The sequence below is a fragment of the Lepidochelys olivacea genome, assembly GCF_965140295.1.
Source record: "Lepidochelys olivacea isolate rLepOli2 genome assembly, chromosome: 1".
Classification (NCBI taxonomy): domain Eukaryota; kingdom Metazoa; phylum Chordata; order Testudines; family Cheloniidae; genus Lepidochelys; species Lepidochelys olivacea.
In genome coordinates this window covers 216612936-216757114 of record NC_140411.1, presented here as the reverse complement: position 1 = coordinate 216757114, position 144179 = coordinate 216612936, and the positions used below count along the sequence as shown (strand labels likewise).

Genomic DNA, 144179 nt, shown 5'->3' with positions numbered 1-144179 from the left:
GAGAGGGGAAGTATTGCCTCTTAGAGGCACCCAGGGGGTGGTATGTGATTGTTCCAGGTCCCTGGGTGGAGGCTTGAGCTGGTTTTGTGTTGTATTGTTGAAAAGGAACCGCTAGATACTGAAGCCGACCGTTGTTGCTGCCAAATCTGACTGGCAGAAGGGTTACATCTGTAATGAGGAACTATAACCTGCTTGTGTCATCCATCAGGGTGAGACATTGTTTGGTTCAACTCTTTCTTAGACTAAAAGCTTAGGATTTAGAATGCATGTTTACTTTTTTATTTTCATAAGGTGAGTCTCTCTGACCTTTATGCCTACCACTTAGGATCACTTAAAAGCTATCTTTCTGTAGTTAATAAACTTGCTTTATATTTTACCTGAAACAGTGTGGTTTGGTTGAAGTGCTTCGGAAATCTCAGTTCAGTTTACAAAGGCTAGTGTGTGTCCATTCCACACTGAGGGAGTAGCAAACCACGTAATGAAGTTGCACTGCCCAAGGGAGCCTTGAGCAGTGTAAGACAGTACAGTCCTGGGGTATAGGGCTGGAGATGCTGAAACTAGCTGGGGCATCTCTACTGATGGTTCATGAGCGGCTGGGAGATCATTCATGTAACTCCATTGGGTGTGTCCCGCCTGTGTAAGTGCAGTGCAAGGGGTGCTAGAACAATTTGAATAGTGGGGGTGCTGAGAGCCATTGAACCAAACTGTAAACCCTGCATATAATGGAAACCACTTCAAGCTGGGGGTGCAGTAGCACCCCCACAACCCCGAGTTCCAGCACCTATGTCATAGTGCCTATCAGAGGTTTGTAGCTTGACATCGGTATCACATTGTGAGAGGCAGTCTAGGTTGGTGCGTTTGAAAGGCTCAGGGGTCCCACAGCCCAGGTTGCCCCCCCCGGGACTCCAGGTAGTTAATCAGGTTGCTCAGAACAGGTGAAGGTTGTTTAAAGCAATGGAAAAACCTCCACACCCTTACTTAAGTGAGGGACTTCACCGAGGGACTTTCTTCAGTACTAGAGTTAGGATCACCCACTGGCTCCAGGTGCGACATCAGTGCACTCCAGATATACTTCTGGGGGGTCTGAGAGCACCACATACTTTGAGGGTCCTGCTTGCGAAACAATGTCACATTCAACCAAGAGAGGCTGGGTGTTTACCCCACTAAACAGCAACATTGTTATAAAGGTGATGACCATGCTCTCCAAATTGGTGAGAAGGCTGAACAGAGAAAGATGTCTCAGACAGCAAATGCTGGCTCCATCTTAGGTTGCAAACAATTTGGTACATGTGGCTACTCTTTCCTGTTAAATGAGGCTCTCTGGCTGTCCTCATATTAAAGGGTCAATAGCAGCCAACACAGGAAATATGAATGTCTATTCAAGGAACTGGCTTATACCACACAGGAAGCATCAGACTCACATTGCTAATGATAAGCCCTGCCCCTGACCAGAGAACTCAGAGCATGGAAACTTTTAGAGTTAAAGACAAATCATCTAAGAAAAGTAAAATTCTTTCAGATTAATTTATCTTTTCAAAGTGTGTGTGTGTGTGTGTGTGTGTGTGTGTGTGTGTGTGTGTGTTTGCAGACACTAGAAATCTCAAAGAGTAAAAAAAAAAAATCAAAAGCCCTCTGTGGCCTAGGACCTTTCTGTGATGTTTTCGTTACTTCTTTAGGTTCCGAGCCTTCAAAGAGAAACACACAGCAAACAAACACACAAGGAAGCCCCACTGGAGTAGTTTATATCTTCCATAGTGCAAAGCTTTCATAGTGTAAATTATGCTGCTAATATGTTTACTTCACCTTTTGGTCAAATAACTGAGAAGCAGCTCAGTTATGCACATACAAAGTCTCACAAATTCCAGGCAGCTCTAGCTAGCACTAAGCTGTTTGCATGCCAGAGAACTGAATTGTTTTGTTACTGAATGCGCAGGCAAGGAATGGTTTAAGTGCATCCTCTCTAGCCATGCTGATTCATGTTAAAAACAATTGCAGGTTTGCCCTGCATCCACAATAGCTCTGTTATAAACCCTTCCAATTACAATGGTTTCTTGGTACCTTGCTCAACACAGCTCCCCAAAACAGTGTATTTTTGGAGGTTTTTGAAATGCCACCATTGGGGAAAGGTTGAACCACTACAACTCACACCGACACTAAAATAATTGAGATGAAAATAGATTAAGAGAACCACACAGCATTTAACACAGCTGAAAGCAAGTCTACTCCAAATGGTATTTGTCATGCATTTGGAGTGCTTTTGTGAGTGGACACAAGATAATAAATATAAACAGGGGACCACAGAGTTCCTAACCATGGTACATTTCTCCAGAGTAGTGAGGTGCCTGGGTCATGAGCAGCGGGTAAATCTTGTGGAGCAACACAGCTTTGTCCGAAGCACAGGGTGCTGGAATTACAGTATTGGACAAATTCCTCAGAGTGGATTCTGACAGCTCGGCCTTAGGCTTGGGGGCCTTTCCAGATGCTTGTGTCCGAGACACTTTATCTTCAACCCTGGAAAGATGGAATTCTTGCTGGTGGGCAGGTTTTCTTTATGCTTTTGCTTCCTCTGTCATACCACATATTGCAATGGGGATCATTCACAGATGAGGTTAAGAATCTTTGCATCACTTTAGACCTTACCATGGACATCCTTGTATTAAAGATGGTACAAAAGCGGCCAACACACAGTTTTGTAGTTTGTACATGTGCACCCTTACTTATCCTATTATGACAACAAACTCTATCCTTGTAAGCATAAGAGTTCATAGCAGGGCTTCTCCCTAGCTCTGAACTTGTTCTTAATGCACCTGTAGTTCTGCTTACTGGTTTGAGAAATTGGGATCGCATTTCATCTTTCATTACATTTTTTACATTGGCTCCTTGTTGTGTAGGAGGCTGTCATTAAACTGGCCCTATTGAATTTGAAGCTCTAGTTATTTTTGATTACTTCTCCTTCAGCACCCCTGTTATGCAGGGTTTTCAGAACCCAAAGCAGTGGTAACTTAACTCTTATTCCTGACACCGCCTGGAGAGAAAATCAGTGGGAGGACAGCTCATTTGTCTGAATAATGATTGATACAAGCCAGAGTACTTTCACCTAAATTACTTTTTATTAGGTCTCAAGCATGTGTGCGCACACACACACTACACACACATGCTGTAGCAGTCGATTCAGAGCCTCTTAAACCTTTATATTTACCAAAGTTAAGATGGTTTCAAGGCATCAATAGTCAGGCTTCTAGAGTGCCCCTCCTTCCATCTAGCTTCTGGGAAACTGAGGTGTCAGATCCTTGCCCAAAGTATAGCTCCCTCAGACTGCTCCAAAGCAAATTCTTACATCTAATCTTTTATAGCTAACTTTAAACAATGACTCCTAGTGGGTCACCATAGTAAACGTTAATGGGTCTCCAATTCTCCTAGATTCAACAAAACTATTCTCTCTCTCATCAAAGCATTCTAGTCATATCAGCAATAAAACTTACATGTCAAAGGTGTCAGAGGCACTTAAAATCAAGTCCTCCAGTATTTTCTGCCTGCTGCTTTTTCTCATTCATTGGACCACTAGGACCTCTGAGGTCACTTGGACCTTCCTCTTCTTTAGTTCCCTTCCAAAATCCCTGAAATCTTCTATAATCTGTGTAGTTCCATGTGATGTCAGATTGTCGGTTCTGATGTGCATCATCAGCAGTGAAGATTTGCCAGATGAATTCAGAATCCTGTCCAAACTAAAAGATGCATCTTGTGTCTTTGCTCCAGGGAGACAGCACACCACACTGCTGTCTGTCTCTAAGACCCTTTTCTGAATTCTCTGTCAACTCTTCTTCATATGGAGTCACTAGCAATAATAGCCTATCATTTTAGCAGAGTTTAAGAATCTGAGGCAGGACCAAGTATATCTGGACTGTCTCTAAAAGGTGTTTTTGTAAGCTTGTCTTAAAAATCTTCAATGACATGGATGCCACAACCTTCCTTGGAAGCCTATTCCAGCACCTAACTATCCTTGTAGTCAGAAAGTTTTTTTCTGAATATCTAAACTAAACCTAAGGGAGGTGGTGCCCATTATTTTTTGTCCTACCTTCAGTGGACATAGAATCATAGAATATCAGGGTTGGAAGGGACCTCAGGAGGTCAACTAGTCCAACCCTCTGCTCAAAGCATAACCAATCCCCAACTAAATCATCCCAGCCAGGGCTTTGTCAAGTCTGACCTTAAAAACTTTTAAGGAAGGAGATTCCACCACCTCCCTAGGTAACGCATTCCAGTGTTTCACCACCCTCCTAGTGAAAAAGTTTTTCCTAATATCCAACCTAAACCTCCCCCACTGCAACTTGAGACCATTATTCCTTGTTCTGTCATCTGCTACCACTGAGAACAGTCTAGATCCATCCTCTTTGGACCCCCCCTTCACGTAGTTGAAAGCAGCTATCAAATCCCCCCTCATTCTTCTCTTCTGCAGACTAAACAACCCCAGTTCCCTCAGCCTCTCCTCATAAGTCATGTGTTCCAGTCCCCTAATCATTTTTGTTGCCTCTGCTGGACGCTTTCCAATTTTTCCACATCCTTCTTGTAGTGTGGGGCCCAAAACTGGACACAGTACTCCAGATGAGGCCTCACAAATGCTGAATAGAGGGGAATGATTACTTCCCTCGATCTGCTGGCAATGCTCCTACTTATGCAGCCCAAAATGCCATTAGCCTTCTTGGCAACAAGGGCACACTGTTGACTCATATCCAGCTTCTAGTCCACTGTAACCCCTAGATCCTTTTCTGCAGAACTGCTGCCTAGCCATTTGGAGAAAACCTGATCACAGTTCAACAGCCCTTAACATATTTGAAGGTCCTCCCTCAGTCTTCATTTCTCAAGACGAAAGATACCCAGTTATTTTAACCTTTCCTTATAGCTCGGGTTTCTAAACCTTTTATCATTTTTGTCACTCTTCTCTGAACACTCCAATTTGTCCACATCTTCTTAAAGTGTGGCACCCAATACTCGACCCAGTACTCCAGCTGAGACCTCCACAGTGCCAAGTATAGCATGATGGTTACCTCCCACGTCTTACATACAACACTCCCTTTAATACACCCAAGAATGATAGTAGCTTTTTTCTAACCTGCATCACATTGTTGACTCATATTCAATTTGTGATTGATTATAACCCGCAGATCCTTTTTAGTAGTACTACCACCTAGCCAGTATTTCCCCATTTTGTAGTTGTGCATTTGAGTTTTTTTCTTCCTAAGTGCAGTACTTTGTACCTGTCTTTATTCAATTTCATCTTGTTGATTTCAGACTAATTTCCCAATCTGTAAAGTCTATTTAAATTCTAATCCTCTTCTTTAAGGTGCTTGCAACCCCTTTGTGTCATCTACAAATTTATAAGCATTCTCTCCACTCCATCATCCAAGTCATTAATGAAAATATTGACTAGTACCAGGCAGCAGCAGCAACTGCTGCTGCTGTGTCCTGTCTGGAGCTCAAACTGTGTGAGACCAGGAGTGCAAATGAAAGATCAATGGGATCCCAGGAGCATGCTGCGGGGAGATGAAGATCTTATTGCCTACCCCGACAAAAGGAAGGTTTAAGACAAATTGGTATTTACTCAAGTTGTTCGCACGATGAGAAGGTTATTTTAAGACAAACCTGCACACACATGATGGTGGGGTCCTTCCCTCTCAGATTGAGGCACTGAGCATTTTCCTCAGTATCAGAAGGGAAGCCTCCTGCTAGCTTTCACTGTCCAGGCACAATGTGGATTCACTCCACAGATAATGCATCTCAGATCAACATGCATTTCCTGAATCTTAACAAGGGAAATAGCCTGAAGTTCTAAAAAGAGCATGGATGTTTGCATCATCATGATGCAACATTGTTACAAAGTGGGAACCATGCCCCTAGAGCTAGTATTTGGTGAGAAAATTGAAAAATGTCAAAGTGAACAAAAAGAAAAGGAGTACTTGCGGCACCTTGTTAGTCTCTAAGGTGCCACAAATACTCCTTTTCTTTTTGCGAATACAGACTAACAAAGCTGCTACTCTGAAAAGTGAACAAATGTTGTCTCTCTCTCTCATATTGCAAGTAATTGTGGTTCTGCTTTGCTACTCTTTCCTTGTATATAAATCCTCAAGGGAGAGAGATCACCTGTCTGGACTCTTTTGTAGGGCAGTAGCAGCCAACAGAAGAAATGAGAATGTCTTTCAAAAGCACTGGCTTAAGCCACATTGGAAGTCAGAAGCTCTGCACCCTAACCAGAGCACTCAGAGCTAGTTAAAAATAAAAAGGTGAAGAGGAGTAAAATTCTACAGTTTAATACTTCCATATTAACTCATATTTGTTTACAAAATCAATCCAATGTTTTAATGTGTGTGTGTTTGTGTACATGTAACAGCAAACATTAGAAAACTGCAGGTACAAAAAATCAGTTCGGAGGGCCCTTCTGCAGTGTTTTCTGCATTCCTCAACTTCTGAATCTTCAAATACAAGTAAGAAACAAAAAAGAAAAAAAAAACTACCCAACCAACCAACCAGCCAGCCAAGGCTTCCAGCACGATAGTTTATAGTTGTTTCTACTGTGCAGGGCTTCACTGTGTAGCCCATGCTGCTAACCTGATCACCCCATCTTACAGGAAACTGGTGGCAGCCCAACAGCATTAACTGGAAGTATCCAGGGAGACAGACATTTTATATTTAATTCTGACTGCCAGGAAGGAATTGGTTGTGAATCTGAAGGTGACATGTAACTTGGGTGACAATGACCATGAAATCATAAATTTCAGGATTCTAAGGAAAGGAGGGAGTGAAGGGAGCAGAATAAGGACAATGGACTTAAAAAAATGTAGATTTTAACAAAGTCAGAGAACTGGTTTGTAAGATACCATGGGAAGAAAGTCTGAGGGCAAAGGGAGTTCAGAACAGCTGGCAGTATCTAAAAGAGACAATATTAAAGATGCAACAGCAGACTATCCCAATGTCAAGGAAAGACAGGAAGAATAGGAAGAGGCCAATATGGCTTTACCAGGAGCTTTTTAATGGCCTGAAAATCAAAGAGGAATCCTACAAAAACTGGAACCATGGACAAATTGATAAGGATGAGTACAGCACAAGAATGAAGGGACAAAATCAGAAAGCCTACGACACAAAATGAGTTGAAGCTGGCAAGGGACATAAAAGGCAATAAGAAGTGGTTCTATAATAAATGCATTAGGTGCAAGATGAGGAAAGTGAAGGTCCTTAGCATGAAGGAGAGCTAATAATAGATGATATGAAGAATGCTGAGGTGTTTAATGCCTATTTTGCCTCAGTCTTCACTAAAAAGGTAATTTTTGATGGGATACTTAAATGCAATTAACAACAAAAGGAAAGAAACAAAAGCCAAAACAAGGAAAAGGCAGGATAAATATTAGTTAGATACGTTAGATGTATTCAAGTCAGTGAGGCCTGATGAAATTCACCCTTGAGTACTTAAGGAACTTGCTAAAGCAGTCTCAGAACTGTAAAGAATTATCTTTGAGAACTCCTGGAGGAGTCTATAGGACTGGAGAAGGGCAAACATAGTACCAATCTTTAAAAAGGGGAGCAAAGAGGACCTGGGGAATTATAGAGCAGTCAGCCTAACTTGGATACCTGAAAAGATACTGGAACAAATTATTAAACAATCAATTTGTAAGCACCTAGAGCATAATAGGGTGATAAATAACAGACAACATAGATTTGTCAAGACAAAAAATCATACCAAACTAAAATAAATTCCTTCTTTGATGGGGCTACTGCCCTAGTGGATAGGAGAGAAGCTGTAGACGTGATATATCTTGATTTTAGTAAGGCTTTTGACACAGTCCCACATTAATCATGAGCAAACTAAGATAATATGGTTTAGATGAAATTAGTACAATGTGCATGCAAAACTGGTTGCAAGACCATACTCAAAAAATAGTTTTTAATGCTTCAATCTCCTGGGTCCAGTACTATTCAATATTTTCATTAGTGATGTGGATAATGGAGTGAAGAATATGCTTATAAAATTTGTGGATGACACCAAACTGAGAGGGGTTGATAGCACTTTGGAGGACAGGATTACAATTCAACCTGACCTTGACAAACTGGAGAATTGGTCTGAAATCAACAAGATGAAATTCAGTAAAAACAAGTGCAAATTACTACATGTAACAGTATGCCGACTCACCGGTGCAGCGCCTCCTACTGGTCCTCCAGGAATTAGCTCAATTCCAGCTTCAGAGCACCTCCTGCTGGCCGGTGTCTCCCTAACGGTATCTACTGCCTGTGAATCTCCACCGCTTGTAGTGCTTCAGGCCCCATGTCCCTCCCAGACCCCAGTGCCCCTTATTTTGGGGTGCTGCCCCACAGCAGTGCCCCACACTCTGGGTCTCCCCTTCCAGAAGAACCTCAACCCCCTATACCCACCTTGCCTCAGTGGGTGCAGCCAGTCATCATGTAGCCCCTTCTCTCAGGGGCAAACTGCCATCTGTAATGGCCATTCATCACTGGCAAAGGGGCTGGATCTTCTGCCCAGCAGCCTCCTTGCAGCCCTAGTACCTCCTCTGGCCTTTAGCAAGGCCTCAGCCTGAGGAGTCACCAGGCCAGAGCTCCTCAGCTCTTCCTGCCTTTCCCCAGCCCTGCTCTGCCTCAGGTACCCTACTTACTCTCCCAGGCAGCCTAGTCCTTTGCTCCCCAGCTGGCACAAGAGTCTCTCTCTCACTTGCTCAGCCTGCCCTTTTATCAGGGCCATCTGTGCCCTAATTGGGTGCAACCACATCTGTGGCTGACTACCCAACCAGGCTCTCTTGGCTGCTTTTAACTCCTTTCTGACTGGAGCGGGGTGACCACCCTGCTAAACTACACTTAGGAAGAAAATATCAAATGCACAGCTACAGAATGGGAAATAATTGGCTAGATGGTAGGATGGCTGAAAAGGATCTGGGGGCTTATTGTGGATAATAAATTGAATATGAGTCAACGATGTGATGCAGTTGCGAAAAAGTCTGATATCACACACAAGTATTCATTTACCTACCCTCACACATATTCAGCTATGCCAGAACAGGTCATCAGGGATCTTGAACTATGGAATGAAAACTCTTTTCCTGATCAAGGTTATAGAGGTTAGGATGCCTGCATAGAGGGATCTAGATTTAATGAAGTTTTACTAAGGAGGCAGATTTACATGGGAACTGTGTTCTGGGGTCCTAGCAGAACATCATTAAGGGATATTCCTTCCACGTTAGCATTTATATGGAGCTTTTCAACTGTAGCACTTAAAAAAGTGTGGAATTTGTATCTGGATTTTACAGATGGGGAAATTGAAACAGAGAGAGGTGAAGTGCTTTTCCCACGCTTACCAAGGAAGTGAATAAAACCAGCTGTTTCAATCAGCTGCATTGGAAGAACTGACTTAGCAGGAAAATTTTAAATGGGCTAAATGTATATGGCTCAATTTTCCTCCCATTTACTGGGGCAACTCCATGGAAGCCGAGTTTAGCTAGACAATGATTGCACAGGCCATAAGATAGTCTACTAAGGTTTGATAAACATAAACACCAATGAGGGGGATGAATTATTTAGGGTGGTTCACAGGCATATAACTAAGAGTAATGAGTTAAATTAAGAAAGGGAAAATTAAGACTAAATGGACAAGATACCAAGTTCCACATGAGCTGCTTTGTTATGCTCCATAGGGATCCCTAAATCCAGGTAGTTGCTGGCTGCCAGAATGGCTCCTCACAGCCAGTGTTCAGCTTGTTAAGTTAGATCTGACTTCAAACTGCTCCGACTTGCACCAGGGATCTAGACCCATGCAGATCTGTTCCATTATTCAAGGGATAAATGGTGTCCTAAAACCTTCTTGGTTTCCAACCCATCCCCCCTCCAGTTTCATGCCAAGTGCATCTCAGCTAGACCAGAGGATCTATTCCAAAATCAAGGGAAACTTCCTGACACGAATGGTACGTCTACACAGCAACTAGACCCCTGTGGCTGTCCTGTGCCAGCTGACTCAGGCTGGTGGTGCTCGGGCTGCAGGGCTGTTTTATTGCTGTGTAGACTTCCAGGCTTGGGCTGGAGCCTGAGGTCTAGGACCCTGTGAGGTGGAAGGGACCCAGAGCTTGGGCTCCAGCCTGAGCCTGGAAGTCTATCCAGTAATAAAACAGCCCCAGCCCTGCAAGTCCAAGTCAGCTGGCACAGGCAAGCCACAAGTTTATCTTAGCTGTGTAGACATACCCTAAGATGCAGTATGCTGCAGAATTATTGCCCAAGGGAAATGGGGAAGATTGCGTGGCTTTGGGCATTTAAAATGAGATCGGAAGCACACTAGAAAATGTCGTTTCATGAGTAATCCCACACTGGTAGGGTTATGGGCAGAATAAACTAACAGGCTTTATTCCATCTGTAACGTCTATGACTCTGTAGCCAACAGAATCAGAACTAACAGTCTTAATGCAGCCAGTAAAAGAAATCCTGTGATGATGCTGTGTAAGTCATGAGCACTTACCATACAGTCCATAGCAATAAGAATAATGTTTTACAATTAGATAACTTCTTTCATCCCAAAGGATTTCAGAGAGCTTTATAACAAATGTATGAGGTTCTGTATACTCCACAGTGAGCTTGACATAATTTCTGCAACAAGGCCCCTGGATTCTCCAGAATTCTGGTGAGGCAGACTAGAAATTCTGGAGCAGCTTCAGTACAAGTTCTGATCAGGCATGACCTTATCAAGTAATGGAAATAATCATGAGTTTGACATGGATTATACAAGAGACTGCCCAGTGTGCACCAGCAGTGAGTCTCCCTCACTAACAGCTGAAATCACTGAGAGCTGTGTTAAGTGGTGGGACCTCAGGACATCCTGGCGGATCAGCGAGCAGGGCAGCTGGCGAAGAGGAGCAGTGAGCCACCGGCAGAGAGGAGAAGTGAGCAAAGTGCCTGGGCAGCGGAGTGCCTTCTTACCCCCCTCTCCACACAGTGGGAGGTGGGACGTGAACTCTGCAGATGCACCTCTGAACTCTAGGCCTGCACTGACCCAGGACAACAACTGTGAGTGGGGTGCGCAGAAGGGACGGTCATGTTAAAGGGACTTTTGGTTGCTGTACTTAAGAACCTGAGGGAAAAGGACTCTGCCCATCTTAGTCGGGGGGATGGGTCTTTTACTCATGGTTTATGTTTATGAACCCTGTTTGTGGTGTTTTCCCAAATTAATGCCCGATTACTTCCCTCCTCTTATTAAAAGTTTTTTTGCTACACTCAGATTCTGTGCTTGTGAGAGGGGAAGTATTGCCTCTTAGAGGCACCCAGGGGGTGGTATGTGATTGTTCCAGGTCCCTGGGTGGAGGCTTGAGCTGGTTTTGTGTTGTATTGTTGAAAAGGAACCGCTAGATACTGAAGCCGACCGTTGTTGCTGCCAAATCTGACTGGCAGAAGGGTTACATCTGTAATGAGGAACTATAACCTGCTTGTGTCATCCATCAGGGTGAGACATTGTTTGGTTCAACTCTTTCTTAGACTAAAAGCTTAGGATTTAGAATGCATGTTTACTTTTTTATTTTCATAAGGTGAGTCTCTCTGACCTTTATGCCTACCACTTAGGATCACTTAAAAGCTATCTTTCTGTAGTTAATAAACTTGCTTTATATTTTACCTGAAACAGTGTGGTTTGGTTGAAGTGCTTCGGAAATCTCAGTTCAGTTTACAAAGGCTAGTGTGTGTCCATTCCACACTGAGGGAGTAGCAAACCACGTAATGAAGTTGCACTGCCCAAGGGAGCCTTGAGCAGTGTAAGACAGTACAGTCCTGGGGTATAGGGCTGGAGATGCTGAAACTAGCTGGGGCATCTCTACTGATGGTTCATGAGCGGCTGGGAGATCATTCATGTAACTCCATTGGGTGTGTCCCGCCTGTGTAAGTGCAGTGCAAGGGGTGCTAGAACAATTTGAATAGTGGGGGTGCTGAGAGCCATTGAACCAAACTGTAAACCCTGCATATAATGGAAACCACTTCAAGCTGGGGGTGCAGTAGCACCCCCACAACCCCGAGTTCCAGCACCTATGTCATAGTGCCTATCAGAGGTTTGTAGCTTGACATCGGTATCACATTGTGAGAGGCAGTCTAGGTTGGTGCGTTTGAAAGGCTCAGGGGTCCCACAGCCCAGGTTGCCCCCCCCGGGACTCCAGGTAGTTAATCAGGTTGCTCAGAACAGGTGAAGGTTGTTTAAAGCAATGGAAAAACCTCCACACCCTTACTTAAGTGAGGGACTTCACCGAGGGACTTTCTTCAGTACTAGAGTTAGGATCACCCACTGGCTCCAGGTGCGACATCAGTGCACTCCAGATATACTTCTGGGGGGTCTGAGAGCACCACATACTTTGAGGGTCCTGCTTGCGAAACAATGTCACATTCAACCAAGAGAGGCTGGGTGTTTACCCCACTAAACAGCAACATTGTTATAAAGGTGATGACCATGCTCTCCAAATTGGTGAGAAGGCTGAACAGAGAAAGATGTCTCAGACAGCAAATGCTGGCTCCATCTTAGGTTGCAAACAATTTGGTACATGTGGCTACTCTTTCCTGTTAAATGAGGCTCTCTGGCTGTCCTCATATTAAAGGGTCAATAGCAGCCAACACAGGAAATATGAATGTCTATTCAAGGAACTGGCTTATACCACACAGGAAGCATCAGACTCACATTGCTAATGATAAGCCCTGCCCCTGACCAGAGAACTCAGAGCATGGAAACTTTTAGAGTTAAAGACAAATCATCTAAGAAAAGTAAAATTCTTTCAGATTAATTTATCTTTTCAAAGTGTGTGTGTGTGTGTGTGTGTGTGTGTGTGTGTGTGTGTGTTTGCAGACACTAGAAATCTCAAAGAGTAAAAAAAAAAAATCAAAAGCCCTCTGTGGCCTAGGACCTTTCTGTGATGTTTTCGTTACTTCTTTAGGTTCCGAGCCTTCAAAGAGAAACACACAGCAAACAAACACACAAGGAAGCCCCACTGGAGTAGTTTATATCTTCCATAGTGCAAAGCTTTCATAGTGTAAATTATGCTGCTAATATGTTTACTTCACCTTTTGGTCAAATAACTGAGAAGCAGCTCAGTTATGCACATACAAAGTCTCACAAATTCCAGGCAGCTCTAGCTAGCACTAAGCTGTTTGCATGCCAGAGAACTGAATTGTTTTGTTACTGAATGCGCAGGCAAGGAATGGTTTAAGTGCATCCTCTCTAGCCATGCTGATTCATGTTAAAAACAATTGCAGGTTTGCCCTGCATCCACAATAGCTCTGTTATAAACCCTTCCAATTACAATGGTTTCTTGGTACCTTGCTCAACACAGCTCCCCAAAACAGTGTATTTTTGGAGGTTTTTGAAATGCCACCATTGGGGAAAGGTTGAACCACTACAACTCACACCGACACTAAAATAATTGAGATGAAAATAGATTAAGAGAACCACACAGCATTTAACACAGCTGAAAGCAAGTCTACTCCAAATGGTATTTGTCATGCATTTGGAGTGCTTTTGTGAGTGGACACAAGATAATAAATATAAACAGGGGACCACAGAGTTCCTAACCATGGTACATTTCTCCAGAGTAGTGAGGTGCCTGGGTCATGAGCAGCGGGTAAATCTTGTGGAGCAACACAGCTTTGTCCGAAGCACAGGGTGCTGGAATTACAGTATTGGACAAATTCCTCAGAGTGGATTCTGACAGCTCGGCCTTAGGCTTGGGGGCCTTTCCAGATGCTTGTGTCCGAGACACTTTATCTTCAACCCTGGAAAGATGGAATTCTTGCTGGTGGGCAGGTTTTCTTTATGCTTTTGCTTCCTCTGTCATACCACATATTGCAATGGGGATCATTCACAGATGAGGTTAAGAATCTTTGCATCACTTTAGACCTTACCATGGACATCCTTGTATTAAAGATGGTACAAAAGCGGCCAACACACAGTTTTGTAGTTTGTACATGTGCACCCTTACTTATCCTATTATGACAACAAACTCTATCCTTGTAAGCATAAGAGTTCATAGCAGGGCTTCTCCCTAGCTCTGAACTTGTTCTTAATGCACCTGTAGTTCTGCTTACTGGTTTGAGAAATTGGGATCGCATTTCATCTTTCATTACATTTTTTACATTGGCTCCTTGTTGTGTAGGAGGCTGTCATTAAACTGGCCCTATTGAATTTGAAGCTCTAGTTATTTTTGATTACTTCTCCTTCAGCACCCCTGTTATGCAGGGTTTTCAGAACCCAAAGCAGTGGTAACTTAACTCTTATTCCTGACACCGCCTGGAGAGAAAATCAGTGGGAGGACAGCTCATTTGTCTGAATAATGATTGATACAAGCCAGAGTACTTTCACCTAAATTACTTTTTATTAGGTCTCAAGCATGTGTGCGCACACACACACTACACACACATGCTGTAGCAGTCGATTCAGAGCCTCTTAAACCTTTATATTTACCAAAGTTAAGATGGTTTCAAGGCATCAATAGTCAGGCTTCTAGAGTGCCCCTCCTTCCATCTAGCTTCTGGGAAACTGAGGTGTCAGATCCTTGCCCAAAGTATAGCTCCCTCAGACTGCTCCAAAGCAAATTCTTACATCTAATCTTTTATAGCTAACTTTAAACAATGACTCCTAGTGGGTCACCATAGTAAACGTTAATGGGTCTCCAATTCTCCTAGATTCAACAAAACTATTCTCTCTCTCATCAAAGCATTCTAGTCATATCAGCAATAAAACTTACATGTCAAAGGTGTCAGAGGCACTTAAAATCAAGTCCTCCAGTATTTTCTGCCTGCTGCTTTTTCTCATTCATTGGACCACTAGGACCTCTGAGGTCACTTGGACCTTCCTCTTCTTTAGTTCCCTTCCAAAATCCCTGAAATCTTCTATAATCTGTGTAGTTCCATGTGATGTCAGATTGTCGGTTCTGATGTGCATCATCAGCAGTGAAGATTTGCCAGATGAATTCAGAATCCTGTCCAAACTAAAAGATGCATCTTGTGTCTTTGCTCCAGGGAGACAGCACACCACACTGCTGTCTGTCTCTAAGACCCTTTTCTGAATTCTCTGTCAACTCTTCTTCATATGGAGTCACTAGCAATAATAGCCTATCATTTTAGCAGAGTTTAAGAATCTGAGGCAGGACCAAGTATATCTGGACTGTCTCTAAAAGGTGTTTTTGTAAGCTTGTCTTAAAAATCTTCAATGACATGGATGCCACAACCTTCCTTGGAAGCCTATTCCAGCACCTAACTATCCTTGTAGTCAGAAAGTTTTTTTCTGAATATCTAAACTAAACCTAAGGGAGGTGGTGCCCATTATTTTTTGTCCTACCTTCAGTGGACATAGAATCATAGAATATCAGGGTTGGAAGGGACCTCAGGAGGTCAACTAGTCCAACCCTCTGCTCAAAGCATAACCAATCCCCAACTAAATCATCCCAGCCAGGGCTTTGTCAAGTCTGACCTTAAAAACTTTTAAGGAAGGAGATTCCACCACCTCCCTAGGTAACGCATTCCAGTGTTTCACCACCCTCCTAGTGAAAAAGTTTTTCCTAATATCCAACCTAAACCTCCCCCACTGCAACTTGAGACCATTATTCCTTGTTCTGTCATCTGCTACCACTGAGAACAGTCTAGATCCATCCTCTTTGGACCCCCCCTTCACGTAGTTGAAAGCAGCTATCAAATCCCCCCTCATTCTTCTCTTCTGCAGACTAAACAACCCCAGTTCCCTCAGCCTCTCCTCATAAGTCATGTGTTCCAGTCCCCTAATCATTTTTGTTGCCTCTGCTGGACGCTTTCCAATTTTTCCACATCCTTCTTGTAGTGTGGGGCCCAAAACTGGACACAGTACTCCAGATGAGGCCTCACAAATGCTGAATAGAGGGGAATGATTACTTCCCTCGATCTGCTGGCAATGCTCCTACTTATGCAGCCCAAAATGCCATTAGCCTTCTTGGCAACAAGGGCACACTGTTGACTCATATCCAGCTTCTAGTCCACTGTAACCCCTAGATCCTTTTCTGCAGAACTGCTGCCTAGCCATTTGGAGAAAACCTGATCACAGTTCAACAGCCCTTAACATATTTGAAGGTCCTCCCTCAGTCTTCATTTCTCAAGACGAAAGATACCCAGTTATTTTAACCTTTCCTTATAGCTCGGGTTTCTAAACCTTTTATCATTTTTGTCACTCTTCTCTGAACACTCCAATTTGTCCACATCTTCTTAAAGTGTGGCACCCAATACTCGACCCAGTACTCCAGCTGAGACCTCCACAGTGCCAAGTATAGCATGATGGTTACCTCCCACGTCTTACATACAACACTCCCTTTAATACACCCAAGAATGATAGTAGCTTTTTTCTAACCTGCATCACATTGTTGACTCATATTCAATTTGTGATTGATTATAACCCGCAGATCCTTTTTAGTAGTACTACCACCTAGCCAGTATTTCCCCATTTTGTAGTTGTGCATTTGAGTTTTTTTCTTCCTAAGTGCAGTACTTTGTACCTGTCTTTATTCAATTTCATCTTGTTGATTTCAGACTAATTTCCCAATCTGTAAAGTCTATTTAAATTCTAATCCTCTTCTTTAAGGTGCTTGCAACCCCTTTGTGTCATCTACAAATTTATAAGCATTCTCTCCACTCCATCATCCAAGTCATTAATGAAAATATTGACTAGTACCAGGCAGCAGCAGCAACTGCTGCTGCTGTGTCCTGTCTGGAGCTCAAACTGTGTGAGACCAGGAGTGCAAATGAAAGATCAATGGGATCCCAGGAGCATGCTGCGGGGAGATGAAGATCTTATTGCCTACCCCGACAAAAGGAAGGTTTAAGACAAATTGGTATTTACTCAAGTTGTTCGCACGATGAGAAGGTTATTTTAAGACAAACCTGCACACACATGATGGTGGGGTCCTTCCCTCTCAGATTGAGGCACTGAGCATTTTCCTCAGTATCAGAAGGGAAGCCTCCTGCTAGCTTTCACTGTCCAGGCACAATGTGGATTCACTCCACAGATAATGCATCTCAGATCAACATGCATTTCCTGAATCTTAACAAGGGAAATAGCCTGAAGTTCTAAAAAGAGCATGGATGTTTGCATCATCATGATGCAACATTGTTACAAAGTGGGAACCATGCCCCTAGAGCTAGTATTTGGTGAGAAAATTGAAAAATGTCAAAGTGAACAAAAAGAAAAGGAGTACTTGCGGCACCTTGTTAGTCTCTAAGGTGCCACAAGTACTCCTTTTCTTTTTGCGAATACAGACTAACAAAGCTGCTACTCTGAAAAGTGAACAAATGTTGTCTCTCTCTCTCATATTGCAAGTAATTGTGGTTCTGCTTTGCTACTCTTTCCTTGTATATAAATCCTCAAGGGAGAGAGATCACCTGTCTGGACTCTTTTGTAGGGCAGTAGCAGCCAACAGAAGAAATGAGAATGTCTTTCAAAAGCACTGGCTTAAGCCACATTGGAAGTCAGAAGCTCTGCACCCTAACCAGAGCACTCAGAGCTAGTTAAAAATAAAAAGGTGAAGAGGAGTAAAATTCTACAGTTTAATACTTCCATATTAACTCATATTTGTTTACAAAATCAATCCAATGTTTTAATGTGTGTGTGTTTGTGTACATGTAACAGCAAACATTAGAAAACTGCAGGTACAAAAAATCAGTTCGGAGGGCCCTTCTGCAGTGTTTTCTGCATTCCTCAACTTCTGAATCTTCAAATACAAGTAAGAAACAAAAAAGAAAAAAAAAACTACCCAACCAACCAACCAGCCAGCCAAGGCTTCCAGCACGATAGTTTATAGTTGTTTCTACTGTGCAGGGCTTCACTGTGTAGCCCATGCTGCTAACCTGATCACCCCATCTTACAGGAAACTGGTGGCAGCCCAACAGCATTAACTGGAAGTATCCAGGGAGACAGACATTTTATATTTAATTCTGACTGCCAGGAAGGAATTGGTTGTGAATCTGAAGGTGACATGTAACTTGGGTGACAATGACCATGAAATCATAAATTTCAGGATTCTAAGGAAAGGAGGGAGTGAAGGGAGCAGAATAAGGACAATGGACTTAAAAAAATGTAGATTTTAACAAAGTCAGAGAACTGGTTTGTAAGATACCATGGGAAGAAAGTCTGAGGGCAAAGGGAGTTCAGAACAGCTGGCAGTATCTAAAAGAGACAATATTAAAGATGCAACAGCAGACTATCCCAATGTCAAGGAAAGACAGGAAGAATAGGAAGAGGCCAATATGGCTTTACCAGGAGCTTTTTAATGGCCTGAAAATCAAAGAGGAATCCTACAAAAACTGGAACCATGGACAAATTGATAAGGATGAGTACAGCACAAGAATGAAGGGACAAAATCAGAAAGCCTACGACACAAAATGAGTTGAAGCTGGCAAGGGACATAAAAGGCAATAAGAAGTGGTTCTATAATAAATGCATTAGGTGCAAGATGAGGAAAGTGAAGGTCCTTAGCATGAAGGAGAGCTAATAATAGATGATATGAAGAATGCTGAGGTGTTTAATGCCTATTTTGCCTCAGTCTTCACTAAAAAGGTAATTTTTGATGGGATACTTAAATGCAATTAACAACAAAAGGAAAGAAACAAAAGCCAAAACAAGGAAAAGGCAGGATAAATATTAGTTAGATACGTTAGATGTATTCAAGTCAGTGAGGCCTGATGAAATTCACCCTTGAGTACTTAAGGAACTTGCTAAAGCAGTCTCAGAACTGTAAAGAATTATCTTTGAGAACTCCTGGAGGAGTCTATAGGACTGGAGAAGGGCAAACATAGTACCAATCTTTAAAAAGGGGAGCAAAGAGGACCTGGGGAATTATAGAGCAGTCAGCCTAACTTGGATACCTGAAAAGATACTGGAACAAATTATTAAACAATCAATTTGTAAGCACCTAGAGCATAATAGGGTGATAAATAACAGACAACATAGATTTGTCAAGACAAAAAATCATACCAAACTAAAATAAATTCCTTCTTTGATGGGGCTACTGCCCTAGTGGATAGGAGAGAAGCTGTAGACGTGATATATCTTGATTTTAGTAAGGCTTTTGACACAGTCCCACATTAATCATGAGCAAACTAAGATAATATGGTTTAGATGAAATTAGTACAATGTGCATGCAAAACTGGTTGCAAGACCATACTCAAAAAATAGTTTTTAATGCTTCAATCTCCTGGGTCCAGTACTATTCAATATTTTCATTAGTGATGTGGATAATGGAGTGAAGAATATGCTTATAAAATTTGTGGATGACACCAAACTGAGAGGGGTTGATAGCACTTTGGAGGACAGGATTACAATTCAACCTGACCTTGACAAACTGGAGAATTGGTCTGAAATCAACAAGATGAAATTCAGTAAAAACAAGTGCAAATTACTACATGTAACAGTATGCCGACTCACCGGTGCAGCGCCTCCTACTGGTCCTCCAGGAATTAGCTCAATTCCAGCTTCAGAGCACCTCCTGCTGGCCGGTGTCTCCCTAACGGTATCTACTGCCTGTGAATCTCCACCGCTTGTAGTGCTTCAGGCCCCATGTCCCTCCCAGACCCCAGTGCCCCTTATTTTGGGGTGCTGCCCCACAGCAGTGCCCCACACTCTGGGTCTCCCCTTCCAGAAGAACCTCAACCCCCTATACCCACCTTGCCTCAGTGGGTGCAGCCAGTCATCATGTAGCCCCTTCTCTCAGGGGCAAACTGCCATCTGTAATGGCCATTCATCACTGGCAAAGGGGCTGGATCTTCTGCCCAGCAGCCTCCTTGCAGCCCTAGTACCTCCTCTGGCCTTTAGCAAGGCCTCAGCCTGAGGAGTCACCAGGCCAGAGCTCCTCAGCTCTTCCTGCCTTTCCCCAGCCCTGCTCTGCCTCAGGTACCCTACTTACTCTCCCAGGCAGCCTAGTCCTTTGCTCCCCAGCTGGCACAAGAGTCTCTCTCTCACTTGCTCAGCCTGCCCTTTTATCAGGGCCATCTGTGCCCTAATTGGGTGCAACCACATCTGTGGCTGACTACCCAACCAGGCTCTCTTGGCTGCTTTTAACTCCTTTCTGACTGGAGCGGGGTGACCACCCTGCTAAACTACACTTAGGAAGAAAATATCAAATGCACAGCTACAGAATGGGAAATAATTGGCTAGATGGTAGGATGGCTGAAAAGGATCTGGGGGCTTATTGTGGATAATAAATTGAATATGAGTCAACGATGTGATGCAGTTGCGAAAAAGTCTGATATCACACACAAGTATTCATTTACCTACCCTCACACATATTCAGCTATGCCAGAACAGGTCATCAGGGATCTTGAACTATGGAATGAAAACTCTTTTCCTGATCAAGGTTATAGAGGTTAGGATGCCTGCATAGAGGGATCTAGATTTAATGAAGTTTTACTAAGGAGGCAGATTTACATGGGAACTGTGTTCTGGGGTCCTAGCAGAACATCATTAAGGGATATTCCTTCCACGTTAGCATTTATATGGAGCTTTTCAACTGTAGCACTTAAAAAAGTGTGGAATTTGTATCTGGATTTTACAGATGGGGAAATTGAAACAGAGAGAGGTGAAGTGCTTTTCCCACGCTTACCAAGGAAGTGAATAAAACCAGCTCCCCTGACTGTCCATTTGAAGCCCTGTGCAATGGACAAAACTGCTTCTATGCAGCAATTTGTGAAAGAGTGTATTGCATACACTCATTAAGGTGGGGTAAGGATAAGGAGGCTCAGAACAAAGAGCTCTAGGAAGACTAAAAAGGGCTCCTTTTTATTGTGGGAGTTACTCTTTCAAGGGCACCTTGAAAAAAAAGCATTAAGGGTTCAGCTGTGCCTTTTAGAACAGCCCTGTGTTGGGCCGGTGTGGCGCCTCCCCAGCAGGAGGTCAGGGTGGGGATCGTGTCTCCTGAGGCACAGTCCCTTCCTGAGCTCTCAAGTGTGCAAGAGGAGAGCACCCACTGCACCATTGTATAGGATGGTGGAGCGGCTCTCCTGAGTTACCTAGTGAAGTGGGGGCTAGATAAGGCCATAGCTGTGTCTCACTCTCCACCCAATGTGTTCTACGAGGGAATAGTCCCTGCACCTGGGAAGAAAATGCCTTACCACTGCGGTTGGGGGTAGAAGGCAGGGCACTCCTAGCATGCTTTGCTCCTCTCCCCTCAAACATTCATCAGTGGCTGAGAACAATTTGGTCCCAATTCTCCCATACTACATAAATTCAGAATTACCTTTATATCTTAATATGAAGAATGTGCAAGGTGGCCAGGTGGATAATGCTTGTAGGCATCTCAGCCATTGAATGTCTTGATGCTGGATATTTAACTCATGAATCTTCATGCAATGTTCTCATACAGTTCAGGGAAGGTGTTAGACTGTGGACAGTTAAACACCAGTAAATATGGAGTCAGCAGCTTGGAGCACATAGAACCTTTGCTCTCTGAGTTCCCAGTACTTTTTCTCTGCTGCTGCTCAGAAGCCTTATGGCATTTCAGTTCTGGGTAGGTCACCACCTCCTCGTTTCCTTCTAGTGAGTTATGGCATAGCAATAGTGAATTTCATTCAGTGCACTGACAAGATAGATGGTTCTGATTAAAATCCAATAGAGCTATGAGACTGCTGCTGCAGTACGTAGGGCATGGAAGGACTTTTGTATTAAAAAGTTTAGTCCCATAGTACTATGGTCCGCAGGAGCCTGTCAGTGTGTTATGCTTATAAGAAGCACATGGGATCTTTTTCAGGGGAAAAGGCAATACGCCATGTTTATTGAAGAGACAACAATTACCATATGCATTTAATCACATCACACACACACACACACACACACACACACACACACACACACACACACACACACACACACACACACACACACACACACACAGTCGATGTTATACTTACCAATCCAGAGTCTGGATCAACCTAGTGGCCAGCTAGGGTGATCACTGGTAGGGAGGAGCTGGGTTCTGTCGGTTGCGACACGATGCTTCGGGGAAGTCTTGGCAGGACGAACCCAAAGTTTCATGGCAAAACATCCTGTTTATATTGATTTTCCTTCATTGGGACCAATGAGTTTTGCACAGTCATGCTGTAATCAATTGTTGTTTGATGACTGCTTGTTTTCTTAAATTCTTTATCTTGTTCTTTCATCAAGTTCCTCAGGGAGTTATCCCATGCTGGTTTTGATCACAGCTATCTTGTTCCCATTGGTAGGTTCTTGTCTCATCTTTAGAGTCGTCAATCTGCCCTCCTCTGCCTTTCCAGTTGGTGTGTGTTGCAGCCTCCTGGAGCCCTTGCATCGGTCTCCAGTTCCTCCTTAGACCATCTGGTTCAGCGATGGCCTTCACACTTATCTCTTAACACACACATTCCTCATTCACACACAAAACAAAATTAATGAACACAGAACATTTTGAACAGGAACATCAAATTGCAATGCAAAAGAAAAACAATCATTGCATTCTTTTACTTATTTTAAAATGCTAAACCTACAACAAATTGGTGACCCTCAAAGGTCTGTCACTGCCTTGAAATCAGCACAGACACAGATTCTGGCTGATGTATTTCTACCAATGGCCCATTAGGCCATTCCTTTCTGCTATTCAAAAAGGATGGCTGGCAGGATATGATCAAATCATACATCAATACATTTAATACCTGCTACTTTACTATTCTTTATCCTTCATTCTAAATTATATAAAATACAAACATAAAATCCTACTACTACAAGTGTACTGGGATTGACCAACATCTGTGAATTCAGCACATGCATCTTATCACCTTTTTTCCGTCCAATATCTGAATCCTCTTTTAGTCCTACCTCAAATGTCAATTTACACTGAAAGTTGTTCAAGTGACTAATATAACCCTTTGTGTATGCTCTGTAGTCAGAAAATTGCCAAAAAAGCCAAGTTGTGGAAATCACTAGTTCACCAGTTCAGATAGCACATCTACTCAATTACCCTTATGACTCATGCATTCTGCTTATGACAATCTTGAAATGTAAAATTTGACTTTACATACTTCAAAACAAATTGAACCGTGATCCACAACACATATTTATAAACTCATTTGACATATCCAGTGCTATTTCCTTAATTAAAAGCCCGTTCCTGCTCCCATTGAAGTCAATAGTTGTACTCCAGTGGAAGCAAGCTACTATGTATTACACTCTTCTAGAGGGACACCATGTTTTATTTCTGTTTTTTTAAAGAGCATTTTTAAATGTCATCTTCTCAAATACTAACTGCTCAACTTCTTTGATGCTCAGTGGAATTCCTCCACTGCATAGGAAAGATTTTAAGGCTCTGGGGTGGTAAATAAATATGGACAGTTAAGGATCAGTCATGACTTCATGATGTTGACTATCACAATCAGGAAAAGCAGAGAGAAAATGGTACTTTATTCCGGTATGAGTAAGTTTCAGAAAGGAGAGTAGAATTCAGATGTCACCTCCTTTAATCCTCCCACAACAAGGTCTGACTTAAAGAGACCTTGTTGTGGGAGGATTAAAGTCTGATGGTTCTGTTACAAGAAGCACAGCAGTAGCCTATAGGTGAAATATTAATTTTGTTTTAATATTCTGGTTAAAACCACAAAGGAAGTGCCAGACTTGTGCTGCTATTTTGAGATGACCTGCCATTACACAGAGCACTAAGAGTTAAGATGACTCAGATATAATTATCAGGCCTTTTTTAATCCTGTCTTATCTTCTTCCACCATGCATGATCTTTTTATGTGTGCTTAAAATCTTTGGTACTGGAGAATTATAGGTGGGAAGAGATCATTACACCCTTGTGTTTTAGTGTCTTTCTGTAGTTTTCCCCCAACTGAATGGACTCTCTGTTTCCATCTCCAGTAATCAGTCATTTCTCAGAGTTTCTGCAGTGCAGAATTTTCACAGTATAATAGGTCCTGTTAACCACTTCACGCCACCCTGCAGAAAATTGCCTCCCACCAAAGAGCAGCCTCAATCTGTCCTGTCAAATTTGTTTCACTCTGACTAAATAATGAGTCATTGGGCCAGAGAGTCAGCGAGTGATCCTGTCTCCACCCCACCCCACTCTGATTCCTCTATCCTTATACCCACTTACCATTCTGGAATACTCCCCCTTACAATTCTAGAAATGTCCCCCTAATGATTATATTTCTATGAAAAAGCTTATATCAATCATTCATATATGTGATAATGTCTCACTAAAACCAGTATGGACTGGTTTAGCCTTTTGAAAGACAACTGTGATCATCCATATTTTATTTACTGGGTTAAATATTCTAGAAGCCAAGATTCCTTATCTTAACATTTGTATGATTTGATTTAGTCCTTGGTATTAATAAAACAATCCAATTTAACAATGTGGCTTGTATTAATCCAAAGATTGAGTTTACAGTCCCAGCATTGCCTGTCATAAATAACCAGCAATTCTGAAAAATTTTGACAGCAGTTCTACAATGCAACACCTTTCTCTTTTATTATAATTAATTGTCCAAATAAATAAAAATAATTCATTTTTATTTTAATTATTCTTCCCTCTCCCTGCCCAGAGAAGAAAGGCTTCTGGGTCTTGGGCAGAGGGGAAGCAGTGAGACAGTGGGAGTTGCGGGAGGAAGGAATATAAGAAAAGTTGCTGGTTTGACTTGGGCATTTTTAAAAATCATGGTATTGGACAAGCTTCTTGTGTTATTCCAAGAACTCCTCCTGTAGGACTGAAATCCTGTGATTTTTGATTAATTCACAAGAGCTAGCAAAAGTGGGTTAAACGCCAGTCAGGAGTATATAAACTCCTTCCTGCTATTGAAGGACTCTATAATCATGAACTCAGGAATATGTACTTTAATTGCCTCCTCACTGCAAAGTGTGCAGGTAGGACAGGACCTTAAAGCAAAACCCAGGCTTTAATTCATGCCCCCAGCCATACAAGTGAGCATGGATTCAAAGCATATATAAGAACATGCTTTAGGACTTGTGTGTGGATAGAAGAGGAGGTTGGACTAAAACAATAAAAACACAGGGTAAGCCTATAGCACAGACATACCCTCACTGACAGGGTTGCCACCTGCCCAGGTCTTCCAAGAATTATTCATTTTTAAGGTAGAATTCCCAGGAAATCTGTAAGGCTGTCCAGTTTTGTGGGCTCAGGATCATCCCAGATGTCCTGGTTGTTTTTACCTCAGAGGTGGCAACACTACTAGCTGATGCCAATGTAAGAAGAGGATCTGAGGGAGCAGTATTGTGTTAAGGTGTTCACTGTTAGCATTTACTATTTTGAATGAACTATTATTATATATTACCCCATCCCTGGGGCATGGCAGTTTTCTCTCATTTCTCCTCTGGGTTATGGGTCCTGAGTTTACCTACAAGGGCACCTGGTGCCTCCACACAAGGAAACCCCTCCTAGTGTAAAGAACACAGAGGGCCTGTCCCTTGGGTAAATATCTGACACCCAATCCCATACAGAGGAGTGTCAGTCAGAGCACACAAAAATAAAGTACTATCTCAAATCGCAGAGTAATAAAACAGGAACTGGGGCTTTATTAGGTATTGGGAAATCAGGATAAGGGACAGTGGAAAAGGGGATAAGGATAATAAAAGACAAAAACAACAATACATAAACTATACCCCTCCAACCATTTACAGCTGCTAAAAACCACCATGTTCTCCCTTCCAGCACTTGCCTTCGCAGATAGTGAATTTAGGCTCAGTCTTTGATGGGTGATGCAGTACTGAAGTCAGTGTCCATCTTAAAATAAAATAGAAAAATAAATAAACAAGGATGTTCTTAAAAGTATTCACACAAAGGATGTTAAGATCATCCCTGTAGCTCTCTGTGCTGCATTCAAATGTGTAGGTAGCTTGGCTCTTGGTAGCCTGGATGTGACTTTCCTCTGACTCTGATTTCTGGTGTCTGCTGAGATGACATGGTTCAATATCCCAGAACTCCCAGAAGGACTCAATGTCTTCCCCTGGGTAGGAATATGGAGGGTAGAAGGGTCCTCCCTGACTGTGATGGATCTTTCCCTGTTGTACTCCAAACAGAGCCAAAAACAAAAGTAAAACCAAACCCTTTGTCTCTGAGTTCTGGTTTATTATTGGTTCTGGTCGTGTTGCTACCCAGTTCTCTCTCTGCTCTGGACTGTCAACAATGTGGAAAACAGCATCCTGAACTTCAGCCACCATTGCTGCTGTAGTCCAGAGGGGAGTCCCCTATGCACTCAGTGTGGTTTTTGAGCAATACCCCCTCCAAAGCGGTTGCAGTTATATAAGTACTATATTTATGAACTTGATAGTGCACTAACTGTCCCCTTAAAATAATGTTTCACAGATAGTAAAGGGACTGGTAGTTGCTTATTTTATATTTTGTATACATATTTTTTTTCAAACAAGAAGACCAGTCATAAATTTAGTCTAGAATAAGTTTTATTTTAGAGAACGAACAAACAAAAAAGAACAAAACTGAAATCTCCAGCAGAGAGTACAGGGTGGAACCCCCACTCCACAGAGCAGCAGCTGTGAGAAAAGGCCAGTCCCATCCCCTGAGCTGCGATTGATGAGGGGATATGTGAAGAGAAGAGCTCGCCACAGAGAGATGTTGGCTAGAGGAATAGGAATAAAACTCTGCCCTGACTCCCAGCTGCCAGTCCACCTCTCATTGGAAGAGAGGAATATGGCTCCAGTGAAGGGACTGAGCCCTGCCTAACAAAAGGCCAGGAGTGCAGAAAGCACATACATGCAGAAGCCTGTGCACATGTTGCTGCTGCTAAAGAAGAGAGCAGGCTCAAACAGCCTGGACATGGGGCTAGGGGATTGACCCAAGGAGCAGGCTGGAGGCACAGCTTTGACCCAGCCCAGGAGTTCTCACCAGTACATGGAGATGGGTGCCAGGCAGAGCAGCAGAGGCAGGGATTGATTCCCTGAGCTTGTACCACAGCCAAGCACCAGTGAACAGCACACGGAACAGAAAGCACCTTATTTGGAACCAAGAGACTGGGGCTGGAGGGCACTTTGGACTCTTAATTAGAGTAGGTTGGGAATTTTTCATCAAAACATTTTTGGTTGGAAAATGTCAAGTCCTCACACCTGAAACTGTTCACAAGAAAGAATCAGTTTCAACAAATTCTCCATTTTGAAAGAACTGTGAAAAAAAAAAAGGGAAATTATTGAAATGTCCTGTTTCAACATTTTTCCAATGGAATAGTTGTCAAATGACTTTTTGTTTTGCAATTTAAGTTAATAATTGTAGCATAATAAAATTAAATATTTAAATAGGTCAAAAGCTAAATAAAACATTTCCATTGACCTGATCCATTTTTTCCCAGATATTTGGTGAGAGAAAATATTAGAGATTTTGACATTCCATCCTGATTTGGGAAAGGATTTTTTTTAATCTAAAAAATTCTCACAAGAAAGGAAAAAAGTTTCATGCCCACCTCTACTCTTAATTGAGTTACAGAACAACTCTCTCTGTATCTAGGCATTGGGTATTCAGTATGCTGGACCATTGCTGTGGATGGAAGTATGTGTGCTCCCCATGAAGGCTCCTGAATTACCCCCTTTGTTGTAATCAAGGGTTTGTCTCAAGTGTTGGTTTATATCTGAATACAGCATTTGTTCGTGGGACTAATTCTTGTCTCCTTAAATGTTGAGGAAGGGAAACTGGTGCTTGCCCCTTGCGGGAGGCAAGCAGTGTTCTCTCAGACATGTGGCTAGGGGAAGCCACTTAATGAACCTGAGATGCCCCCACCACAACAGTATGTGTGCCTCTTCCATAACATGCTGGGGTAACTCTTAGAACAAAATAGCTGCTCTCTCTGAGGAAAGGCAGGGTTCTTAGAAATTCAATACACAGGGAAAAAATGGTGTCACAGCTTCATGGCTAAATATACCACCGTTTGGGCTAATGAGAGAGTTGCGAGGGTGCTCTGATTGGCTGTTCACCAGTCCAAAGGGAAGGGGTTTATCAATGAAGCTGATATTGCTAATTCTGAATACCTACGTTCTTTTTGCAAATATTCAACAATTCTGTGATCATAGCAAAGTTTCTGAAAATGACAGTAAACAACAAATGTGATATATTGACCAAGGGACGGGTATTAATTCAAGCGTTATCTTTGTCTTCAGGAATCAAGATGCACCAGCAAGTGATTGGCATGGTTTTTCATCCTTCCTCTGCCATTGCAGTGGGGTCTGTGTGAACTGCCTTCTTCTCACAAATACAGGGGTTTCGCTTGTCACAAAAATCGGACTTGGCTCCTCTATTGAGGAAAAGTACACAGTGCTGTAGAGTACCATGTTGGGTGACCGTAAACCTAGGATGGAAATGCACAGTTTACTGCCTGCCAGTGACATGTACGAATCCCCAGTAGTCATACTCATTGTGCGGTTAGTAGGGCAGCAGGTGAGAGAGATGGGCACAATTTCTAAAACAATTTGTGAATTAATCTAATGTTCATGAAAGTCAGGAGGAAAAAGCATTGGAAAAAACTAGGCCAGGGATAGACAGCTTCCTATCACAGCTCCGCCAATGTCCCTGACTCCGGAGCTGCAGTACACCCTGCTATTCCAGCCCAGGGCTCCCCCGCCTCACAACTTTACCAATGCACCTCATCCCCCTCTCTTGCATAACAGAGATCTCATTTTCATCCAGTTGTCCCGTAGGAATAATAAGACGAGGAAAAATACTAAATGTTATATAGTGAAGAGGGGCAGGCATGGCAGGGGTGGCGATGAATGAACCTAATGAATGAAACAAATTGTGCCTCCTCAAATCTGTGTGTGTGTGTGGAGGAGCCCTGGATAAAAACTGTCCACCTGAGGCACTATCTCCCCAATGCTTCTCAGGGGCCGGGCAGCTGCATGTATCCCCTATGCTTGGCTGTGGCATAAATACCTGCTGCTTGTAGAACATATGTAGCAAGCCTAAACAGAAGGGAACAGTTTCTCTCACTGAGAATCACTTACAGGTCACTGGTGAAAGCTGTGTCGTCCCCCCACACCCAGGACTCATTGTCTGTCTTATGAGATAGTCCAATCCAGTGGTAAGTAAATGTCACTGACTTTATGAAATCCTGTATGGGAACACAACCAAATCATTTAACCCAAATCCATGCTATCTGACCATTTTATCACTGTATGGCTATCAGGGAATGGAATGTGACTGAGGAGTCCTGAACAGAGTCCATGTGCTGAGCTTCCTGCCCTACCCATAACTGTCCCTGAAGAGTTATATTTAGTTTTTTTCTCCCAGTTAATAGACCCACAGATTTTATAGATATTTTATAAATTTTTATAAATTTTGTTACAACTGATCTCTTCTCTCCCTTTAGGGTCACTCCACAGGCCAGCCACCATCCTTCCAACTGGGGATCCTGGATGAGGTTCCCTGCAGGCCCTGTCATTACTGCTCCTTAGTGAGGTCCAGGAGTTGTGGCGGGATGTGAGGCACCTTCACCCTTTGGTGCCAATGGACCTTCCCACAGGCTGCCTCTGCTAGTTTGGGGTCTAATCCACAGCATGCTGAAGTCAATACATGTCTTTCCATTGATTGCAGATGTGTTTGGCTCCAGGGTTAGTTGGGATTTGGATTTCTTTTCGTACCTTTTAAACTAGTGCACAAAATCTTGTTGTATACACTGTATGAGACAGGTTTCAGAGTAGCAGCCATATTAGTCTGTATTCACAAAAAGAAAAGGAGTACTTGTGGCACCTTAGAGACCAACCAACAAATAAATTGGTTAGTCTCTAAGGTGCCACAAGTACTCCTTTTCTTTGTGTGAGACAGTTATATTTGGGGGTAACTCAAGGAATCACCTTCCTAAGCACCTCAAATCCTTGAGTTGGCCCATTGCACACTGCAGTAATCATGGTGGACAGGAATCTGTACTGGTTGGGGAATAGGGCTGTAGGGAAAAAATGTTTTGCAGTCCTGCCCAAAAATACGGAGGTTGGTGAAGGGTTAATGTCTAGCTATTCCATCTGGAAGCAGGCGGGGCACACCCTGACTGTTTCCTAGGAGCAATGCACACATTGCTCTATCCAAGGACAAGGGCTAGATATGAACCCTGAGAACTTGATTGTTTGGACAGCAACTGTGGGAGGTTTCTTTAGCCTGGGCTCAAGGCCTGAGAACCAGGATTGTAGTAGATAGAGGATGGTAACTAAGCATATGAATCAACGTCATACATTCCTTTGTGTAGCAGTGTGTAATGCTTAGGGGGAGAAATATAATAAAAGGAGAAGGTGGAAGGCAGGGGGGGCAGAACAGCCCATCTCCGCTGACCAGCCTGCTTGCTTGCAAAAAGCTGTGTTCTGTCTCATCACTGAACCGCAACAACTGGCGCCCAAACGTGGGGCCCTCAGCACTCACCTCGCCCGGCAAGGGTTTCAGACGCGTCACTCATCCACTTTGTGGATCCCGGTGAGTATTTTTCATTGTGGTAAGTATGGGAAGCTCCCTCTCTGCTTTGCAAGTGCAACACCGCAATGAGCTGCAGTATTTGCTGCGTAAGGCTCAGCATGACTGCCCGGCTCGAGAACTCACTCTCCTGCTACAGGAGGTGCGTGCCAAGTGCCCGTGGTATCCTGAAGCTGGAAGCCTTAAGCTAGCGGACTGGGAGCGATTGGGCCAGACATTGCACAAAGAGCCTCGGGCACCCGTGCAGGCTTTACATGCCTGGCACCTCTGCCGCGACTTGGTACAGCGTGTCGCCTCGGACAGACCCTCCCTCGTGAGGCTGGTGCTCTCGCCGCCCCCGTCCGCCCCTGCAGCCATCCCCCCTCCTGGCGATGCGACACAGCGTGTCGCCTCGGAAAGGCCCTCTCCAGCCCCAACAGAGGAGCTGCCGATCCTGCCACCCCCATCCGCTCCTGCAGCCATCCCTCCCCCTGCTTCGCCCCCAGTGCCTCTATTACCACCGCCTCCCTGGCCTTCCCCACCGGAGCCGGTGTGTGATCACCCTCCCCCCATGGGGCCCCCCGGAGAGTCATCTGCATCTGCTCAGAAGCTTTCGCTGGTGCAACAAATGGTTCACGCAGCGAAAGCTCGATCAGATCTTACAGCAGAGGAGCTGGCTGATCTGGTCTCCGTTTGCCCGGTGACCTGGCAGAATGATGACCAGGGCAACCCCATGGGCACCTGGACCACTCTGCCATACTCGGTGGTTAGAGAGGTAAAGAAAGCAATTCGTGAATTTGGCCTGACTAGCACCTTTGTGCGTGGTCTCATTGAAGGGATGGGTGCTGGGTACTCCCTAATCCCTGAGGATTGGAAAACGCTGCTGCGCATGATGTTGTCACCCAGTCAGTATGTTATTTGGCTTAGTGAGTATCGGCAGATGGCAGAACGCCAAGCCCAGGTATATAGAGAGCAAGGTATCATTTATGAGCATTTGGCAGGGGAGGGCCAGTTTGCTACTATTGAGATGCAGTCTCAACTCCCTCAGGCCGTCTTCCCCATTATTTCCACCTGTGCCCAGCATGCTTTCAAGAAGGTCCCGGATTCAGGCAAGTCTACCAAAAGCTTTGTCAGTATCCGTCAGGGTGCCTTAGAGTCCTTTTTGGATTTTACCAACAGATTGCAGGAGGCTATCCTCCGACAGGTGGATAACACTGAGGCAGCTCACGAGCTCCTGTTAAAATTGGCAGTTGAAAATGCAAATGAAGATTGCCGCCGTGCTCTCCAGGCAGCACAAGTCTCTGGTATTTTAGAGCTCTCAGACATGCTGCGGGCGTGCCAGAACATTGGCACACAAGCCCACAAGGCTGGAGTTCTTGCTGCCGCCCTCAGAAAAACTGGGAAGGAGGGGAAGCACTGTTACCGCTGTGGAAAGGAGGGTCATTTTCAGCGGGAGTGCCGCTCATCTAAGGCACCAGCCCGACCCTCAAAGAAGTGCCCCAAGTGTGGGAAAGGTTATCACTGGGCTAATCAGTGTCGTAGCGGGTCGGGAAACCGCGCGACGGGTCCCCCCCGAACCCAGGGCCAAACGGGGGTGTTTCCTACTTAGGCAATCGCTCCTCTGCCTTGGAATCCGTAGACTCTATGAGGGCAGCGACTGCTGGAAGTGCAGGGCTTGATTTGATCATGCAGGAGGACACTGACTTTCAGCTGCCAGGGGAGGTCTGTGCCATACCTACACAGGTGACGGGACCTCTCCCTGCCGGCTTTGTAGGTCTTGTTCTCCCTCGCTCACATGCTGGGAAACAGGGCTTTTTTGTCATTCCAGGGGTCATTGATGCTGATTACACTGGCATTATTAAGGTTCAGGTGTGGACTCATCTTCCACAGTCGCTCCCGCATGGACGGTCAATTGCACAATTGATTTTAGTCCCCTATCAGGTGCCAGCTGCCGAGGATCGAACTCGGGGTGGAGGAGGCTTTGGATCGACGTTGTCTCACTCGCCGTCTCACAGCGCGTCTTCTCCACTTGTTGCTCTGACAATGTCAGTCCGCCCCTCGAAACCTCAGTTAACACTTCTCTTAAATGATGTTCCTTTTACAGGGCTGGTGGACACTGGAGCTGACGTTACAGTGATTCGTGATCTGGAGTGGCCGGTTAGTTGGCCTACGGTTCCTTCTAAAGAGTTGTGGGGGATTGGGGGTAGCAAACCCGGGCGCCAAAGTTTGTCTTGGGTCACGGTCTCTAAACCAGGAGGCCGTGCCCTTGCTACAATCCGCCCTTTTGTGCTCCCTGTCCACCTCAATATTTGGGGCCGTGATTTACTTACAAAGTTAGACACCACCCTCGATATTAACATCTGATGGCTCTCCCCACCGAGGTGTAGTCACTTATCAGTTGGGTGACCCCCCTCGTTGGCATTCTCGTTTTACACTGCCTCAGCGTTCTGCACAGCGTTCAGAATTGGCTGCTGTTATTTTGGCCTTTCAACTTTTTGCTGATTGTCCCTTTAATTTAATTGTGGATACCCATTATGTTTATCAGGTAATTGATCATTTACCCCTTGCCCTCATTACCCCTCAGGTTGATGCAGACCTCCTTCACCTGTTTTTGTCTTTACAGCATCTTCTTGCCACTCGTCATTTCCCTTACTTTGTTGCTCATATTCGCAGTCATACCCCTCTGCCTGGGCCACTCACTGAGGGCAATGCACGCGCCGATCGCGCGTTGCGTGGTCAGGTAAATTCCCTTTTTTCTGACCCCATTGAAAGCCATGCCTTTTTTCATCAGTCTGCCTCTGTTTTGGCCCGGCAGTTTCACATTCCTGCTGATCATGCACATTCCATTGTTCGTTCCTGCCCCCACTGTGCTCCTGCTGCTCCTACTTTTTCTTATGCCGTTAACCCCCGAGGTACCGCAGCAAATCAGCTGTGGCAAATGGATGTTACTCATGTACCACAATTCCGCCCCTATTCATTTTTACATGTTTCCGTTGATACTTATTCAGGCTTCCTTTGGGCAACCCCACAACGTGGGGAAGCCACTAACAAAGTTATTCACCATTTGCTGGCCTGCTTTTCTGTTATGGGTCGCCCTTGCCAAATTAAAACAGATAATGCCCCAGCCTACTGCTCTGCAGCCCTCTCCACCTTTTGTGCCCGCTGGGACGTCCGTCTTAAACACGGAATCCCTTATAATTCCACGGGCCAAGCCATTGTTGAACGTGCCAATCGCACACTCAAAACCTTGCTAGATAAACAATTAAAACAAGGGGAGCTGCATCTCCGAACCTTAGGAGACATTCAACAACAAATGTATATCCTCTTGTTTACTTTAAATAATTTAACACTGAATGCAGATCAGCAGACCCCTGCGGATCGGCATTTTCACAAATCTGAGGTACTGGAAAGACCGCGGGTCTTTTACCGTCAGCTGCCCGATCCACAGTGGCTGGGCCCAGCACCTCTAATCACTTGGGGTCGGGGATATGCTGCTGTGTCTCTCCCTGCAGGACCGTTGTGGGTTCCAGCCCGGTGCGTGCGACCAGCACTTAAACAACATGGCATGGCACCAGGGGCTGTCGAATCCCATACCAGAGTTTCAGCTGACCTTGGAGGAGACCGCATTGCCCCCCGAGTCGACAACGGCGGGACGGAAACGGAGGAGGCGTAGCGTCCCAAGCCAGCCCGTGACATGGGGAGCAGTAAAAGCATTGGTCGCCACGGCTCAACGAAAACTGGCAGCAGATCAGCAGCCAGAAACTCCTAAGACTTTGTTTGTGGCGATTCTCGCCCAAATCACTGCTAATTCTGTGATGATTGTGTGCCTTTTGTGCCTGCTATTTCCTGTAGGGGTTGGCTCGGAAGCGCCTCCCCTGTTACAAGCCCGAAGGAGAATAAGATACTGCTCTTTGCTTATGCTAATCTTTTCTCCCAGTACTCTAGCATGGCTAATTGGGGCCCGGCCAACTATACTCTGCCTCGCACGGCTATATCCCTCCACACACCGTACCCAGCCGGGGCTCACAATGTCACCTGTGCGCGTGTAGTTAACTGCACTAGTACAAAGGTGCCCTTGGGCTGTCAAAAAATTTCTCAATCCCTTTTAAATTGTTCCCATGCTGTTAATGTTTCATATAATTATGGCCATATCATCCTACCATCAGGATGGGTTTTTACTTGTGGTTCATGCACCTTTAATTATATTCCTGCAAATTTAAGTGATGGCACCCTTTGCTGTCTTAGTAGAATGATACTTATATTGCCTTTTGCTGGTTACAATTGTAGTAAAAGAAGTGTACCCCTTTTAGATGATTATATTGCAGATGTTAAGCTTTTGGTTATTTTGTGTTTGTAATCATTGGGCTTATTTTTTGTTGTTGCTGTGTACAATGTATTCCTTCCTTGTTAAGACTTTGTAAAATTTTGCCCTGGAAAGCTCCCCAGGTTATGTCCTTGTCTGTCTGGGAGTTAAATAGCATGACAAAACAAATTGGCGGCTACCATGAGATGGCCAACTTCAATAAACAAAAAAAGGGGAGATGAAGGGTTAATGTCTAGCTATTCCACCTGGAAGCAGGCGGGGCACACCCTGACTGTTTCCTAGGAGCAATGCACACATTGCTCTATCCAAGGACAAGGGCTAGATATGAACCCTGAGAACTTGATTGTTTGGACAGCAACTGTGGGAGGTTTCTTTAGCCTGGGCTCAAGGCCTGAGAACCAGGATTGTAGTAGATAGAGGATGGTAACTAAGCATATGAATCAACGTCATACATTCCTTTGTGTAGCAGTGTGTAATGCTTAGGGGGAGAAATATAATAAAAGGAGAAGGTGGAAGGCAGGGGGGGCAGAACAGCCCATCTCCGCTGACCAGCCTGTTTGCTTGCATAAAGCTGTGTTCTGTCTCATCACTGAACCGCAACAGGTTGGTTCTGGAAAATGAAGGGTAAGAGATTACCAGTTCTTCCTTGTTTTCAATCTTAAGAAGGTTGGAGCCCGAAGAAAGGCAATAATCTTTACTCTCTTGCCAAGTTTTCCATGTTGTAGGAAAGTGATAACAATAGTCTCCATGCTGCCTCCAGTTCTCTGGGCAAGGGCTGAATTTACTTCCTTGAAAAGAAAACACATTCATAGCCTCATCAGATATCTGGCTGATGGGTGTGATGCAATCTGATATTGTTTAATGTCATGTACTGATTTGTATATGTTGCCCTACTGCTCTCCATTGGATAGAAAGCAACGTATTCAAGAGTTCAATTTTCTCCCTAGTTGATGCCTCTAAAAAGGATATAATCCCATCTCAAGTGATAGAGGCCTGTGCTATGGAAGCTGAAAGGTATAATTTCTATTGCAGATAGTGGAAGTATGTAGTTTAGCTCCTGACTGGTGGCTTGCACATATATGGATGTAGATTTGTTATGATCCGATCACCACCCAAACCACCCCATTATTCACATGAGCTATTGCTGGCCTGCTCATTCTGTACCTCTCACAGCACCAAAAGTGATGGATATAGCTGTAAAGCTGGCCAAGCTGCACTGTCTTTTGTATCTACAAACTTATGGTTACAGTGTTTAGTTTGGGAATACTCCCTGATTTACGTCAGGCCAAATCACATTTGGTTTTCATGTCCCATCAGGGCCCCTGTAAGTGAAGTATTAGAGATGTTAGGCAGCTTATGTTGTTGTACTCTAGGGTTTTTATTATTTAAAGCAACTTCTCTTTTGCAGTTCTTCTCATGCTGTGGTGTTTCAGGAGGCTATATGCTGATGTGGTTATTCTAAATACATTTCTTTACTTTATTTTGTAATTGTTTGTTTCTCCTCTCACTCCTCTAAGTTCTCCTGCACTTACTGCTTTCCTACGTCAGCCTAGAGCTGCTGAGTTCAATTAACAGGAATCCCATCGGTTCTTGCTTGAGTTACTGAAGAAGCAATAAGTGCATAAGCAACAGGTGAGCTCCATTTCTGTTCATTTCAGCCACATGTACTCAGCAAAACTTGTATTTTTAGATCTCCCTACATTGCTCATTCAGCTTGTTTAGTTGGTTTCATTTGGCTCTGTTATTGAGAACCTTCATGCTGCAATATTATGGGATAATTATATGCAATTTATTTATGCTTTTGTCTTCAGGAAGCTGAACAATGTGGACAGCTGTCTTTGCATACAGGCTTGTTTATCAGCCTGAGATAGAATTTTGGGGTTGACTTTTTGATATTCTTATATCTTATACTAATATGTGTGAACAAAGAACAAAAGACACTGTGTGTGTTGCTTCTCCCTAGCCAGATGGGTTTGTTAATACAATGGGAGGAGATAAGGGATAGAGCAGTTAAAGTGTTACAGGGTATGGTGGGAGTGTAATATATACGCATACATTGGAAGACTGCCTGGCTCTTCTCTCAAGGCAAGGTCAAGCAACCAATCAGAAGGGGCAAGGAGGAATGGGGGGAAGGCATAAGAAACACTAAAAGCCAAAGAAAACCCTCGCCTTGGCCAGAGCATAACCTCACTCCTTACCCCTCCCATGGGATACAAAAGAGGTGGGACGAAGACCCAAACTCGCGACCCTCCCAAATGGAACATGACCATAAATTGTAAGGGGTGTGATAGGGGCATGCACTGCAGGTATATTTGGGCCTGCTAAAGAGGAGGAGATGGGAATTAGGAATGGGAGGGGGGAACGGGGATACAGGCAAGGCTCTGCAGCATCAGAGCTGAGAAGGGAACACTGGGAAACAGACTCTGCCAGCGTGTAGAGCTATGGATATGCTTGTTTGGAACTAACCCCAATAAACATCGAATTGCCTGCACTTCGGGCTTCTGGTCTTCTGCTTTCTGTCTGTGTGACAAGAACCTTGGGAGAGGGTGAAGGGAAAGCCCTCTAACAAGCTGATCCAACCAAAATATTTACCTCCGGTTTCCTTGTGTGATTCTTGACCGGGAGTTTTAGTCTGTTGCTGCTGATATGCATTTCCCAGCTGGCCAAAATTTTCTGATGGATGGGAGTCCTGGAAAACTTGCATTTGCAATTATATTAATACATTACACCACTTAAAATGAAAAATCAAGTTTGCATTTTAAGGAAACACAAATAGCATCATGGCATTACTCTTTGTTCTTGTAAAATTAATGTTTAACTGGGGTTGCTTGCTTGTGTGTTTAATAACATTACTTTTTTTGCTAAAGAAGAGTTTTGAAATTTGATTCTTTGAACATGTATGGAAGAACTTACCTGTGAATTTCCTCTGAACAATAATCCCTGTATAGAAGAAGGTGCATATTCTACAGTAAGAATAGGAAAGTAAAGCCTAACATCTAGGCTCATAAGAATAAAATAAGGGACCAAATCAAAATGCACCCTAAATCAGGGGATGGCTGGAGGAGAGGGGTTATGTACAAGCCACTGCATCTGCTCTTCTGCATTACATCAGTTTTACATCAGTGTTACACAGTGGACTGACAATGGCATAAAACTGGATTAATGCAGGAGTGTATCAGTCCCCCCGTGTCTTTTCTGCAATTACTTACACTTGGCAATCAAGGCCACCACTGCTCCTAGTGATATCAGGTAGAGGACCCCCAGAATCACTGCAATGATCCACCAGGGAGAAGATGGAGTAGGAGAATCTAAAAAGAATGAACATAAAGATGGGAAAAGTGTGCCACTTTTCTGAGTATCTGGCATCAGATTACAGTTTATCTGAGCAACACCCAGGTCCCAAAGCTATCCACCAGAGCAGTCTGAAAACCAGCCCCTCTATAACTGCCATTGCCAGGTGCTTGTGCTCATGGGTACTGTTCATGACTCCCAGAGCTGTGAGCCTCTTTCTCAAATCTCAAAGACCATCAACCTGATTGGTTGTAGATGTTGTTATTGTCTTAGTAGCACAGCATATGGCAACATAACAAATGAACATTCTAACTTTACTATTCCAAAAATCTAGTGTCAGTTTCCTGGGATAGGGGCAGACGTTTGACCATGGACAGTAGATCAGAAAATATGTTACCACCTAGTTAACATACAATACCTTTGCTCTCAGAGTTCCCAGGTCTTTGTCTCCTCTGCTGCTCAGAAGTGTGACATTTCACTTCTGTGTAAATCACTTCCTGCTTGCTCATTTCTAGAGGATGGTGAGTGTGGAAATTTTAGACTTTTCTTCAGTGGCCTATGATAGATGATGGCATTTGATGAAAAACCAGTGGATCTAGAAATATCAGGTAAAAAATAACAGGATATTGCAGTGATTGGTTTTAATTTACTGCATTACAATAGTCTGTAGTAAGAGGAACAGAAATGAAGGATTAAATGGCATACTGAGTTCAGTACATGCATCCTATCATCTTTGTCTATTATTTGCCCTCTATTTATCTATATAATGACAATATATTCTGGTTACCTCTGAGTCTCAGAAAACTGGATATTCAAATGGATCAACCTAGACCACCTTTGATGCTATTCACAGTGGTTTAGATTGCAAACACTTCAGGGCTGGGACTGTCTCTCACTGGGTGTTCACACAGTGTCTAGCACAATGGCACCCATAGCTTGTATGTTGCCTCCAAGCTCTCCTGTAATACAAATATTAAATAGACGTAATGATTGTAAATCTAGTATTTTGCTCTCCAAAATGCTACCCATCAGCAGAAGAAGTGAGAGACTATTGTTACTAATTAGATTCAGGTTTTAAGAGGCTTGAAGGAGACAGTCAAAAGGATACTGGATAAAAAAAATTGGTGCTGGAAACCCCATTGCATGAGTCTGTTTAACATGGAATGTAACAAAATTTACTTTCGGGGAGCAATCCAGTAGTCTGAGGGATGTGTTTATGTGTGCAAGGGATAATGGTCAAGATAGCCTTGTCCCATAGGTCTTTTCTCATTTCTGTATTTCAGTAAAGTTAATTAATGATAATCAGTCATATAAAAGCATCACCTGCATTGCCTGTCTCTAAAAAATACCATGCAGTGTTCTTGTAGTCGTGTTGGCCCCAGGATATTAGAGAGACAAGCTGGGAGAGGTAATAATTTTTATTGGGCCAACTTCCATTGATGAGAGAGACAAGCGCACTTGCACAGAGCTCTTCTTCAGGTCAGAAGAGCTCAGTGTAAGCTTGAAAGCTTGTCTCTCTCACCAACAAAAGCTGGTCCAATAAAAGACCTCATTCATATTTGCTCTCTAAAAGATACTGACTAATATATAGAAAAAAAGGGAAAATTTTCAACGCCTGTTGTCTATTGCACTTAGACCAAGAATTTTTGGCCTTTTTAGCGATATTAGTTATAGGTCGGTATTCTTTTTTCTTTTGCATAATGTGTTCCTTTTCACCAATGCAGACCAAGTCACTATTCAGAGATCCATATAATGCCAGTACAGTTCTGTTCTGCTTGCTCCTACAATTTGCTGAGTAACTTTTTTTATATTGCTGATTACCACTGGTATTAATAGAATTTGAGGTCCTTCAATGTTTTGCAGTATCAGGACTCATCCTTTCCATTTTTAAATATCTCAAGTGATTGTGTTCTCAGCAACACCTTCAGAAAGCTATTGCACAGTCACTCCCTGTACTGTTTCTAGTATCTAGCTTAAATTTTATTTTTCTTAATTCTATACCATTATTCCATATTATATTTGGAATTATCTGAAACAATCTCTTCCTCTGTCCTTTGTGTTTACATCTCTCAAATATTTGTAGTCTGTGCCAAGCTCTCTAAACTGCCCTCTTCTTTCATCACTAGTTAGCAACCTTAGCCTATACCTGTTCCCTTCTTTTCATTTTACCTCATCCCTCATTAGACAATCACTCTTGCCTTTTACTCACTAGTGTTTCCCTTCTCTGAATAGGTTTCAGAGTAACAGCCGTGTTAGTCTGTATTCGCAAAAAGAAAAGGAGTACTTGTGGCACCTTAGAGACTAACCAATTTATTTGAGCATGAGCTTTCGTGAGCTACAGCTCACTTCATCGGATGCATACCGTGGAAACTGCAGCAGACTTTATATACACACAGAGAATATGAAACAATGAGGAGGTATTGTTTCATATTCTCTGTGTGTATATAAAGTCTGCTGCAGTTTCCACGGTATGCATCCGATGAAGTGAGCTGTAGCTCACGAAAGCTCATGCTCAAATAAATTGGTTAGTCTCTAAGGTGCCACAAGTACTCCTTCTCTGAATAATGTCAGATTTAATACATATGGTTAGTATGGAGGTGTTCAGAACAGAATGCACTATTCTGTGTGTGGCACCCTGCTCTGTGACAAGCTCTTTTCTGCTTACACAAATCTAAATTAGCTATTGGCTGCTATATCATTCATTTCACCCAGTATGTCTGTTAGCATCGTTGATTTCCAAATGTCTTAGGGCTGAATGCTCAAAAGGATGTTTTGATGCTCAGTGTCACAACACCTACCTTTTATGTGCCTGAAAAAATCACTGTGATCCACAAAGCCTGAGTTACAGTGCCTGGCTCTCTATAGAATGAATGGAGAGAGGAGCCTTAGACTGCGATGCACCAAAGCCACCATGCTAGGCAGAGAGCTGCCTCAGTTAGCCAGTGGGAGATGCTGACAAGAGGAGTGCGTGCTAAGCCCCAGCCTCTCAGAGTTTGGTGCCTTATGCCACTTTAGCAAGAAGGCAGGGGGATTAGGACTTCCCTCATAACCATACATGAGCACAAGGGGAAGATCCCTGTTCAAATCCTGTCACTCAGAGGAGCACTCTAACCACTGGGCTATGGCATAGTCTGATGCGGGGCTTCTTCCATCGCTCCTCTTGAAGCTGTTTCACTCTGGATAAATAATGAGCATTGCAGTAGGGTGCCCATGTCTCTGAATGCCCTAACCACCAGGATATAGAGCCATCATGACTCTGTTCTCTCTCTTTTTCTCTGTCTCTTAAAGGCTTATTTGGGCCAGAGAAATAGAGAGACCAAGAGGGAGAACACAAACATGAGAATGATTGTATAGCTTTGTGGTTAGAACATTCAGAAATGTGGGATTCCCGGATCCAGTCCCCTGGCTCCAATGACTCTGTAAATATTCATCCAGAGTGAAACAGCTTCAACAGTAGAGCCTGAGTGAGCCCCACATCTAAATGTCCTGTAGTCCAATTGTTAAAGCAAGCTCCTGAGAGTTGGCAGGTCCCAGTTCAAACCTCTGCGCTACCTGAGATGGAGGCGGGGGGTGGGGGCTTGAACTGGGAGTCTCCACCATCCCAGGTGGGTACACTCAGATGCTGGAACAATTTGTACAGTGGGGGTCCTGAGAACCATTGAACTGAACTGTAAATCCTAATGGAAATCACTTCAAACCGGGGGCGTGGCAGCACCCTCACCCCCTAGTTCCAGTACCTATGAGTACTCTTACCACTGGGTTAAAATTCATGAGAAGTCATCCTCGTTCCCCTACACCCTCACCCCAGCTGTTCTGTGTGGCATTAGGCACACCATAACACACCTAGAAGATCAGGCCCTGAAGATGAATGCCTGTCTCCCCCCGGGTTTGTGAATCACTGTGGAGCTTAGGCAAGCGATAGGTACCCAGGGACTGACAGGGAGCCAGCAGTGTGCATGCCCAAAGGCACAAATATAGGTGCCTAGGAAACTTTTATTGCAAAACTATAATTGCTGAGTGAGTTTAGGTGCCTACAGGAGTAGGCAGGGGCATTTGTGCATTGCAGTGGAGCCAAAATTTACCACATCCGGAGATTTAATATTTCATTATTGTGTTATTTACAAATTAAGAACAAATACATTAGGTAAACCCAGACACAACAAAGTCCTTTGTGATACCCCACTGATCACCTTCTTCACAAGTTCATATTATTGTCTTTTATCTTTCCCCTTTGGTGACAGCCTTCAACAGTTTTCAGGACAAATGATTCCACTTCAAACCAAGCTAATGTGAACTCTTTTCTCAAGTATGTTTTCTTGAGATACTATATCAAATGCTTTCAACTATATATATCCCATCTACCACCTTTTGAGTCTAATGTTGAACTTGTAGCTTTTGATTTTCATAGTAAAAATAACTAGAAATGGCATACAAATCCAAAATTTTAGATCAGACTTTTCTCTACTTTATATCTAATGCATGTTACTTCAAGGAGGAGTAGATCACTGAATTGTAAACGGAGAACTATATGTCACCTGGATAGTCTCACCAGTCAGTCTTTAAACACATCATCCCTACTGCTTGTACTGAACTATAACAAAAGAAAAAAATGAAATCAAAGTTACACATCTATATAATATCTTTCATGGTAAACACTTTCACTCATTTCTTGAATTAGTAAACACAAGTGAATGTTACCTACATGTATGTTCTATTCTAATAACAATAAACCCAGAAGCACTTGGCCTGATATCTTTTTTTTTTTTGGTACCTGTAGTTGTTTGGGAAGACGCAGGAGAGCTGGAAAAGACTTTTCCGTTCTGTCTGATCTGATCCTCTGTATATGAATATCCAGGAAGTAAATATCTGTCCCTCTGGCTGTCCTGACAGAAGATGGAGAATGCAAGCCAAAAGAGGAAGTTTTAGTTACTTTATGATGTTCTGTCTGAAACCGCACAGGAAGTTCCATGGCTGCTAATTTGAGAAGACCTCCCCCAGTCCAAAGTGCTCAGAATAAAGGGGCTTGCCTCCTGAGTTACAGTGATGTGACTTGGCTCATGGTGTTAAATTCAAAGTTAATTTACAGCTTTTTAAATGCTGAAGTTAGGAAGCAACAGTATCTATGACACACACAGTAGTTAGGCCAAACAATGTGTTACACTTTGTGCTCCTAGGCTCTCAGTCTCTTGGAACAGTCTCCACTAGGGAAATACTTGAAGCCCCAGACTTCTGGACATTTAAAGTGACAGGATAGCACTAGGAAAGTGCAACAGGGAAACATCCTTCCTTGCCCCCTGGGATATAGGCTGAAGATTCAAGATTGTCTCATTTCTAACTTCTCCGACTGTCTGATCACCAGCCTCAGCACAGGTGTGCCAGCAGCCCCAGCAAAACATCACCGTACCAGTAGGGCCAGCATGAACCCCATCATCATTTTCAGGCTTCTTTGCCCAGATCATGTGACACCAGAGTCAAGGAGAATGGGAACAAAGAGAAGAGAGTCAGCCTCTGAGGCAGATCAATGGGCAGTTTCAGGGTCGTGGTGCCTAAGGCTATGTCTACACTATGAGCTGGGGTGTGAGTGTAGCCATGGTAGCATGGAGAGTGGCAGCAGAGGCATAGCTGAGCCATGCCAAGTACACATCCATCTGAAATACCAGCACGAGTCCATACCAGCGGGTATGTACTCAGCACAGCTAAGCCATCCCTCCACTGCTGCTATCCTTGCTACTGCAGCAATACTGCTATGTATATTTGTGCTAGGTCGATGAGTGCCATTGCGAGTATGTGTATGCAAACAGGGGAATCATACCCCTACCTCGTGGAGCAGACGTAGCTTAAAAGTGACATGGAGTGAAGCAGTAACTTTGTCCTGTTATCATAGAACTTAATATGATGCAGGCCTCCGGGGGAGTGTGATGGGGTGAATTTTAGATTGGACCCATCTCTGATCTAGATCTAATGGATTTTACCCCATTTTACCCCAGAGGAGTAGATCACAGAATTATTAACAGAGAAATACATGTCACTTGGACTGTGTCACCAGTAAATCTTTAAATACACCATCCCTACTGCTTGTACTGAGCTATAAACAGGGAAAAGATAAAATCATGATTACATAGCTATATAATATCATAGCTCCAGGAGTTACTGCACTTCTTGTAGGGAAGGAAAAGTACCTGCTCTGCCCTAAATGAAGTGCATGAGCTGTCAGTCCTGGATGGAAGGGTATGAGCTGGGACTCTTTAGAGAGTTAAGCCTTTTAAGGGACATGTTTGGAGTATGGGAAAGACCCCTCTGTCTAGAGAGGAGCATGTTCTACCTGGATCCCTGCCTAATCAAAACTCGGCCTAGAGGGCCTTACGCTAAAAGGCACACAGTACAAGAGGCTGCACCTACTCTGTCTTGGACTCAAGGGGTGTTTGTTGTAAATTAATCCCTCCAGTGGGGCTGAAATAAACCTGTTTAATACCCTACAACTGTGTCTTGCATCACTCACTATGTACCTTATTATACACTACTATCCCATGGAGAAATTTCTCCCTGACACTGCCTTGTACCACCCTCGCTGTTAATAAACTGATGTCCTGAAAAACGGTGATGGATGATCATGGAAATTTAAACTCTAACTAATTTCACTGAAGATGCAGTTCATTGTTGGAAGGGCCTTACTCAGATGTAAATCAGGTGTAACTCCACTGAGGTCAGTGTAAATGAGAGGAGAATTAGCCCATAAATGTCTAATTCTTATTTTAATCTCAGTGAACTAGAGGGCTTACTTCTCAGCAGTGGATTACCAAAGAATATCATAGAGTTCTGAGTTCCATGTGTTAATTTTATGTTATGTCAATGGAATATTTAATTGTATCCATTTACAATGTATTGCATTTTTAATTTCACTGTGAACCCCCATTTTTTGTTTCAAAGGAAATGGTAATTAGGAGCTGCAGAATGAATCATAGAATCATAGAATATCAGGGTTGGAAGGGACCTCAGGAGGTCATCTAGTCCAACCCCCTGCTCAAAGCAGGACCGATCCCCAATTAAATCATCCCAGCCAGGGTTTTGTCAAGCCTGACCTTAAAAACCTCTAAGGAAGGAGATTCCATCACCTCCCTAGGTAACGCATTCCAGTGTTTCACCACCCTCCTAGTGAAAAAGTTTTTCCTAATATCCAACCTAAATCTCCCCCACTGCAACTTGAGACCATTTCTCCTTGTTCTGTTATCTGTTCCCACTGAGAACAGTCTAGATCCATCCTCTTTGGAACCCCCTTTCAGGTAGTTGAAAGCAGCTATCAAATCCCCCCTCATTCTTCTCTTCCGTATACTAAACATCCCCAGTTCCCTCAGCCTCTCCTCATAAGTCATGTGTTCCAGTCCCCTAATAATTTTTGTTGCCCTCCGCTGGACTCTTTCCAATTTTTCCACATCCTTCTTGTAGTGTGGGGCCCAAAACTGGATACAGTACTCCAGATAAGGCCTCACCAATGTCGAATAGAGGGGAATGATCACGTCCCTCCATCTCCTGGCAATGCCCCTACTTATATATCCCAAAATGCCATTGGCCTTCTTGGCAACAAGGGCACACTGTTGACTCATATCCAGCTTCTAGTCAAGTGTAACCCCTAGGTCCTTTTCTGCAGAACTGCTGCCGAGCCATTTGGTCCCTAGTCTGTAGCGGTACATGGGATTCTTCCATCCTAAGTGCAGGACTCTGCACTTGTCCTTGTTGAACCTCATCAGATTTCTTTTGGCCCAATCCCCTAATTTGTCTAGGTCCCTCTATATCCTATCCCTGCCCTCCAGCGTATCTACCACTCCTCCCAGTTTAGTATCATCCGCAAATTTGCTGAGAGTGCAATCCACACCATCCTCCAGATCATTTATGAAGATATTGAACAAAACCGGTCCCAGGACCGACCCCTGGGGCACTCCACTTGACACCGGCTGCCAAGTAGACATGGAGCCATTGATCACTACCCGTTGAGCCCGACAATCTAGCCAACTTTCTACCCACCTCATAGTGCATTCATCCAGCCCATACTTCTTTAACTTGCTGGCAAGAATACTGTGGGAGACAGTGTCAAAAGCTTTGCTAAAGTCAAGGAACAACACGTCCACTGCTTTCTCTTCATCCACAGAACCAGTTATCTCGTCATAGAAGGCAATTAGATTAGTCAGGCATGACTTGCCCTTGGTGAATCCATGCTGACTGTTCCTGATCACTTTCCTCTCCTCTAAGTGCTTCAGAATTGATTCCTTGAGGACCTGCTCCATGATTTTTCCAGGGACTGAGGTGAGGCTGACTGGCCTGTAGTTCCCAGGATCCTCCTTCTTCCCTTTTTTAAAGATGGGCACTACATTAGCCAATGGCCTCCCCTGTCCCATTCATTGTTTTATAAACCTCTATTACAACTCGTCTGTGACGCTGCACTCTATAATGCTTTATAGAAATACGCTTATGAGTGTAAATATGACATAACTGGAATATGCTTTATGCAAAAGGTCTCTTGTAAGGTATCATTACAAAGTTTATAATCTACTGAGTATGGTCATCTTATTTGTATGAATGTATCATTCTTGTATCTGAAACTAGGAATAGGAAATATAACTCTGAGGTCCTATTGTAATTATGCAAAGTGTGGGCCATTAATGGTGGCTTGGAATCTTGATGGTTTCCATTAACCAGGACAATTGGTTGTAAATGGCTCTGTTTACTTGTAAGTCTTCCTGTATACCGGTGTGCTGGCAAATCGGTAATGAAGTCTTACAGTGACATGTGATCATGTCACCTGAACTGGAATCCATCTTTAACCTGGTGCTTTTCCATTTAGAAGGAGGGGTGCTAACCCAGATTGGGAGAAAGGATTCCCGCCTTGTGCCTAAGATATATAAGGGGGTCGAACAGAACAAAGAAGTTCCAGTCATGAGAAATCCCCTAGCTACCACCTGAGCTGGAGCTAACAAGAACTGTACCAGGGGAAAGGATTGGGCCCAGACTAGGAAGTAGTCTAGTCTGTGAAAAGAAAAGGAGTACTAGTGGCACCTTAGAGACTAACCAATTTATTTGAACATAAGCTTTCGTGAGCTACAGCTCACTCCATCGAATGCATCCAATGAAGTGAGCTGTAGCTCACGAAAGCTTATGTTCAAATAAATTGGTTAGTCTCTAAGGTGCCACTAGTACTCCTTTTCTTTTTGCAAATATAGACTAACACAGCTGCTACTCTGTAGTCTGTGAAAGAAGCTTATTGGAACATCTCTGAGGGTGATATTTTATATGTAATCAGTTTCTTCATGTGTTAGGCTTAGATTTGCGTGTTTTATTTTATTTTGCTTGGTAACATACTTTGTTCTGTCTGTTATTACTTGAAAACACTTAAATCCTACTTTTTATACTTAATAAAATCACTTTTTTATTAATTAACCCAGAGTAAGTGATTAATACCTGGGGGAGCAAACAGCTGTGCATATCATAGAATCATAGAATATCAGGGTTGGAAGGGACCTCAGGAGGTCATCTCGTCCAACCCCCTGCTCAAAGCAGGACCAATCCACAACTAAATCATCCCAGCCAGGGCTTTGTCAAGCCTGACCTTAAAAACTTCCAAGGAAGGAGATTCCACCACCTCCCTAGGCAATGCATTCCAGTGTTTCACCACCCTCCTAGTGAAAAAGTTTTTCCTAATATCCAACCTAAACCTCCCCCACTGCAACTTGAGACCATTACTCCTTGTCCTGTCCTCTTCTACCACTGAGAATAGTCTAGAACCATCCTCTCTGGAACCACCTCTCAGGTAGTTGAAAGCAGCTATCAAATCCCCCCTCATTCTTCTCTTCTGCAGACTAAGCAATCCCGGTTCCCTCAGCCTCTCCTCATAAGTCATGTGTTCCAGTCCCCTAATCATTTTTGTTGCCCTTCGCTGGACGCTCTCCAGTTTATCCACATCCTTCTTGTAGTGTGGGGCCCAAAACTGGATACAGTACTCCAGATGAGGCCTCACCAATGCCGAATAGAGGGGGACGATCACGTCCCTCGATCTGCTCACTATGCCCCTACTCATACAACCCAAAATGCCATTGGCCTTCTTGGCAACAAGGGCACACTGCTGACTCATATCCAGCTTCTCGTCCACTGTCACCCCTAGGTCCTTTTCCGCAGAAAATATCTCTCTGTCAGTGTTATAGAGGGTGGACAATGTATGAGTTTACCCCTGTGACAAAGCTCTGTCCTTGCCGCTGTGGGTCCCGTGTTTCCTGGGGGATTTCGCTAGCCTCAGAGGCTCACTGTGACCCTCTAGAGACAAGGGTCACAGTCTACTGAGCCATTTTCATCATAAGCCAGTGAGGGAGGTGAGGAGAAGTTATCCTTCCTTGCACAGTCTCTGTTGTCTCCCAGTCTCAGTGATTAATCAGGGGGCAAAGGGGGTGGGGAGGGAGTCTGGGCCTACCCTCTACTCCGGGCTTCAGCCCAGGGACCCTAATAGTATCAGCTATGGTAGCTGACCTTTTAGAAACATGACATGTACAATTCCCTGAGCTACTTCCCCCACAGCAGCCCTCACTTCCTCAAGCTCCACTTCACCCTTACCTCAGGGCCTCCTTCCTTGTGCCTGATATGGTGTGTACTACTCAGTCTCTCCAACAGCGCAACTTCCTCCCACAGCTCCTGACATGCACACCCACCTGACTAACTGGGAGGCTTTTAACTAGTTTCAGCCAGCCCCTGATTGGCTTCAGGTGTCCCAATCAACCTAGCGTTCTCCCTGCCTTCTGGAAAGTTCTTAATTGGCCCCAGGTGTCTTAATTGACCAGGAGCAGCTGCCATTTCACTTATCCTGGTACCAGGAATTTGTTTAGCCTGGAGCTAATATATCTATCTCCCACTACTTTTCTATAGCCATCTGGCCTTACCCGATCACACCCCGTATAAGCTTTATACAGAGTTAAACGGATTTGTTTGGGGTTTGGATCCCATTGGGAGCTGGATGTCTGGGTGCTGGACACAGGAGCACTTGCTGAGCTGTTTTCAGTTTAGTCTGCAGCTTTGGGGGCATAGTTCAGACCCTGGGTCTATGTTGCAGCAAGCTTGAGTGTCTGGCTCAACAAGACAGGGTTCTGGAGTCCCAAAAGGGCAGCGAAAATGGGCTCAGAGGTAGTCTCAGCACATCAGGTGACAGGCCCTAGGCAGTCATTTTCCATTTTGTACGTGTGCATCTCCCATGTTGTATGTAGAGTGGATCCACATGAAAAGTTTCTTCTATTTTTAAATATGCTACTGGTTTGAGTGACCATATTTCCAAATGGAAGACTCTTTTAAAGTGTGATCTCTGTACTTAACATAGAATCATAGAAGATTAGGGTTGGAAGAGACCTTAGGAGGTCATCTAGTCCAACCCCCTGCTCAAAGCAGGACCAACCCCAACTAAATCATCCCAGCCAATGCTTTGTCAAGCTGGGCCTTAAAAACCTCTAAGGAAGGAGATTCCACCACCTCCCTAGGTAACCCATTCCAGTGCTTCACCACCCTCCTAGTGAAATAGTTTTTCTTAATATCCAACCTAGACCTCCCCCACTGCCACTTGAGATCATTGCTCCTTGTTCTGTCATCTGCCACCACTGAGAACAGCCGAGCTCCATCCTCTTTGGAACCTCCCTTCAGGTAGCTGACAGCTGCTATCAAATCCCCCCTCACTCTTCTCCTCTGCAGACTAAATAAGCCCAGTTCCCTTAGCCTCTCCTCATACATCTTGTGCCCCAGTCCCCTAATCATTTTCATTGCCCTCTGCTGGACTCTCTCCAATTTGTCCACATCCTTTCTGCAGCTGGGGCCCCAAAAGTGGGTGCAATACTCCAGATGTGGCCTCACCATACCTTTAAAGAACACCTTTAAACTATTTTCCCCAACAGGTATTTTTAGTCTGACCATTCTTATTCTCATATCTGAATATTTTTTCTGTGATTGAATGAAATGTAATAAAGTAAAAAATATCATAAAATCAGCTTTTACTTTTTTTCTATTTCCAGTAGTCTTACAATACAATCATGTTAAAGAGCAGGAATACAAACATCAGCAACATTTTCGTTTATGAGGAATTTGCCTTCTTGTACACCAAAACTATGCTGCTCTTCCTAGGGGCTCAGGTACAATTCCATTCAGATACCTATATGATTTCTGGAATCATGGCAATCCCAGCTAATAACCCCTATGAAGTACCAGCAGATTTTTTCTAACTGCGAAGAAGCTTTAGCGGTGTCCTTGCTGGGTGATCAGGATCCTGCAAGCATGAACAATGGACATTTTCTAGGAAAGTGTAGCAGGAGATTACTTCAGGTCTTTCTCACATATCCATGGTGAGGGAATTTCACAGCTGGAAGCCTGGAGAGAACCACTCAACAGGACGACACAGCGCTGCACAGGGCTGTTAGAGATTACCCTGAAAAATAAATGCATAGAACACACACACACACGAGAATTAGCAAGAGATTCTCTGACAAAATAGGAGGAAGAAAAACTCAGCGGTAACAGAGAAGCAGCTCCATGGCATGTGACAGGGGTGACTGAATCTGAAGTGGACAGTCAGACAATGGATAAATAGTGCAAACTTCCACTGACTCCATTAACACTAACACCTTGCCTTAGACACAGATCATCATGTCAAATTTGGCAGTGTATATTTACTTGGTTTTCACAGACAGCCAGTTTAGGAGACTGGTATAAAAGTGGCAATACTGGAGGCCACCTCCTCAGGGGGAGATTATCTCAGTACTCGAGAAAATAAAGTGGGTAAAGCCAGCATAAACAGAGGCAGAACTAAAGGGTTCATGGTGTAGTGGTCAATGCAGTGTGCTGGGATCCTGAGCCCTGAACTGTGACTCCACCGACTGTGTGAATTTAGGCAAGTCATTTATCTTGCATGTCCATCAATTTCCCACCAATAAAATTCATAATAATACTAACCTACCAACAAGGTGATTTGCAGCTACATTAACTAATGTTTGTAAAGTGTTTGGATATCTTCAAAAGGAACATGCTAGAGAAGTGTTATATCATCATCATCATCATCATTAAAACCATTGGTCAAAATCCTGGAGTCCTTAATCACTTTTTAACCCTGTGTTTATTCTGGCTAACTTTTCTGTGATTTTAATGGGACCATTGTGTGTATGAGGACTGATTATTGTTTTGAAAACTGGCCCTACAAATTTACCCTAACTGGGAGCTCAACTGTAAAAATATGTGAAATGTATTTCTGGAAATGTATTTATGAGATGTGACAATAATGTTTTGTAACAAATGTTGAAGGGGAAAGGTGTGATAGACAGGGAGATAGAAAGACTGAATTAGTGTCAACAAAAAGGCCTACTAATATGCTTCAAAGACTAAGCTGAAATCATGCTTGATGAAAACAGAGTATGTGCAACCAGAAATTAATAAACCAAAATTGGTGTATCAGAAACTAGGTCTAACTGGTGAACTAAATAATGTGGGGATGGGATAATTACACCCACCATTCCCGTTGTGGTTCCTTAAAGAAAAAAAGACATTGGGGAGAAAAGATGGTGGCTGCTAGAGCAAGCTTCACCATCCTGGCTGCCACCCCCACAGTTTTCTGGGACCCCAGGCCTTGATGATATTGATCCTGAGAAATGTCCTGACCAAAAAGGGCCAGAGAGAGGGCTCCAGATGTCATCGCCATGTTAGGATATAGATATTCAGGCCTGTCTGTAAAGGCCTATACTCTAAGAATTTAGGTGTATTCTTATCACTTGGCTAGTGATAGAGGTATAAAAGAAAGAATCAAAATCACTGTCTGCTGGTGTAAGGGCCTTCTCTTACTGTGACAGTCTGAGGCCCTGTTCTTAGGCTAAAGCCTTTGGCTAAGCAGCAGAGGCAGCCATAAGCTGGGAAGCGACCGGTCACATCCTCACATTCCAAACTAGTCACATTGAAATAAGGTGCTATTGGGCTGTTAGGCACTATCAGGACAGGATTGTATGCCTATCAGCTCCAGAGAAAGGGAAGTGCCTAGAAAATGTAAAAGGAAACTTAGTTTGATAGCATCCTGTCTGGCAAGAACTCACTTATCAATAGCTGGGATGTGAAATCCTCACTTCTGTATTGCTTTGTCATTATAGTTCCCACTTTGCTGTTGTTTGTCTGTATAATCTCTGTCTGGTTCTGTGATTGTTCCCGTCTGCTGTATAATTAATTTTGCTGGGTGTAAACTAATTAAGGTGGTGGGATATAATTGGTTACATAAGCATGTTACAATATGTTAGGATTGGTTAGTTAAATTTCAGGAAAATGATTGGTTCAGGTATAGCTAAGCTGAACTCAAGTTTTACTATATAATCTGTAGTCAATGAGGAAGTGAGTGGGTGTGGGTGGGGGTGGGCATGTGGGTGTGTGAGATGGGAACAGGGAATGGGGGTAAGAAAATTGGAATCATGTTTTGCTAAAGGGGGAAATGGGAACAGGGAATGGGAGTAAGGAAGTTGGAATCATGCTTGGCTAAGGGTAGGAATGGGATCAGGGACACAGGTGTAAGGCTCTGTGGTGTCAGAGCTGGGAAGGAGGATACTAAGGAAGGAAACTGGAATCATGCTTGCTGGAAGTTCACCCCAATAAACATCGAATTGTTTGCACCTTTGGACTTCGGGTATTGTTGCTCTCTGTTGATGCGAGAAGGACCAGGGAAGTAAGTGGGTGAAGGAATAAGCCCCCTAACACGCCACCCCTACGAGCTCCAGCTGAATCCCAAAAAGCACCTGGGATGAAACGGGATTGAACTTTAACAGCAGCAGCAATCTCAACTAATTTCTTTTCTTTTCCCCAAAAGGCCAGTTACTATAATCTTTGATACCCTCTAAGACTGTCAGACAAGGAGAGGTCTCCTTCTAAACTCTCTCCAGCTAAAGGGAAAGGGAAGAAGGCATGTTGTTAAAAATAAAAGCCATACTTAATACTTTACATTTCAAATGCTTTATGTTTTTTCCTCTTTTTTGTGTCTTTAATAAAAGGTTTAAAGGATTTTTAATGGTGTATTTACCATGATAGTAAGCAGGATCAGGTCTTTGTACACCAAAGACCCAATCTTGTTCAACACTGTTTAAAATTGGTTAGTGATTTGGTTTTGGTAACATGTTTGGCATATATATTCTATCTAAATTAATACAACACTAAACACTAAGGAACTCAAGACTTAACCCATTTTTTAAACCACAAAATCCCCACCACCATCACCAATATTAATAACTAATATCAAACTGACTTCATATCACTGACTCCTGAGCCATCTTCCCAGGCCCACCCAGAGCCAGTGCTGTTCCTCAATCCAATCCAGTGGGCTTCTGTGTGGAACACCGCAAACAGGTCCTAGAATAGTTTTCAGAGGGACAGAAGAGACAAGGAATCTAAACAGGAGCAGCCTGAAGATTCAAATTCTGATGGGCAAACAGAGCAATCTAATGCCAGGGAGAGAAATAGTACATTTTCAAACATCCCTTCTATTTGGATGAGCCCTGTGAGACAGATAATTTCAGCCTCTTTGATAGTCCAGTGAATTCTGGGGCTTGTGGGATAGACCAGTGAAGAACTGGGAATTTGGAGATAGGTTGTAACCCCTCTTGTGGTGGAAATAAGAGAAGTCCTCACATCTGCAGGATGCATGAGGATCACAGGTGTTTCCCAACACCCTGTTGTTGTTCTTTACACATCTGTCAATGTTACAAATGAAAGGGGCTAACCACTACTGTGCCAGATATAGATTTTCCCATAATCCTATAGATCTCCAGGACAGATGTCCATTTTCCCATAACCATAAAGGGCTCAGAATCTTCACAACTGCCAATGGTATTGCTGCACTGTCAGGTCACAAATCAAAGTGCACAGGCATTTACCATCTCCTGGGCGTCACTGATCACCAGTAGATGTGATCCCTTTGCAGAACAGGATTCCTGGCTTGAATGCCAATCCTTTTTTGTCCTGGAGAAAAAGTAACAGCTGTGTCTGTAAGCCACCCACTGATCAGGGCAGCCTGGAGAGCAGTGACCTGTAAAGGGATCATAAATGTACCTTATACTTTACTTTTTTCATCTTAGAGGGTTGCAAAGTGTGCTGTAGATTAAATAAAGAGAATGTTCCCTCACTCACTGTAACATGGCTAGTCCTTTGAACACCAAGGAATCTTGTGGTCTCTGTAAGACCACTTATCTCTCTGCAGTTATATTCCCTAAAGAACTATTTAAAATGCTCCCATCCTCCGCACTGGAATAAATGACAGGAGAGGCTGGTGGTCCCCTCAGGATTCTGGGAGAGGATGCTTGTTCATTTTGTTCATTTCCTTCTAATCCAATGTATGCTCTTTCTTCTCTTCAGTGGTCCATCTATGACCCATCCAACTGCCTTTCAGTGCTAGGGTGCAGCCAAAATCATGCTGGTTTATGGGTCAGCTCTACTGCCAGGAAGTCTCCCATTTGCTGTACAGCCTCGGGCAATGTGGACAGCTGGTGCCAGTGCACCCACATCTCCACCTTCACTGGGAAACTTCTGAAATCAGCTCCAGTACCAGTACACTAAATTGATTCCACAGCTGTCTAAGCCTCAGCCTTGCACCGATCTAACACTTGCTGGACAAAGGCATGTGGCTGCGCTCCCAAAGAGTGTGGCTCATTCCACAATCTTTACCAATACTTTTCTGCAGTGACCCCCATCTCTCCACAACAGCAGCCTGTTCAGCCTTTCATCTGCAGTAACATCCTAGGCCCACTGCACAGTTTGCTTCTCTCCTATCAAAAAAGGAACCAATCTAATCTCTCAAGATTCCTTCTCACTGGGCTACAGTAACCACTAGCTCAAAAGTAACCAGGTGGATAATCTTCCAATCCCATTTGGGGAAAGGAAGTGCAAGGATCTACTGGCAGACTGGTCGGTGCAGCCTAGTTAACCTCTTCTGTGACTTTGAAGTAGATGCTCCTGGAACTGTTGCTGCTGCTCCTGTTGATCTTCATAAATCACAGCAAAGCTCAACCTGGGCTTGCTTCTGTCTCACTGGCCACTTCTGGGCCTTTTCCCTGTTTCACCTTATTCCAGACAGCGTTCAAATCCCACTCTGGACATGACGTGCAAATGGATGGGCACCCAACCAAGCAAAGGCACCTTGTGTCAATGTCCAGACTTGCAGCCACCCTGACTGGGAGCTTTCACAGGCAATGGGAGCAGCTGTTTGTACATTCCCCATCTGATGTGCTCTGCCCCTCCCTTGTGCACTCCTTCCTGGGCCAGGGAAAACTAGGACAAAATGTGCATTCAGAGATTTCAGGAAAAAAGATAAGGAGTATGGTTATGTGAAACTATTTCTCATAGTTCAGAGCAGATCCCTTGGGCCAGATACTGCTCTGAGTCACAACTGTAAATCTAGAATAACCCCCTTATTTTCAGTGGTGTCAGTCTGTATTTAAACCAGTGACATTAATATCAGATTTTGGCCCTTGGTGTCTTTCCTGAAAATATTTACCTTTGGTAGCCATGGCCACTGCTGCTCCCAGTGATACCAAGCAGAGGATCCCCAGAATCACTGCAATGATCCGCCAGGGAGGAGCTGGAACTGATGGGTCTGACAGGAAGAGAATGAACATAAAGATGGTCAGAGTGAGTCCCTGTCCTGAGAATCTGGGGTCTGACTATAGTTTGGGCAGCACCTGGACCCCAAACCTACCCACCAGATCAGGTTTGAAAGCCAGCTCCAAACTAACTGTCCTTGCATGTTGCTTGAGCAGTTGGGTACATTTCATGACTGCCAGAGCTGAGAGTCCTATTTTCAAACCTCAGTGACTGTCACCCTTATTTGCTCCTAGATGTTTTATCTTCTAAGTGGCATGGCACTGGGTAGCATAACAGAGGAACATTCTTACCTTATAATTCAAAAAAGTCGAATGTCAGTTTCCAGGGGTGGAGGAGTAGAGGTCTGACTATAGACATTAAACAGAAAATATGTTAGCAGCATGTTAACATACAATACCTTTGCTCCCAGAGTTCCTAGGTCTTTGACTCCTCTGCTGCTCAGAAGGAGTGTGAAGTTTCAATTCTGTGCAAGTCACTTCCTGCTCACTCATTCCTGGAGGACTGTAAGTGTGGACACTGTAGACTCTGCTTTAGTGGATGATGGTGGATAATATGCAGTGTAGTTGCAGATGCTTCTGTTCCAGGATATTAGAGAAACAAGGTGGGAAAGGTAATATTTTTGACTGGACCAACTCCCATTGGTGCGAGACACAAGCTTTCGAGCTACACAGAGCTCTTCTTTGAGATGACATTTAATGAACAACTAATGGATCTATGAGACATAAATCACAACAGGTAAGAAATCTCAAGACATTGCAATGATTGGTTTAAATAACTACATTACAATAATCTGTATCAGGAGGAACAGAAATGCGAGAGGAAATGGCGTAATGTAGGACATCAGTGCAGCACATGCATCTTATCTTTTTTTTCTGTTATCTGCCCTCTATTTAAACATGAACAATTAAAATATATTTTGGCTACCTCTGAGCCTCACAGAAACTGATGTTAAAATGGAACAACCTAAACCCCCTTTAATATTTTATACAGTGGTTTAGATTGCAAACTTTTCAGGGCTGGGACTGTCTCTCACTATGTTTTAGTACATTATCTAGTACAATGCTTCCCTGATCTTGGTCGGAGCCTCTAGGCTGTACTTTCATACAAATAATAAATAATCATAGTAATTCTATATACAGTATTTTGTTCTCCAAAGTGCCACCCATCTACAGAGAAATGAGGGGCTATCATTACTAGATAGATTCAGGTTATAAGAGGCTTGGAGGAGACAGTCAAAAGGATACAGGATAAAAAAAATTGAGGCTGGAAAAAGCATTCCCATGCGTCCTCTTAAAAATGGACTTGAAAAATCCTACTCTTGGGAGCAATTCAATAGTCCGAGGGATATGTGTAAGTGTGAAAGGGACAATGGACAGGATGGCCTTGTCATTCAAGGTCTTTTCTGCCTTTGATTTTTAGGTTTCATTAACGCTATTTGATAATAAGAAATCATGGAAAGGGATCACCTGTATTCACTACTGCTAACAGATATTGACTAATATGTAGAAAAGTAATATTCAGCTCCAACTGTCTGTAGCACTTAGAACAAGAGTTTATGGTTGTGGTAGCAATATTATTTTTAGTTCTGTATTCTTTTATCCTTGGCGTAATGTGTGTTCATTTTCATTAGTACAAACCAAGGCATTATTCCTAGATCCATTTAGTACCAGTACAGGACTGTTCTGCACACTGTTGGTTTCCTCCTGCAATTTGCTGAGCAACTTCTTTAAATTGCTGAGTATCTATGGCATTAATAGGATCTGAGGGTGCTCAGCCTCTTGCTGTATCAGACCCTTTATCACTTGTCCTTTCCATTTTTAAATAATTTAAGTGATTGCATTCTCACCAGTTCCTTTGGGAAGCTATTGAATAGTCACTCACTGTTGTAAAATGTTTGTAGTGTCTAATGCAAATTTTTCTTAATTCTATACCATTGTATCTATACAAATTATATTCTGGATTATACAGAACAATCTCTTTCTCTGTCCTTTGTGTTTACATCTCCCAATATTTGTAGACTGTTTCATGCTCTCCAAAATCTCTTATTTTGACATTAGTTAGCAACCATAGCCTATACCTACTCCCTTCTTTTTAGCTTCCCTCATACTTCATTAATGAATCGATCTTGCCCTTAATCACTGTTTTTATTCCTCCTCTGAATATCCTTAGATTTTAGTATATCCTACATGTTTTTCATATGGAGATGCCCAGAACAGAATGCAGAATTCTAGATATGGCATCCTGCTCTGTGACAAGCTATTTCTGCTTAAACAAATCTAAATTAGCTATTGTCTGCTATACTATTCTGTCCATTTTTACCCTATATTAGAATTGCTGATCTCCAAAATGTCTTTTGTACTATTAAATCTCATTGTTTTAGAATATTTTCACCCAGATTCATTTTGTCCGGCTTGGTTCTCACCTTATTTCCTGTCAATGTTTCTAAATTCTCTAGGTTGCAGAGTCCTTCATGATGTTCCCAACACTTTTCCATGTCAATATTGTGTTATTCACTCATTTTTACAGATCATGAATAAAATACATAAGTAAACCCAGACACGATAGAGTTCTCTGGGGTACTCAACTAGACACCGTCTTCACAAACAAGTTCATATGGTTCATTTAACTTCTCCCTTCGTTTACAACTGTGACAAAGGCTGGGGAACAGCAGCTGTACCAGCATTCTGATCACTGGAGCACCAATTAAATCACCCCAGAGTAAACCTGAGGGGCAAAGCTTGTGGATGGAATGGAGAGAGCTACAAGGCTAATTAAGCCAATTAGCCCTGAAAGTAGAAAGGCACAGGGAGAAAGTACTTGAGGGGAAGAAAGAGACTGGTAGGCTTTTCAGAGTCAGAGCCAGGAGCAATGTCTCACGGGAACATAACTTCTGTGTCCTTAAGGTTAGTAAGCGATTGTAAATACAGAACTGCGCGTCCGTAAAGGTGGTGGGAAAGAACAGTGTAAATTAATTACCCAAGGTGTTTTGACCAGAAGACGGTCTCCAAGTTAGAAAAGAGACAGGTGTGGGACCATGCCCTGTCACAACAGCCTTCAAAACAAATCACTTCATCTATAATGTAAACTGTTCTCTCAAACATATTTTCTTGAGAGCCTATAACAAATGTTTCCTGTTATCCCTATATACTGAATCTACCAATTTCTTTGTGAGATGCTGAACTACTAGATTTTGCCTTTAAAGGTAAAATAACTGGAGATGGGGCCATATGATTTCTCTAAAGTTCAACGTTGTTGAGACCCAGGAATTTAGATCAGACATCTCTATAGCTAATGCATGTTACCCCAAGGAGGAGTAGGGCATAGAACTATAAACAGAAAACTACACATCATCTGGACTGTCTCACAAGTAAATCTTTAAATATACCATCCATACCACTTTTCCTAACCTATAAACACAGAAAAATAAAATCAAAGTTATACCGCTATATAGTAATTTTCATGGTAAGCACTCTCATTTCTTGAATAAGAAAACACAAATACATTGTGCATACATTAATGTTCTTCTCTAATATTAAAAGCCCCAGAAGCATTTGGCCACGATACCTTTATTTGTACCTGTAGTTTTTTGGGAAGAGGCAGGAGAGCTGGAATGCACTTTTCTGTGCTGTGTCTGATCAGGTCCTTTATATGTCAATCCCCAGGGAGAAAATATCTGTTCCTTTGGCTGTCCTGACAGGAGATGGAGAGCCCAAGCCAAAAGAGGAAGGTTTAGTTGCTTTATGATGTTACATGTGAAACTGCACAGGAAGTTCATTGGCTGCTAATTTCAGAAGACCTCCCCCAGGCCAAAAGGTTCAGAATAAAGGGGCTTTCATCTTTGAGCTACAGTGATGCTGACGAGGCCTTCAAAGTTTAGTCACAGCTATTTAAATGTTGAAGTTAATAAGCAACGGTATCAGTGACATGCACAGTAGTCAGCCTAAAGAGTTTGTAACACTTTCTTTTCATAGGACCTTAGTCTCTTGGAACAGGATGTCTAAGGGAAGTACTTGAAGTTGCAGAGTTTTGGACATTTAAAATGGCAGGATGGCACTAGGAAAGTGCTACAGGGAAACATCCTGCATTGGCCCCCAGGAAATGAGCAGGGGGATCTAAGACTATATCATTTCTAACTTCTCTGACTGTCTGATCACCTGACTCAGCACTAGCAGCTTCATTTCCACTGACAAGAGTGCCAGCAGGTTGAGCAAAACAAAGACATCAGTATTGCCAACCCCATCATCTTGATTCCTTTTTTGCCCAGATGGTGCAGTGCCAGAGTCAAGGAGACTGGAAACAGAGAGTCAGTCTCTGAGACAGATTAATGGGTCACAGTGCTTAAAAGTGACAAGGGGTGAATCAGGAACCTTGCCCTCTTACCATAGAGGCTAAAATGATGTAGGATTCTGAGGGAGTGAGGTGGGGTGAATATGCCCTCTATGTCCTCAGCAATGAGAGGAAGGAGTTACTGTTCTTCCGTGTAGGGAAGGAAAAAGTACCAGCCCTGCCCTAAAGGGAGTGTACAAGCTGTCAGTCCTGGATGGAGAAATAAGAGCTGGGTCTCTTTAGGAAATGTTTGGAGTGTGGATTTCCTGACAACCTGTTGTTTCTGTTTATATGTCTGCGAATTTTACAAGTGAAAGGGGCTAACCACTGTTGTGCCATGTGTAGATTTTCCCATAATCCTATTTCCCTGTTACCCTACGGGGTTCAGAACCTTCTCATCTGCCAATGGTTTTGTTGCAATGTCAGGGCACAGTTCAAAATGCACAGGCATTTATCATTTCCTGGGCAGCACTGATCACCAGTAGATGTGATCCATCTGCAGAGTCCAGGGAGAAGCACACTCTGCCTGGACACCTATCTAAGAAAAGCTTTATCTAGAGGGTCTCATGCTAAAAGACAGACAGTATAAGAGGCTGCACCTACTCTGTCTTTGTCTCAGTGGATGTTTGTTGTAAATTAATAATTCCAGTGGGTCTGAAATAGAACTTTGTTTAATATCTACGGCTGTGTCTTGCTTCATCCCACAATGTACCTTATTATGCACTACTATTCCATGGAGAAGTGCTTTCCTGACACTGCCTTCCACACCTCAGCTTTAGGCGTGTCCTTACTAGGCAGTCAGGATCCCGCAAGCATGAACAATGGACATTTTCTGGGAAAGCGCAGCAGGAGATTCCTTCAGATCTCTCTCACAGATCCATGGGGCAAGAACTTCACAGCTGGAGGCCTGGAGAGCACCACTGAACAGGACTCCATAGTGCTGGTAGAGATTACACTGCAAAAGACACGAACAGGGCATACACAGCATGGGGAATTAATGAGATTCTCTGCCAAAATAGGATGAAGAAAAACTCAGAATTTGGGCAGTAAGAGAGAAACAGCTCCATGGCTTATGGCAGAGGTACTGAACCAGATATGGACAGCGAGACAATGGATAAATGATGTAAAATTCCAATGAAGCCAGTAACACTGTCACAGTTTGCCCTAGACAGATTACCACGTTAAATTTGGCAACACTTGTTTACTTGCTTTCTCCAGAGAGCCATTTTGGGGGACTGCAATACAAGTGGCATCACTAGAGGCCTCTTACTTAGGGGGAGACGGTCTTTTTAATTATTAGAGAAAATAAAATGGTTAAAGCCAGAATAGGCAAAGGCAAAATTACAGAGGGTGCATGGTCTAATGGTCAGTGCATTGTACGCGGATCCTGAGATCTAAACTGTAGTCCTGGCTCTACCAGTGTGTGACTTTAAGTTTTACCTTGTCTCTCCCTCAATTCCCCACCTATAATGTAAGAATAATAATAATATTGACTTTCCAACAAAGTGATTTGCAACTTCATTAACTAATGTTTGTAACGTATTTTGATAACTTCAGATGGAAGGTGCTAAATAAGTGGTATATCATTATTGTCATAAAGCCACTGGGCAAAATCCTTGAGTCCCTCGTCAGTTTTTAACCCTGAGTTTATTCCGGCTCAACTTTCCCTGACTTCAGTGGGAATGGTGCATGTATAAGAACTGACTAATACACTAAGGATCACAAGACCTGATCTATTTTATTTTTTAAACCACAAAGAAAACAAAAACAAACCAGGTAATGTCAAACTCACTTTATAGCATTGACTCCTGAGCCCTCTTCCCAGGCCCACCAAGAGCTGGTGCTATTCCTCAACCCAATCCAGTGGGCTTCTGTGCAGATCACCAGGAACAGATCCCAGATGGGGGTTGGGAGGGACAGAAGAGTCAAGGGATCTAAACAGATCAGGTTGAATACTGAAATCCTGAGGGGCAAACAGAGCCAACAAATGTCAGGGAGTGAAACAGTTCAGCATTTAAAAACATCCACTGGGGTTACTAGGGCTTCCTTATTCCTGGGACTTGCTCTGTGAGATGGATGATTTCAGCCTCTTTAAAAGTCCAGTGACTGATGGAGCTTCTTAGGGAGATCAGTGAAAAACTGGGAATTTAGAGACAGGTTGCAACCCCTCTTGTGATGAAGGACAGAGAAGTCATCACATCTGCAGGATGCAGGAGGAACATGGGTGTGTCCTGACAACCTGTTGTTGCTCTTATATGTCTGCAAATTTTACAATGGAAAGGGGCTAACCACTGCTGTGACAGATGTAGATTTTCCCATATTTCTACAGAACTCCTAGACAGATGGCCATTTTCCCGTAACCTCACAGGGCTGAGAACCTTCACATTTTCCAATGGTATTGCAACAGTGTCAAGTCACAAATCACAGTGCACAGTCATTTATCGTTTCCTGGGCATCACTGATTACCAATAGATGTGATCCTTCTGCAGAAGGAAATTCCTGGCTGGAATTCCAGTTCTTTTCTGTTCTGGAGAAAAAGCCACCTCTTAAAGCCACCCACTCCATACAGGAGTGACCTGAAAGGGATCATAAATGTATCTTATACTTCTCTTCTTTCATCTCAGAGGATTGCAAGGAGCACTGTAGATTGAATACAGAGAATGCTCCCTCACCCACTGTAACATGGCTACTTCTGGAAACCCTAAGCAACCTGACTCTTGTGGCCTTTGTAGTACCATATATCTCTCTATAGTCACATTCCACAAAGCACTTTTTAAAATGCTCCCATCCTCTACACTGGAACAGACGACAGGAGGGGCTGGTGGGCCCCTCAGGATTCTGGGTGAGGCTTTTTGTCCCTTTTGTTCCTTCTCTTAGAATCCAATGTATTTTCTTTCTTTTCTCTTCAGTGGCCCATCTTTGACCCATTCCAACTGCCTTTCAGTGCTAGAGTGTGACCAAAATCACAATGGCTTATGGGTCAGCTCTTCCTTCAGAACTGCCTTTTACTGTACAGCCTCGGGCAATGTGGACGGCTGGTACCATACAGAGGGACATTTTCACTTTACCATTCCAAATATTTAATGCTGGGCAGAGAAAGGAGGAAGAGTTTGATGATGGTCAGCAAAAGAAAGTACGAAGTCAGCCGTGAGCACCTTCACTGGGCAGCTGTTGAAAACTGCTCCAATATCAGTACATTAATTAATTGCACCCGCATCTGGGTCTCAACCTTGTACTACTCTAATACGGCTGGACAACAGCATGTGGCTGCATTCCCAAGGAGTACGGCTCATTCCACAACGGCTGACAATATTTTTCTGCAGAGATCCTACATCAGCAGCCTGTACAGCCTTATCATCTGTAATAGTATCCTAGGCCCAATGCATAGTTTCACCTCTCCTATTAGGAGAGGAGCCAATGGCTCAGGATTCCTTCTCACTGCACTACAGTAACCACCTCCTCAAAAGTAGCCAGGTGGGTAATCTTTCAATCCCTGTTTGGACAATGAAGGGCAAAGATTTACTGGCAGACTAGTCAGTGCAGCCTAGATAACCTCTCCTGTGACTTTGAAGTAGATGCTCCTGGAACTGTTGCTGCTGTTCCTGTTTGTCCCTCATAAATCACAACAAATCTCCACCCAGGGCTTGCTTCTGTCTCACTAGCCACTTCTGGGCCTTTTCCCTATTTCACCTTACTCCAGACAGCATTCAAATCCCTCTCTGGACATGAAGTGCAAATAGATGGGCATCCAGTACAGCAAAGACACCGTAAGTCAATGTCAAGACTCACAGCAACCTTTATCGGAGACTTTCACGGGAGCTCTTTGTACATTCCTCATCTGATGTGCTCTGCACCTCCTTTCTGCACCCATCCCTGCACTACGGAAAAACAAGACAAAAACCGCATTCACATTTCTCAATAAAAGAGAATTAAGTGCACTGATAAGGAGAATGGTTACTTCAAATTATTTCTAATAGTTCAGAGCAGATCCCTAGGGCCAGATGCTGCTCTCAGTCACTACCGTAAATCCACAGTAACCTCCTTATTTTCAGCAGTGTCAGTCTGTATTGAGACTAGTGACAATTAATATCTGAACTTGGCCTTTGGTGTCTTTCTTGCAAATACTTACACTCAACGGCCAAGGGCACTGCTGCTCCCAGTGATACCAGGCAGAGAATCCCCAGAATTTCTCCAGTGATTCACCAGGGAGGAGCTGGAGCTGACGAGTCAAATGGGAAGAAAATCAACATAAAGTTGGGCAGAGTGAACACCTGTCCTGAGACTCTGGGGTCAGACTGTAATTTATCTGGGCAGCACTTAGATCCCAAAGCCAGGACTCACCTGACCTTGTCTAATAACCATCCCCAATATAACTGACACTCAGTCCCCCACCTTCAAAGGTATTTAGGCTCCTAACTCCCATTGATTTCAGTGGGAGCTGGGCACCTAAATACCCTTGAGGATCCGGCAGCCAGTGAGAATTCTTGGAGGAAATAGGTACTTGTCATTCTTGCCCAAGCTGTGAGTCCCTATCTTCAAACCTCCATGTATGTCACCCCTATTTGGTTCTAGGTGCTGTTACCCACCTACCTCCCCCCATATCAGGGTTCTGTGTGACATACAGAGGGACATTTTTACTTTACCATTCCAAATATCTAATGCTGGGCAGTGAAAGGAGGAAGAGGTTTGATGATGGTCAGCAAAAGAAAGTACAGAGTCAGCCGTTTATGAAGACAGTACCTTTGCTCTTTGTATCCTTGCATCTTTGTTTTTCTGTTCCCTGGAAGGAGTGTGACAAGTCAGATTTGTGCAGGTCAGCTCTTGATGGCTCAGTTCTGGCATTCTGGGGCAGCTTCATAGAAATGTACAATACAGAGGTGTGTAATGAAGAAAAATATGAAAACCATTAAGTGCAATGTCTCCATGTTATATTTTGATATTCAGCTCAGTTTATTTACCCTGTGTCCCACATGGTCAATATAATGACTACACGTGGTTAGGGCCACAATTTGGCATCTCGTAAAAAGGACATTAAACCAGCACAGCACCTCTCACTGCAATGTTGGGCAACGAAGGTCAGACCTGATGCGAAAGAAAAATGCCCACTGCTGAACGACCAACAATTCCCACAGCCCCAGGTTTTACTTGGAAATTGCCAATCCAAGTTCTCACAGGGCATGACCTTATCAAGTAAAGAAATAATCATGGGTTTGACAGGGATTATGACTGTTACCTCTGCTGAAACCATACTATGTTCAGAGATAGGTTTGAAGTCCTGGGGTGTTATTGGATCCAACACTGAGCCTTTTATTCCTCCTATCTATTTACTGACATCTCCAAAGTGTCCATCACAGTATCTAGACTGTATACAGGGAATGCAGAAAAACAGTCAAATCTATCCAGGGATTAGGTTTGCATCCTGCTCTTTGATTTAGTTGCTGGTTTCATTTATCTTTGAATTTACTGGCAGATTTTTCTTCTGCCTTGGCTCTCTGAGAAACACTGGTAGAGAAGAGATTTATCTTACAGTATGATCTAAAGATGTGATGAGTTTGAACTTTTCCTTATTTTCTTTGGTAATATATTAAAGAGAAAGGACAGTGCGATGCGGGCAGGCCAGATGCCAGCTCTTGCCAAGGCTGAAAGCATTAGCTAAGAACTAACAAACTCATAGCTGGAGACCAGACCAGTTTACTTATGCTCAAAATAGCTATTAGTCTTATAAGAATGTATTTATTTTTTAGATGATATAGAATGCTTGTAAGTTACTGCATGCATTAATCTTATTTGTAATGTCTGTTGTTAGGATATAGATATTTAGGCCTGTCTGTAAAGGCCTATACTCTAATTTAGGTGTATTCTTATCACTTAGACAGTTCTAGAGGTATAAAAGAAAGAATCAAAATCACTGTATGCCGGTGTAAGAGCCTTCTCTTACTGTGACAGTCTGAGGCCCTGTTCTTAGGCCTTTGGCTAAGCAGCAGAGGCAGCCATAAACTGGGAAGCGACCGGTCACATCCTCACATTTCAAACTAGTCACATTGAAATAAGGTGCTATTGGGCTGTTAGAAATACAATCCTGTCCTGACAATGCCTATCGCCTCCAGAGAAAGGGAAGTGCCTAGAAGATGTAAAAGGAAACTTAGTTTGATAGCATCCTGTCTGGCAAGAACTCACTTATCAATAGCTGGGATGTGAAATCCTCATTTCTGTGTTGTTCTATCACTGTAGTCCCCATTTCCCTATTGTTTGTCTGTATAATCTCTGTCCGGTTCTGTGATTGTTTCTGTCTGCTGTATAATTAATTTTGCTGGGTGTAAACTAATTAAGGTGGTGTGGTATAATTGGTTGGCTAATCATGTTACAATATGTTAGGATTGGTTAGTTAAATTTCAGGAAAATGATTGGTTAAGGTATAGCAAAGAGAACTCAAGTTTTACTACATAGTCTGCAGTCAAACAGGAAGTAAGAGGGGAATGGGAACAGGGAATGGGGGTGGGGAAATTGGAATCATGTTTGGCTAAGTGGGGGAATGGGAACAGGGACACAGGTAAGGCTCTGTGGTGTCAGAGCTGGGAAGGGGGACACTAAGGAAGGAAACTGGAATCATACTTGCTGGAAGTTCACCCCAATAAACATCGAATTGTTTGCACCTTGGACTTTGGGTATTGTTGCTCTCTGTTTATGCGAGAAGGACCAGGGAAGTAAGTGGGTGAAGGAATAAGCCCTCTAACATCTGTATTCCACACTATAAGGAAATATTCATAACTTTGAAAACATTTGCCCTAAACTTGGGACCCAGATGGAAAGTTTCTTCCCACCCCCTTGCCCACCTGGTAGTAGTACCAAAATCAGATGGGACATCCAGGAACATCACAATACAAAGGATTGGATAATGACTCTATTGCACCTTGAAAATTCTACATGCAAGGAAGCTCATCCTATGGACTTGGAGGCCGAATGAAGGAATTAAATCAAAGACACAGGAAATTTTTTCATCTCTTTGCTTTTTGAACTCTCACAGGACCAGACACACCAAGCTGGAGCCAGAGGTCTTCTGGGATTAGCCCCTGGGTCCACCCTGAAAGACGCTTTAAAGTGACAGATCATTATAACGCATTTGTGTATGTCTGCTTGCTTTAACCTGTAAACAACTCTCTCATTTCTCTTTCCTAATTAATAAGCCTTTAGATATCTTATTACAGAATTGGCTATAGGCGTTGTCTTTGGTGTAAGATCTAGCATACCAACTGATCTGCGATAAGTAAGTGGTCTCGCAGGACTGGAAGCAACCTTTTTTTTTTTTTTTTTTTTTTGGTGTGGGGTAAGTGACCATTTATTGCTAAATCCAGTTTGCCTGGGTGACAAGATAGACTGGAGAGTCTAGGGGGACTGTCTATGACTCCATGGTGAGACTGTTGTAGTGATCCAGTAGTTCACATTTAGCACTGGGTTGGTGAAATCTAATTATAGAATCTATCACTAGTTTAGGGTGTCTGCCCTGTTTTTGACAGTCTGCCCAGAGGCAGGCATTCATGGTAATGAGCCATTTCAGACAGTGTGACAGACAATTCATTAATATTAGAGCTGGGCAAAAGTGTTCATGCAAACTATTTTATATATTTATTTTACAGAAAAATGCAGATTTGGGTTGACTGAAACAATTAGTGAATTTCAGTCAGTTTCAGGGAACTGGTTTTGTTGAATAAAAATACATTTCAGAAATTTTGAAATGCTTCATTCTGACATTTTTGGAATTTTTGTTTCAGAATTTTCCTCAATTTCATTTTTTTGAAGAAAACAATCAAATGAAACATCGTAAAAGTTTAAAACCCTACCCTACACAAACAAAATGTTTAGTTTTGTACTTTATTGTTTTGCTGTTAAAAAAAATGTAAAAAGTCTTTGAGGTCAGCCTGAACTAACTTTGTTTCATTCTCACCACTGAACCAAAAAAAGCAATTATTTGCACAGTTTTCCTTATTATCCATCCCCAGCACAGATTGTCAGCCACATTAGCCAATGCAGGAGAGAGTGTAAAGGTGCTAAGAAGCCCATCAAGTCCTGGTGTGCCTGAAGCCACCCACTGACTACTTACCAATTCCTGTCCCCCACAAAATAAAAAGGTTAAAGGCTGGTTGGTCATTAATAAGGTTGTTCATATCATGAGATAGGAACTCCTCACTGCGTTGAACTGTCCACAAGGGATCTGGGTCCACTCCATAAGTACTGCTGTGGGGTCTGAAAGCAACAAATACTTGCCAGGCTTGCTTGAGAAACAGTGTTAAATTCAACCACAAGAGGTTCGGTGTTCACCCCACTACGTGGTAACACTCTTAAGAAGGTGCGGACCATGCTCTCCAAACTGATCTTTCATGAGAAGATTGAACAGGGAAAAATGTCACAGGCAGCAAATGCTGACTCCATTCTAGTTGGCAAACAAACAATTTGGTTACATGTGGCTACTATTTCCTGTTAAATGTGGCTCTCTAGCTATCCTCATATTAAAGGGTCAATTGCAACCAGCAGAGGAAATACAAATGTCTATTCAAGGCACTGACTTATACCACACAGGAAACATCAGGCTCACATTGCTAATGAGAAACCCTGCACCTGACCAGAGAATTCAGAGCATGGTAACATTTAGAATTAAAGACAATTCAGCTAAGAAGACTAAAATTCTAATGTTTTTCTTCTAGATTAATTTGTGTGTGTGTGCACATGCGTGCAGACGCTAGAAATCTGGAAGAGTTAAGATAAAAACCCCTCAGTTTCTGGAGGCTTTGTGCAGAGTTTTCTCTGCTTCTTTAGATTCTCGGCCTTCATAGAGAAACACACAGCAAACTAATACAGGAGAGCCCCACTTCAGTAGTTTCTATCTTTTTCCATGGTGCAGCACTTTCACAATGCAAATGATGCAGGTAAGCTGTTTACCTCATCTTGCAGAAAACTGGCTGTGGTCAAATAACAACTGAGAGTAGCAGCTCAGTTATGCACATGCAACGTCTCACAAACGTCAGGCTTCTGTAACTTACAGCAGGCGTCTTTCCACACTAGAGAACTGAACTGTTTGTTACTGAATGGGCAGGCTAGGAATAATTAAAAGTATCCCCTCTAGCCATGCTGATTCATGTTAAGAGCCATTTCAGCACTGTTTTATACCCTTTCAGTTACAATGGTTTCTTGGTACCTCACCCAACCCAACTCGCAAAAGCAGTGTTTTTGAAATGCCACCACTGAGGAATGGTTGAACAACTTCCATTCACACTAACACTGAATAGTTCAGAAGAATATGGGTTAAGAGAACCACACAGCATTTAACACAGCTGAAAGCAAGTCTACTCCAAATGGTATTTGTCAAGCATTTGGAGTGCTTTTGTGAGTGGACACAAGATAATAAATGTACTAGTGGGACCACGGGGTTCCTACCATTGTACATTTCTCCAGTACAGACAAGGATGAAGTGACTGGGTTGTGAGCAGCAGGATCATCTTGTTGAGCAAGGACATCTTTGTCCCAACCACAGACTGCTAGGGTTAGAATACCGGACAAATTCCTCACCGTGGATCCTGAAAAAAATCAGCCTTAAGCCTGGGGTCCTTCCCAGATGCATGTGTCAGGGAAATTTTGTCTTCAACCCTGGAAAGATGGAGTTCTTGGTATGGGCAGGTTGTCCTTATGCTTTTGCTCCCTCTGTCTGCCACATATTGCAACAGGGGTCATTCAGAGATGAAGTTAAGAATGTTGGCATCACTTTTGACTATGCCCAGGGAGAGCTTTACATTAAACTATGGTACATAAGTAGGTTTCCCTTCCCCAACTACACACAGTTTTGCAATTTACACAAGTGCACCCTTACTTCTCCTACTATGACAACAACAGTTTCTGTCCTTATGAGTAGAAGAGATTACAGCAGGGCTTCTCCATAACTGTTATCTTATATTTACTGTAAATGGCTGAGTCCCAGCTCCTTCTGGCACTGACTCCTGATCACTGTGTGATCACAACAAAGTATATTGAAATGTTACAATATAAACACAGCCTGTGAAGAGAAAGTCAAGTGCAGTAGCATTTATAAAAAGATATTTGTTGCTGTGTTTGCAATTGCCCAGGATAAAATTCTCTTGGTTTCCAAGTTCCATCTTGTGCTGATATGTGAGGTTTCACCAAAAGAGCTGGCTACTCACAAACAGAGCGCTTTACATCTTTGCAGTAATTTGAGAAGCACTCTGCACTGCTGATAACTGCACAGTGCCCATCAGTGTATACTTTCTTTACTGGAAACCTAAAACCGGAAAAAAAAATGTTGCTTCCCACCATTGTAGATGTATCAACATCACTATTTTAGTTTTTTCTAAGGAGACTAATCACTCTGGAATCTAAGTGCCGTGGAGTATGGCAATTCCAAACCGTTTTAGTAATAACAGAACAACTATAGAGAAGCAGAGGGAACATTATTCAAAGATTTATTAGTTAGTTTGCTGGCTATGAATCTGAGGGAATAACTGCATTGGTTACGCAGGAGTAGTGCAGCGGATACTGTATAAACTTTCTATATAACTCTAGAATTGCACCTCTGCCATCACACAAAACCTCAGGTCTCCATTTTTCAGTCCCGAGTCCAACTCCACTCTCAGCTCTGTCAAAGTGCCTTATTCCTGATCTGCAGCATCCTCTGCTATTTCATTTCTGGTGTTGCATTTCCTATGGATTTCAACGAGTGCATCTCAGTTTTGACTTACACCATCCTCTGCTATCCTGGGCCCCTCCTGGAGTTAAAAAAAATACAGTTCAGTTCTGACTAGCTGCACTCCTAGATTTCTCTCCTATCCTGTACTGTCAATGCACTTCAGTCATGACCTCCATGTACACCCACACCATGATGAAGGGAGTGGTATAAATGCATAAAAAGCTAGCTAGGTATATACAAGACTTCCATCACCCCTTACTATTCCAATCAGCCAGTCATACCAAATTTTACATTAGTCAGCATCTCAAAACCAATGTGGACTAAGACAAGACATTAACAAACTCACATCGACATCTTGAAAATCAAAATTAAGTTTCAGTAGCAGATGAATCCTGAGAAATCAAAGATCCGGTCTTCATGTAAATGGCCAATTGTAACAATGTATGAAGGGAAGGAAAATCTAGATTACATCCATAAGTGAGACAGCAGTACAATTTTATCTGTATATTGTATAGTATTTTTCATTCATTAGTGAAACTGGACACTGATTTGAATAAGGGGTAATTTGGTTCATACTCGATCTCAGAGTCACATTATTGCAAACATATCTAAGCTCAGGATCATGGGATCTTCTTTCCTTAGGCTTTATATTTGGCACCACAGAAATGCTGTAAAGTAATCCTCATAGAAATGAGAAGTTTCTAGCATGTCTGGGATTCACCAATAAGTGGAGAGAGCTGTGCCTTTCCCCCATATCCAGGGCCTGTAGAGCTTGTCACATGAGGATCCTATCCAGTGAAAAGCTGCCAGTGGAGCAATGTGGATGCTGGAATCCGATAAATGTATACCAAGCAATGTACATCGTGACCTGTTTTATGGCATAATAGGATGAACTAAAGAAGCCAGTCTGAGGCCTAGATACATTAGAATTAAGGTTATAATTATGCATCAATAAATTAAGGGGGGGGGCAAATAAACTTAAAGGAATAAAATTGTACAAAAGTCAACTATAGAAAGGCAGAATTTTATCATATTAGGGAAAGATTTTAAAAAAATAACAATTTCAGCTGCAGAGAGAAGATGCGCCAATCAACTTTAAATATATGAAAGATAACTGTGGAAACACAGCTGCTTCCTATGCAGCATACATGACCCTTGTAGATATGTTAACCTTATTGCATAAAATAAGTTACTACTGCTCTTTACTACCATTTGCCCTGCAGCACATACACAACTAAGAGGAAGTGTGATGAGGTGCAGGGGCCACTCACCTCTCATGAGTGCCTCCTGTCAGCTGGCTGTGCTGCTGCAATCTCTTTTTCCCCATTTCTGGAGCCCCTGGTAAGTTGATGACCTCACTAAGTGGAACTTCAGTGGATCAGCCCCCTGGCTACATCGCACAGTTAATAGTTGAATGGATGAACCCCTTCTAGGGTAACAGCGTTCTACAAATGGTCAGCCCTCACCAGGGTCCTCAGCCCTATCTCTGGGCCTGTTTAAATTCCAGCCCTTTTCTTGGGCTTTTAGTAAATAATCCTGTCCCCTTTTCAGGACTTAGGCCACTTCATCACTGGCGGACCCCAGCCCACCCACTATTCCAGGTCCCAACCCAGGGATCCCATTAGCAGTAGCCACACCACTTCCCTTAATAGTTGCAGCTGCCATCCCTGGGCTGCTTCCCACTCAGTCCCATCACCTTCTCCCATTACTTTAGGATTACAGGTCCTTGGATTCTCACCATCTGTTCCAGGCCTCTTTGCCTGGAGTCTCTCTCTCTCTCTCTCTCTCTCTCTCTCTCTCTCTCTCTCTCTCTCATCCAGCCCTTCCTCACCCTTCTGATCCCAAGCAGGAACTGACCTGCTTAGGGCTTGCAGTTCCTTTTGTCTGAGCCTGCCAGGCTCTGATTGGCTGCCTGTATGCAGCCTATGTAGGCAGGCCTGGTGCTCCACCTTCGCTGCTCCTTACCTGGGGTGTGGTGTGGTAGGACCGTGGAGACTCCACCAGGGTTCCACAGGGAATACTCTACATTTTTCTTTCTTTTTAAAGTGTAATGAACAGAATTGTTAATTAAGTTCTAATTGGTAACACTGCAAACCCAATGAAGATAAAAATAATAAAAATAGCTCGCTTGCAGCTCGCATGACCAGTTTCTCCCTCTAGTAAATATAATTTCCAGAGCGAGTCAAAACAATTCAAATTTTTCAGTTTTTCTATGAAAAACAGGAACCATTTTTTTCAAGAAAATATAATCATAAAATTAATGAACAATATGTATATATTTACTTATTGCCATTTATAGACGCAATTGAAAAAAATCTAATTTTCAAATATGTTTCAAGAATTTTAGCACAGTTTCTCCCATTTTGAAACAGCTTTATGCCTTGCAATGGTTTGATAGAAATAATTCAGAAACACCGTTGGAGGGCCATTCTTGCAGAAGACTCCCTTCAAGCTAAACCGAGAGTGATAAGATTAGCTCTGCACCATGCTCTGATGGTCAATGAACTCAGGCTCTAGCAGAAAAACAAGGGAAACAACTAAAAGCTGCGGCCCCGCTACTGAAATTGGCCTGCCCAAAGTACCCAAGAGATTATATCTGGATACCATCAAGAGACTGAATGCAGCTGATCTCAGCTGTGGCTGTGTTGCAGAAGGGTTATACATTTGTCTAGATTTCATTTGGTTATTGCCCATGCATATTGCTAACATTTCTCTGTCCTTTTGAATTGTTTCCCTCACTTTTCTAGGATTCAGAACAATTTAGAATCATTTCAAAGTTTTATTAATATATTGCTTACACTCTCTTCCAGATCATAAGCACAGATGTTAAGTACAGTGGTCACACTTAAAAAGAGTCTACCACTTGGAATATCGTCTCTCAAACCAGTAGAATATTTAAAAATGGAAGAAACTTTTCATGTGGATCCACTATAAGAAGGTGCCTGAATCCCCACAGCACCTGACCAAATACAAATCTTTGATTCAATATTTTGATGTTTATGATTACCCTTTGTTTGTGGTGCCTTAGATAATTTTCAGTCAAAAAGACTATGCTCACTTCTAAGCCAATTAGGAACAATATTTCCAATACCTCTTGAGACTTTGTACAAATACTTTACTGATACCAAGTCATAACCTATCTACTGCATTCCCTTGTTGGTGATGATCATTATATAGTGATATAAAGCACACACCAGTACAAATGCAGAAATCATATGCTACAGCATCAACACTAAATAATGGACTGCATATGTATGTTTTGATTAAGGCTGCTACTTTGTCTTCTGCAGCGACTGGTGCGGCTGGCCTGAGGGCCACCTGGGCAACTCAGAAAGCCCTCGGTTCAGCCACACCGGCCACTGCTGGGGCAGTCTGGGGACTATGCACCCCTTTACCCCCAGCAGCAGCAGGAGTTTGGGTGTGGAAGTGGGCTGGGAGTTGGAGCGTGAGAGGGGTGAGGCCTCTGGGTGGCGCTTACCTCAAGGGGCTCCCCAGAAGCGGCGACATGTTCCTCCCTCAGCTCCTAGGTGGAGGTGCAGCCAGGCAGCTCCATGCGCTGCCTCCATCGGCAGGCACCATCCCCGCAGCTCCCATTGGCCGTATTTCCCATGCCAATAGGAGCTGCAGAGCCAGCACTCGAGGCAGAGGCAGCGTGCAGAGCCCCTGCTCCTAGGAGCGGAGGGAGGGACATGTTGCCGCTTCTGGGGAGCCATGTTGAGCCAGGTAGGGAACCTGCCAGCACTATCAACCCCGCCCCCAGCACCAGCAGGGATCCTGGGTCACGCGCCACCCCCCACTCCCCCCACAGCACCCATGGCACCCCCTGGACTGCCCCTCCCCAAGTACCCGCAGTGCCCCGGGCCACCCTGTCACTCCAGAGTACCCAGTTTTAGTCAGAGGTATATAGTTAGGATTGCCAAACCTCCAGGATTGTCCTGGATTCTCCAGGAATTAAAGATTAATCTTTAATTAAAAATAATGTCATGCGATGAAACATTCAGGAATTCGTCCAACCAAAGTTTGTAACCCTATATATAATACAAGTCATGGACAGGTCACGGGCCGTGAATTTTTGTTTTGTTTTGTTTTTGTTTTGTTGTACAAGACAAATAAAAAAATGGAATAGTTACAGTTGTATATAAGATATTTCAAAATAGACACTTTTCTCACTCCTTTGCTGAATTAGATGAGAGTATAGCAATGTATAGTAATCATCAAAGTCCCCAGTGATGATATCTGTGCTGGTGTGTTGAGGTCTATCAGCTGGAGTGTTGGAATAAAATGAGAAAAGATGTATTAAACCTTGTTCTGCCTAAATATCTGAGCAAGAAGGAGATGGAAAAAAATTACTCGCACTCCCCTGTTAAAGAGGATCAGTGTGAGTTGAAAGACAATGATTCACTCTACTATATTCTGGCTGAAATCACACAAGAAGTTCTCATATTAATGTCTCACCGCCCCTACACTTTGAGCAAATGATCTTTCATCTTGATGTATCAGGTGGCAATAATGAGACCTAACATATGTTGATTGCAAGGTCTGATATTTAGGACATTCAAATACTTGAATCACTATTTTAAGCATCTAAGATGCAAAACAGACAAAAATGGGAACAAATTTAATTTTCAGCTGAAAATATTCAGTTTTGGGGAATTAGGTTTTCTGATGAAAAATCAAAACTTGTCAAGGAAAGCAGGATCTGTCAACAAAAATATTTATTTCAGTGATTACTGAATTTCCTGTCTGAAGAAACTTTCATTGGTAAATTTTCAACCACCCCAATTGTCATTTTATGATTCAGAGTCAACAGCCCACTACGATGAATGGGGCAGTTAACACCTGTTAGAGCTATTGTTGAAAGTAGTCTGCTAGCTCAGGAAGTTAACATTAAACTGGATACTGTCACTTCACAGTTACAAGGTTATCTGCATAACCCAGTTTCAGCAGCAAAGGGTAGGGAAGGTGTAGATTCCAGAGCATATGAAATAGGGTGACCAGACAGCAACTGTGAAAAAACGGGATGGGGGTGGGGGGTAATAGGTGCCTATATAAGAAAAAGTCCCCCAAAATGGGACTGTCCCTATAAAAACGGGACATCTGGTCACCCTATATGAAACAGCCACAGAACCATGGACTACACAGAGTCTTGTATATACATATTAAAATAAAATAAACCATGCTAAAAAATATTATGGTTGCAATGTCAAGCACTCAAGTATTAGGAAAGGCCTCAATTAAGGCTGCTTGTGGGAACCTGGCCCCATTGCACATATGCATTATGACACAGTTGTACCCAACTCCATATAGGAAATCTGTGGTAGGCCCAAGACCAGCACTCAGCTATCTTGAGTTGCAGTCCAGAGTCCCTTCCTCACAAGAGAAAATCTTCTCTCTTCTTACAACCCGGTGCCTCAAAGTATGTACCTCCTGCACACTGAATGAAGCAAGAGACATATAAAATAAATTGTGATTATGTATTTAAACACTGTAGGTAAAATTTTCAAAAGCACCCAAGGGACTTAGGCACTTAGGCCAAAATCTCAAAGGTATTTAGGTGCCTAACTCCATTTGAGGATCTGGGCCAGACATTTTTAAGGTGTTTAACTTACTATCCCATAACATTCTGATAAAAACCTAGCACTATAGAGTACCAATAAAGCATATGCTAAATGAAGTAAGACCTAGCTAACTGACATTTCTCAAAAAAGTAGTTGTCAGGAGGAATCATCCCTGAACATGGGTGGTTCTAATGGGGGTTCTGCAGGATTTGGTTCTAGTTAGTTTGACTTTCTACTGCATATATACCCTGAGCATCTTCTGCTTGCTCTCCTGGCTGCTCCATGTAGTCTCCAACCAAGATTAGCCCCACTACATCTGAGATGCAGAGGTCTCATTCATGCAGTCTCCTCTCACACTGGAATGTGACCCAGTGTTCCACAAAACTAAAATTCAGCTTCACACCAGTTGAGCAGCCAACAGTTCACCTCCGGTATTTTTTGTCTGCTGTTTTCTCTCATTCATTGGATGGGCAGGACCTCTAAGACCACTTGCATTTTCCTCTTCTTTAACTCCCTTCCAAATCCCTGAAATATTTTATAACCTGGGTAGTTCCATATGATGTCATATTGTTGGTTCCAATGTCACTCATCAGCAGTGGAGATTTGCCGGATGAATTCAGAATCCTGTCCAGTATTGTAGATGAATCTCATGTCTTTGCTCAAGGGAGACAGCACACCATCCTGCTGTCTCTGAGACCCTTTGCTGAATTCTCTGTCAACTCTTCTTAATATGGAATCGCTAGCAGTTGTTGCCTTTAATCTTAATACAGTTGAAGAATCTGAGGCAGGACCAAGTGCAACTGGACCATCGCCGACAGGTGTTTGTCTAAGCTGGTCTTAAAAATCTCCAATGACAGGGATTCCGCAATCTCCCTAAGAAGCCCATATTATTCCAGCTGAGGCCTCCTGAGCGCCAAGTCTAATGTGCTGATTACTTCCCATACCTTACATATAGCACCCCTGTTAATACACCCAGAATGATAGCAGGCTTTTTCTCAACTGCATTACATTGCTGACTCATATTCAATTTGTGATTGATTACAACCCCAAGATCCTTTTCTGCAGTACTAACACCTAGCCAGTTATTCCCCATTCAATAATTGTACATCTGATTTTTTCTACTTGAGTGCAGTACTTTGTACCTGTCTTCGTTGAATTTCATCTTGTTGATTCATACTAATTCTGCAGTTCTGCAATTTGTGAAGTTAATTTGAATTCTAAGCATGTCCTCGAAAGTGCTTGCAACCCTTTCATGTCATCCACAAATTAATAAGCATACTCTCTACTTCATCATCCAATTCATTAATGAAAATGCTGTTTCCTGTGTCCAGTGTTCAAGATGTATGAGGCCAGGAATCACTCTCAGAACAAATGAAAGATCAGTGTAATCCCAGGAGCATGTTGAGAGTAGATGAAGGTCTTATTGCCTACCCCACAAAGGGAAGGTTTATGGCAAACTGGTTCTCAGTCAAGTTGTTCATATGGTGGCGTCCTTCCCTCTCAGATTGAGGCATTGAGAACTTTCCTCAGTATTAGAGCTGTGATCCAACTAACTTTCACTGTCCAGGAGGGATGTGGATCCACTCCACAGATAATGGGCCCGAGACCAAAATGCATTTCCTGAATCTTAACAAAAGAAAGAGCATGAAGTTTTAAACAGAGAATGAATGTTTGCCTCATCATGCTGCAGCATTGTTACATTTCAGCTAATTTTTGGTGAGAACACTGCAAAAGGAAAGATGTCAAAGTGAACATATGTTGTCTCTCTCTCAAGCTGCAGACAATTTTGGTTCTGCTCCACTACTCCTTCCTGGTATTTAAATACCCAGGAGAGAGAAACCATCTGACTGTCCTCTTTTTCGAGTGCCACCAATGCCAACAATGGAAACAAGAATGCCGTTCGAAGGCATCGGGTAATGCCACATAGGAATTTTCTGTCAGAAGCCCTGCACCCTGACCAGTGCACTCAGAACAGGTTACAAATAAGAAGGTGAAGAGGGGTAAAATTCTAAACTTTTACCTTTACATTAACTCATATTTGTTTACAAAAGCAATTCAACATTTTAATGTGTATGTGTTTGTGTAAGTGCAACAGTAAACATTAGAAAGTGGAAGGTGCAAAAAAAATCAGATTGGAGGACCCTTCTGCAGTGTTTTCTGCATTCCTCAGATTCTGACTCCTCTTATACTCTAACCAAAATCAGACAAAAACAACCAACCAACCAACCAAGACTTCAAACACAGTTGTTTATAGCTATTTCCACTGTGCAGAGCTTCGCACTGTAATTGATGCTGCTAACTTGGTCCCCCCACCTTACAGGAAACTGGTAGCATCCCAACAGAAATAACTGAGAGGATCAGCTCCATTATGCACAGACAATATTTCAGAAACATACAGGCTGTTGGAACTGAGCCATTAGTTATCAAATGGGTAGGGTAGAAAGGGTTTAAATACAAATGGTTCAGCATCTCCACTACATCCATGCTGCTGCTGCCCATTTGCAGGTTTCTCCTGCATCTCCAGGACCTCTGCTTTAATTCTGTAAGTTGCAATGTCCTGTGGGTACCTATTCCATTTTTCCCAGCACAACACTGAGAAGCAGAGGATTCTGGGAGATTTTGAAAGGCCACTCTTGTGCAATGGAAATTATTGAGGGGGGGGCGCTCCTTGACACAGAGCTTGTCCACGGTGATTCTAAATCATTCAAATTGGGATTGTTTAGGACCACATGGCATGTAGGGCTGTTGAAAGCAAGCCTACTTCCAACAGCATTAGGCATAAATGTAAAACCATTGGGAACACTTTGGTAAGTGGACATGGGATGTGTAACAAGTGGGCTAGTTTGATCATAGTGTTCTTGGCATGGAACATTTCTCCAATGGGGACAAAGGGGGACTGACTGGGTCATGAGGTGTAAGGATACCTTCGCACCAGGGAGAGCTTACTAGGCTTGAGGTGGTGAAGTTAAGGAACATCCCTTTTGACCATGCCCAGTCCATGAAATATGGTATAGAAGTGGGATCCTCTCCCAAATTGTGTACTTTGTGTAACAGCATGTTTAATTATTCAGTGATGTCAATGAGAACCTCTTCACTGGTGACTACAACAGCTCACAGCAGGGCTTCTCCATTGCTCTCATCTTGTTCATGATGCACCTATAGGTTTGCTTAGAGATTTGAGCAGCTGGGTGGAGGGAAGGGGGAAGTGGGTGGCACAGGTGATTTTACCTGTGTTGTGTTGGCCCCATGGACAGGGATATGGATTGCCCCTCACATCCATCTCAGTCCATCCCATCACACTTTTCAAGAAGACCTTCAAACTATTTTCCCCAAAAAGTATTTGTAGTTTGATCAATGTTGTCCTTCATCATGGCAATTCTTCTGTGATTGAATGACATGCAAAAAACTAAAAATATAATATAAAAGGTGGCAACTAAATCAGATTTTTTTTACCAGTTTATTGAAAGAAAACTATTTGAACCAGATAGTTTATTTTAAAACAGTAATTAGTTCACTATCATTGAACTAGACAAGGAAAAAGAAACCACATTCTAGTAGGAGGGCTCTGATCGGCTGTGAGTATCCAAAAGACGTGTGATTTATCAGATTTAACTATCTGCTTTTTACTCTGAGTGGCCATTCCCAGCTCCTTTTGACACAGACTCATGAACAATATGTGGTCACAGCAAAATATGTTACAATTTTACAATATGAACACAGCCTCTGAAGAGGAAAAGATAAGAGTGGTAATATTTATTGGGGGATATTTGTCACGGTGTTTGGGATGCCCCAGTTTTCATGGTTTCCATGATCCATCTCATGCCTATATCTCAGGCTTTGGCCAAAGAACCAGCTGCTCACAAATATAGCGCTTTCCATATTTGCATGGACCAGAGGAGAGCTCTTGACCTGTGACATATGCACAGTTCCCATCAATGTATCCTTTCTTTACTGCAAACCTATGATAGAATAAAATGTTACTTCAAGTCATTCTAGTTATATCTCTATTACTACCTTATTTTTTCAAAGGTTAAAATGTCTGTAGCTGAAACATATGGCAAAAACAAATAATTTTAATAATAACAAAACTATCGTGGAGAAGCAGAGTGGCCATTATTAAAAAAACATCAGAAATTTGGTATTTATGAATTTGAGGGAATAACTGCATTGGCTAGAGTCAGGAGTATTGCAGCACATGCTGTGCAAACGTTTCACTTTACTGCCAGTGCACCTCAGCCATGACACAACCTCCTCTCTACTCTTCTTTTTTCTTGAATTTCTACTGCCCTCAGTTGTGCCAATGCACTCCATTCTTGACCTGCAGCACCCGCTTCCTCTCCACTTTTGGTATTTCTTTTGATCAATGCATCTCAACTTTGACTTGCACCATCCTCTGCTGATTTGGGCCCCCATAGAATTTAAAAACACATTTCAGTGATAACATACTGCACTCCTTTTTACTGAAGCTTGGGTTTCTCTCTGTCATAGCATTGTCAATTCACTTCATTGAAATTAGAAATTTCTAGTTGTGTCTGGTTTCAGAGTAACAGCCGTGTTAGTCTGTATTTGCAAAAAGAAAAGGAGGACTTGTGGCACCTTAGAGACTAACCAATTTATTTGAACATAAGCTTTTGTGAGCTACAGCTCACTTCATCGGATGCATACTGTGGAAACTGCAGAAGACATTATATATACAGAGACCATGAAACAATACCTCCTCCCACCCCACTCTCCTGCTGGTAATAGCTTATCTAAAGCTATTGTGTCTGGAACTTACCCGTCAGTGGAGAAAGCTGTGCCATTCCCCCACATCCACGGTCTGTCGGTCTTCTCACGTGACAATCCTATCCAGTGAGAAGTTGCAAGGGGGCTAATGAAGTCCTGTACAAAGACAAAGCCAGTTCATTCCTTTCCCTGCTCATTTCATGGGTGTATGTACATCAGGTATTTGCTCATTTCACAACTGTCTGGATATCAGGTACAGTGATGTGGTTAACAGGTCCCTATGTCCAGAGGTAGCCTCATGGTTAGGGCCCTACCAAATTCACGGCCATGAAAACTGCATCATGGACCATGAAATCTGGCCTCCCCCATGAAAGTTGGTCTTTTGTGTGCTTTTATTCTATGCTACACAGGTTTCATGGGGGATACTGCATTTCTCAAACTGGGGGTCCTGACCAAAGGGGAGTTGCAGGGGGGTCGCAAGGTTTTGTTAGGTGGGTCACGGTATTGCCACCCTTCTGCTCGGCCTTCAGAGCTGGGTGGCCAGAGAGCAGCGGCTGTTGGCCGGGTGCCCAGCTCTGAAGGCAGCGCCCCGCTAGCAGCAGCGCAGAAGTAAGGGTGACAATAGCACACCAGGCCATCCTTACTTCTGCGCTGCTGTTGGCGGTGGCTCTGCCTTCAGAGCTGGGATCCTGGCCAGCAGCCGCCGCTCTCCAGTTGCCCAGCCCCGAAGGCAGCGCCACCACCAGCAGCAACGCAGAAGTAAGGGTAGCAGTACCGCAACCCCTTCCCACAATAACCTTGCGACCCCCCATGACTCCTTTTTGGGTCAGGGGCCCGCCAATAACAACACTGTGTAAGTTTAGATTTAAATAGCTGAAATCATGAAATTTAGTGTTTTTAAAATCCTCTGACTGTGAAATTGAGTGAAATGGACCGTGAATTTGGTAGGGCCTTACTCATGGTTGATCAACCCCATTAACCAACCTGATCACATTCTTCATTTCCTTCACAAGTGTTTGCTGAAGAAATTGTAACAGCTTTCTTTGTTGGTTAATCTCTATTCACTCTCCTGTCTAGAGGACAATACCTCCCCTAGATCACTTCTGAGACAGAGAAAAATGCCCGGAGTGATGTACAGGTTTTTCTTATGCTACAGTAATAGATGTACCATAAATATGAAAAATACAGGGGACATTTGGGTTTTGCTTTGTATCAGGTGCTTTTTAAATTAATTTAGGGTTCAGTTATGGCTCTAATGCTGGGAAGAGAAGAGGAGGTGTGAGGTAATTTGCCTTCAAGAAAAAAAATCATCATAAAGCAAGGTACCAAATGAAGCCAAATCTCATTTTCCACAATCCTCTTTTCACTCACAAATCTTCTGTCAGCTGTTTTGAATATGTAGCTTTCCAAAGAGAAAGATACTCTACCAGCTCTTCTTTGTTTTCTATCAGGAGGAGTCTGGAGCCAGAAGAAGAGCAGGCCTTTTGACTCTCCAGCCAAGGTTTGGATTCAGTAGAAAAGTGGTAACATTTCTCTCCATGGAGAAACCAATTTTCTGGACAAAGAAACTTCCACCCTTGAAAAAAAAATACAATTTATCTTTCTTCTGTTGCTGTTACCCTTGTCCTTCCTCCCCAATTCCCTCCTCTTGACTGTTTAATTTACTTATTATGCTTCGTTTGTATTAAGTTTGTCATCTCTCTCACATAGGGACTGTCTCTTATGGTGTGTTTTTACAACATCTAATATAACAGAGGCCCATATCTGATTGGGGCCTCTAGATGTTACTTTATTAGAAGTATTAAGTTCAATTGGTAATAATATATTTTCTGTTGTAGTTTGATTTTGAGTCAAGTGCATCACAAACAATCTTGAAATTCACACGGTTGCTCATATTTTGATGCTGGCATGAGGACTCTTGTTCTACAGCAAATAAAGTAATTATTACTGTGCCTACATCACTTTCCTTTTATATACACATCATGTTTGTTTGTTTTCCCCCTAGGGGATGTCAAGGTTCCTTCCCCACTCTGAACTCTAGGGAACAGATCTGGGGACCTGCATGAAAGACCCCCTAAATTTATTCTAACCAACTTAGGTTAAAACTTCCACAAGGCACAGATTTCTTTCTTGCCTTGGGAACCAGCTGAAAGCCATCTGAGTTTACAGTGGATCGCAAATTGAATATGGGCCCCCAATGTGATGGAGTTACAAAATAATTTTAATATAATTTTGGGGTGTATTAACGTGTGTCATATGTAAGACATTAGAGGTAACTGTTCCTCTGTATTCAGCACTGGTAAGGCCTCAGTTTGAGTCCTATGTCCATTTCTGGGTGCCACATTTCGGAAAGATGTGGTCATATTGGAGGGACTCCAGAGGAGAGCATCAAAAATGATAATCTGACATATGAGAAAAGTTGAAAAGACTGTGCATGCTTAATGTACAGAACAGAAGACTGGGAGGTGACAAGAAGTAATCAATTTAATCTGCAACAAGAGAGAGAATTGGGTTAGGGTTAGAAAAAAACTTTCCAAGTATAAGGATTTTAAAGCATTGCAATAGTCTTCCAAGGGAGGTTGTGGAATCCTCATCTTTGGAGGTTTTTACAACAGTTTAGACAAACACCAGTCAGGGTGATCTAGGTATATTTGGACCTGCCTCAGTGCAGGTAACTGGACTAAATGGCCACTTGAGGTCCTTCCCCGATCTACATTTCTGTGATTGTATTATTCCCTCCTGTTAACTATTTTTTTCTTCCTACACTCCTCTCTGGTGGGCTTTCAACATGTGACTTAAACCAGCTTCGCCTCCCTTATGTTCCCTTCAGACTCGCTTCTGAGTTTTTCAGTGAATGTAAAATTTTGGTAAATAAAGATAAAAAGAACTGGAATCTAATGAACCAAAATGTCTTACTCTGATATCCATCAGTGTAGCAACAGTGTTGGGAATTCAATATGAAATTATTTCAGTCTAAAGTTACAGCACACAGAAGAAAAAAATTGCCCTTCTGAAGCCAATTGATGTGTATCTTTCCTGTTTAAAGCCATTGGCAGGTTTCTGTTCTTACCTTGGGTAATTTCCTGGTGCTGGGTGAGGTTATTGTGCTGTCTACATGGTACAAGGGAGATCTGAAAAACTGAAAGCCAAAGTAATATAACAATATAATGTACCCCTTAAAAGTAAATTGCAGCACAGTTTTACAGATCAATATATTGTGCTTTATAGTGACACAAAGGGCCAAGTTCTGCCTGCAGTTATGCCATCGGGCAGAGTGTCTGTTATATTACTAGAACATGTTATGTTATATGTAAAATGTCAGATACTTTTTCTTGTTAAAAGTCATCTTAAAATTAACATTTTGAACTTAACCCCCCCTGGCAAAACACTGTGTGGCTGAAAACCTTGACTCTTTGAAGAGTTACAGAATATAGCAATTGAAAACCTCCTGATTTCCAACATCTGGGTTGAACACAGGTAATGTTTGTAGTGACCACAAAGCAGAAAAATCCCATTTTCCAAGTAAGACTTCAAAACAGAAAAATCAGATACTTAGGAAGAAAGTGGTAACTGAAAAGCCCTGGAATCTTTGCAAGGAAGACCTTACACTGTGGACAGGAAATTCAATGAGAGTATTAGCCCAGAGGAATGCTCACACCGGGGGATGTGTTTTGGCCCATGAGACTGAAGCCAGTGGTTTAGAAGCCCAGATGTATGAATTCTGCAGGGGTCCAACATAAAGTCTATGCTTCATATTTGTTCTGGAGGATCCTCTACCCCTTCTAGCTCTAGGGAGATGTGGCCAGTTGGAGTGTTATGCCAGAGGCTTGTCAGCTGCAGTTGTCCCTAGAAACTCTGCAAAGGGGGTCCCCGGTTTGTGTGTATGTGAGGGAGAGAATGTGAAAGAATCCAGCTGGTGTCCATACCAAGCCCCCTAAAGCCATAATTAGGCATCTAAATAAGTGGCCCGATTTTCACAGGAGCTAAGCATTGCAGCTCTTTACTGACTTACACCTCATGAGATTTACTCTCCAGCAGTTACACAAGGAGTACAGTAACTCCTCACTTAAAGTCATCCTAGTTAACGTCATTTCGTTGTTACCTTGCTTATCAGTTAGGGAACATGCTTGTTTAAAGTTGCGCCATCCTCCCTTATAACGTTGTTTGGCAGCCGCCTGCTTTGTCCACCACTTGCAGAAAGAGCAGCCCGTTGGAGCTAATTGGTGGGGGCTTGGAACCAGGGTGGACCAGCAGCCCCCCATCAGCTCCTGGCTCCCCTAAATTCCCTGTGCGGCAGCCACCCAGCAGGCTATCAATTGCCGGGCAGTTCAGCTGTCCCTCCACTGCCGTGTGCTGCTCCTGCCCTCTGCCTTGGAGCTGCCCCAGGGAGCCTCCTGCTTGCTGTGCAAGATGGAGGGAAGAGGGGTGCTAATGTCAGAGTATCCCCTTCTCCCTGCTCCTGACCCCTGCTCCTTTACCCCATCGGGACATCTCCACAGAGCAGGGGGGACATGACCAGTCTCAGGATGGAGGGAGCTTGCTGGCAGCAGCTGCTGTATCAACTTGCTGATCTACTTAAAAAGTCAATGTACTTAGAGTGGTGTCAGCGTACTTAAAGGGGCAATGCACATCTCTCTTTCTCTCTCACACATGGTGTGTGTCTCTGTCTCTCTCTACCATGCTGTCTCCCCTCCCTCCATTCCTGCTGCCTTGTAGAGTGTGGGGCTACATTAACAACAATGTGTTAACCCTTGAGGGCTCAGCCGAGTGCTAGTTCGTTATTGAGCAATAAGGCATTCCCTGGGATATATCCCACCCTCTTCCACCCTCTGACTCCACCACCACAACCAAGCTTCACAATCATCATTGCTGTGTACAGTATTAAATTGTTTAAAACTTATACTGTGTATATGTGTGTGCATATATATATATATAATATAGTCTTTTGTCTGGCAAAAAAAATTTCCCTGGGACTTAACCCCACCATTTACATTAATTTTTATGGGGAAATTGGATTCGCTTAACATCGTTTCGCTTAAAGTAGCATTTTTCAGGAACATAACTACAAAGTTAAGTGAGGAGTTACTGTATGTCAGCACAGAATTTGGTGCTCAATATCTTCTTTGCTCAAGCTTACCATTTGCAGCCAAAACCCCCACTGCTATGAGCAAAGCCAAACAGAAGATCCCCAAAATCCCTGCTATAAGCCTCCATGCAGGAGATGGAGCAGAAGAATCTGAGAGAGAGAAAAGGGAGAAGTACAGAATTATATGGGGGAAGGCTTTTAAATCCCAAACTAGGCATAAGCAATTCGTATTCTCTGTGTTAGTGAAATGCAGCTCAACCACACACAAGTATTCATTCTCCTCCCCCTACCTTCACCTATACCTATATTCAGATTTGTCAGAACAAGTTGTTAGGGCTCTTGAACTATGGAATGAAAACTCTTGCCCTGTTCAAAGTTATACAGGTCAAGATATCCGGAGAACAGGATCTAGCCTTAACAAAGCCTTAGTAAGGAGGCAGACTGTTTTGTATGGGACTTGATGGAACAGAACTGTGTTCTGGGGTCCTAATAGAACACCATTAAGGTATATTCCTTCCACCTTCTCACTTATATGGAGCTTTTCCACTGTAGCACTTAAAAAGGTAGGAAACTATTATCCCCATTTTACAGATGGGGAAATTGAAACAGAGAGAGGTGAAGTGCTTTCCCAGGCTTACCAAGGAAGTGAATAAACCCAACTCTCCTGGCTGCCAGTTAGAAGCCCTATGCAGTGGTCCAAACTGCTTCTATGAAGTGGTTTATAAAAGAGGGGAAGCATTATGTTCATTCACTGCTAGTACCATGTACACTCATTAAGGTGGGGTAAGGATAAGGAGGCTGAGAACAAGGGAGTTCTAGGAAGAATAAAAAGGGTTCCCCCTTCCCTCTTGGGAGCTCCACCTTCAAGGGCACCTTAAAAATAGCATTAAGGGCTCAACTGTGCCTTTTAGGACAGCCCCATGTTGGGCCAGTGTGGAGCCCCCGCCAGCAGAAAGTCTAGGTGGGGATTGTGTCTCCTGCGGCACAGTCCGTCCGCGAGCTCTCAAGTGTGCAAGGGGAGAACACCCACTGCACCATCTTATAGGATGGTGGAGCTGCTCCCCTGTGTTACCTCGTGGGGGAGGCAGTGATGGTGCTAGTCCATTGTGGGCTCTAAACAGGAATATTTTATGCCCTAATTCTAAATCAGGAAAGTTTTTATAATAAAAAGTGAATGGGGACCCCATGGAGCTGGTCAGGGACCTAAGCAATTGTTTAGTCTGCTTATGTCTAGCGCTGGCTCTGGGGATGGGGGGCTAGATAAGGTCATGGTTGTATTTCTCCCTCCATCCACTTTGGGGTGGCAAATGCCTCTGTTCATTATAGGAGGGAACAATCCCTACAGCTGGGAAGAGAATATCTGGCCAATGCATTTGGGGATAGAAGGCAGGGCATGCCTAGTACCCTCTGCTCCTCTCCCTGCAAACATTCATACAGCAGCTGAGAACAATATGGCCCAATTCCCTGTATTACGTAGATACATAGCACTGCTCTGAATTTATTTCTAAGGATTAATTTTATATCTTAATATAAAGAATGTGCAAGGAAACCAGGTGGATAATGCTTGTGGCATCTTAGCCATTGATTGTATTGATTTTGTGTATTTAAATCCTGATTCTTTATATGGAGTTTTGCTTTTAATGTTCTCATCCAGTTCAAGGAAGGTGTTAGACAATGGACAGTTAAATAGTAGTATGTGCGGAGTCAGCAGCATGTAGCTCACAGTACCTTTGCCCTGGGGGTTCGTAGTCCTTCGTCTCCTCTGCTGCTCAGAAGCATTATGGCATTTCAGTTCTGTGTAGGTCACCACCTCCTCATTTATTTCTAGTGGGTTATAGCATAGAAACAGTGAATTTCATTCATTGCACTGACAAAAGTGGACAGATCTGATTACAATCTATAGAGCTTTAAAACTGTCACTGCAGTATGTAGGACATGGCAGAACTTTGGTATTAAAAGGTTTTGTTCCAAAGCACAATGGTCTGCAGTAGCCTGTCAGTGTACTGGGGTCAACCAACCAACATCTGTGAATTCAGCGTATGCATCTTATCAGCTTGTTTCCAATATCTGATTCCTATTCAGAGTCTTACCCAAAAGTGTTATAACATCTAAAGTTGTTCAAGTGTCTTATATAGTACGTACGTACACGATTATCAGAAAATTACAGTTAAAAAGCTAGGCATTAAAAGTTATGGAAATATCCAGTTAAGATAATGTATCTGTTTGACTACCCTTGACACATGCATTCTGCTAATGACAAGCTTGAAATGTAAAATTTCATTTTACGTACTTCAAAACAAATTGAACTGTGATCTACTAAATGTATTTATAAACTCATTAAACATTTCCAGTGCTATTTCCTTGATTTAAAGCTGGCTTCTGCTCCCATTGAAGTCAATGGCTGTTTTACAATTGATTTCAGAGGAAACATGGTACTTGGCGTTATGCTCTTCTAGATGGAGCCCATTTTTTTCTGTTTTTTAAAAAGCGTTTTTAAATGTCATCTTCTCAAAAACTAACTGCTCAACTTCTTGGATGCTCAGTGGAAATCCTCTGTAGCTCAGGAATTTCTCTGCTGGACAGGAATGATCTTAAGGCTCTGGGATGGTAAATAAATGTGGACAATTAAGGATCAGTCATGACTTCATGATATTGAAGGCAAAGAATAGAAAAATGGTAATTTATTCACATACAAATAGGTTTCAGAAAGGAGAGAATAATTCACACATCATCTTTTTTGATCCTCCAACCACAAAGCATGACTTAAAGAGACCGTGTCTCCTTGAACACAGGGCAAATCAACAACAGCCATTGACATGTACTGGTTTGCGATAACACAATCACAGAACTGTGTTCCAGGGGTCCAAAGGTACAATAACTTTTGCTCCCCATGCCTGAATACAGTGTACCATTCTAGGAGCATTTCAGTGCCTGACAGATGTTAACAAATTACTGAAATAACTGTGCCTGACACTGAAGAAAAAGCTAATAATATAAGTAGATAATGTCAGGTACTATATGTACAGCTCAAGGAAGAGATTTAACATGGAAAATAAAATATCAGTAATAGCAGATATGTTCTCAAATTCTTACAAACATACCGCACCTTTGTCCCTGGTGTTCTTAGGTGTCTTTTTCTTCTGCTCCTTGGAAAGAGTTTGAAATTTCAGGTCTACATAGGTCACTGCCTGCTCACACATTTCTGGTGTATTCTGGGATAGAAAAGTTGGATTCAGTAGAGTGAGATGAAAAATGGGATCAGATGGAAACTGATACATGTACTAAGGAAGAGCAACAGCAATCGTCAGGATTTAATAGCAGAATAACTGAGGGTTTGGAAGAACCAAGCCTCCTTCTCACTGCACTGGGAACGTGGCACATAGTTCTGAATGGGGAACACATTAATACACACTGACAAACTAGAGGGATTCAGAAAAGAAAAACAAACAAATAAATAAAACCCTGAGGGGACAGATTTAGGAGTTTAAAAGACAGAGCTACAATTTCACTTGCTCTGGCAGTGGAGGGAGGGTGGACACAACCTGGCTCCTAATGCTGGAATCGTTAGTGGCAACAGTTAGCTCTGCCAGTAGCAAAAGAGCCCTCAGTCAGACAATTTCTGGGTAGTGCTGGAACCGGATTGTGGCCCCCTCCCCTTGCTGACAGGGATGGCTGTGCTGGGGGAAATGCTGACAGCATATGTCAAACATGTGCAATATTACAAGGGGTGCCCCTTTCTGCTCCCCCTTTAGGTTTCTAGAGGTCCTGTTTTATACCAATGACTTTAATAGGGATTGTGCACCTAAATCATTTAGGTACTTTTGTTAAAAATCCCACCCTTAGATACCTATATATGGATTTAGGAACAAAACTTTATAGCCCAGTGCCTCCAAGAACTGACACTTGATTGGTGCACCTCCTCCATCTGCTCCTCCCCTTGTGTGATATCCTTTAGTACTATGCACACTGAGTTCGAGTACAGAGTCACAGGACCAAGTTATGTCTGAGACAGCCCTGTGCACATCTGGCGTAATTCCATGGGAATCACTGGAGTTACTCCAGATTTACACAGTCCAAAAGAGGTCAGAATGTGGCCTCATGCTGCAGAGATAGAAGTAAAGATGTCAGTCCCATATTAATGTCATTTATTTCATCCTTTGGAAGTCTGTAACAAGGATAATGCAGCAGACTGGAATGGTTAAGAGATCCCTGACTCTCACATGGCAGGGAAGAACAGGAATCAGGGTCCAGAAAGGTCACAGGGGAAAGGAGTCCTCTTTCCCATTGGCTGGTTGAGGCAGGGAAGCCTCTGGGGATTATGAGCAGTGTTTTCAGTTGAGTTATTTTTCTCATTTTTGTTTGTTCTCATTGTTGTAAACAATAAAGAAGGGGATGAAAAGGGACTTGGGCCTGGAGATTGCTTCCCTTCTCTAGCCGGTGAAATAGAGACCCTCTTCCTCACCCAACCCCCCATGGTCTATACAACAGTCTTGCATTGAAAACAGACTGGGGCTTATACTTTCATATGTTTATTGTAGGATTCTGTCTAGAGCTTTATCTAGTCTAATTTTAAATGTTTCTTGCAGAGGGATTTCCACCACTTACCTTGGGAAACATATTTGTCTTACCTCCCTCCCTTTACACCTAGCTCCACAACCTCACACCACTCTGAGCAATCCATTTCCTCTTTGATGCTGATACACTTTCAATATTTCTAAACAGTTATTGTGCATCCCCTTTTAGTCACAGTTTGCACAAAGTTCATTATACACACTTAGTTCTTCCATCTTTTGTTTATAAGTCAATCCCTCCAGCCCCTTTAATAAAGGTCATGTCTTTTCTATGAATTCCTTCAAAACTTCCAACCACTTTCTGCCTTTTTTTAAATTAGTTTTTTTAAAAGCCGTGTTTATCTAAATCTTTGGATTAGGGACCATGGCCAAAATATTCAAAAATTGGTGCTAAACATTAAGCTTCCAAGTCTATGTGTGGGTGCCTATTTAAGCATCCAGATTTTCAAAAGTGCTGAGCACCCAGTACTAACCATAGACTTCAGAGGGGCTGATGGGTGCTCAATATTTTTTAACATAAATCTACTTTCAGATGCCTATATATTAATTTAGGAACCTAAGTTCAGACACCCATTTTAAGAACATAAGAATGGCCATATTGGGTCAGACCAAAGGTCCATCTAACCCGGTGTCCTATCTTCCAACAGTGGCCAATGCCAGGTACTTCAGAGGGAATGAACAGAACAAGTAAATCATCAAGTGATCCATTCCTTGTCACCCATTCTCAACTTCTGGCAAAAAGAGGCAAGTTACACCATTCCTGCCCATCCTGGCTAATAGCCATTGATGGACCTATCCTCCATGAATTTTTTGAAAATCTTGGGCCATCTCCCTTATATTCTATACAGATAGCTACACACTAGGTGTTCAACAAATAAACAATAAAATACTAATAATAATGACTCAAATGGAAGTGCACAGAATTGAGTGTGGTATTCTAGGTACACTCTCATCAGAGCCATAGAGAGACAATCCTGTAACATAATACATCTACATATGAACAAAATGTTATTTACCTTTTTGGAAACATAACACATTGCAAGTACATGTTTAATCTGTTCTCCATTCTCACTCCTAGATTTCTTTCATCATTACTGGCTTCCATTTCTCCCTACCACTGAATAGTCAGTCGTGTTGGATTATTACATCAGATGTTATAGTTTTAATATAATGTTCTGCTTATTTTGCTAAACTTTCCAGATGTGTTTGGATTATCTATCTGATCTTGTTTGTGTTTGCAACAACCCTCCATTTAGCATCATCTGAGAATTACATGACATTAGTTTACATTACATTAACAGGCTATGTATTCCAGTTTCCAGACTATTTGTGAAGATAAAGATGATAAATAACAAAGATCCTGACACTAAACTCAGTCTATTTCCATTTATCATTACACTTTTTTCACAGTACTTCAACCAGTTTTTAATTCAGTGATAATGTTCTTATCCAAGACTATTTGAAGTAATTTGCTAAGTAAGATTTCTTGAGAAACACTGTCAAATTCCTTACTAAAAATTAAGATATTAGATCTCTGGTCTTCCCCAGTTTATGCTGATCTGCTAGATTTGCCATATACAATTAGATAATCTACATACTGCACCAGAGATGCATAAAATACAGAAATGTAGAATTCTAACACCTGTGATAATAAATCCTTCAACAGTCACTTATTATAAATAATAATAATGAAATGGTACTATATTTCATACTGTCTCTTAACTTGTAATCAGAAGAAAAATATTGTACAGGAGGCAGACATATGTCTATTCGAGAATCACTAATTTCACTCATTTCTTGAAGTATATCAAAGTAATAAACTATGCCTCTTACAACAACTACATGCTCTAACAATGAAAGTCCCTGAAGAATGTGGAACTCATACCTTTGTAGCTCTTTGATAGGAGGCTGCCATGCAGGAACTAGACCTTGAAGTGCCACAAATGGTTTTGTCCTTCATGAAAATCCCTTGAGGATGGAGAGAGACAGTCTAGTATCACCCTGACACTGCCTTGTAAGGAGTTGGACAACAGGAGCTGAGAGAGGAAGAATTATTCACACTGCAATGGCCCATCTGAAACTGCACAGGAAGTTCTCACTCTGGTAGTTTGAAATGCGCTGCCCCCTCACAAAGCGCTCACAGGAACTTCTCTCTTTATAGATTTACCTGTGAATTTAATCTGCTTAAGGTCACTTAAATATTGAATTTATTACACAAGGTTGTCTAAGCAACCAATGATCAGCTCGTGTCTCTGCACTTCTTAAAACATGGGGCGAGATTCTTCTGTCAGTTATTCTGGTGTAAACCCAGAGTAACTCCAATGAAGTGAATGCATTCACTCCCTATTTATACTGATATGAATTAAATCGGAGTCTAGCCTGTGGTCTCTGTGTTCAAGTTCCCTACTTGACTTACCAGGGAGGCAAGTGTAGCCCAGTGGAGAGCTGAGTGCTATTCCTGGCTTTATCATGGAACTGTGGACTATGGCCAAGACACTTCCATTATCTGGAAGACAATGAAGCTATTTGGTACAAGAAGAACAATCCCCAGTGTTTGCCTGAATCATAACTAGAGATCTACCAAATTTGCAGCCATGAAAATCACATCACGGACACTGAAATCTGGTCTCCAGGCACTCAGTTCTGAAGGCAAAACCATGCCACACTTACTTCTCTGCAGCTTTTGGCAGGCCAGGGCCGGCCCACAACATTTTGGCACCTGAGGCAGGGAGCTCAAATGATGCCTCCAAGCCCCCTCGTTTGGGCCCCTCTTCCTGTTCTACTCCTCTCATGGTACTGCTCTGCTACCTACCCCAATAAAGGAGAACTAACAACTTAAAATGCCTTGTTCAAAAATTTTAAGTAACACGTAACTTTCAAACTCCTGAACAGCAAATGTAACTTTTCTTGTCTGCATAGTAAACATTGGCATTTGTATCTGTTTGAATAATTAAAGTGGTGTTTTCTGTGCCTTCTTGGTCGCAAAGATTTGAACTGCTTCCTGAAGGTCCACAGTCTGGGCCAGCTCATACTCTACTGAGATGGTTGCAAGGCCGACCAGCCTGTCCTGTGTCATTGTGGAGCGTAGATGTGTTTTTATTAACTTCAGCTTGGAGAAGCTGCATTCTCCACTGGCAACTGTTACAGAAAGTGTTAGAAGTATGCGCAGAGCAACAAAAGCATTTGGAAAGAGGGTGGTCATCTTATTTGTGCACATGAGCTGATCCAGAGAATAGAAGGGTGTGCTGTCTTCCAGGTGCTAAGATATGGGATGTAGACCTGAGGTTGAAAAGGATCCTAAAGGGAGCTGGAAAGAATCCCCTAATTATCCTTCATGTGGGAACAAATGATACAGCTAGATTCTCGCTGGAAAGTATTAAGGGAGACTATGCTAGGCTGGGGAAGACGCTTAAGGAAATCAAGGCTCTGGTGATCTTTAGTGGGATTCTGCCTGTTCCTAGAGAAGGGCAACAAAGGGGTGATAAGATTGTGACTATCAACAGATGGCTTAGGCAGTGGTGCTATAAGGAGGGCTTTGGGATGTATGGCCACTGGGAGGCATTCATGGACAGAGGTCATTTCTCTCAGGATGGACTTCATCTGAGTAGGGAAGGAAATAGACTTCTAGGATGGAGGCTGGCACAACTGATTAAGAGACCTTTAAACTAGGAATTTGAGGGAGATGGTTGGGAGATGTCCAGGTAATCTCCACACCGGATTTTAGCATTGAGAGGGAAGAAAACAAAGTAAAAAAGGATACAGCCATGGGTAGGAGAATGGATATAAGGAGGAAGGGCAGTGTGGATACCAGTCTAATAGGTTATACTGGCTGTAGAATGACCGTGCCTCATAGGGTACAGAATTTGAGCTAGGCCAAACAGCAAAAATTAAGATGTTTGTACACCAATGTGAGGAGCCTAGGTAACAAAATGGAGGAACTAGAGCTACTGGTGCAGGAAGTGAAACCAGATATTATAGGGGTAACAGAAACATGGTGGAATAGCAGTCATGACTGGACTACGGGTATTGAGGGGTATGTGCTGTTTTAGGAAAGACAGAAATACAGGTAAAGGTGGTGGAGTAGCATTGTATATCAATGATGAGGTAGAATGTAAAGAAATAAGAAGTGATGGAATGGATAAGACAGAGTCCATCTGGGCAAAAATTACACTGGGGAAGAAAACTATTAAAGCCTCCCCTGGGATAGTGCTTGGGGTGTGCTATAGACCGCCGGGATCTAATTTGGATATGGATAGAGCCCTTTTTAATGTTTTTAATGAAGTAAATACTAATGGAAACTGTGTGATCATGGGAGAGTTTAACTTCCCAGATATAGACTGGAGGATGAGTGCTAGTAATAATAATAGGGCTCAGATTTTCCTAGATGCGATAGCTGATGGATTCCTTCATCAACTAGTTGCTGAACTGACTAGAGGAGATGCCATTTTAGATTTGTTTTTGGTGAGTAGTGAGGACCTCATAGAAGAAATGGTTGTAGGGGACAATCTTGGTTCAAGTGATCATGAGCTAATTCAGTTCAAACTGAACGGAAGGATTAACAAAAATTAATCTGCAACTAGGGTTTTTGATTTCAAAAGGGCTGACTTTCAAAAATTAAGGAAATTAGTAAGGGAAGTGGATTGGACTGAAGAACTTATGGATCTAAAGGCAGAGGAGGCCTGGTATTACTTTAAATCAAAGCTGCAGAAGCTGTTGGAAGCCTGCATCCCAAGAAAGGGGGGAAAATTCATAGGCAGGAGTTGTAGACCAAGCTGGATGAGCAAGCATCTCAGAGAGGTGATTAAGAAAAAGCAGAAAGCCTACAGGGAGTGGAAGATGGGAGGGATCAGCAAGGAAAGCTACCTTATTGAGGTCAGAACATGTAGGGATAAAGTGAGACAGGCTAAAAGTCAAGTAGAGTTGGACCTTGCAAAGGGAATTAAAACCAATAGTAAAAGGTTCTATAGCCATATAAATAAGAAGAAAACAAAGAAAGAAGTGGGACCGCTAACCACTGAGGATGGAGTGGAGGTCAAGGATAATCTAGGCATGTCCCAATATCTAAACAAATACTTTGCCTCAGTCTTTAATAAGGCTAATGAGGATCTTAGGGATAATGGTAGCATGACAAATGGGAATGAGGATATGGAAGTAGATATTACCATATCTGAGGTAGAAGCAAAACTCGAACAGCTTAATGGGACCAAATCGGGGGGCCCAGATAATCTTCATCCAAGAATATTAAAGGAATTGGCACACGAAACTGCAAGCCCACAAGCAAGAATTTTTAATGAATCTGTAAACTCAGGGGTTGTACCGTATGATTGGAGAATTGCTAACATAGTTCCTGTTTTTAAGAAAGGAAAAAAAAGTGATCTGGGTAACTACAGGCCTGTTAGTTTGACATCTGTAGTATGCAAGGTCTTGGAAAAAAATTTGAAGGAGAAGGATATAGGATATAGATATTCAGGCCTGTCTGTAAAGGCCTATACTCTAAGAATTTAGGTGTATTCTTATCACTTGGCTAGTGATAGAGGTATAAAAGAAAGAATCAAGATCACTGTCTGCTGGTGTAAGGGCCTTCTCTTACTGTGACAGTTTGTGGCCCTGTGCTTAGGCTAAGGCCTTTGGCTAAGCAGCAGAGGCAGCCATAAGCTGGGAAGCGAACGGTCACATCCTCACATTCCAAACTAGTCACAATGAAATAAGGTGCTGTTGGGCTGTTGGGCACTATCAGGACAGGATTGTATTCCTGTCACCTCCAGAGAGGGGGAGGTGCCTAGAAAATGTAAAAGGAAACTTAGTTTGATAGCATCCTGTCTGGCAAGAACTCACTTATCAATAGCTGGGATGTGAAATCCTCACTTCTGTATTGTCTTGTCATTATAGTTCCCACTTTGCTGTTGTTTGTCTGTATAATCTCTTGTCTGGTTTTGTGATTGTTTCTGTCTGCTGTATAATTAATTTTGCTGGGTGTAAACTAATTAAGGTGGTGGGATATAATTGGTTATATAATCATGTTACAATATGTTAGGATTGGTTAGTTAAATTTCAGGAAAATGATTGGTTAAGGTATAGCTAAGCAGAACTCAAGTTTTACTATATAATCTGTAGTCAATGAGGAGTGACTGGGTGGGGGTGGGCATGTGGGTGTGTGAGATGGGAACAGGGCATGGGGGTAAGAAAATTGGAATCATGTTTTGCTAAAGGGGGAAATGGGAACAGGGAATGGGAGTAAGGAAGTTAGAATCATGTTTGGCTAAGGGTAGGAATGGGAACAGGGACACAGGCGTAAGGCTCTGTGGTGTCAGAGCTGGGAAGGAGGATACTAAGGAAGGAAACTGGAATCATGCTTGCTGGAAGTTCACCCCAATAAACATCGAATTGTTTGCACCTTTGGACTTGGGGTATTGTTGCTCTCTGTTCATGCGAGAAGGACCAGAGAAGTAAGTGGGTGAAGGAAGAAGCCCCCTAACAGTTAAGGACATTGAAGTCAATGGTAAATGGGACAAAATACAACATGGTTTTACAAAAGGTAGAGAGACTCAGCAATGCCCCCCTAGACATGCCTGGACTTGTGCTCCCCAAGCAAATGGACTGAGGGTATAAAACAGACAGAGTGGACACATACTGTGCCATTCTCCTGCCCCCACCTATGCTGCAAGCAACCAAGACACTGAGAAGAAGACAAAACTCCAACACAGGAGATTGGCCCAGGTTTAAGGAACAAACCTGTATATTAAGGACTGCAATATCCAGTGGGGTGAGAAAAACTGCTTAATCTAGTTGCTGCCCAGTCTAATAGGGTTGAGAGTTTAGACTGCATGATTATATTTTATTTTCTTTTGGTAACCACTGAATGTTTGCGTATCACTTATAATTACTTAAAATCTATCTTTGTAGTTAATAAATCTATTTGTTTATTCTACATGAAGCAGTGCATTTGGTTTGAAGAGTGTCAGAGACTCCCCTTGGGCTAACAAGCCTGGTGCATATAAATTTCTTTGTGAAATTGACGAACTCACATAAGCTTGCAGTGTCCAGCAGGCATAACTGGACACTGCAAGATGGAGGTTCCTAGGGTTGTGTCTGAGACCAGAGATATTGGCTAGTGTCATTTGGTTACACAATCCAAGGAGCAGCTTACATGCCAGAGGCTGTGTGTGAACAGCCCAGGAGTGGGGGTTCTCACAGCAGAGCAGGGCAAGGCTGGCTCCCAGAGTCAAGGATTGGAGTGACCTAGCAGATCACCAGTCCAGATAACACCAGAGGGGAACATCACATTTGGTTTGCCAGACCAATCAGTAATGCTAATGCTGACAACCTACATGAAAAGGCTGCCAAACACCAAGACTCTGGACTGCATCGACATGCAGAAAATCTTACAAGCCAGTCACCGTCAAAGCCAATTTTAGAATTACTTAATGAGGCTGTTAAGAATGCTGGAGACACAGCACAGTTTATGCGAACAAACATGGCTGTCACATCATACTTTCTATGTAAGTGAGAGATACCACACACTGCAAATTGGAGGCCACTGTTAAGTCCATTGTCATTTGTTAATCCTGACGTTGGATACTGGTTCCGAACAAGACTGGCAAATGCTCACTATCTTTCTGCTAGAAACTCATCTGACCGGCTAAAAGCATGCAGTGCAACAGTGCAAGTCTCTAACTTAAACACTCTGGATTAGATAAAACAGTAAAACAAGTTTATTAACTACAAAGAGATAGATTTTAAATAAGTATAAGTAATGAGGCATAAAAGTCAGAAATGGTTTACAGAAAAATAAAGATAAAACATTTATTACTATCTATGTAAGAAACAGTCTTAGATGGAAAGCAAACTTTCATGCCACATGCTCCAGCAGATTACTGACCAAACTCTCAGGTCATGACCCCTCCCCCAGGGCCAACAACTGATTCCTTTTCTCTTCTCAGGTGCAGAGAATGCAATGAATCCTTGGAATGTTTGTCCCTCCTTTCTATAATTTCAGTGCCCCTCTTGAAAAACGTTTTCCGCTGAGAACTAGGAGGTAAAGATTTTATGTGGAAGGATATTCCCTGCTGTTTTTTTCACCTGTCTGAATGTCCTTGGTCTTCCCTGCCTCCTTGATGGCACTGTTTACTCCTTAAAAACAATTTTAGGAAAGGAACATTCCTTCCTTTGTTCAGGACAGACCTGACTTCTGCCAGCACAATGTTATGGGGTTTGGAACACTAACCCTTGACCTCTAAGTAACCCTGTTCATGAATTCTATGTGTTAGAGTGTATTTAATAATCCTGATTGCCTCTATGCCCACAGAGCTCCAGATAGTCTGGGAAACCTTTCACTTAAATATACAATGCTTATATAAGTATATATATAAACCTGGGTAGCTGATCAGGGATAATTGTCACAGCAGATAGGGAGGAATGATTATGGGGGAAGAAGGACTTCCTGTGCTTGGGATTCTTAGCTGCAAACCCTCTCTCGGGGTTAGGCAATTGCACTTAGAATCATAGAATATCGGGGTTGGAAGGGACCTCAGGAGGTCATCTGGTCCAACTCCCTGCTCAAAGCAGGACCAATGCCCAATTTTTGCCCCACATCCCTAAATGGCCCCCTCAAGGATTGAACTCACAACCCTGGGTTTAGCAGGCCCATGCTCAAACTACTGAGCTATTCCTCCCCCCCATATCCCACTTCCCTCATAACTATTAGCCTTGTGGTTAGGGTACTCACTGGGGGTGTGGGAGACCCACAGTTCAAGTCCCACCTCTGCCTGAGGGGGAGCAGTGATCTGAACTGGGGTCTTGCACCTCTCACAGTAATCTAACCTCTGGGCTATTGTGATGCTGGACTCTCTCAGTGTCTCCAGCTGTAACTTTTCCTCTCCAGATACATAATTTTTAAAAAAGTTTTGGAGCAAGGAAATTGGATCCTGGGTGTCCATCCCGCTAGGTGAGGGCTCTAACCACCAGGCTACAGAATCATTCCCAGGCTTACTTCCTCTCTCTGGCCCCTTCTCATTATTTATTCAAAGTGCAACAGCTTCAAGAGGAGAGATTGAAGAAGCCTCACATCAGACTAGTTCATATCCCAGTGGTTTGAGTAAATTTCTGAGAGGTGACAGCCCGGTTCAAATCCCTTTTCCCCATCAGGTGGAGGGGGCACTTCAAGCTGGGGTCTCCCACATCCAAGTTCAGGACCCTAATCACTGGGATAAAAGTTGTGAGTGAGATCTGAAGAAGGTCTGAAATAAATAGGATGAAATTCAATAAGGACAAATGGAAAGTACTCCACTTAGGAAGAAATAATCAGTTGCACATACACAAAAACAGAAAATGACTGCCTAGGAAGAAGTATTGAAGAAAAGGATTTAAGGGTTATAGTGGATCACAAACTAAATATGAGTCAATGTAATACTGTTGCAAAAAAAGCCAGTGTCAATCTGGGATGTATTAGCTGGAGTGTTGAAAGCAAGACACAGGAAGTAATTCTTCACTCTACTCAGCACTGATAAGGCCTCACCTGGAATACTGTGTCCAGTTCTGGGCACCACACTTCTGGAAAGATATGAACAATTTGGAGAAAGTGTAGAGGAGGGCAACAAAAATGATTAAAGATCTAGAAAACATGACCTATGAGGAAAGATTGAAAAAAAAAAGGTTTTGTTTAGTCTGCAGAAGAGAAGGTATCATAAGTCTTCAAGTACATAAAAGGTTTTATAAATAGAAGGGTGATAAATTGTTCTCCTTAACCACAAAGGATAGCACAAGGAATAATGAGCTTAAAATGCAACAAGGAAGATTTAAGTTAGACATTAGGAAAATCTTCTTAGCTGTAAGGGTAGTTAAGCACCGGAACAAGTTACCTAGGGAGGTTGGGGAATCTTTGTCTTTGGAAATTTTTAAGAACAGGTCAGACAAACACCTGCCAGGGAATGGTCTAGATAATACTTAGTCCTGACTCAGTGCAAGGGACTGGACTAGATGACCCATCAAGGTCCCTTTCAGTAATACTTTCTCTTTTGAGTTCAAAATGACTTTTTGTTTTGAAAGTTAATTGTAATAAAAATTAAAATTAAACTTCTTAAAATGTCTAAATGCAATATTTCTATTGACCTGATCTATTTTTTGTATAGGTTTTTGGCTTGCAAAACATTAAAAAGATTTTGACTTTTCATCCTGATTGGGGAGAGAAATATTGAAAATTCTCACAAGACAGGAAAAGGTTTCCTGCCCAGCTTCACTCTTAATTGGGTTACAGAGCATCCCTCTCTACATCTGCCATTGCGGATTCAGTATGCTGGACCATTGCTGTGGATAGAGGCATGCGTGACACCACGCCCCCGACCCCCCCCCCCCCCGAAGGCTTCTGAATGGCCTCTTTGTTGTAATCCAGGTTTTGTCTCTGCCCAGACACAAGTGTTGTTTTTTCTCTGAAAGCAGCATTTGTTTCTGGGATTAATTCCTGCCTCCTCAAAGGCTGAGGAAGGGAAACTGGAGTTGGGCCTTGTGTGGGCAAATAGAGTTCTCTTAGGCATCTGGCTTGGGACTTGGGATCCACTTAATGAACCTGGGATGCCCCCAACACAACAGTGTGTGTGCCTCTTCCATAACAAGCTGAGGTAATTCTGAGAACAAAATGGCTGCTCTGCTGAAGAAAGGCAGAGTTCTCGGACATTTTAAGGTTCAATACCCAGGAAAAAATGGCATCACAGGTTCATGGCTAAATATACCACAGTTTGGGCTAGTGAGAGCGTAGCGAGGGTGCTCTGATTGGCTGTTCACCAGTCCAAATGAAGTTGCTGTTGCTCATTCTGAGTACCTAAGTCCTTCTTGCAACTAATCAACATTTTCTGTGATTGCAACAAAATATTTGAAAATGGCAATTACTATACTATACAAATACTATAAATGGCAATTACAATAAATGTGATATATTAGGCCAGGACCACAGATTAATCCAAGGGTTATCTTTGTGTTTAGGAATCAGGATACATCAGGAAATGATTTTCATGGTTTTTCATCCTTCCTCTGCCAGTGCAGTGGGCTCTGGGTGAACAGCTTTCTTCTCACAAATACAGGGGTTTAGCTCTTCACAAGAATCGGACTTGGCTCCTCTACTGAGGAAAAGTACACAGTGCTGTAGAGTACCATGATGGGTGACTGTAAACCTAGGATGGAAATGCACAGTTTACTGCCTGCCAGTGACATATACGAATCCCCAGTAGAGGTACTCATTGTGCGGTTAGTAGGGCAGCAGGTGGGAGAGATGGGCACAGTTTCTGAAACAATTTGGGAATGAATCTAATGTTCATGAAAGTCAGGAGGAAAAAGCATTGGAAAAAATTGGGCTGGGCATAGACAGCTTCCTATCACAGCTCTGCCAATGCCCCTGACTCCGGAGCTGCCGCACGCCCTGCTATTCCAGCCCAGGGCTCCCCCGCCCCACAACTTTACCAATGCACCTCATCCCCCAATCTTGCATAACAGACATCTCATTTTCATCCAGTTGTCCCGTAGGAATAATCAGATGAGGAAAAATGCTAAAGGCTTCACAGTAAAGAGGGGCAGGCATGCCGGGGGTGTGATGAATGAACCAAATGAATGAAACAAATTGTGCCTCCTCAAATCTCTCTCTGTGTGTGGAGGAGCCCGGGATAAAAACTGCCCGCCTGAGGCACCATCTCTCCAATGCTTCTCAGTAGCCGTGCAGCTGCATTTGATGAGCAACTTATTTCAAACTATGTGCATATATGATTGTTAGGCTATTAAAGCCTCTAATATTCATGATATTTGCTTGAATATAGGCTAGTTTTTCTCACTTTCTCAATGCCTGTCTAGAGATTACCAGTCTTTTTTCTGGTAAATTCTCTCTTTCCCTTTTGCACATATAGCTTATTGTCACTCTGTGTGTCCGAGGTGATTACTTGAGATTAAGTAGTGGTCCTGGGGGAGGCAGAGGATAGAAAAGCGAACGCGAAGAGAAATGTCTGCGTAGAAAAAAGAGTGGGATTTTCTGCTCAGCCGGTTTGGAGCGCACAAGAATATATTTTATTCTAGGTAGTATGCTATGTAAAAATTCTTATATAGACTTATAAATCACCTATCCTATGCACAATACATTGTATTTTTATAGTAAGGCAAAAGAAAAATCCCAACAATTCATTGTTTCATACCGAAAATTAAATCGGAATAAACATTTGTAAATATATTTTCATATAGTCTGGATAAAATTTGTATTTCCCTAACAAAATTAATCAAACATTTTTTTTCCTTTATTCATATGAAAAGTATAATTTTCCTTATTCGCGGTGTAAAAAAAAATATATATCCTCTCTTGTTTTCCTGTGAGAACATAGACAAAATAGCACTAACTTTCACAGAAATATCCTAGTAAAATAACACAGGTTTTTGGCATATATATATTAATAAAAATAAGTTGTTGCATAGATATATAAATCTCCATATTTATAATATAAAATTAATTTTTAATTATTTGAATAAAAACTTTCTGCTACTAATTTTAGTGCCAATATTAGGTAATTCAGTGTAACCTTCTATAAAACGAAAACAAATAAATTTATTGGAAAAATACAACCCACATACAATTTTCTGATGGTTTGCTTATTACCTGTGTGTAATTCATATCAATATAAGTAATAGTTGAGCTTTAAGCTCGTGGGTTATCCACATCCTATATCCTTTATTGCCTCTTGTGTCCTCTATTGCCATCTTATATCCTCTAAGAGTCTCATTGCATATTCAGACAAGGAATTCCACAATTTAGATGCCCCAACAGAGAAGAAAAATTTATTGACAACTCTTCTAGTAAACTGTATTATTTACTTTATTTTTTTTTATTTTGTATCTTTTATATTGTGTTGTTTACTTCTACTTTACTTACATATGCAATTAGTTCAAAGAGTTTGTCTAAAATTTATTTCTGTCATGATGTTATTGTTACAGAGAGGGCTGCTGAAAATGAAGATTATTGTTTTATTTTTACTTCAGCTTTGTATATATGCAAAAATAAAGCTTTCCTGTTTAGATATTCAATGTCCTTTCTGTGAAAATAATAAATTCATTTATGTTTATGGTATGGGGCCTTTTACACTTGACATAGCTTAGGGCCTCAGAATGTCATCTGCCCTGCCCTACTGGGGGGTCAGGATCCAACAAGCATGAACAGTGGACATATTCTGGGAAAGTGCAGCAGGAGATTAATTTAGATCTTTTTCACAGACCCATGGAGCAAGAACTTCATAGCTGGAAGCTTGGAGAGAACCATTCAATAGGACACCACAGTGCTGCACAGCTGTTAAAAATGACCTTGCAAAATACATGCATAGGGGACACACACACCCACACACACACACACATTAATTAGTGAGATTCAGTGTCAAAATAGGAGGAAGAAAAACTCAAAACCTGAGGGTAAGATAGAAACAGCTTCATGGCACATGGCAGGAGTGACTGAATCTGAAATGGACAGTCAGACAATGGATAAATGGTGTAAAACTCCACTTACTTCATTATCACTGTCACAGCTTGCCATAGACACAGCTAATCATGTTAAATTTGGCAACACCTGGTTGCCCCAGACAGGCAGTTTTGGGGACTGTGATAAAAGTGGCAGCACTGGGAGCCTCTTCCTCAGAGAGAAATGATCTCTTTACTCATTAGAGAAAATCAAGAGGGTAAAGTCAGAATAGACAGGGGTGGAATTACAGAGAGTGCATAGTCTAGTGGTCTGTGCAGTGTACTGGAAAGCCTAAGACCTGGATTGTATTCCTCCCTCTAGCCACTTCAAGGAAGTCATTTACCTTATGTGTCCATCAATTCCCACCTGTAAAATGGGATTCATAATAATACTAACTTATCAACAAGGTAATCTGCAGCTTTATTAACTAATGTTTTTAATGTGTTTTGAGGTCTTCCGATGGAAGGTGCTAGGGCGGCATTATATCATTATTGTCATAAAACCATTGGAAACAATTCTAGAGTCGTTCAGTCTCCTCAGCTGATCAGTCTTTAACCGTTTGTTTCAAAGGGAATGTTGTATGTTTCATACACTAAGGCTATGTCTACAGTACACAATTAGGTAGAATTTATAGAAGTCGAATTTTTAGAAATTGATTTTATACAGTCGATTGTGTGTGTCCCCACTTAAGACCATTAAGTCAGTGGAGTGTGTCCACAGTACCGAGGCTAGTGTCGACTTCCGGAGTGTTGTACTGTGGGTAGCTATCCCACAGTTCCCACAGTCTCTGCTGCCCATTGGAATTCTGGGTTGAGATCCCAATGCCTGATGAGGCAAAACCATTGTCGCGGGTGGTTCTGAGTACATGTCGTCAGGCCTCCCCTTTCTCCCTCCCTCCGTGAAAGCAATGGCAGACAATAGTTTTGTGCCTTTTTTCCTGGGTTACCCGTGCAGACGCCATACCACGGCAAGCATGGAGCCCGCTCAGCTCACCGTCACTGTACATCTCCTGGGTACTGGCAGATGTGGGACTGCATTGCTACACAGCAGCAGCTCATTGCCTTGGGGCAGCAGATGGTGCATTATGACTGGTAGCCATCCTCGTCATCTCCTGGGTGCTCTTGGCTGGCCTCTGTGAGGTTGGTCGGGACACCCGAGCAGACATGGGTGCTCCTGGCAGATCTCGGTGAGGTCTGTCAGGGGTGCCTGGGCAGACATGGGAGTGACTCAGGTCATTCTCTTCTCAGGTCAGTCTAATGGAGATTCAGTCCTACCTGGAATAGCGGCAGAGGGATAGCTCAGTGGTTTGAGCATTGGCCTGCTAAACCCAGGGTTGTGAATTCAATCCTTGAGGGGGCCATTCTGCCTCAGGCTGCTCTCCCAGCCAGCAGCACCGTGAGCACTCAAGAGACGATGACAGCTAGCAGTTGTACTGCACAGTCTGCTGGCGAGCACCCAGGAGATGATGATGGCTAGCAGTTGTACTGCACCATCTGCTGCCAGCTTGCTCCTCCCTCTGTGAAAGCAATGGCTGACAATCATTTCGCACCTTTTTCCGTGCGGGTGCCATATTGCTGTCAGCATCGCCATCCACCCGCCACTTCTGCTGCCACTCTGCTCACCTGCCAATGCCATACCATGGCAAGCATAGAGCCCACTCAAATCACTGCAACAGTTATGACCATTCTAAACACCACGCGCATTATCCAGCAGTATATGCAGAACCAAAACCAGAACCTGCAAAAGCAGGTTAGTAGGCGATGGCAGCGTGGTGAGGAGAGTGATGAGGACATGGACACAGACTTCTCTCAAAGTACAGACCCCAGCAATGTGGACATCATGGTGGCAATGGGGCAGGTTCGTGCTGTGGAACACTGATTCTAGGCCTGGGAAACAAGCACAGAATGGTGGGACCGCACAGTGTGGCAGGTCTGGGACGATTCCCAATGTCTGCAAAACTTTTGCATGCATAAGGGCACTTTCATGGAACTTTGTGACTTGCTTTTCCCTGCCTTGAAGTACCAGAATACCAAGATGAGAGCAGCCCTCACAGTTGAGAAGCGAGTGGCGATAGCCCTGTGGAAGCGTGCAACGCCAGACAGCTGCCGGTCAGTTGGGAATCAATTTGGAGTGCGCAAATCTACTGTGGGGGCTGCTGTGATCCAGGTAGCCCTTGCAAATCTACTGTGGGGGCTGCTGTGATCCAAGTAGCCCATGCAATCACTGAGCTGCTGCTACCAAGGGTAGTGACTCTGGGAAATGTGCAGGTCATAGTGGATGGCTCTGCTGCAATGGGATTCCCTAACTGTGGTAGGGCAATAGATGGAACCCATATCCCTATCTTGGCACCGGAGCACCAAGGCAGTGAGTACATAAACCGCAAGGGGTACTTTTCAATGGTGCTGCAAGCACTGGTGGATCACAAGGGACGTTTCACCAACATCAACGTGGGATGGCCGGGAAAGGTACATGACGCTCGCATCTTCAGGAACTCTGGTCTGTTTCAACAGCTGCAGCAAGGTACTTTCTTCCCAGATCAGAAAATAACTGTTGGGGATGTTGAAATGCCAATAGTTATCCTTGGAGACCTGACTCTTGTGGCCTGTGTATATCCACATATCTCTCTACAGTCACATTCCATAAAGGACTTTTTAAAATGCCCCCATCCTCCACAATGGAAACAGATGACATCAACGGCTGGTGGGCATCTCAGGGTACTGGATGAGGATTCTTGTCCATTTTCCCCCTCCCTTAGAATTCAGTGTACTTTCTTTCTTCTCTTCACTGGTCCATCTTTAACCCATCTGTACGACTGCCTTCCAGTGTTAGGGGGTGGCCAAGATCATGATGTTTTATGGGTCTACTCTGCTTTCAGATAGTCTCCCATTTTTTGTGCAACTTCAGTTAATGTGCATGGCTGGTGCCAGTGCACCCAAGTCTGCACTTTCACTGGGAAACTATTCAAATCAGTACAAATCTGATTCCAGTACCATCTGGGTCTCAGCCTTGTACCAAGCTAATACCTGCTGGACAAAGGCATGTGGCTGCACTCCCAAGGAGAATGGCTCATTTCAGAACCTGTGTCAGCACTTTTCTGCAGACACCCCAATCTGTTCACAATAGCAGCCTGTACAGCCTTGTCATAACATCCTAATCCAAGGCCCAATGCACAGTTAGCACTTCTCCTATCAAAAAAAGATTCAATCATATAGCTAAGGATTCACAGGACTACAGTAATCACCTGCTCAAAAGTAACGAGGTGGCTAATCTTCCAATTACATTTTGGACAAGGAAGGGTGAGGATTTACTGGCAGACTCATCAATGCAACCTAATTTAACAACTCCTGTGACTTTGAAGTAGATTCTCTTGGAATTGTTGCTGCTGTTTCTGTTCTTCCTCCACAAATCACAATAAAGCTCCACCCTGGGCTTGTTGCTATTTCACTGGCCACTTCTGGATCTTTTCCCTAGTTTATCTTAGTTCAGTGTGCATTGAAATCCTGCTCCAGACATGACATGTAATTGGGTGGGCACCCAACACAGCAAACACACTGTGTGTCAACATCCAGACTCACAGCAACCCTTATCAGGGGCTTTCACAGGCCACCAGGAGAAGCTGTTTGTACATTTCCCATTGATGTTCTCTGCCCCTTCCTTGCACACCCATGCTAGGACCAGGGAAAATCAGGACAAAATGTGCAAATATGCATCTCAGTAAAAGAAAATTAAGTGCACTGTTAAGAAGAATGGTTTCAGAGTAACAGCCGTGTTAGTCTGTATTCGCAAAAAGAAAAGGAGTACTTGTGGCACCTTAGAGACTAACCAATTCATTTGAGCATAAGCTTTCGTGAGCTACAGCTCACTTCATCGGACACATACTGTAGCTCACGAAAGCTTATGCTCAAATGAATTGGTTAGTCTCTAAGGTGCCACAAGTACTCCTTTTCTTCTTGTTAAGAAGAATATTTACTTGAAATTATTTCTAATGATTCAGAGCAGATTTCTAAGGCCAGATCCCACTCTCAGTCACAACTGTAAAAGTACAGTAAGCCCCTTATTTTCAGCAGTGTCAGTCTATATTTAGACCAGTGACATTAATATCAGAATTTGGCCCCTAATGTTTTTTCTGAAAATACTTACCCTTGGCAACCAAGACCCTTGCTATTCCCAGTGACACCAGGCAGAGGATCTCCAGAATCACTGGACTGATCTGCCAGGGAGGAGCTGGAGCTGAAGAGGAAAGAAACGGGAAGAAAATGAACATAAAGATGGGCAGAGTGAGTCCCTGTCTGGAGCATCTGGGATCAGACTGTAGTTTACCTGGGCAGCACCCAGATCTCAAAGCCAGAACCCACCTGACCATGTCTGAAAACCATCCCCAATATAACTGCAGTGGATTAGAACTCAGACCCGAATCCTCAATGTTATTTTGGCACCTAACTCCCAGGTGTTCAATGTTTCAGTGGGAACTGGGCACCTAAATACCCGTGGCGATCTGGGCCTTATAACTCTGACAGCCAATCAGAATTATTGGAGGAAATAGCTACCTGTCATGCCTACCAGTGCTGTGAGCTCCCATCTTGAAAGCCCATGAATATCAATCCTATTTAGTCCTAGGTGCTGTCACCCACCTACCTGCCCCCATAACATGGTGCTGCATCACATACAGAGGGACATTTTTACTCTACTATTCCAAGTATCTAATGTCAGGGCAGTGAAAGGAAGAAGAGGCTTGACTATGGCCAGTAAAAGAAATGAAATATTATTCCCCCTGTGCAATAACTGCAGTTCTTCAAGATGTGTGTCCCTGTGGGTGTTCCACTTCAGGTGTGCATGTGCCTCTTGAGCCCTTGATCAGACATTTCAAGCTAGCAGAACCCATTTGGACATGCACATGCATATGCCCAAGGCTATCTAGGGGTGCACGGGCAAACAACCCTCAGTTCCTTCTCTACCCAGTCATCTCCTAAGAAACAAACAAAGAAGAGGGGGAGGAGGGCAGGTAGTGGTGCACCCATAAGGACATACATCTTAAAGAACTGCAGTTACTGCACTGGATTGGTAACATTTCCTTCTTCTTTGAACAGTGGCCCGACAGGTGCTCCACTTCAGGTGACTTCTAAGCAGTATCCCTAAAAGGAGGAGGGAGCTTTAGAACAGGATCCAGAAATGGAGATAGTACTGCAAAGCCAAGAACTGTATCAGATCTAACAGCATGGAACAAGATGTAATGCTTTAAAAATGTATGTATTGAAGACCAAGTAGTGGCTCTACATATCTCAAGTACTAGGACTTACTTCAAAAATGCAGTTGATGTTGCTTGCAATCTAGTGTGATCTCAAACCGGTGGGAGGGCTGAGAACTTGCAGGCTCATAACAGGTATAGACACAACCCAATATCCGTTTAAAAGGTCATTGAATAGAAATGAGAGCCCCCTTAGATCTATCCACAAAGGATATGAATAGTCTAGGCCAATGCTACTCAAAGTGCTGGTCTGCGCGCATATTGGAAAAAAAAATTGCCGATCCCCCACACCAGATAGCTTGAGAAGCACTGGTCTAGGCGATCTGCTAAACCACTTAGGCCTATCCAGGTAGAAGGTTTAGGCCCTTCTAACGTCCAGAGAATGGAAATGGATTCCCCCTAGGAACTGTGAGGTTTTGGAGAAAATTAATGGTAGATGGATAGACCAATTAAGATGAAAATCCAATGTAACCTTGGGTAGGAACCTAAGATGTGGATGTAAAGAGACCTTATCATGAAAAAACGTGGTAAAGTGGGGATCTGCCATCAAGGCTCCAATCTCTTTAAGCCTACTAGCTGACATGATAGCCACTAGGAAGGCCCTATCCGTAGATAAATGAAGTAGGGAGCAGATCGCTGTTGGTTCAAATGGAGGTCTAATGGTGTGGTTGAAAACCAGGTTGAGGTCCCAGTGGAGAAGTGGAGTGGGGTGTCTTATGTTTGGGAAGAGATTATCCAGAGCTTTAATAAATCTGGACAGTACTGGGTGAGTAAAAATGGAGAATCCCTCAACAGGGGTATGAAAGACTGATATGGTGGCCATGGGTACCTTGACTGAACTGCTGAATAAACCAGATGTCTTCAGATCCAACAAGTAATCTAGGATGAGGGAAAGGGGAACCAATTCAGGTTGGAGGTAGTGACGACTGCACCAATGGATGAATCTCATCCATTTTTGCAAATAAGTAGTGCAGATTGATATTTTTCTACTGCTTAATAAAACCTGCTGCACCTCCATAGAGCAGGAAATCTCTATTCATGAGAACCATCCAGAAGCCAGGCTCAGAGACATAGAACCAGCAGATCAGGGTGAAGCACGTGACCCGCATCCTGAGACAGGAGCTGAGGAATGGTCGGGAGTTCATTGGTGGTTGGACACAGCGGAAGCAGGTAAGGGTACCAAGTTTTTCTCAGCCAGGTAGTTACTATGAAAATAACTGTGAACTTGTCCTGCCTGATGTTGTTCACCACCAGCAGAATTAGGGTCATCAGAGGAAAGTCATAGAACAGACTCCTCCTCCACAGTGGCATCCTCCAGGGAGTGATGACCCAGACACCCTCTTGAACAGATGTGAGAACACATCATGTTCTCAGAGGTGCCAAAAAGATCGATCTTTTCCATTCCCATGTTGAGAATATGTCTTGAAGGACCTGCCTGTCCAGCTCCACTTTGTAGCCATGGAAGAAGTGTCTGCTGAGGGCATCGACAGTAGTGTTCTGGATGCCTGGAAGGTAGGCTGCTGAAATCTGAATATGATTGTTTATGTGTCAGTTCCAGAGCTGTATGGTTTCAGCAGACAATGAGAGGGATGTTGCTCCTCCCTGCATGTTGATGTAAAATATGCCGGACTTTTTCCCCGAGGAAGGACAGGAAATGGAGGCAAGAGTTCCTGACTGCCCTGACCTCCAACAGGTTGATGTGGAGACGGTTTTGTGGGTTGTCCATCTGCCCTGAAGCAGGAGGGTGCTAAGGTGGGCTCCCCACCCAAACAGAGATATGTTGGTTGTTAGATGCACTGATGAGGTTAGGCAGAACAAAGGGACATCTGCACAGATGTGGAGTTGCTCCTTCCATCAGTTTAGGGAGTTCTTTACATGCAAGAGAACTGTCATCTGCCTGTCCAAGGCATCATTAGTCAGAGAATAGGCAGTTCTCAATGAATCTAGGAAACAACAGAGCCACAGCCTTGCATGACTGATCACAAAGGCACATGCTGCCGTATGGACAAGGAGTTGAAGAAGTTCCTTACTGGTGTCTGAGGGCTTCCTGAAACTGTCCCTATCAGGCCTAATAGTCGCAAATCTGTCTAAAGGGAGGTACTTTCTGGCTGTCACTGAATCCAAGTATGCCCCTATAAACAGTATCCTTTGCACCAATAGTAACATGGATTTCTTTGCATTCAGCTGAAGTCCCAATGTCCGGAACAGAGCAAGGGCCTTCTGGGTGGATGACAATACTGCCTCAAAAATGGCCTTTGAGGAGCCAGTAGTCAAGATATGGTTGGGTGGCCCTCTTCTTCTGAAACCTGTGTTTCTTTCGGGGGGTTCTGCTGGTCTTTGGTACCCTGAAAACTGAACAGGGCATGATCTCTGGGAACTTTGTGTCCTCCTGGAACATTTTTTGCATGTAGGTGTGTAAATGCCATAGAACACAGGGTAGACCTGGTGTCCTTGAGCGTGTGCAGAGACTCAATTGTGGTCTCCCAGAAGAGCCTGTGTCCATCAAAAGGGAGGTCTTCTACAGGACTTTGGATTTCTCTTAGAAACCCTGAAAGCTGGAGCCAGGATGCCCTGCGCATAACTGTCACTGTGGAAATGGATTTTACAGCAGTGTCCGGAGTGGCCTGGGGATGCCTGGAAAGGTGTTCTGGCTAACAGCTAGCCCTCTGCAGCAATTGACATGAACTGTTCCCTGAAGTCATGTGGCAAATGTTCAATAAAGGCCATGAGTTTCTTGTAATTGAGAACACTATATTTGGCCATAGCCTCCTGGTAGTTTATGATCCGAAACAAATAAGATTTTCATCCAAAGAGATCCAATTGCTTTGGTCCTTTTCACAGGGGGTTGATCTCAAAAAGTGCTGCCTACCCCGTTCATTCACAGCATCCACCTCAAGGGAGTTAGGTGGGCGATGCGAAAACAAAAAATCAGAGGTCTGAGGAGGACGTAGTACTTCCTGTCCACCCCTTTGCACACTAGTGGAATAGTGTCTGGTGTGTGCCATGCTGTCTTCACCGGATCCAGGAAAACCTCCTTAATAGGTAGAGTCACTCTGGAGGGTTTTGACGACTGCAAAGTATTGGGCAGCTTGGGTTGCTTATCACTGACTTCCTCCAGAGGGATCTGCAGAATGTCAACTACCCTCCTAATAAGGTCTTGGAATTATCTGAAGTCATTGGCAATGGAAGGAGTGGGAGGCATAACTGCCTCATCTGCGACGATGACAAAATGGGTGTGCAAGATGTGACTTCATCATCTGCCCTGGCCTTCATCTTCTCAAATGTCTCCTCCTGCTGTGAAAGGGTAGAAAGAGAATGTGTAACCCTGGTCTGTCTAAGGGATGGTTCCCATGGTTGGTTGAATTGTTGCTGATTGCCAGCCCAGGAGACCAACTATGGCCATTTTAGGGGAGGAAGTAGGGGAGGCATACAGGGTTGGTTCCACCATCCTTGACAAGCCACAAAATTTTCCCTGCATTAGGACAGATTCCCAAAGCGGTATGTGGGTGAACCCATAACAGAAATTGGGGAGGCCAACTGGGAGCTGTAGAGGCACCACAAGCTGAGCTACTTGCATCAGTTCTGATGGTTGGCACAATGGCACCAACGACTGAAGGGGATGCTTTGGTGCTGATGACAGGGCCGAGCTCAATGATGATCTATGCTGACTGTCCTTGCTAGTGGAGAGTACGGGCACCCTGGGAGTCCTCCCAGACTGCTCTAAAGGCTTCTCTTTCTTAGGTGAAGCATTCTCCGAGGTTGAAGGGGCACTGAGTCTGTTTGGGGACAGATGTATGGGGATGAGGGTGGTGGGGCAGCATCTCCTGGCATGGCTCAGAGGGGGGTTGCAGGGAAAGTTCCATCACCAACAGTCTGAGCTTTATTTCCCTGTTCTTGCTAGGCTGGGCTTAAGGTCTAAACAAAAGGAGCACTTCTGGGAGATGTGGGACTCCCCAAGGCAACAGACAAACATGGAGTGCCCGTCGCTCACCATTATAGCCTCCCAGCATGAGAGGAGTGTTTGAAGTCCTGAAAACATGGGCGGTGGGTGAAACCTCCCTTTGGGGAGGCTAGCCCCCTGGCCCCATCCCTTCTGCCCAAGTCCCCATGCCTACCACACCCCTTTCACCCCCTCAGTCCACCAGAACCTCGAGTTCCCCCACTGCAGCTGGAGAAGCCCCAGCCAGACCACTCTGACTCTTAGGCTGCTGGCCGTCCAGAGACCCATCCAACGCCCATGCTCAGGTCACCCTGGGCTGCTGGCCCAAGTGCTGGCCTGAGCTGCCAGCCCAAGGCCTGGGCCAGGCCGCACCACTGAGCTGCCAACCCGAGCCGCCTCCTCAGGCCATCGGCCCAACCACTGGCCTGAACTGCAGGCCAGCCTGAGCCCCTTGCTCCAGGCCACCGGCTGGAGCTGAGGGCCCCGTCAGCCTCCAGGGGCAGAGGGGTGAGGAGGGATGCAGGGGGGGATCTCAAGGAAAGAGGGGTGGAGGAGAGGAGGGACACGGAGGGTGGGGGGGACCTCTGGAGAGAGGGGAATGGAGTGGAGGAGGAGAGGAGGGACTCATCAGGCAGTGGCTGTGGCAGGCGGTGGGGGCCTTGGGGAAGGGGCGGAGCAAGGAGGGGGAACAGGTGGAGCTTAGGGAGGGCCAACACATCCTAGGCATTTAGAGCTGGATCAGTGGCAGCTGCACCAGGGGAGGCTTGGCCTGCCCGGGCCTATTATACCCACTGCTCATGTTGGTAAGCCAAGCATACAGCACCAGGAGAAGACAAGTCTCCTGGGTGAAAGGAGCGGGAAAACAGTCCTCTCACCTATACTAGCTAACTATGCTAATACTAACAACAACCCTAAATAGCTTTGATAGGAAAAGTTATAAAGAGAAGGCCAAGTATGCTCTAGGTGGACATGCTAGTGTTCTGTCTTGGACCGAGTGGTAGAGAAGGAACTGAAAGCAGTTCTCCCATGCACCCCTCTATAGCCTCAGTGTCTGCCACAAGGAGGCATAGGGCACATGATCAGGCCTAATGGGCACTGCTATCTAGAACTCTCTGATCCAAGGCTCAAGAGCCACATGCGCATCAGAACTGGAACATCCAGAGGGACAGTTCTCAAAAAAGTATGAAGTCAGCTGCTTACAAACATAGTACCCTTGCTCTTAGAATATCAGGGTTGGAAGGGACCTCAGGAGATCATCTAGTCCAACCCCCTGCTCAAAGCAGGACCAATCCCCAATTTTTGGCCCAGATCCCTAAATGGCCCCTTCAAGGATGGATCTCACAACCCTGTGTTTAACAGGCCAATGCTCAACCACTGAGCTATCCCTCCCCACAAGGTCTCTGCAGGTCTTTGTTTGTTTTGTTTCTTGGAAGGCACGTGCTATGCTAGATTTGTGTTACTCAGCTCCTGATACCTCATTTCTGGTGGGTTATAATGATGGAAATTTTAGACTCTGCCCAAGTGGAGTTTAGAGTTGTGGTTAGCTACAAAGTCTGGATTGGAGCTGAACTCCCCAAAGTTCAATGGATTCTGCATCCAAGTTCTTTGGTTTGGCACGTTGTCTAAAGACAAAGTATAATTCACAAGAGGAAAATGACACACAAAGCTTCAAGGAGGGAACTGTGTGCTCCGTGAACTGCCTGAAATAACAAATCCTTTAATATGCCTTTCCTTATGCTTGGGCCAAACTTCACCCCAGAAGAATTTACACGTCTGTATAATCTCTTTTACTGTAAGTACTGTCATTTATTCCTGAATTATACAGCACAAGTAACTTTTATTTATACCAATGAACAACTGCTCTAAAAATAAAGATCCTATAACCATTTGATCATACAACCATTTATTTTACCTGTAGATCCTTGGAAAGAAGCTTAGCTCTTAGGCATATTAAGTGGCAATTTTTTCCCTGGTCCTGTAGGTGAATTCCCAGGGAAGAGCGAGTCTGATAGCACCATCAGGCTGTCCTGATAGAAATAAAACAGTCAAGAGAGGAAGAACTGTTTGCTGTGTGATGTTCCAGCTGAAACCACACGGGAATTTTACACTTCACTACCCCAACCCAAAGAGCTGAAAACAAAGGGGCTTTTATCTGTAAGAGTTCAAATGGTGCTGACTGTACCTATGGTGTTAATTTTAAAGCATGGTTGGAATATGCTGGATTTATTGAGCAATAGATTCTGTAAAACACCGAATCAGTGGAGCTACACAAGCTGAAGATCTGACTCCAAGAATCCACTATTTAAATTTTATGGTCGTATTGCCTTTCTGTTTACCACCCAGAATGGGCTTTCTGTCATCTGTTCACTGCTATGAATTCACATTCTAATAAAAGCAGCTGGAGGGGAGGTACAGTGGGTTCACTTAAAAGTTTCTTTCATGTTTCAGAGATATCGTTGGCTCTATCTTAAAATGGAGAATACAACTGGAAACAGTAATATCTCTACAAATGGAATGAGTTTTTTTAGTCTGCTTCTTCATTCCTTAAAATTTTCCATTTTATTTCTACAACTGGTCCAAAAATGGAAACATAGTTTCGTGAAGAATTACAAAATTGTTTTGATTATACAGCTTTTGAAATGGAGCCATTTGGGTTGGTTGGTTGGTTGTTTTTTGTTTCTTTGTTTGTTTCAAATTTTGTTTTTATTTTTAAAAATCTTTATTTCCTGTTGTGACATCCCCCGGGGTGCAATCTAGACTATTGAACTGCTGCGTCCCTTTCACTTTCCAGACCAGGGTGCCTTTTACACTGCTTTACTACTGACAAGCAGCCTCTTTGTGCTTCGATCACACACAGCTCTTAGCCTGTAAAGTCACTCTCATAAATGTTACGTGAATGTTCTCCCAGCCACTCATGAACTACATACAGCACAACACCCCCAAATTCCCCAGCCCCAGCCTTGCACCCCAGATATGTGTATTTTATACTGCTCAGTAGACTACCTGTGCAGTATAAGCTCATATTAGTCCAGCATTCCAACAAAGGGTAATGTTTATATGCACCAGCCTTAGTGGAGTCTCCGAGCATTTTACTCCAAATACACACTGGATTAGGTAAAAAAATAAAATGAGTTTATTATTAAATAGAGAAAGATTTTAAGTGATTTACAAGCATAAAGCATAAAAATAAAAAGCATAAAAGCATAAAAGCATAAAAATTAGAGTGGGTTACAAAAGAAATAAAATATAAATATGCAAACTAATTCCTGAACTTTACCAAGCTGAATAAGATTTGAAAGCAAAAAGGTTTCACTCACCTTAAAACTTTCAGCAGTACATACTAATTGGAAAGCCTTCCAGCTAGGACCACTCCCCCCAGTTCAATGATATTCCTATTGTCTTTCAAGCGATCTTGCAGCCATGAGTAGAGATAGGGGAGGAGAGGCAATTTGTGTGCTGTTTGTTCTTCATTCTTATACCACAAGCCCTTGTGCTGGAAAAATCCTTACTGGGTCATGGGATTAGGCAGTTCCATTGCATGCATGCTCTGGAATCTGTCCTTCATACGAATTATAAATCCTTTGGTTTATACCTTCCCCCTGCTGGTGAATGTCCATTTGAACAGCTGATAGTTTCTCAACACCTGTACTCAGTCCATATGTTGTCTCTAAAGATGAGTCTGTGTGGGGTTCCCCAGAACTATAACACATTTTAGTAACATTATACAGTAAAATCTCATAGTTTCACATGCAGTGCTCTTCAACACATCATAACAGGACAATGATGTTCATCAGATTATGAGTTTTCAAATGATACCTCACATGACATACTTTGTACAATTTATATCACAACCATATATAAGGGGAGAATATGGGGGTACACCATATTACATGGGGTACACCCGTATTTTTCATTTATCTTTTTTTTCCTTTTCTTCTTTCTTTATCTCCTCACCCCAGTTTTATTCTATTCCCTTTTTTCTAGTCATTTTCAAGAATAAATTTACAGGCTTTATTCCATCCATAAAGTCTAGGAATCCATAGGCAGCAGGATCATGACTAACAGTCTCAATGTGGCAGTAATAGAAATCCTGTTCAGCATCTCATAAAAAGGACATAGACTTATAGATCCATAGGGTTAGAAGGAACTGCAAGTGTCATCTAGTCTACCCCCCTGCCAAGATACAGGATTTGTTGTGTCTGAACCATCCAAGACATATGGCTATACTGCCTCCATCTAAACCAGCACAGAACTTCTCACTAAGCAATGAAGTTCAGAACTGGTGCAGAGGGAAAGGTCCCACTCCTGAATGACCAGCAACAATTCCTGTAGCACCAGGTTTTACTTGGAAGTCTCCAGTCCAAGTTCTGACCAGGCATGACCTTATGAAATAAAGGAAATAATCATGGGTTTGACAGAGATTATGACTGTTACCTCTGGTGAACCCATACTTTGTTCAGAGAGAGGTTCAAAGTCAGGGGGTCTTGTTGGGTCCATCATTTTTCCTATATTCCTACCCATCTAGTGATATTTCCCAAGTGTCTAACATCAGAGTGTCTAGGCTGTATACAGGAAATTAAAAAAAAACAGTCAAATCTTTCCAGGATGGATAGTCAATTCTACATTCAGTTTTTTTTATTTAGATTCTGGTTTCATCTATCTTTGAGTTCACTGACAGGTTTTTCTTCTGCCTTGATTCTCTGGGGAACACTGGCAGTGAAAAGGTTCATCACAGCATGATCTGATGATGGGAAGAGTTTGACTTTTCCTGAATTTCTTTGGAAGTATATTAAAGAGCAATGACAGTTCATTATTATTAGAGCTGGGCAAAAAATTTCATGGAAACCATTTTTTAACAGAAAATGCATTCAGGTTGACTGAAACAATTAGTGAACTTAGAGTCAATTTCAGCTAATTGTTTTGATTGAATAAAAAATAAATTTCAGAAACTTTAAATGGTTCATTTTGACATTTCTGAAATGAAATGACACATACGAATATAAGAACAGCTATACTGGATCAGACCAATGGTCCACCTAGCACAGTATCCTGTCTTCTGATAGTGGACTGTGCCAGATACTTCATAGGGAATGAACAGAACAGGGCGATCACCAAATGATCCACACAATGTCGTCCAGTCCCAGCTTCTGGCAGTTAGAAGTTTAAGGATGCACAGAACATGGAATTGAGTCTCTGACATCTTGACCAATAGTCATTGATGGACCTACCCTCCATGAACTTATTCAGTTCTTTTTGAACCCAGTCATACTTTTGGCCTTCACAACATCCCCTGGCAATGAATTCCACAGGTTGACTGTGTTGTTCTGTGTGTTTCCTTATGTTTGTTTCAAAACTCCAGCCAATTAACTTCATTGGGTGACTCCTGGTTCGACCACGTTTTCACTTTTTCTTTTAGGAAGGCATTTTGTTTAAGAATTTCCTTCAATTTTATTAAAACAAAAACAAACAAGAAAACAAAAAAAAATGAAAAGGTTAAAAACTCTCAAAAATGTTCAATTTTTGACTTATTGCTAGAAAGATGTGTGTGTGTGTATGTGTGTGTGTGTTCATATTAAGTGAAGGTTGTTTTAAGTAATGGAAAACCTCCACACACTTGAGTGTGGACAGCATTCTCTCCTCTCACACTGAGTACTTTCCTCAGAATTAGAGCTAGGGTCTCCCCACTGGCTTTTACCATGCAGGAGGGATGGGGCACTGCATAGGTACTGCTGTGGGTTTGAGAGCTAGAAATACTTCTGTGGGCTTTCTTATGAAACAACATTAAATTCAACCAAGAGAGTCGAGTGTTTACCCCACCACACAACACCACTGTTGCGAAGGTCAGCACTACACTCTGCAAACTGATCTTTGATTAGACGATTGAACAGAGAAAAATGTCACAGCCTCCTGGTGCGCTGACTGAGCAGGTACCTCGTCATGGGCGTACATGTGTTAGTGTACCTGTAGCTCCTATGGGGTGCTAGTACCAGGTTAAGAACATAAGAACGGCCACACTGGGTCAGACCAAAGGTCCATCTAGCCCAGTATCCTGTCTTCCAACCGTGGCCAATGCCAGGTGCCCCAGAGGGAATGAACAGAACAGGGAATCATCAAACAGAATCAATCATAATTTTTTGTCAACAATGAACCTGGCCAAGTGCCTTTGCCACCGAACTGAGCCTGTGGTCTTTCTTATGAATAACATCAAAGTCTGATGAATTAACATGCTGCAGTGTCCGCCAGTGCAGCTGACATCAGAGCTCCAAAAAAAGCAACACTGGCAGTCGTAACAACATTCCACAGCACTAGCAACAACAGGCAGCAAATGATAGCTCCGTTTCAGGTTGCAAACAATTTGGTTACACTTTGGTACCCTTTCCTGTTATGTGAGTCTCTCTGGCTATCCTCATATTAAAGGGTCAATAGCAGCCAACACAGGAAATATGAATGTCTACTGAAGGCACCAGCTTATACCACACAGGAAGCATCAGGCTCACATTGTTAGTGAGAAACCCTGCACCTGACCAGAGAACTCAGAGCATGGAAACATTTAGAGTTAAAGACAAGTCAGCTAAGAAGAGTAAAATTCTAATGTTTTTCTTCCAGATTAACTTATGTTTGCAAAGTTAATTTGTGTGAACGTATACAGATGCTAGAAAAATAAAAAAAGGTCAAAATCCCTCAATTTCTTGGGCCTTTGTGCAGTTTTTTCTCTTCTTCCTTAGATTCTCAGCCTTCATAGAGAAACACACAGCAAACAAACTCACCAGGAACCCCACTAACGTAGTTCATATCTTTTTCCATAGTGCAGCACTTTCACAGAACAAATGACGTTGGTAACCTGTGTACCTCACCTTGCAGGAAACCGGCTGTGGTCAAACATCAACAACTGAGAGTAACAGCTCAGTTATGCATATACAACATCTCACAAACTTCAGGCTGTTTTAACTTGCACCAGGCTGTTTCCAGACTAGAGAACTGAACTGTTTGTTACTGAATGACTAGGCTAGACTGGTTGAAGTGCATCCTCTCTAGACATGCTAATTCATGTTAAGAACCATTTCAGATTTGCCCTGCATCCACAATAGCTCTGTTATAAACCTTTTCAATTACAATGGTTTCTTGGCACCTCACCCAACAAAACCCAGAAGAAGTGGATTTTTGGAGACTTTTGAAATGCCACCATTGAGGACTGGTTGAATCATTCCAGGTCACACTGACACTAAAGCAATTCAAACTAAAATGGGTTAAGGTAACGACTCACTGCTGAAAGCAAGTCTCCTCCAAAAGGTATTTGTCATGCCTTTGCAGTGCTTTTGTGAGTGGACAAAGGGTAGTAAACATAGTGTGGGAGCACAGGGTTCCTACCATGGTACTTTTCCCCAGTATAGACAAGGTAAGGTGAATGGGTCATGAGCAGCAGGACCATCTTGTAGAGCAAGGAGATCTTTGTCCCAAGCACAGGATGCTGGAATTAGAGTATCAGACAAATTCCTCACAGTGGATCCTGAGAGCTCAGCCTTAGACCTGGGAGCCTTCCCAGATACTTATGTCAGAGGAACTTTGTCTTCACCACTGGAAAGATGGAATTCTTGCTGGAAGGCAGGTTGTCCTTATTCTTTGTCATCTTTATGCTTTTTGTCTCAGTGAGTCTGTAGACATGCATAATAAATCAGAGGTGATTATATATTTAAACACTGTAGGTAAAATTTTCAAAAGCACCTAAAAGATTTAGGAACTTAGGCCCAGAGCCTCAAAGGTATTTAGATGCTTAACTCTCTGTGAGGATCTGGGTGAGGCTTTTTTAAGGTGTTTGATTTACTACCCCATAACACTGGGATAAAAAACTAGCACTATATAGTGCCAATGAATTCAGCTTGAATTCTGGAAGAATAAAATAAAAATAGCTGACAAGAAATGTTTTCATCTCTTTTGCTGTCTCACAGGGCCTGAGCTATGAAACAGAAGCAGAGATCCCGAGGGTCAACCTGGGCTAGCCGTAAAAGACATTCAGACCTGACAGATTACTGTAACACTGTCATTGTCACTTTTTAAAACATAGCCTGTAACTTATTTGTGTATATATATTTGCCTGCTTTAACCTTGTAATAACTCTCTCATTTCTTTTTTCGTGTTAATACATTTTTAGTTAGTATATTACAGGATTGGCTACAAATGTTGTCTTTGGTGAGAGATCAAAGGTACAAATTGACCTGGGGTAAGTGACTGCTCTCTTGGAAGGAAGCAACCCAAATCTTTTGTGATCTTTCATGTATAGCAACTACCACTAAATCCAGCTTGCCTGGGTGGCAAGATAGACTGGAAGGTGAAGGGAACTGTCCATAGTAAGACTGTCATAGTACTTTAGGGGTTTGTGTTTGTTACTGGGTTTGTGAAATCTAATTATAGCACACGCATCCAGTTTGGGGTCTCTGCCCTGCTTCTCTTGACAGTCTTCCCTGAGGCTGGCACTCATGATCATGAACCACTCCAGACAGCATGACAGAAGGTCTTATTGCCTACCTCCACAAAAGGAAAGTTTAAGGCAAATTGGTATTTAGTCAAGTTGTTTGCATGAAGAGGTTATTTTAGGATGAACCTTCCCACACGTCATCAGGGTGGGTGTCCTTCCCTCTCAGATTGAGGCATTGAGAACTTTCCTCTGTATTAGAACTGGAAACTCCTACTAGCTTTCACTGTTCAGGAGGGATGCAGATCCACTTCACAGACAACGCGCTTCAGACCAACTTTCCTTTCCTGAATCTTAACAAGAGATACAGCCTGAAGTTCCAAACAGCGCCTGGACGTTCGCCTCATCATACTGCAACACTGTTACAAAGTGGGGACAATGTCGCTTGAGCTAATTTTTGGTGAGAAAATTGAAAAAGGAAAAATGTCAAACTGAACAAATGTTTCTCTCTTGGCTGCAAACAATTCTGATTCTGCTATGCTACTCTTTCCTAGTATTTAAAGAGGAGAAAGACCAGGGGAGAAAGACCATCTGACTGTCCTCTTTTTGTTGGGTTAGCAGCAGCCAACAGAAGAAATGAGAATGTGATTTGAAGGCTCTGGCTTCTGCCACAGAGGAAGTGTTTGTCAGAAGCCCTGCACCCTAACCAGTACACTCAGATCAAGTTACAAATAAGAAGGTGAATAGGAGTAAAATTCTGCAGTTTTACGTCCACATTAACTCATATTTTTTACTAAATCAATTCAATGTTTTAATGTGTGTGTGTGTTTGTGTATGAGTGAGACATTAGAAAGCTGCAGGTACAAAAATCAGTTTGGAGAGCCCTTCTGTAGTGTTTTCTGCATTCCTCAGATTCTGAGTTTTCTTATGCAAGAAAAAAAAAAAACCCAACCAACCAAGACTTCTAACACAGTAGTTATAGCTATTTCCACTGTGCAGAGCTTCACAGTGTAACTGATGCTGCTAATCTGGTCACCTTACAGGAAACTGGCAGCAACCCAGCAGCAATAACTGAGAGGATCAGCTCTGTTATGTGTACCAAACATTTCATAAACAGTTTAAATACGCACTTTTGAACTGAGCCACTAGTTAGCAAATAGGTAGTGTAGAAATGGTTTAAACACAAATGGCTCAGTGTCTCCACTCCAGCCAGGCTGCTGATGCTGGTTTGCAGGTTTGCCCTGCATCTTCACAACCACTCTTCTAAATTCTGTAAGTTGCAGTGCCCTGTGGGCACCTATCCCATCATTCACAGCACAAGTGTGAGAAATAGTGGGTTCTGGAAGATTCTGAAAGGCCACTATTGTACAGTTGTTATTACTGGGAGGGCTCCTTGATCCATTTCAGCCAGTCCTGTCCACAGTCATTCTAAAATGATCCAGACTGAAATGGTTGGGACCCCACAGTATTTACCTCTGTTGGAAGGAAGCCTATTACCAACAGCATCTGACATAAATGTAAATCATTGGGATCACTTTAGTAAGTGGACATGAGGTGTGTATCTAGTGAGCTAGGAAGACCATAGTGTTCTTGGCATGGTACATTTCTCTAATGGAGACAAAAGGAAACTGACTGTGTCATGAGGCACAAGGACAGCTTGTCCCCAAGCACAGTGTACTGGAGTTAAGGAGGTGAAGTGATAGAGAATCACTTTTGACCATGCCCAGTCCAGGGAATACAAAGGTGGGATCACATCTTCCAATTGTGCACTCTGTGTAACATCACCTTTAATTATCCAGTGATGTCAATGAGAACTTCTACCCTGTGACTATAACAGCTCACAGCAGGGTTTCACTGTTGCTATCATCTTGTTCATAATGTACTTGTAGGTTTGCTTACTCCTTTGAGAAGCTGGCGGGGGGGGGGGGGGGCAAGTGGGTGGGACAGTTGGTTTTGCCTTTGCTGTTTTGGCCCCAAGGACATGGATATTGATTCCACAGGATATCCATTTCAGTCCATTCCACATATTTTTAAAGAACACCTTCAAGCTATTTTTTCCAAACGGAATTTTTAGTCTGACCAATGTTATCTTCATATCTGAATTTATTCATCATGGCTTTTTTTTCTGTGATTGAAAGAAATACAATAAAGTAAAAAGAAATCATACAAGGTGGCAACTGAATCAGATTTTTTTCCAATGTTCAACAATTCATTGAAAAAAACTAATTTAATCAGATAATGGACTAATTACCATTTTACAATAAATTATCACTGAACTGGAAAAAGAAAAAAGAGAGCAGCTTTGCCTGTTGGGAGGGCTCTGACTGGCTGTGGGTATCCAAAAGACGAGTGGTTTATCAGACTTATTTTTGTTATGAGAGGCCAATCCCAGCTCCCTTTGACACAGACTCATGAACAACATACGATCTCAGCAAAGCATATTATAACTTTACAATTTAAACACAGCCTTTGAAGAGGAAAAGATGACAGGGTTAGTATTTATTGAGGGATATTTTTCGCTGGGTTTGGGATGCCCAGATTTTATGATTTTCATGATCTATCTTGTCCGGATACATCAGACTCTGGCACATGAACTGGCAGCTCACAAATGTAGCGCTTTGTATCTTTGCAGTCATCAGAGAAGAGTTCTCTGCCTCTGACGACTGCACAGTCACCATCAACGTATCCTTTCTTTACTGCAAACCTATGACAGAAAAATGTTATTTCCAGCCATTCTAGTTATATGTATATCACTACCTTATTTTTTCAAGAGCAAAAATGTCTAATCTGAACACTGTGGTAGATGGCATCAACAAATAATTTTAATAGTAATAAAACAATTGTGGAGAAGCAGAGGGAACATTATTAAAATCAATTACTAAATTTGGCATTTATGAATGCAATGAATAACTGCATTGAATAGAGTCAGGAGTAGTGCAGGACATACTGTGCAAACTTTTCACTTAACTGCCAGTGCACCTTAGACACGACACACAACCTCTTCTCTACATCTTTTTTTTTTTTTGGTCCTACTCCGCTCAGGAGTTCCAATGCACTTTATTCTTTATCTGCAGTACCCCCTTCCCTTCAACTGTTGGTGTTTCATCACCTATGGAGTTTGGGCAATACTTCTCAACTTCACTGGCAACATCTTCTGCTGACTTGGGCCTTCAAAGCATTCTAAAAATATATTTCAGTGATGACATGTTGCTCCTTACTATTTCATTCTGGGTTTTTCTCCCTTATAACACTGTGAATGCACTTCTTGGAAATGAGAAGTTTCTAGCTGTGTCTGGAACTTACTGGTCAGTGGAGATAGCTGTGCCATTCCCCCACATCCAGGGTCTGTCGGTCTTGTCACGTAATAATCCTATCCAGTGAGAAGTTGCCAGGGGGTTTATGAAATTCTGTAGAAGGACGAAGCCAATTCATGCAATTACATTCCTTTCCCTGCCCATTTCATGGTTGTATGCATATCAGATATCTGCTCATTTCATTAGAATCATAGAATCATAGAATATCAGGGTTGGAAGGGACCCCAGAAGGTCATCTAGTCCAACCCCCTGCTTGAAGCAGGACCAATTCCCAGTTAAATCATCCCAGCCAGGGCTTTGTCAAGCCTGACCTTAAAAACCTCTAAGGAAGGAGATTCTACCACCTCCCTAGGTAACGCATTCCAGTGTTTCACCACCCTCATAGTGAAAAAGTTTTTCCTAATATCCAATCTAAACCTCCCCCACTGCAACTTGAGACCATTACTCCTCGTTCTGTCATCTGCTACCATTGAGAACAGTCTAGAGCCATCCTCTTTGGAACCCCCTTTCAGGTAGTTGAAAGCAGCTATCAAATCCCCCCTCATTCTTCTCTTCTGCAGGCTAAACAATCCCAGTTCCCTCAGCCTCTCCTCATAAGTCATGTGTTCCAGACCCTTAATCATTTTTGTTGCCCTTCGCTGGACTCTTTCCAATTTATCCACATCCTTCTTGTAGTGTGGGGCCCAAAACTGGACACAGTACTCCAGATGAGGCCTCACCAATGTCGAATAGAGGGGAACGATCACGTCCCTTGATCTGCTCACTATGCCCCTACTTATACATCCCAAAATGCCATTGGCCTTCTTGGCAACAAGGGCACACTGCTGACTCATATCCAGCTTCTCGTCCACTGTCACCCCTAGGTCCTTTTCCGCAGAACTGCGGCCTAGCCATTCGGCCCCTACTCTGTAGCTGTGCATTGAATTCTTCCGTCCTAAGTGCAGGACCCTGCACTTATCCTTATTGAACCTCATCAGATTTCTTTTGGCCCAATCCTCCAACTTGTCTAGTTAGTCTCAATTTGTCCAATTAGTGTATGGATATCAGGTAGAGTGATGCTGAGGCAGCCTCATGGTTGAGCAACTCTACTGGCCAGACTGATCACATTCCTCATCGTCTCCAAGAATGTTTGCTATAGATTTTCTAGAAATTGTAAAAGAATTCTTTGTGGATTAAATCTCTATTGACTCTCTTGTCAGGAGGACAATACCTCCCCTCGATCACCCGGAGCGATTTATGGGTTTTTTTTTTTTACCACAGGAATAACTGTACCTTGCATATGAGAAGTACAGGGGACATTGGGGTTTTGCCTTCAACAGGGGCATTTTAATTGAATTTAGGGTTCAGATAAGGCTCTAATGCTGGGGAGAGAAGAAGAGGAGCAAAGTAATTAGCCTTCAAGAAAAAAAATCTTAAAATGCCAAATGAAGCCTAATCTAATTTTCTGTAATCTTCTTTTCACAAGCAAATCTTTATTGGCCGTTCTGACTATGCCACTCTCCAAAAGAGGAAGATACTCTACCAGCTCTTGTTTGCTTTCTATCTGAAGAAGTCTGGAGCCATGAGAAGAGCAGGCCTTTTGACTCTCCAGCCATGGTTTGTATTCAGTAGAAAAGTGGTAACATTTCTCTCCATGGGGAAACCAATTTGCTGGGCAAAGAGCAAACTTCCATCCTTAAAAAGAAAATACAATTTATGTTCCCTCTATTGCTGTTACCCTTGTCTTCCCTCCCCAATTCCCTCTGCTTGACTGTTTCATCCACTTATTGTGTTTTGTCTGTATTAAGTTTGTCATCTCTCTCATGTAGGAACTGTCTCTTATGGTGTGCTTGTACACCATCTAATATAATGAAGGCCCATACCTGATTGGGGCCTCTAGATGTTCCTTTATTAGAAGTATTAAGTTAAAATTGTAATAATAGATTTTCTGTTGTAATCTGATTTTCAGTCAAGTGCTTCACAAACTATCTGGAGACTCACAAGCACTGACATGGTTGCTGGCATGTTGAAATTGGCATGAGGATTCTTGTGCCATAGCCAATAGACTAATTGTTATTGTACCTATATCACTTTCCTTTTATACATAAATCATGTTTGTTTTTCCCCCAGGGGGATTTTTTGGATTCTATACATCAAGTGTGTCTGCTATTGTAATTGATTGGCTGTTTCTTTGTCAGTAATGATTGAGCAAGATTCTTGCACAATGGATAAAATTCAGTGATGATATGCACGTGGGGCTTCTTCACACAGAGTTAGACTGCATTTATCACTCAGTTACTGATGTGCAGGTGTTAGGAAATCTAAGATGGTGAAACCTACATGCTGAGAAACACCAGAGATGGAACACGTTAAAGTGGGAGGTTGACTAGTTTATCTTACAGCTTCTTAACAGATGACTACAGTGGCAACAGATGAGGAAGAAAAAACAGCTGGTCTGCGAGGAGAAGACTTGCTGCTGGCCACCTCAGGCAGTAGACAGTGCTCAGCCCCCCCAGCCAGGTCCCTCATCCATCATGGTCAAGAACCAATATGAGGTACTGGCAGCAGGAGGTGAAGAGCAGACCCCAATGGCTTAGGAAGAAAAAACACCTGCCCTCAAGGCTGAGAAACTCATGGCCAACACATGCAAAAGGAGGAGGCATTGGATGGTGGTGGCTAGGGACTCTCTTCTCATGGGAACAGAGGCATCCATCTGCTGATCTGACATGATGTCCTGGGAAATGTTCTGCCTTCCTGGAGCTCGTGTCCAAGATGTTACGGAAAGGTTGCCAAGGCTCATCCATCTTTCTGACAACTTCCCCATGCTGCTTCATCCACATGGGCACTAATGATACTGACAGGTATGACCCTGAGCAGATCTGCAGTGACTACAGGGCTCTGGGAGAAAGGGTGAAGGAGTGAGGGGTGCAGGTTGTGTTCTTGTCCATCCTCCCTGTTGAGGGTAAGGGGACAAGCAGGGATGCATACATCCTGGAGATAAATGAATGGCCGTGAAACTCAATCGGAAGGCTTCGACTTCCTCAACTATGGGATGCTGTTCCACAAAGAATGTCTCCTGGGAAGAGATGGGGTCCACCTGACCAAGAAGGGGACAAGCATCTTTGTATTGGGACTAGCCAACAAAATGAGGAGGACTTCAAACTAGGTTCAAAGGGGGCAGGTGACAAAAGGCCACAGGTAGGTATAAAAAAGAGTGACCTTAACATAAGGCTAAATATTTGGAAGGGGAGGGATGGAATGTTACAACAGAATCATCACAGGAGCAATAAAAGGTATAACAATGGGGGAATTGGATCAACATTTTAGATATCTGTACACGAATGTACATGAATGGATGGGCAAGGTTCTGTGGCCTGCAACGTGCAGGAGGTCAGACTAGATGATCATGAAGGTCTCGTCTGACCTCAAAGTCTGTGAATCTATAAATGTAAGGAGTATGGGGAATAACTAATGAGAACGGGAAATATTAGTATGTATTAGTATTAAACCTAAATTGGCATCACAGAGACTTGGTGGGATAAATCTCATGACTGGAATATTGGTATAGAGGGTAACAGCTTGTTCAGGAAAGACAGGCAGGAAAAAAAAAGGAAAGAGGTGTCTCATTATACATCAAGAGTATATTCATTTGTTTTGAGGTCCAGAAGAAGGTGAGAGGTAGACAAATTGAAAGTCTCTGGGTGAAGATAAAAGGGGAAAAAACACAAGAATCTCACAGTAGGGGTCTACTATAGACCACCAGGTAAGGAAAAGGAGTGGATAAGGCATTTCCAGAACAAATAACAGAAATATCCAAAACAAATAATCTGGTGGTAATGAGGAACCTTAACTACTCGGCATCCACTGGAAAAGTAATTTGGCAAAACACAGACTGTCCTTGGAATGTATTAGGGACAACTTTTTATTTCAGAAGGTGGAAGCAGCCATTTTAGATTTGATTCTGACTAACAAGGAGGAACTGGTTGCAAATGTTACTGGCCCAGTGGATAGGAAGGACGCTATAGAGGTGCAATATCTTGATTTTAGTAAGGCTTTTGACACAGTCTCACAAGACAGTCTCATAAGCAAACTAGAGTAATGTGGTTTATATGAAATTAATATAGGTGGGTGCAAAACTGGCTGCAAGACAGTACTCACACAGGAGTTATCAATGGTTCACTTGGCTGGGTCTAGCATTATTCAATATTTTCATTAGTGAATTAGATAATGGAGTGGAGAGTAGATTTGTAGATGACTAAATTTGTAGATGACTGCAACCTGGGAAGGTTTGCAAGCACACTGGAGGACAGGATTAGAATTCAAATTGACCTTAACAAATTGGAGACCTAGACTGAAATCAGGAAGATGAAATTCAATAACGACAAGTGCAAAGTACTGCACTTATGAAGAAAAAAAATCAAATAATCAAATGTGCAAATGCAAAATGGAGAATAACTGACCGGGAAGTAGTACTGCTGAAAAGGATCTGGGGGGTTATAGTGGATCACAAATTGAATCAGAGTCAACAGTGTGACACAGTTGCGAAAAAGAGTAATATCATTCTTGGAGGTATTAACAGGAGTGTTGTATGTAGGACACAGGAAGTAACTGTGCTGATTTACTTAGCACTGGTGAGCCACCAGCTGGAGTCTTGAGTCCATTTCGGGGGGTCACATTTTAAAAAAGGATGTGGACATATTGAAGAAAGTCCAGAGAAGAGCAAGAAAAATGATCAAAGGTTTAGAAAAGATTGAAAAGATTGGGCATGTTAAATCCAGAGAAAGGAAAACTGACTTGGGACCTGATAACAGTCTTGAGGTATGCTAAGGGCTGTTATAAAAAGGTTTGTGATCAACCGATTTCCATGTTCACTGAAGATAGGGCAAGGACTCATCAATTTAGTCTGCACTAAGGGAGATTTAGGTTAGACATTAGGAAAAACTTTCCAACTCTAAGGATAGCTCTGGAATATGCTTCCAAGGGAGGTTGTGAAATCCCTCTCTTTGGAGGTTCTTAAGAGCAGGTTGGACAAATGCTTTTCAGGGGGGATGGTCTAAGTTTATTTGATCCAGCCTCAGTGCAGATGGCTGGACTAAATGACCTCTCAAAATCCCTTCCAGCTCTACATTTCTATGCTTCTATTATTGTTATTGTTCCCTCATGTTAACTATTTTTCTTGCTATATTCCTTTTCGGTTGCCTTTCAACATGTGAGTTAAACCAACTTCGCCTCATTTACATTTCCTCAAGACTCACTTCTGACTTTTGCAGAGAGTGCAAACGTTTGGTAAATAAGAATAAAAATAATTGGAATCTAGTTAACGCAAAATGTCATAATCTGCTATTCATCAGTCTAGCAACAATGTTGGGGATTTAATTTGAAATGATTTCAGTCTAAAGTTACAGCACATACAAGAAAAATGTTGCCCTTTTGAAGGTAATCTTTCCTGTTCAAAACCTTTGGCAGGTTTCCGTTCTTACCTGGGATAATTTCCTGAAACTGGTTCAGGTTTTCCTGCTGTCTACATGGTATTTGGGAGATCTGAAAAACTTAAAGCCAAAATAATAACAATATGATGTACCCCATAAAAGTAAATTGCAGCACGGTTTAATCAATATTTTGTGCCTTATAGGGACACAAAGGGCCAAGTTCTATCTGCAGGAATGCCATCAGGCAGAATGTCTGTTATATTGTAATAACAACAAATTATAATGTTACATGTAACATGACAGGTATTTTGTCCTTGTTAAAAGTAATCTTAAAAATAAAGATTTTGAACTTAGTAGCACGCTCAAAAACTGGATGGCTAAAAATCTTGACTCTGTAAGGATTCGCTGAAAAGAGCAATTGAAAACATCCTGATTTCCAACATCTGTGTTGAACACAGCTAGTGTTTGAAGTGACCACTAAGCAGAAAAATGCCCCTGTGCCCCTTCTGGCTCTTGGAACATGTGGCTAATTGGAGCTGTTATTCTAAGGGGTTGTCAGTTGCAGTTGTCCCTGGAAACCCTGCAAAGGGGGTGGTTCCAGAGCACAGAGGACAAGCAGGTGGAAGTGCAACTATCACCATGTGTTTCGGAGTGTGGGAGAGAGAATATGAAAGAACCCAGCTGGTGCCCCTGCCCTGCCCCCTGAAGCCATAATTAGGCATCTGAATAAGTGGCCTGATTTTCAATGGTGATTTACCCCAGGAGATTTACTCTCCAGCAGTTACACAAGGAGTATGCCAGCACAGAGCCTGTCTCTCAGTATCTACTTTGCTCATGCTTACCATTGGCAGCCAAGACACCCACTGTTATCACCAAAGCCAAGCAGAAGATCCCCAAAATCCCTGCTACGAGTCCCCATGCAGGAGCTGAAGCAGAAGAATCTGGGAGAGAGGAAAGGGAGAAGTACAGAATTATGGGGGGAAATGTTTTTAAACCCTAAACCAGGCATAAGTCCTGGAAGTATTTTTTCTTACTTTTGCAACAATGCTCCTTTTTTGTCTCTGCTCATATTGTGAAGTCCTATGGAATGTAAGAATGAAGATAACAATAGAGTTGTACAGAATTTGAGTAGGGTTTATTAAAACAATACTTTATAAGTCTAAAGAATTTAATAAAGAATGAGATCTTCACTAAAAAATTTTAGCCATCTTATAGCAACAATACAATTCTCTACCAATTACATTCTGTAGAATGGTTTTAAAAAAAATGAACAGCACAAATGTTCTAATTTTCTCTTAAATTGTATCAGGTTTATCCACAAGAGTGGCCTGTTCTGCTTTTCAGTTCTATTCTCCTTGTTAATGAAATGCAGCTTGACTACACACCTATCCATTCACCTCCCCCTACCTGCACCCCTATTCAGCTGTGTCAGAACAGGGTCATCAGAACTCTCAAATTATGGAATGAAAACTCTTTCCATGCTCAAGCTTTTACAGGTCAGGATGCCTGAATAGCAGGATCTAGTTTTAAAGAGGCCATAGGAAGGAGGCAGACTGTATTACATGGGACCTGATGGCAACAGAACAGTGTCCTGGAGTCCTAGCAGAACACCACTAAGGTATATTTCTTCCACCTTAGCACTTATATGGAGCTTTTCAACTATAGCACTTATAAAAGGTGGGAAAGTTTTATCCTCATTCTACAGATGGAGGAATTGAAACAGAGAGAGGTGAAGTGCTTTGCCCAAGCTTATCAAGGGAGTGAATAAAACGCAATGATCCTGGTTTGCCCAAGCTTATCAAGGGAGTGAATAAAACCCAATGATCCTGGCTGTCAGTTTGAAGCCCTGTGCAGTGGCCCAACCTGCATCTATGTAGCAATTTGTGAAAGAGGGGAAGCATTATATTCATTCGCTGCTAGTACCATGTACACTCATGATGGTGGGGTAAGGAAAAGGAGGCTCAGAACAAAGAGTTCTAGGAAGAATTTAAAGGGCTCCCCCTTCCCTCTTTGAAGTCCCACCATCCAGGGCACCTTAAAACAACATTAAGATCTCAGCTGTGCCTTTTAGGAACTGTCCTATGTTCGGCCAGTGTGGAACCTCCCCCTAGATGGGGATTGTCTCTCCTGGGGAACAGTCCCTCCCCAAACTCTCAAGTGTGCAAAGGGAGAGCACACACTACACCATCTTACAGGGTAGTGTAGCTTGTCTCCTGAATTACATAGTACAGGAGGAGGCTAGATAAGGCCACAGCTGTGTCTCCCTCACCATGGGGTGGCCAATGCCTCTGTGTGTTCTATGGGGGAGCAGTCCCTGCACCTAGGAAGAAAATGCCTGGCCACTGCAGTTGGGGGTAGAAGGCAGGGCAGTCCTGGCACGCTCCGCTCTCCTCCCCTCAAACATTCATATAGTGGCTGAGAACCATCTGGCCCCAGTTCTTCCATACTATATACATTCCGAATTATCTTTATATCTTAATATGAAGAATGTGCAAGAAGGCCAGGTGGATAATGCTTGTGGGCATCTCAGCCATTGAATATCTTGATGTTGGATATTTAAGTCTTGAATCTTTTTGCAGAGTTTTGCTTTTAATGTTCTCATACAGTTCAAGGTAGACTTTAGACAGTTAAACAGCAGTAAATATGGAGTCAGCAGAATGTAGCATACAGTACCTTTGCTCTGGGAGTTCATAGTCCTTTCTCTCCTCTCCTGCTCAGAAGCATTGTTGAATTTCAGTCCTGTATAGGTCACCACCTCCTCGTTTCCTTCTAGTGAGTTATGGCATAGAAATAGTGAATCCCATTCAATGCACTGACAAGGTAGATGGATCTTATTAAAATCCATTGAAGATATGAGACTACCACTGCAGTATGTAGGGCATGGCAGGACTTTTGTATGAAAAGGTTTAGTCCCACGGTACAGTGGTCTACAGGAGCCTGTCAGTGTACTGGGATCAACATCTGTGAATCCAGCGCATGCATCTTGTCATAAAAATAAAGGGAAGGGTAACCACCTTTCTGTATACAGTGTTATAAAATCCCTCCTGGCCAGAGGCAAAACCCTTTCACCTGTAAAGGGTTAAGAAGCTAAGATAACCTCTCTGGCACCAGACCAAAATGACCAATGAGGAGACAAGATACTTTCAAAGCTGGAGTGGGGGAAACAAAGGGTCTGTCTGTCTGTGTGATGATTTTTGCCGGGAACAGATCAGGAATGCAGTCTCAGAAACTGTTAAGTAAGTTAGTAAGTAATCTAGATAGAAATGCGTTAGATTTCCTTTTGTTTAATGGCTGGTAAAATACACTGTGCTGAATGGAATGTATATTCCTGTTTTTGTGTCTTTTTGTAACTTAAGGTTTTGCCTCGAGGGATTCTCTATTATTTTGAATCTGATTACCCTGTAAGGTACTTACTATCCTGATTTTTACAGAGGTGATTCTTTTACCTTTTCTTTCATTAAAATTCTTCTTTTAAGAACCTGATTGCTTTTTCATTGTTCTTAAGATCCAAGGGTTTGGGTCTGTGTTCACCTATACAAATTGGTGAGGATTTTTATCAAGCTTTCTCCAGGAAAGGGGTTGTAGGGCTTGGGGGGATATTTTGGGGGAAGACGTCTCCAAGTGGGCTCTTTCTCTGTTCTTTGTTTAAATCGCTTGGTGGTGGCAGCATACATTCTGCTAATGAAAAACTTGAAATGTAAAATTTCACTTTACATACTTCAAAACAAATTGAACTGTGATCTACAAAACATATTTATAAACTCATTCAACATATCCAGGGCTATTTTCTTGATTTAAAGCCTGCTCCTGCTCCCATTGAAGTCAATAGCTGTACTCCAATTAACTTCAGTGGAAATAGGCCACTAGGTATTATGCTCTTTTAGATGGAGACCATGTTTTATTTCTGTGTTTTTTAAAGAGCATTTTAAAATGACATCTTCTCTGAACTAATTGCTCAACTTCTTGGAACCTCGGGAAATCCTCTGCTGGACAAAAATTATTTTAAGGCTCTGGGACGGTACATAAATGTGGGCAACTAAGGATCAGCAATGACTTCATGATGTTGACTATTACAATCAGGCAAAGCAGAAAGAAAATGGTATTTTATTTGGGTATGAGTAGGTTTCAGAAGGGAGAGTAGAATTCAGCTGTCACCTCCTTTAATCCTCCCACAACAAGACATGACAAAGAGACAATGTCTCCTTGAATACGGGGCAAATCAACAACATCCATTGACGAGGAATAGTTTGCGATAACACAACTGTTAGGCACCAGATCTGCAGAAAAGTACCTGGGGTTACAGTGGACAAGAAGCTGGATATGACTCAACAGTGTGCCCTTGTTGCCAAGAAGGCTAACGTCATTTTGGGTTGTATAAGTAGGAGCACTGTCAGCAGATCGAGGGAGATGATCATTCCCCTCTATTCGGCATTGGTGAGGCCTCATCTGGAGTACTGTGTCCAGTTTTGGGCCCCACACTACAAGAAGGATGTGGAAAAACTGGAAAGAGTCCAGCAGAGGGCAACAAAAATTATAAGGGGACTGGAGCACATGACTTATGAGGAGAGGCTGAGAAACGGGAATTATTTAGTCTACAGAAGAGAAGAATGAGGGGGGATTTGATAGCTGCTTTCAATTACCTGAAAGGGGGTTCCAAAGAGGATGGATCTAGACTGTTCTCAGTGGTAGCAGATGACAGAACAAGGAGTAATGATCTCAAGTTGCAGTGGGGGAAGTTTAGGTTGGATATTAGGAAAAACTTTTTCACTAGGAGGGTGGTGAAGCACTGGAATGGGTTACCTAGGGAGGTGGTGAAATCTCCATCCTTAGAGGTTTTTAAGGCCCGGCTTGACAAAGCTCTGGCTGGGATGATTTAGTTGGGAATTAGGTCCTGCTTTGAGCAGGGGGTGGGACTAGATGACCTCCTGAGGTCCCTTCCAACCCTGATATTCTATGATTCTGTGAATAACAGAACACGTTCTAGGGCTCCAGAGATACAATAACTTTTGCTTCCCATGCCCAGAAGACTGTGTACCATTGTAGGGGCATTTCAATGCTTGATAGATATTAACAAATTACTAAAATAACTGTGCCTGGCCCTGAAGAAAAAGGTAAAAATAGAAGTAGATAAAGTCAGATACAATGAGTACAGCTCAAGGAAAAGATTTAACATGGAATATAGAATATCAGTAATAGCAGATATGTTCTCATATGCTTACAAACATACCGCACCTTTGTTCCTGGTGTTCTTAGGTGTCTTTTTCCTCTGCTGCTTGGAAGGAGTTTGAAATTTCAGGTCTGTATAGGTCACTGCCTGCTCACTCATTTCTGGTAAATTCTGGGATAGAAAGGTTGGATTGAGTAGACTGAGATGTACAATGGGATCTGTTGGAAACTGATACTTATGTTAATGAACTGCAGCAACTGTAATGATCTCACAGCAGAATAAACTGTGGGGGGTGGGTTGGAAGAACCAAGCCTCCCTCTCACTCCACCTTGAATGTGGCACATAGTTCTAAGTGTGGAACACCTTAATACACACTGGAAAACTAGCGGGATTCAGAAAAGAAAAACAAACAAACAAATAAAATCCTGGCGGGACAGATTCAGGAGAAGAGTATAAGAGACAAAGCTACGATTTCATGTGTCCTGGCAATGGAGGGAGGCTGGACACAATCTGGCTCCTAATACTGGAGAACTTGATAGTATCAGGAAGAGTGAGCTCTGTCAATAGCAAAGGAACCCCCGGCGAGTCAATTTGGGGGTAATGAGAGGACTGGATGGTTACCTTCTCCTCCTGCTGACAGGGATGGCTGTGCTGGGGGAAATGCTGACAGCACATGTCAAATGTGCAATGTTACAAGGGGTGCCCCTCTCTCCTCTCCCCCTTAGGTTTCTAGAGGCTCTGGGTCTGATTCGCCACTTGTTTTATACCATTGTAACACCATGGACTTTAATAGGGCTTTTGCTCCTAAATCATTCAGGGGCTTTTGAAGACACCACCCCTAGGTGCCTACATATAGATTTTGGAGAACGTTAGTCTCCAGTGCCGCCAAGTACTGCCACTTGAGTGATGCACCTCCACCACTTGCTCCCCCCTTCGAGCTGTAGCTCACGAAAGCTTCTGCTCTAATAAACTGGTTAGTCTCTAAGGTGCCACAAGTCCTCCTTTGCTTTATACTTTAGCATAACATACATTGAGTTTCAGTATAGACAGAATCATGGGGTCATATTCTGTTCAGAGACACTCTTGTGTACATTTGGAGTAATTCCATGGAAGTCAGTGGGAGTTACTTCAAATTTACATGGTCCAAATGAAGTCAGAATGTGGCCATGGTGCAGAAAACCATAGAAGTCAAGGCGTCTTTCCCAACTTTATGTTATTTAATTCATCCTGTGGGAGTCTGTGACAAGGGTAAAACAGCAGTGTGGAGTGGTTAAAGGGATCCATGACTATCACATGACAGATCAGAAAGAGGAAGCTGAGTCCAGAGGAGTCACAGGGCCAGGGGGTCCCTCTTCCTGACTGGCTGAGGCAGGAAGGCCTCTGGGGACTATGACCAATATTTTCAGTTGAGGGTGTTTTCTTTTTTTTTTTGTTTGTTTGTTGTTCCCATTTTGTTTGTTCGCATTATTGTAAATAATAAAGAAGGGCATGAAAAGGGACTTGGGCCTGGAGATTATTTGCCTTCCCTGGCTGGTGAAATAGATACCTCCCCCACACCACACACATTGCCAATGTAGATGTGTTATGTCAGTCACAGACTGAGGTTTATACTTTCATACGTTTAATGTTGGATTCTGTCTAATAATAGAATCATAGAATAGTAGGGTTGGAAGAGACCTAAGGAGGTCATGTAATCCAGCCCCCTGCCTCCAGTCTGTAGTTCCCCGGGTTCTCTTTCTTCCCTTTTTAAAATATGGGCACTATATTTGCCTTTTTCCAATCGTCTGGGACCTCCCCCGATCACCACGAATTTTCAAAGATAATGGCCAATGGCTCTGAAGTCACATCAGCCAACTCACTCAGCACCCTCGGATGCATTAGATCTGCACCCATGGACTTGTGCACATCCAGCTTTTCTAAATAGTCCTTACCCTGTTCTTTCACCACTGAGGGCTGCTCACCTCCTCCCCATATTGTGTTGCCCAGTGCAGTAGTCTGGGAGCTGACCTTGTCTGTGAAGACCGAGGCAAAAAAAGCATTGAGTACTTCAGCTTTTTCCACATCATCTGTCACTAGGGTGCCTCCCCTATTAGGTAAGGGTCCCACACTTTTCCTGACCTTCTTCTTGGTGCTACCATATCAGTAGAAACACTTCTTGTTACCCTTCACATCCCTTGCTAGCTGCAATTCCAATTGTGCCTTGGCCTTCCTGATTACACCCCTGCATGTTTGAGCAATATCTTTATACTCCTCCTGAGTCATCTGTCCAAAGTTCCACTTTTTGTAAGCTTCCTTTTTGAATTTAAGCTCACCAAAGATTTCACTGTTAAACCAAGCTGGTTGCCTGCCATATTTGCTAGTCTTTTTGCACTTCAGGATGGTTTTTTCCTGCACCCTCAATAAGGCTTCTTTAAAATACAGCCAGCTCTCCTGGACTCCTTTCCCCCTCATATTAGCCCCCCAGGGGATCCTGCCCATCAGTTCCCTAAGGGAGTAAAAGTCTGCTTTTCTGAAGTCCAGAGTCTGTATTCTGCTACTCTCCTTTCTTCCTTTTGTCAAGATCCTGAACTCTACCAGCTGAAGGTTACTGCTGCCCAGGTTGCCACCCACTTCTACTTCCCCTATCAATTCTTCCCTGCTTGTAAGCAGCAGGTCAAGAGGAGAAAAACCCCTGGTTGGTTCCTCCAGTAGTTCTACCAGGAATTTGTCCCCAACACTTTCCAAAAACTTCCTGGATTGCCTGTGCATTGCTATATTGCTCTCCCAGCAGATGTCAGGGTGATTGAAGTCCCCCCTTAGTACCAGGGCCTGTGATCTGGAAACTTCAGTTAGTTGTCCCAAGAAAGCCTCATCTACCTCATCCTCCTGGTCTGGTGGTCTATAGCAGATGCCCACCACAACATCACCCTTGTTGCTCTTGACTCTAAACTTAATCCAAAGACTCTCAACAGGCTTTTCTCCAGTTTCAATCTGGAGCTTTGAGCAATCATAATGCTCTCTTACATACAATGCAACTCCTCCACCTTTCCTCCCATACCTGTTCTTCCTGAACAGTTTATACCCATCCATGACAGTGCTCCAGTCATGTGAACTGCCCCACAAAGTTTCTGTTATTCCAATCATGTCATAGTTCCTTAATTGTGCCAGGACTTCCAATTCTTCCTGCTTGTTTCCCAGGCTTCTTGCGTTCATGTACATGCACCTAAGATAACTAGCCGATTGCCCTACTTTCTCAGCATGAATCAGGAGGCTTCCCATCTTGTACCCTCCTCCTTGTGTTTCCTCCCAGTATCCCACTCCCCCACTTACCTCATGCTTTATCCAGTCTAATTTTAAATGTTTCTTGCAGAGGGATTTCCACCCCTGACCTTCGGAAAATTTTGTTTGTCTTAACTCCCTCCCTGTACACCTAAATCTACAACCTCACACCACCCCAATCACTCATTTTCCTCCTTGATGTTGATACACTTTCACTATTTCTAGACAGTTATCGTGCGTTCCCTTTTAGTCATGGTTTGAACAAAGTTTCTTCCACACTTTTAGATCTTAAGTCTTTCTTTATAAATCAATCCCTTCAGCCCATTAATAAAGTGCATGTCTTTTCTCTGAATTGGTTCCAAACTGCCCACCACTTTCTGTTTTTTTACAAGTCATGTTTATATAAATCCTTGGGACCGGGTCCATGGTCAAAATATTCAAAAATGGGTGCTAAAAATTAGGCTTCTCAATCTAAGCAGCCTGATTTTTAAAAGCACAGAACAACCAGTAGGTCTTATAGATTTCGGATGGGGCTGAGGGATGCTCAATATTTTTTAACATAAATCAGTTTTTCAGGTGACTAGATATGGATATAAGAGGCTAAGTTTAGGCACCCATTTTTTAAAATCTTGGCCCATCTTCCCTGTGTTCGATACAGCAAGGTACATAGTAGGTGTTCAACAAATAAGTAATAAAATACTAATAATAGTGTATCAAAATGGAAGTGAACAGAACAGAGTGTGGAATTCTAGGTATGCTCTCATCAGTGCCATAGAGAAAGAGACTGTCCTATAACTCAATGCATCTACCTATCCACAAAATGTTATTACCTTTTTTGCTAACTACTGCATTGCAAGCATATATTTAATCTGTTTTCCATTTCTTGCTATCACTGAGTCGCAAAGTTTTGGATTATTACACCAGACGTAATAGTTTTAATTTTATTTTCTGCTCATTTTGCTAAACTTTCCAAATTGCTTCAGGTTATCTATCTGATCTTGTTTGTGTTTGCAACTCTCCTCCATTTAGTACCATCTGAGAATTACATTACATTAATTTACATTACATTATCAGGCTATTTAGTTCAGCTTCCAGAATATTTATGAAGATAACAAAGATCCTGCCACTAAACTCAGTCCATTTCTAATTATCATTACCCTTGGTTCACAGTACTTCAACTTCCTGTCTTCTCCAGCTTATGTTGATCTTGCAGATTTGGTGAATACACTTATAAAGTCTACCTACTAGACCAGAGTTGAATAAAATACAAATATATTAAATTCTAACACTGGGTTTGCCTGAGATAATAAATCCTTTCAGAGTCTCTTACGAAAAATAATGATAAAATAGTATTATATTCCATACTGTCTCTGTTAAATTTTAGTCAGAAGAAAAATATAGTAAAGTTTGCAGATATATGTCCATTTCAGGAGAACTAATCACTCATTTCTTGAATTATACAAAAGCAATAAACTATATACCTCTTACAACAGCTATATACTTTACCAATGACAGCCCCTGAAGAATGTGGAGATTATACCTTTGTAGCTCTTTCATAGGAGGCTGGAGTGCAGGAACTAGACTTTGAAGTGCCACTAATGTCCTTCATGAAAATCCCTTGAGGATGGAAAGAGACAGTCCAGGGTCACCCTGTCACTGCCGTGTAAGGAGATGGACAACAGGAGCTGAGAGGGGAAGAATTATTCACTCTGCAATGCTCCATCTGAAACCGCACAGGAAGTTCTCACTCTGCTAGTTTGAAGTGCGCTGTGCCCGCACAAAGCGCTCACATGATCTTCTCTCTTTGTAGTTTTACGCAAGGCCTAAGGTGTTAAATTTAACCTGCTTGAGGTCAGTTAAATATTGAATTTATTAAACAAGGTTGCCTAAACAACAATTGATGAGCTAGTGTCTAAGCACTTCGTAAACCACAGGCGAGATTTGTCTGTCAGTTACACTGGTGTAAACTCAGAGTAACTCCACTGAAGTGAATACATTCACTCCCTATTTATACTGATGTAACTAAGATCAGAGTCTAGCCCATGGCCTCTGTTCACGTTCCCTACTTGCCTTACGAGGGAGGCAAATTTATTCCAGTGGAGACCTGAGTGCTCTTCCTGGTTCTCCCACAGATTTGCTGACTACAGTCAAGCCACTTCCCCTTTCTGGAACCTGGGGTGGGATGAAGAGATTTAGGTACAAGAAGAACAATCCCCAGTCTTTGCCTGAATCATAATCAAACATTTGTCCATTATCTCTTTTCTGTATCCTGTTCCCAATTTTTCTCTCTCATTTTTCCATGAGCTCCTCTCAAACTTTTCCCTTGGATGTTTCCAGGCAAAAGAGGTTCAGAAATTGCCATCCTTATATATTCATATACTAGAGCATTCATAACAAAGTTACTGCACTGGCTGAGTGCTGGTGTTTGGTCCAGGAAGCAGTTCTGAGAGGAGAATGCAAATGAGTCAGCCGCAATGTAAGATTGGATGCTCTTTTTGTGTTGTTCCCCATTGTGGTAATCAAATCTGGCTTGGGATGGTCCTACAGCTATTATATTCTGTTGGGAAAAGGGAAACTTAATCATGAAATGAATGAACGTCTGAGGCTTAAATTTTCCAGTGGAGTTTGATGGGAGAAGACTAATAGAATACTATGTGCATTTATACTTTATCTGTGGCAAGATGTGAATGAAATTAGATGTGAGGGGGAGGTAAGGGCCTCTTCATTTAGGAATCTGAGGAGAGGAGGCTGGTCAGAGCTCTTGGTTATGTCACTTACCTTCAGATTAGGGGCTGGAGAGGAGGAACAGGAGGCTTTTCAAGAAGAGGGAATTTTGTCTCCAGGCACAGACAATTGTTAAGGAAAGAGACTGGCCAGGTGATCTGGCTGAAGAGCAATAAACCCACACATAAAATTTGTGTTGGGTTAGAAAGCACATCATCTGAGCAGCTTAGATCATTGGTCTCTCCAGAGAACTAGAGCTGTACTAATTTGACTGAATATCTTGCTGTTAAGGGGAGACACATTGCTGCTCCATAGTTAAAGCTAACTTCCAATCATTGGCCTGATTTTTATCCTTCCACTAATGACTGGTGTTAAATTGAGCTAAATGAAATGATACATGGCAAGGTCTGAAAGGGATCATTCACCTCTGGCACCACACACTGATCAGACAGGGTAGGGCAGATCCTCTTTATTCCTAGAAATCCTGTTGACAGCTGCTCTGGCCTTGTGATGATACAGCCCTTCCGTGATTATGCCCCGAGGCCAGGTCATGTGTTCTACTCCACACCTTGCGGGATATACGAAAGAAAATGCAAAAATGAGGAAGTCTTCAGAAGCCTGTAAAGGCTTTGGGGCTTTCTCTTTAGGTCAGGCAATTGGGGTCTGGACCCTTCTGTGTTCAGGGCCTTCTCCCAACTTGGTTTCCCCTTGGGGGTAGGCTTGGTTAGGTCAGTGTTGCCAGAACTCAGGCAACAGGCCCTCCTGCAGCTCTCCTTCCCAAGAGCTCAGAGCATAGACCTATTCCCTTCCACTCTCCACCCCAACTGAGCTGGCCTGCTCTCCCTTTGAGCTCCTCCTCCAAACCATACATGCTTTGCAGGTATGATGCAGGGGGTGGGGTTGGGGGGATGTCCGGGCCCAGAGCAGCCGTTTAATTCCTTCTTTACTGGTGCAGGGTTTGTATACCACATCACACAAGCATATATTGCTTTGGAAAAATATGCAGTTTCCTGGATCCCCTTTGTGAAGGGGTCTAATAGGATGAATGATCACAAAACTCACTGTTCCTTGTGAAAGGTTAGAAATTTCTGATCTTTGGCAGCAGAATTTCCTCTTTACTCTTCCCTCCCTCCCCCCCCCCCACTGTACCCCCCATCTATGTACCAAATTGGATAAGCAACACAAAGAGAAATGAACTTTGCAGATGTTCTAGAGATTTACAAGTCAGTGGGAGGTGCTGCACCATCCCCTCACATCCAGATCCTATTTGCTGCATTATGGGATAATCCAATCCACAAGCAACATGACAATGATTCTATGAAACCCAGTATGGGAACAAATATTAATTATTTCATTTCAATTCCATCCATGCCATTTCCTGGGTTGAAATGTCTAAACAACCAAACACACTTGTTTTCCTCAAGAAATTTTCCAATAGATTTACTAAAAAGCATGTTTCTTCCCCTCATTTTAAGACAAACCTCCTTCCTAAGAGCTCACATTACAGCTATACCCCTTCTACTCATGGATACTTGAAGATTGGATGGGTTTCCCCCCGTTAATGATAGCAACCAGCCATAGGGCTGGACAGGCAGGATATAGCACCTCCATAGCATTCTTGGCCTTTGCTGGTCATATGAAAGTGAGGCACCCATGTCTGTATGTGGCAGTGCATATTGCATTCAGATTGCATTGCCATTGATTCCTTCTATTAGTTTTTAAATGTCTGTTCATTTCCTTCTTTAATTTAATGCATTGTCTGCCAAGTTTCCTTTGATGCTGACCAAGAATACAATGCATATGTGGGGTAGAGGGTCATCTTATCAATGCCAATATAAAAATGCAATAGAAAATCTAGACCCATTGTTGCGTTCATTCCTGGTTTGGTATCTACGGAAGTGAAGAAGGAAAAGATATTACCAGTTCTTCCTTGTTTTCTATCTTAAGAAGTCTGGAGCCATGAGAAGAACAATAATCTTTACTTCCTTGTCATATTTGCCATTCAGTAGAGAAGTGGTAACAGACTTTTCCATGCCAGAACCAATTATCTGGGCAAAGGCTGCATTTGCAGCCTTGAAAAGAGAATGCATATGCTGATGCTGATTGATACTGAATATGGTGCAATGTACTACCTGCTGAGTGAGCCACCATTGCTCTGTCATGAGGCATTCATACCCCATCATCCTAATTCTTGGTTAGAATTAGATGTACATGTTCCTATTCCCATCCAGTGTCTAGACTCTAGAGAATGTACATGTGTTATGCAGGAGAGGAGCACCTGACTGACTTTGCTGTATCATCAATTATTGTCTGTATATCACAGTTCTTCCTGCTTTTTCCTTTTCCAAACTGAAAAAACCCTCCTCTCTTTAAACTCTCATCACAACTGCAGCCAAGAATTAATGTTGCCCCTTTGTACCCAATCATTTTTCTTTGCTAGTAAACAGATGGCTCAGGGCCAGCAGAAAAGAATCTGCTTCTAGTGTTGGATGGCTAGTTCCAGTTAATCATCTGCCTATCTCAGATTTAAAGGCACAAGGTCTTTTGCATTTGCAAGCTGAGTAGTGTTTGATTCTAATTACCCAATTTGCTCACATTAATGCCATTTATGTGCACACATCAGAAATCCT

At 42.9% G+C, this 144179-nt stretch overlaps 4 protein-coding genes across 9 annotated transcripts; 1 reads left to right on the top strand and 3 right to left on the bottom strand.

Moving 5' to 3' along the window:
* Positions 1–28095: 28095 nt before the first annotated feature.
* Positions 28096–38537, bottom strand: LOC311511628 (natural killer cells antigen CD94-like; the record flags this gene model as incomplete). Its single annotated transcript, XM_084612367.1, has 6 exons — positions 28096–28329; positions 28982–29088; positions 35374–35525; positions 37330–37434; positions 37947–38045; positions 38447–38537. The coding sequence occupies 6 exons, from the start codon at positions 38535–38537 to the stop codon at positions 28179–28181; spliced, it is 705 nt and encodes a 234-aa protein (XP_084468493.1). The 3' UTR covers positions 28096–28178.
* On the top strand, positions 30444–44757 carry LOC311511598 (endogenous retrovirus group K member 21 Gag polyprotein-like). Of its 6 annotated transcripts, XM_084612316.1 has the most exons (5): positions 30444–32958; positions 33037–33153; positions 33926–35361; positions 36255–36369; positions 42806–44520. In XM_084612316.1, the coding sequence occupies exon 1, from the start codon at positions 30463–30465 to the stop codon at positions 32020–32022; it is 1560 nt and encodes a 519-aa protein (XP_084468442.1). In that variant the 5' UTR covers positions 30444–30462; the 3' UTR covers positions 32023–32958; positions 33037–33153; positions 33926–35361; positions 36255–36369; positions 42806–44520. The 6 variants fall into 6 exon arrangements, with proteins under 6 accessions (XP_084468442.1, XP_084468444.1, XP_084468441.1 ...); XM_084612318.1 differs by lacking the exon at positions 33037–33153 and having other exon boundaries at positions 30444–32570; positions 42806–44757; XM_084612315.1 differs by lacking the exon at positions 33037–33153.
* Positions 44758–50180: 5423 nt separating this feature from the next.
* Positions 50181–56147, bottom strand: LOC311511644 (killer cell lectin-like receptor subfamily G member 1; the record flags this gene model as incomplete). The annotated part of the gene is made up of 5 exons (XM_084612400.1): positions 50181–50467; positions 53306–53409; positions 53934–54085; positions 55550–55648; positions 56054–56147. 5 exons carry the CDS (start codon positions 56145–56147, stop codon positions 50356–50358), a joined length of 561 nt encoding a protein of 186 aa, XP_084468526.1. The 3' UTR covers positions 50181–50355.
* Positions 56148–80053: 23906 nt separating this feature from the next.
* On the bottom strand, positions 80054–135726 carry LOC311520545 (C-type lectin domain family 7 member A-like; the record flags this gene model as incomplete). The annotated part of the gene is made up of 9 exons (XM_084628087.1): positions 80054–80189; positions 81008–81111; positions 82383–82531; positions 84026–84094; positions 87770–87865; positions 108224–108313; positions 130452–130520; positions 131243–131341; positions 135633–135726. 9 exons carry the CDS (start codon positions 135724–135726, stop codon positions 80054–80056), a joined length of 906 nt encoding a protein of 301 aa, XP_084484213.1.
* Between the last annotated feature and the right edge of the window lie 8453 nt (positions 135727–144179).

Bases quoted from the DNA above. Each gene is read 5' to 3' on its own strand.
- LOC311511598 (XM_084612318.1), top strand. From the start codon at position 30,463: ATGGGAAGCTCCCTCTCTGCTTTGCAAGTGCAACACCGCAATGAGCTG.